The sequence below is a fragment of the Hemibagrus wyckioides genome, linkage group LG08, assembly GCF_019097595.1.
Source record: "Hemibagrus wyckioides isolate EC202008001 linkage group LG08, SWU_Hwy_1.0, whole genome shotgun sequence".
Classification (NCBI taxonomy): Eukaryota; Metazoa; Chordata; class Actinopteri; order Siluriformes; family Bagridae; genus Hemibagrus; species Hemibagrus wyckioides.
The window spans coordinates 13,858,106-14,000,746 of NC_080717.1; the positions used below are offsets into that span (position 1 = coordinate 13,858,106).

A 142,641-nucleotide genomic window follows, 5' to 3' on the forward strand; every position below is an offset into this window, starting at 1 on the left:
TATTTTGTTTTGTGTCATCCATTATCTGACTAGAAGCGATTAGGCAAACATCCAAATACATCCAAATGCTCTTAGTTCCAGCTGCTAAGATAATAATGCATGGCTGCTAGTGGTTTAGTTTCAAGCCTGATAAAATTACAGAAGAGCAGATCCATTTTCTTGCATGCACTCCCGGATGTAACGCTGCAAACAACCAAAAAAATCTTTTCATTTCATTTTCCTCAAGAGTGTCTTGCAAAACAGCCACTTCTCCTTCTGTGGGTTAGTATATCATACTGTAGCAGCTGGCCATGACAAGAATAGTATCAACTCAGTAGCAATTGCTCCACCTCTGATCACACATACTGATATATCTTATCCAAAATAGTTGCTACAGGACAAGCCCTGTTATTGTACAAGGCACCAGCAGTGTGCCAGTGTAAACTCACTTAACCAATTATCCTAATTTATAAAAGTATTTATTTTGAAAACCAACTTTGATTAGTCACACTCTAATGAGTACTCAAAGAACCAGAAAGTATTTCTCACATATACATTACAGTGAAATTCTTTTCTTTGTATTCTCAGCTTGTTAAAAAGTTGGGACAGAGTGCATGGAAAGCCATAAAGTGGTGCCCTTGGAGCTGGCAGTGTAAAGGACCATAGAGTACTACTGAGGCCCTTTGCCAGCCATGCTAACTGTGCAATATAATTTAATAAAACACAGTTTCCCAGCCTTGGTCCTGGAGAACCTCCTGTCCTGTCCTGTCCTGGCTGTTGTCCCTTCTTTAACACACTGAATTCATCACAGTGATTACTTGATTTAGATTTGGTAAAGCAGGGAACATAGCACAGTGGGTACTCTAAAACCAGGCTTTGAAACCTGTGTGGTAGAGTAATGTGTACTCTTATGGACCAAAATCTATTATGGAAAATCAACACTCCCTGAAACAGAGCAATGGCCATTACACCACCACTGGGTGATTGTGTTCAGCAACAAACGAAGACCAAAATCAACAAAAGACACAGAGCTAGAATAATAGACCTCAGGGCAATAGTCTATTAATCACATAAAATACAAATTCTGCAATTCAAGCACCTGATGTTATGTTCTCTAACAGTGCAAATATGTCAGTCATGAATATATTATGTCATACAATCTAATGACACTCATGACATATATTTATATTACTCATATATAATATAAATACATATACACATTCATATATAGACCTACATGGATTGGACTTGTTCTTCCAGCACATACCACAAATGCTTGACTGGATTGAGATCTGGGGAAATTGAGCGCCAATACCTCAAACTCATTGTTGTGCTCATCAAACCATTCCTGGGCCATTTTTGCTTTGTGGCATGGCGTATTATCCTGCTGAAAGAGGCCACAGCCAACAGGGAATACCGTTTCCATGAAAGGGTGTACATAGTCTGCAACAAGGCTTAGGTAGGTGGTACATGTCAAAGTAACATACACATGGATGGCAGGACCCAAGGTTTCCCAGCAGAACATTGTCTAAAGCATGACACTGCCTCTACTTGCCTTCTTCTCATAGTGCATCCTGGTGCCATGTGTTCCAGGTGATGCAAAAGAAAATGTGATTCATCAGACCAGGCCACCTTCTTCCATTGCTCTGTGGTCCAGTTCTGATGCTCACGTGCCCATTCTTGGTGCTTTCAGTGGTGCAAAGGGTCAGCATGACTGATGTGTGGCTATGTAGCCCCATACACAACAAACTGCAATGCACTGTGTATTCTGACACCTTTCTATCAGAACCAGCATTAACTTCTTCAGCAATTTGAGCAACAGTAGATCGTCTGATTCATGATAGACTTTATTGTTTACATCGCTACCAGTCACCAAAAGAGTTGTGAAAATGACAAACAGATTTAACCTGAACAAAATGTTGCACTACGTAATACGTCAATGTGATGACTTCATTCCCAGTGCTTTGGATTTTGCCAGCCGTTTGAGATTCACAATGTGGCTATAGGGCTTAAACCGGCGGACGCAGGGACCCGCAGGAGCGTCAGGCAAAGCAATAGCGGCTGTCAGGAAGCTCATGTTCAGACACACCTGATTGTTCATTTCATAAACAGCAAACTAACAAAATAGGTTTCTGGGAGGTCTGTAGTGGAATGTGTATGTTATGCCGCCATACATTACTTCTGTGCGCGGTTTTATTTGAAATGGCTTAATGGGGACGTCGCGCTCGAACAACGCCGTCAAAGTGCTAAGATCCAGAACGCCTACTGACTGAGGAGACGAGACGCTTTGGCACCGAAGGGAATATTGAGTACGTGTTTTTTTCGATCAACAGTAACTTACATTGAAAAGTTGGTGATGGATTTCTTTGTTCGCATCGGCTAAACAGGATGATGATGCCTGGCAAAATAAAGGCCAGCTCAGTTTTCAGCTGCACTGTATAATAACAAATCGCTGGAATGTGGAGTTACGATCAAAGTCACGTGAACCAAATAAACATATTCGACAACCACTACAATTAGCACTTAGCAACCCTAGAGCGCATTTACATTTAAAAGTAGCAGTGTTGTTTATCAAAATGAAAAGTAACCACGAGGAACACAATCCTGAGCCTGTGAAGTCGTTGGGGTATATAAACAATATGGACGAGACGGTGGAGGATGACATCTCGGAGATTCCACAGCATGCCGTGGTACCAAACGAAAACGGCGTTGTGATGGTGATCAACCACAGCAAAATCCATGCCCCTTTCAGCGTGGTGTGGGCGACTGTCCTCTACTGTGCTGAGTTTGTATGTGCCTCGGTGCTGTCCAGCATGTACCACACAAGCAACGACGTAATATGGATGGGTCTGACAATTACCTTTATACTGGTGCCTTCTGTGCTCACTCAGCTGACCTTAACTTTTGTCCATCGGGATTTGGGGAGAGACCGTCCTCTTGTGCTCTTCATGCACCTGCTCCAGATGGGACCGATCATCAGGTATGTCAGTGTTCAATATCACGTGATCAACTGTTTTTACAATCCAGACGGACTATATTTGCACGCGCCGTCATCGAAAATTTTAAATTCAAATATTTTAGTGAAGAACGAGGCAAATTCGTTCTCTAAAGAATAGTACAAGTGGTATGTCTGTATTTCTATAGAGGGTGGCCAACTAACTGTGTAGATAAGCTTTATCGATATAACGTAAATTTCTCTACCAAAAACTTGTGTAAATGATTCGGACAGTTAGCCTTTAAGGGTTACACGAGCCTATCCTAGGATTTGTTGTATTACTGTATTCAATCATTAACGTCCTTGATATTTCCTTGCAATCTAAGCACACTGTGAACATTCTGATTGTTCACATGATAAATGTACCAGCTGCCGACAAACTCCAAACAGTCATGTGATCATTGCCAGCCTTCGCAACTGGCGCTCACGCCAAGTCTGCAGTCCGTCCGTGCCAGCGGTCTATCAGGTTCCTCCCCGGGCACTGTGCACATCATTGCTTGATGACTGTAGGGTTTCTTCAGACGCGTTTACACATATGGGCTAAAACACACCCTACGCAAAGTAGACGTCACGCATCGTTGCGTTCAGAAATGTGCCAAGTCTAAATTTATAACACAAGCACAAGCTGCAGTGTGAGGTTTGCAGCAAGAGGCGCTAGCTGTCATGACAGACCTGCAGTTTTATGAGTCTCGTTCAGCGCAAGTTAATTTATTTAAACATGTATGTGACGTCATCAGGTCTGCACTCACATGTCAGAAAGTCAAAAATGTCTGACAAGAAATTATGTGTTCTGTTAGTTATGGCAAAAAGAAAAAATCATGGAAACAGCTTTCGGGACAAATTAGTCCGAGCCTTTTTGATTTTTTGGAGTATTTCTGACTCCAACTTGATTCGGTTTTGCTCAAGAAAACGCTTCGGAAGTTCTAGACGCTTTATTGTCCTCTTGAGCACTGGGCTTTTGAACCGCCCCAGTATCTTGCAAACGTTTGAGTTCTTGCTTATTGAGTACAACAAGACGGGCGCGTGAAGTAAATTTTAGACAGGCGTTACTGTTTAATTTTGAGTAGATATCTAGGATATGTTTTGGCCCAAACATTTGCAATAAAAATGTGGTTTAGTGTTGATCTGCTGGAGTTTGCTTTAAATGGATCCCAGTGCTTTGTAATCCACTTTTGGGTAATTTGGCCGTTCGGCTTGATTTCGCGCATGCGCTGTTTCACACTTGGGAGGTCTGTATAATGCAACGAATTTTCGCTGTGTCCACGTTTAGTGGACATATGGTCAGTTAACCAGTCTGTTTTGAAAATTAAAAAGTATATTTTGTATTATATTGTTCCTGTACTTCTGTAGGATGCTAAACTGTTGTTCTTGTTCTTTACAGTAACAGCTTTTATTTTAGTGGAATAGTTTCACTTTATTTACACAGTATATAGGACAATATTATGCACAAAGAACTCAAGTGAAGTTTGGGTTTAGAAATATTACTAGTTTAGTTATTCTTTAACTAAATTCTAAATTCTTTATAATAAGGGCATTGGTGGCTCAGAGGTAGGTTCCTCACATACCATGTGAAAGGCCCGGGTTGCGTCAGTAAGGACATCCGGCGTAAAACCTGTGCTAAGTTGTTGTGTGGACCAGTTGGTCTGCTGTGGTGACCCCTCACACATGTAGGGAGCAGCCGAAAGATCAACAACTATGGAGTCAATTCAATGCCACATGTATTCCCAAAAGAATTTATGTATTGCAAAACAAAATAAAGTTTTGCAAACGAAAAAATGAAATTTGCGAGAAGAAAATGAGTTTTGCAAAAAAAAATTGAGTTGCAAAAAATAAATGACTTAAATTTATTTGCAACGCTGCTTTTATTTTGCGCTTCAGTGAAATGTGAGTTTGTGATACCGTTTTTTCTTTGCACTTCACGTTTCTTTGCATTTGACTTTCTGCCACTCTTTTGATGTGGGGGTGGAGTCAAGGTATTGGGGCGTGGTAAGCAGGCCCGGGCAGGCCTCCTTCAAAGCTACGTCATCAGATGGAGACTCAAATCACAACAGATGAAGAACAGAGGTCTACGTTTGGATTTATCGTTTCCTTTTATATCACTTACGTTAAAATGAGCATTGTTTTGTTAATGTCGATAGATTTTATTGACGATCGCGGTGAAGTTAGTCTGATATTTGTACAATAGACAGACATTTGGAAGCGGTATTTTAGGGACTGTTGACAAATTTCTGTACGTGGTACATGTATGTGGTACTTGTTACTTACCTGGCTACATGCCCCAATTATTTTAACTTCTTGAATATACATATGCCATGCGTCATTGCATGCTGCTTTTGTTAATTTATTAATAATAATTTGTTATAGATGGTATTAACTATGTATCATGTAATTTGTAATTATTTATTTTTTAATAAAAAAATCACTTCTCCTTCAATACCTTCTAGGTCATGTGACCCTGTGACCCCAAACTAATACCAAAAATAATTCAAGTCTTCAATGATTTTTATTTATTTGTTTACTTTCTTCATTTGTTTAATTCCTTTCTTATTTAAATAAACAAGTCATTTTTTCTCACACTTAAACAGTATTTTAGTGTTATTAACCAGTGGTCTTCTTAAACATGCAAGCAGTATTTCCATATTTTTTTTCTGGCTGTTTGAAGCTGGAAAGTGTCCATTCCCACACACTGTGCATGCATCCATCTATCATCTATTTATATTTTGCAACTCTTTATTTTTGTTTTGCAAAACTTATTTTTTTTCTCGCAAATTTTAATTTTTTCGTTTGCAAAACTTTATTTTCTTTTGCAATACATAAATTCTTTTGCGAATATATGTGGCATTGAATTGACTCCAAAAACAACAACTAAAATTCTTTATAATGCTAGACTTATATTTGGGTTAAGTGCATAGCTATGAAATGTAGGTTAACACCACTAACTAGAAAATTGTGAGTAAAAACAGAATCTTACCACAAAAAAATTCCACATATACCTGTGTACCAAAAAAACAGCATGAAATACTGATGTCTGGTCTGTAATACCTGTGTGTGTTGGATGCACCTTCTGTCAGCCATTTTATAGACACTCTACAGGATACATTCTGGGGTGGAGCGCTTAATGAACATGGACGGAAATCCTAATTTTTTTTCAAAATCTTAATCTTACCTAATCCATCCTTGTACAATCTGCAAAAACGTTGTATTTATAAACCTCACTTGCACCTTTTATGAGCGCAGTTAATTTAATAATGTGACATTGGTGTGTAAATCAGTATATTAAATGGATGCACAGCACTCTACATTCATGTTAAACAACCTGTCATGGTAGAAAGCTAATGTAGTGTCAGTGCTTGTGCTCTTCAAGACAAGAGTGTCATTTGCTGATTTTGGAAGAAATGCTGCATGCAAGGCCTGTTTTTGTTTTTTTTCACAGGTCTGAAGTAAGCCTAGGGGGAGGATCAGGGCCATGATCTTTTTTTTTACTACTCACTGGGAAAAAAATCTTGCCAGATTTACTAATCTTGACAAGTCCAGACAGGTTTATTAGGTTTTTAGTACAGACCAGAGTTATTTGTAAAAGTTTTTTTTTCACCTTCTGCATAGTGTAATAAGACATGTAGAGACTAGTTGACTCAAGTAGTTGTAGTTTCTGTTTTGAGCAGACCAAAAAACATTAAAATTGTATATAGAATATGTTCCCTGCAACATTGCTGTAGGTAGCAATAACAATATGTTTCCTAACTCCTATCTAAAAATCTTTCCACAATCGAGACTTAGGAACTGGATACCTTTATTTAACTCACAAACAGAAGACAGTGGATTTGAAAGGGCAGGGTTGATTTGGATTCTGTGATTCTTTGTTTGGAGGGAACGCATAAATCTCACATTGGATCTCGATGAATGAAATATTCAAGTCAAGAAATATTCGAGAAACTCTTTACTTTTATACATTGTGTAATTTGTTGAGAACAAAATGATGTGACCAGTGGTCAAGGGAAACCAAAATCATCAACCTATTGAGGATTACAGGCTGATCCAACTTGCATGAATTTCCTGATGGCAACTCATAATGTAAGTCAGTAATGTGCATCGCCTCCACGTGCACACACACTCCCAAAAACCATTCTCAACTGGATTCAGGTTTGGGAAATGTGAGAGCCAGTCAATAGCTCAGCTGTAATCTGCTCTCATCTCTGAAGCAAACAGGGCACCAAAGCTGGACCGGCGAATTCTGTTGTTCTCAGTCCCACTATAGAGGAGGTTGGGCTCTCATGTCACCCTCATGGAGTCTGTTTCTGACAGTTTCATCAGAAACATACACACCAGTAGCCTGCTGGAGGTCATTTTGTAAGGCTCTGGCAGTGCTCTTCTTGTTCCTCCTCAAACAAAGGAGCAGATACCGGTCCTGCTGCTGGGTTGTTGCCCTTCTATGGCACTGTCCAGCTCTCCTCGTTTAACGGCCCATCTCCCAGTATCTCCTCCTTGCTCTTTAAACTGTGCTGAGTAACACACCAAACATCCTTGCAACAGCATGTATGGATGTGCCATCCTGGAGGAGCTGGACAATTTTTGCAACCTGATTGGGTTGCAGATATTGCCTCATGCTAGTGACATGGACCCTAACAAAACACAAAACTAGAGGCAAATCAGTTAGGAAGGATAAGGAGCGTGCAGTTGTCTGTGACCACCTGCAAAACCATTCCTTTTGAGGGGTTGCGTTTTACTGCCTCTACTGTGCACCTGTTGTCACTTCCATTATGCTTCTGGACAGACTGATATCTCCAAGGTTTAATTGTCTTAATGTTATACTGTGATTCAGTGATTCCTTCATTTTTTGAGCAGTGAATATCTATAAATTTTATATCTAAAACTCAATGTCAGTAGCTAGCAAACAATTTTTAGTTTTTAGGAGTATTTAGTGGTATTTAGTAGTTACCAAGAAGGAAAACGTTACCAGACCTGTTTGGTTCTCCTCTCTCCTCTGCCTCCATCCCTCTCTCTTTACCAACACTAACCTCCTTAAGTGACTCTAAACCAGGGTTCTCCAACACTTTGCTCACTTCTGACTCACTTCTAAGTAGGTCGCCTAAAGTTTCATAGAATATGTACAAAATTGATAAAATCAAATTAATTCAATGGATTTGACAGCGTTACTAATACTATTTATCTTTAATATAATCTTTAATATTTAAAGATAAAAATCTGACAATAATAACGATATATCTAGTCAACAAAATCATTATGTTAAATCAATTTAACTTGACTCAACAGTTAACATGCTGCTTATGTAAATTTATATTGATTTATTGCAAAATATGACTGATATTTTTTAAAAGTTCATACAAAATTATTATTCAGCTGGTTTGGTTTATGGCAATGAGCTAGGTAAATAAATGTTACTAGTAATGTAATATGAGTAGCACTTGGCCACCTTCATTTTGTCAAAGTTTGGAGTTGATCAAAAGTTTGAAGACCACTGCTCTAAACTTTGCTCATATTGTATTAAAGGAGCAATAAAAAAAATCATACAAATTCATCTATTTAGTCGACCTTTATTTGTATTTCTACTTATTACATTAGGTTATTTTAGTCAGGTCATTTTAGGCACACATTGGTGTTAACTGTAAACACTAACAGGAATAACAAAGACATAAAACACGTTTAATTGAGATTTTATTCAGAAACAGGCTGTTTGACGTGCTGTTAGTCCACACCCTGTGCATCTACTTTAATTTCCCTACAATTTCCTGAAATTAGATTATAAATTAAACCTGATGACTATGCTTGTGGATGACTCATCAGGCTGATAATCGCAATGAGTATAAAAATACATTCATCTGTTCGGTGAGAATGTTTCACTAGCTACGTTAGTCATATGTTTACTGTACCAGCACAGTTGGCTACATACAAATAAAACAGTTTCATATTTATATATATTCCTATATTTTTAGGAGTCTTCCTTCATGCTTGCATGAAATGTTGGTGTGTACCCTTGTGAGCAATGACACTTGATCTGATCCAGTATTTACAGAAAAACGAATGCAAAAAAGAGCAATCTCAGCAGCAAAAAAAGGAGAGTTCTGTAAAGGAGAGACCAAGCAAATTTGCACTAAAGCATTGCTGAAGCATGTTCACTTGTCTGTAGACAAGCAGTATAAAGTAGTTCATGTATTGACTATTGGTAATATCTAAAATTAATAGCAATACATTAATAATTGAGTTGCTGGTTTGCCAGATTACATGTTGACTGAGGCCTACAAAACCCTGAGCAACAATAATACTTGCACTTCAGCTGTGGCAATCTCATACTGTAGACCATCATTTAGTTGTATACCATAGGTCTTTTAGACCAGCCGAAACATTCAATTTCCTATCTGTTTAGTCTTGCACAAAATAAAATCACTTCAACTACTAAATGACTAGAAGTCTAAAACAAAATTACATTCTTAATCATAGTACATGTTGTAGAGCTTTATTTCTTTCTTTACCTGTCCTCAAAGAAGTGGGTTATGGGTGAAAAAGCTGCGGCAAATGACCGTTGCGTTTTCCGCAGACGTCTAGTTATTCACTCCTGTCAATAAGTTTAGTGACATCGGGCTTCTCGGGGCTTCTCAGCTACAGTTGCACCTGTTTCAGCTTGTCCTCTCTATTTTGGTTCTACAAGGTTATACAATTTTAGGTCAGGAAGCACATGCGATGGTCAAACAAATGAATACAAATTATGCAAACAGCAACTCCACCATCAAGTGACATTCAAAGCAACCTACATGAAAACCAGTGTCGTACAGACTGCCTGTAGATAAATCCATTACACAGACTCCTTAAAAAAAATTAATTCTTGCAAAATTTTAATTGTGTACACCTACAGGACAATCAAAATGACAGTCAGTCCACATGATACAAGAACTCACTGGCAACCAGCACAACTAGCGAATTAAAATAGGTTATAGGTGCTGCTGCTTTAAAAAACTATCAAGTGCACATTTACATCCATCTGCCCATCTATTGTCTGTACTGATACTTTTACACAGGGTTACAGGGAGCCTGGAGTTTATCCCAGGGATTCAGGGCACAAGACAGGGGTCACCCTGCATGGGGTTCCAGTCCATTGCAGGACAAAATCGCACACACACACTCACTCACCCATTCACGCACTTTGGACATTTTAGAGATGCCAGTCAGCCTACAACAAATGGACTTTGGACTGGGGGAGGAAACCGGAGAACCCAGAGGAAACCCCCGAAGCACAGGAGAACATGCAAATTTCCTGCACAGTGTGCAGAGACAGGAATTGATCCACCCACCCTGGAAGTGCTAGATAAACATGCTCCCTCATTTACATACAAAGTAAATAGCCAAAATATAAGTGTTTGAACCTGCACTATAATTATACCCTGCATCATTATACATGCATTACAATACATGCTTTATAATAACTGCACTATATTTATACCCTGCATTATAATATGTGCTTTATAATACTTGCCCTATAATTATACCCTGCATTAATATACATGCATTATAATACGTGCTTTATTATACCTGCACTACAGTTATACCCTGCATTGTAACAGCTGCACTATATTTACACCCTGCATTATAATTCCTGCATTATAAAACAGCTTAGCCTCCTAGTATCTGCAGTTCTCTGGAACACCTTATCTGCCTTGTTCCATTAGTATTTTAACTCAGCACTATTGAAGTTTTGATTCTGATTACATATTTTCTTTGTTTAAATAACATCAATCATTACTACTACTATTGCTAAATTTATTTAGCATTTATAGAAAGAGTCTGAGGTGTCAGCACTGTGAGTAAAGGTCACAGGAGAGGCTACAGGACAGTATTAACACTCGAAAATTCCTAAGGATGTTGGATTACTTTGGAAACTCACAGCAATACAAATCTGTAGTCTACGGACAGAATTTACCCCAACACATGATGCTTGATAAATTATACTTTTTTTTATTCAGTAGGGATTCAGTATGTTGTGAGAATACTACTGTGGAAAGAAGATGCATTGTACATGAAATTATTTTATTTTTCAGATCATTTTAGGATGGATTTTGAAGATCATTTTGCATAGTTTTCTTTGGATTGTACCATAATTCATTTGTGTCTGCTGTTAAACTCCTAGTAGGACTTCTTTCTGGAATGAACATTCCTCATTCAGTCTCAAGTTCTCAGCCAAAACTCTCACTTGCCATTTATAGCACAACAGAATAGCATTTTTTAAATATTTATGAAGCTCCCGAAACATGCTAATAAATGTTCCAGATCCATGTGGGCTGTGGTATCTATAAATAATTCAAAGCCTGTTTGTGCATTAGCCTTTTTTTCCTTTCTCTCTTTTTTTTGCAATCAAATTCATGGGTCAGTTTGTGAAAACCACTAGTTAATCAAGTCAGGATTTTTGTCATGCATATTTTTAGAAATTGAGGACTTTTGTTTTGTCCGGTACAGAACTTTAAAGATTACACATTACAGCACTGGGGTTGCTGAAAAGACTCTATGCTTTACAGTTTTTACAGATTGATCCGATTAAAAACCTGTCACCTATGAGTGGAAATAATTTTTAAGTCTGTATATGGCCTGGGTTGTTTTTAAGCATCATTGTGGGTGGAATTAGTGTTGGGGCAGATCAAAGTTTAAGTAGTTTTCTGTCTTATTTCATTTTCAAGTGCAATGAAAAGCTAGATATTGCTTGATATAGTGACTAATGGTACATAAAGTGGTGTGATTCAAGCATTAGGCACTGGCTGAATGTCGGTGTGTATGTTGTGCCTCGTGGAGCACAGCTGCACAGTGAAACCAGGGGGAATGTTTTGTTCTTCTGTAGTATGGTGTGTTCATGCTTGACAGTGTTGTGTAAATGAACATTTCGCAGACTGCACTCCTGTTAATAACTGTAACAGAAACAGTGCTGTTAGACTACAGAACTGCTGTTAAGTAAAGTTTAAGTCTTGTGGAGATTCAAAGCACACTGCAATGGTTATCTGTCTGCTCTTGTTCAGTGTCATGAGATGGAAATGGAGAGCTGAAAAAAAAAAAAAGAGAGAAAAGTGTATATCAGTGTAGGGTGTATATTAGGGGAGCGTGTCACTTTGGGGTTGATATTATAGAGACATCTAGTGTTCAAACTAGGAATCGTCTTTTTCTAATTTCTTAGTAGATTATTGTAGTTAATTTTCATTGTATTAAAAAACACTACTAGAATGCTGCATAGAATTCAGTCACCCATCTTCTTGTTCTAAGAAAGAGTAATCTTAACCCATTACCTGCACACTAGTATAACTGGTGATTATTGCACCATCAAACCAAGACTCTTACAATAAATACTTCAAAATGCTATTATTTTGGCTTCTGGAAAAGATGTGAATATCGTATGTAGCTTCTGAAGGGCAGTACTAAATGGAAAAAAAATCAGATCTTTAAACAAATTAATAACAATTTGCACCAATCATCCTGTTCAAAAGTCTACACCCCCTGGCTCTGAATGTATCATGTTACATTACTCAGAGACTTCTTGTCCCCCAGTTGTCATCACTGTGAAAAGATAAACCTAAAAATCATATAGCCACTGTTGGAAATGGGTCAGAAATGCAGACGATGCAGAAAAAGCAATTATTGTACTAAATAAAAAACAAATACCACATTTAACATTTTGCAAATTCTGTGTGAACTATGCAACTTTATGTATTATTATTTTATTTCTTTAGTCAGAAACACATACAGAACCAATGTCTACTCCCTAGGTGATAGTGTTACCAGCAACTAATAGTCTGTGAACTGAAGTTGTACAGATTGCATCTGTTTCCTCCCTACAGGTGTGTAGAAGCTTTGGTAGTTTACTTCAAGGCAGGCAGAAAGGAGGAGCCATACGTTACCATCACGAGGAAGATGAAGCTGAAAAATGGCAGAGCCATTGGCTCCCCCATGGAATGGGAAATTGGACATTCAGAGCGCAAGCTGGCTGTCCACCGTGATGCCTTTAAACGCACAGCTGTCATCCAGGCGTTCCTTGGTTCCACACCTCAGCTCACTCTCCAGCTGTACGCTGCCATTCAAGAGAAGTACATCCTTCCAGCTAGACGTGAGGTTTTTTTTTGTTCTTGTTTTTATTTAAACAATTCAGAGCTAAAAAAAATATTTTTTAAAATAAATCAGTAAATTGTGTGCAGAATGTCTAATGACAATTTGTTGCAAAATTGTTTGAGCTGATATTATTGGTCTTACTAGCCATCATGGCTGATGTTTAGAATTATATTTAAATTAAATTTAATTTAATTATTTTATGGCATGCACCAAGGCATCATTATGAACTAGTGAAATAAATATTTACATTTAGAAATAAGTAAATGTACATTAAAACATCTAAACTCAGTATATATTCCATTTAATTGTATTTAATTGTATTTGTATTGATTTCTATCCATTAAAATAATGATTTCTTGTTTAATTACATTGCTATCAGTTTAAGCTAAATAAATAAACAAAATCCTTAATAAACTGCAAACTAATTAATTTAATGTTTAGAGTAAGAATGAAGTAAGGCTAGAATGTAATTCTGGCAATGCTAATAAATAAAAACTCAAATATGTATTGTATTGTGTTGTGTTGTATTGTATTTTATTGTGCACTAAATTGGTCCTTTTCTTCCAGTTGCTTTGATGATCATTTCCCTGATATCAATCACATATGGGGCGTTGGTGTGCAGCGTGTTGGCAATCCAGATCCGTTATGATGAATACAAAGTGATCATGAAGCTTGGTGCGTATTTGTGCATGGTGCTGTGGCGTGGTTTGGAGATCGCCACTCGTGTCACTTCCTTGGTACTCTTCAGCACAGCCCTAACCTACTGGGTGATTCCGGTGGGTCTGGCCAACCTGCTCATCTTCTTCTTCCAGCCGTGGGTGGAGTTCTGGGCACGGAGAGCCTCACTACCCGAGAATGTAGAGAAGAATCTGAGCAAGCTTGGCACATGTGTGGTGCTATGCTTGGTTACACTGCTCTACGCCTGCATCAACGTCTTCTGCTGGTCAGCTGTGCAGTTGAACCTGGCCGAGCAGGAACTACTAGAGAAGCAGCCTCGCTGGAGCCGCCTGGCCATATACTATACACTGCGCTTTATTGAAAATGTGGCACTCATTGTTGCCTGGTACTTCTTTAAGTCAGATTTCTATGAGTATGTGTGTGCACCGCTGCTTGCTGTGCAACTGATTGTGTGTTATGGCCTTGCTGTGCTCTTTATGCTGCTTTTCTACCAGTTCTGCCACCCAGCACGCAAACTCTTTAAGCATAATGTGGAAGACTGCCTGCGTTGTGTTTGTTGCTGGAGAAAAGAGCACATGCTGGTTCCACAGGTCCCACCAACCCCAGACCTCACAGTTCTGCAGGGGCTGCAAGAAACTGATATCTTAGAGGACATGGAGGCAGCCTGACCTGCCCCTGTAATTCATTTGGTCGGATTTAACCTCCCCCTAAGTTTAGCATATTTGCACGAATCCTTGATCAAGAACATAATGTGAACCTTGATAAGGGCAGTGTGAGCTATAAAGAAACTGCTGTAGTTCATTTTAAGAACAAATCTTGTGTAATTCTACAAGTATCCTGAGCATGACTATTTTGAATTGCCTTGAAATGAACAAAAAAGCCTTACTACTCTAATTTTAGACTTCACTACTTTGGTGTGCATTGGCAGGAAATGAGATTGTAGTGACCTGGGGTTTTTTTTGGCTGCTACATACCAAAGAATGTTGCAAAGAATGAGATGGTTCACAAAGACAGCCTTCACAAAAGGCTGAAATGTCAATACTTAGCCCAGATATGTTGGAAACAGGCCAAGTGTCTGACTCAAGGAAGGAGTTTACGTGATCAGTTGGGGGCATCCCCTGCTTTATGTAAAAACACAAGCCAGCCATTCATTCCCCTTAAGTGCACTTTGAAACTTGCATATCACATAGATTAGCTGGGAGGCGTCCTGTAAAAATCATTTTCCCGTAAGTTGTGGAGGAAGGCAAACACTTTAGGTGTGAGCATTTACCTCAGGTTTAAGTAGCTGTTGATTTCCTGCAGAAGAAAACACAGAAATATGTCTGTTTGGATGAATGACATTTTAAGTGCCGAAAAAATAAGAGTGTCTTAACTTTGTAAAAACATTTTTTTGCTTGTTTTGTGCCTGGTTTATGTGCCTCTGCTGATTGTAACTTGAATATAATATTAATAAAGTATTTTTTGAATGTCAAACTCCAGTGTTTTTCATTTAACAGAATAGTGCTGTTTCTTTGGTTAACTGATAGAAATAGCTGTAAACTGTGTGTTTCTGGTGAAAGTGATTAGGGGGGGTTTCGAGGTTTATACGGGTGGGAGTATGGATCCCTACATTCAATTCAAATCGATTTTACTTGTATAAAATGGACATTGTCTTAAAGTAGTTTTACTGAGGTATAACAATTCAGAATAAAAATGACAAAGTATAAAATTGAAATGTATATTTATCTCAAATGAGTAAGCCAGAGGCAATGATAGTAAAAAAAACAACTCATGACTGACACATATTATTGACAAGAATGGGAAGTAGTTCATAGCATATTGCATGGGATAAAATTGATTATAATATCATATGGTATAATTTCACACTGCTTTACAGAGAAATGTTTTGTTTAATATTGCAAAAATCATTTTCATTCAGCCAAATGTTACAGTCAGTGTAAATGCTGCTGGTGTAGCATGTATCTTTACCAGAAAATAGCATTTTAAATTGTAGTAAGGAAACTAACAAACGTGTGTGTGTGTGTGTGTATGTGTGTGTGTCCTTATAAGCTTCTTTAAGACGAAACTTCATACCAAAACTTGTTTTGTGAACAAGTTTGTAACAAAAACTAAACAGCATGCTTCCTTCACCTTCGTCGTTGCTTGAATGAGAGGTGGTTGTTAAAGGGTTAGGTAAAAGGCAGTGTTTGAACAGTAACAAGCCAATCTTCGCCATTACTGTAATTTTCTGCTTTTATATTTTCGCCCCGGGTTTCCGTGTTGAGCCTGAGGCGGAGTCTGCGCTCAGCGTCGCTTTATAGCACACACACACACACACACACACCTGCCGTGAGTCGAGCTGAAGATACACCTCTGTCTAACCACATCGAGTAAACATGGCTAACTGGGTTGTAAACCATGGACTGGAAAGCTTTATTCTGGTAAGACCTAATGTTTTTTTTTTTTGTTGTTGTTTTTAAAATATCTTACACTAGAAGTCTTTACGCGATTAAAAAGTTTTTAGTTCATCTCAGTGTTAGAGACGCGATGTGAAAGAAGTTATACATCAGAGCATCTGACATCAACTGTGTGTTTAGACAGACTGCTCTGATTTTCCACACAACCCTGCTGAAAACAAACGGCCAAATTGGTAGACAGTCATTTAACATGATATTTTTCTTGAATTGTCATGATAATGAAGGACAGGTTACTTTTAAATCTCATTACAATCCATGTACGCTAGTAGCGGTAATTGAGAATACAGCTATTGGACATGACAAAGACATGTCTACCAGTTTGACCAGCTCAGCATGTGGTTTTGGTCAGAGCAATTTGCAAGAACCTTTAGCAGAATCTTTATTGCAATGTTATTAATCAAAGACCTTGTGATTGTGTTTTTAGGTGGTTTGGATGGGCATCAACATCATTTTGTTTGTTCGATATTACCTGTTCTATGATTTGGGATCTCAGTACTACTACACCCGTGTGCTGATCGGGGTGAGATTTCATCCACACTTCACACTTCCTGTGAACACATCAATACATCAATACTTTACACTTTAAAATCTAAGATATCAAATGCATTTAACATGCAATGTTTTGATACCACATTACTACTCTAATATATGGGTTACACTTTGCACTCCATGTTTAATGGTGATTTTATGTCATGTATGTTTAGTATCCTGTGTTCATCTCACTGCATACTGTAATGTGCTGCTCCATGGTCTTTGAGAAACAACATGTGCATATGTACAAGCTATATAGAGGAATAACCATAAAAAACCACCTGATTAATGATTTCTTACAAGGTTTTTTCGTATCCTTACTCCAAATGACTTGTAGAACAGTAAACGTTTTAAGGTGCACATGTTTAGATGCAAATAAGTAAAACAAAAGTTATGCTTTAGGGAAAAGGCATTTCTTGATTTTGTACATATGTACATATTCACCTCAAACTTGAGAACCTGCTTCAGAACTGCTTTACAACATCACACTATAAAGGTCATCTGGACTGAATCTAAGGGGATCATACTTTGTGTGGCATTTATAAGACAGATTAAATTGTAAGCAGTATGTATGTTGGCTTCCAGTCTGCACTGTCCTGGGCAAGAGCTCCTGCTGCTGTTCTCAACTTTAACTGCATGCTCATCCTCCTGCCTGTGTGTCGCAACCTGCTGTCTCTGATCCGTGGCTCCTTCATGGTGAGTCATAAAGGTTCACCATTAATTACCAATAGTTGCACCATTAATTTTTATCACTGCATTTTATAGCTGTAACCTGGGGCACTCAGACTAAATAATGAGTATTTCACAAAAAGAAATATACCTATGTTTTCAAGATTACGTTGACATAATGCAGTGTCTGGAAAAATTGAAATCGGATCGTTGTTACGATCTTTTGTATATAGTACTTTTTCATATAGTGCTGCTTTTCTTTTCATTGTAGTGCTGTGGACGAACCTTGCGGAAGCAGCTGGACAAAAACCTCACATTCCACAAACTGGTCGCCTACATGATTGCACTGATGACTGGTAAACTCTGTTGTGTCCTAAATAGATAACTAACAGGAAATGTTACTTATTACTCATATTCCTGAAGAGATACATTTACGTGAACAATAATTGTGTAATACAGACATTTCCTTTCAGGATTTTACATCTGATAAGGTTTATACAGCTCAGTTTTCAGGGTACGTGTAAAAGACTATAAAACACAACTACACCTAAGCTGCAATGCGGAAAAGGTATTGCTAAATATTTACCAAGGGTAAATATACTTTGGTATATTTACACAACCAATATTATAGACAGTGAGAGATCACAGATTGTGAACGTTTCTTAGTTAGCAAGATATTAAAAAAAAAAAAAAAAATGTAATGTACACAAACAGGTGTCTGATATTTTTCTGGGTTTTTTTTTGTTTTTTGTTTTTTTGTCGCAGGCTAATACAGTGCACTAATGTTGCAATATAATTCAATCTATACAATGTGTTTTCAAAGAATAATAAAAGACATTGTATAGTCAGTGCAAAATACCTTGCAAAGCACCTGGATTTTTCTTAGCAACTTGGCAAACACACCAATACACTGTGTACTAACAGTTTTAAAAACAGCTTTTTGCATTGATTGTTGCATGGTATTGAAGGCATCTGCATTTGAATTTGGAGTGAATAGAATCATCAATGACGAAATTCTTGTCTTTTTCACTGTCCAGCGGTTCACACCATCGCCCATTTGTTGAATGTTGAATGGTTCATCAGTAGCCGTCGGGGACTTTTTGGGCCCCTTGCCGGTAACCTTTCCATGCTTGAGGATGATAAAGATGATGACACCACTTACCTCAATCCTATCCAGTCAGACTCAATGGTAAATTTGAAATTAAATGTTTTATTTAGTATATTGGCTGTCTTTACATTTATATTTATACATATTTATTTACATATATTCTGCAAGTGCATGCCTTTAACAGCAGTTCTATGTTTATATCCTAGACACCACTCCTATTCGCGTTCACTACCATCGCTGGCCTTACAGGAGTTGTGATCACCCTTGCTCTTATCCTTATGATTACATCATCAATGGAGGTGATACGGCGAAGCTACTTTGAGGTGTTTTGGTACACTCACCACCTCTTCATTATTTTCTTTGCAGGCCTGGTCTTTCACGGGGCAGGGTGAGGCATTCAAGAACTTATGTTATTACTTTAAGGACTTATATTTGCCTACTAGAAAATGAATTGCTAAAGTTGTATTTTGCATGTGATGCAGGCGTATTGTGCGACAGCAGCTATCAGACCCATATCACAACACTACCTTCTGCAAAGATTATCCAGAGAAATGGGGTCTGATTGCTGAATGTCCCATTCCTCAGTTTGCAGGAGGGTTTCCTCAGGTAGGGGAAATTTATTGATTTACAGATATTGTATGTACATGTATGAAATGTACTACTTCCATGTAGAAATATATAATTCCTAGTTTGTAACTTCCATTTCCATTTACTGTCCTTTTCTAGACTTGGATGTGGGTGATTGGTCCTATGATCATTTACTTATGTGAGAGGCTTTTGCGCTTTATCCGCTATATTCAGGCTGTAAATTACAAAAAGGTAAGCTCTCAGTAATGTTGAAACAGCAGAGATAAAAGAGGTTATAAGTCGTTTATAAGAGTGGATCCATCTCATTTGCACTCATAGATTGTGATGCATCCATCCAAAGTCCTGGAGCTGCAGTTAGTGAAGTCTGGATTTAAAATGGATGTTGGACAGTATGTTTTTCTGAACTGTCCAGCCATCTCCCAACTCGAATGGCACCCATTTACAATGACGTCTGCCCCTGAAGAAGACTTCTTCAGCTTACATATCCGCTCAGCCGGGGACTGGACAGAAAAGCTCATTGAGATGGTAGAAAAATTACCAGAGGGGAGTCAAGGACCTAAGTAAGCCAACACACTTTCCTGTTCTGCTGTTGTGTTTTTAAATCACATTTTGACAATCCTCCCATAAGCCAGATTACTGGCTACAGCATAATAGTCAATTGCATATGACAGTCTCTGTAATCCTATAGAGTAGTCCCATAGCTCAGCAAGGCTAACTATCTGGTTTCAGATTAGCTGTGGATGGTCCATTTGGAACAGCCAGTGAAGATGTGTTTGACTACGAGGTCAGCATGCTGGTGGGTGCTGGCATTGGCGTGACTCCTTTTGCTTCCATCTTGAAGTCCATTTGGTATAAATTTAAAGATTCTGACCCCAAGCTACGCACCAGAAAGGTATGAATGTACATTACTTTCTAAAGGCAAAACATACCATCAGCTAGACTTTTTGTAAAGCACCTGAAGGATCACAATCCTACAAATGTTTATGTATAGCTGCATTTTAACACTATAAAATTAGCCCATGATGGCTTTGAGAATTAGCTGATAAGAATTAGCTGATGCAGCCCTCTGGAACTGGAGTCTGCCAATATAACTAAACCATAATTCTTTTATGTCTCATTACATAGCAGAAAAATATTTCACTGCTCAAGGCATACCCAAAGCAAGAGTGCTATCAGCTTGGCATAGCTCTCACTTGTGTTTCTGTGCCCTACAGATTTACTTCTATTGGTTGTGCAGAGAGACACATGCTTTTGAGTGGTTTGCAGATCTGCTTCAGGTGCTTGAGAAGGAGATGGAGGAGAGAGGCATGAATGACTTTCTTACATACAAACTCTACCTCACTGGATGGGACCATACACATGTATGTCTGTTGTATCTGCTGTGATATAAACCATAGAGATACAGTACAGAATGTGAAGGTTGTGATGTTACAGTTGCTACTCATTTTGTAATTCTAGGCAGCCCATGTGATGGTGCATTTTGATAAAGACACTGATGTTATCACTGGTCTGAAGCAGAAGACTCACTATGGAAGACCAAACTGGGATAAGGAATTTGAGCAAGTTCGACAAGAGAACCCCTCGTAAGTCTTAAACCTAAAACATGACCACATTATTTGTGTCTGAAAAAATATCCTTAATCTGTTTCCTTATCTGTGTATACAGGTCAGTGGTCGGTACTTTCCTCTGTGGCCCAGCTGCCTTAGCTAAAGTTTTGGAAAAGAAATGTGTGAAATATTCTGATGTTGATCTGCGCAAGACCAGATTTTACTTTAACAAAGAGAACTTTTGAGTTCTTGTTGCAAGCAACCAGATGAACCAGAAGAACAAGCTATTCAGTGTTCCTTTCCCTTTCCAGCCAGAGCTTATGAAATGCCTCAATGGCTGCCTCCATGTGGAGCCCTGAAATAATTTAGAAACTGCAGAGACAAAATCTCTTCACAGCAAAACCATAGGCTCTGTGGTGCCTGATATAGCTGTAGTAGAGATGACATTAACCTGCTGACCAATATATTGAAGATTTCAGCATCTACATATTTCTAACAATCACATTAAGCCTATGTGTTTATTTTGCATTATCTTTTGACAGACATCTACATGAAGGCATGTAAGCAACTAGAACTCTTTAAAACCATTGATATGGTGTTTTATTTAATTTGGGAGTGGCTTTCTTGCCTAGTTACTGACAAGTCACCTTATTACAGGTATAGGTAAGTATTAGGTATATTACAGTAGTGGTGTTTTGGGCTCAACACAGTAGTTACAAAAATATGGAATTCATTCATTAAATACTCTTTAATTTGCAGTATGTGTGTACCATTGTGTTTTTTTCCATAGACGTTCTTGCCATGACACTTGAGAAAGAAAGTTCCTTAGAATAGAATGTGTCATTTAATTACTACCACATTAGTCACACTGGATTAATTACTTCCTTATTCTTATAGGTTTCACCAAGACTGGCATGAAATGTTGATTGTATTTGCAAAAAATTTTTTATTGAAAGAAAAAAAAAAAAAATGCAGACAGCAAAAGTAGCTTTGGCAATACTGAAATTAACAAATTCCAGCTATGTACTTTTCAGTGTTCCAGTGGGATTCGATTCAGTTTCTCATTCACACTTCAAAAAAACCCTGTACCAGGCAACAGGTAATCACCAAATAACACGTCTTCGTGCTTCAATGACTAACAGAAAAAATAAACATAGGTCTACACACTGTATGCTTATCTCAGTCCTAAAAACAAGAGGAAGAAACTACAAATTCCTAGCAGTGAAAACGATCTTGAGAAAACAAAAACCCACAATGTTAAGGTACAGCTTACAACAAAAAACTGTTAAGTCCCAAGTCATGTTTCATGCCCACAAACAAAAATGAGTCTGTCTTGTCTAGAGAAGAAAGAAAAATTCTGGAATCTTTTCTGGAATTTTCATGGGGCTCCCGCAGTTTTCTGAATCTGCTCTTTCAGGATGAGGATACTCTGCCTCTGCTCAGGGGGAAGCATGGCGATCTGTTCTGGAGTCAGCTGGAGGACCTGCATAATTAGAGCAGCCTGGGGAAGAATATGGAGAGAGTGCCATTAGTTATAATACCAAGGAGAAAAAAAATAAAATAATAATTATTATTAATAGCAGCGGTTGGCTGCCTTGGGGGCTTCTCAACATAAAACAGGTTGGTTAACAAGTCTACATTAAATTTCTAAAGGTGCGTCCCACATCATATAACTATGCAAGTCTCTAAGGCCTTTTGTACATGGTGCACTTATTTAACTGAGAAAATAAGATGTGGAATATTGGACACTATGTACTCAACAGCCACAGCTTTGCTTATGTAGAGGAAAAGGGGAGGGGCTGCCAGGCGTCAACACTAGATGAAAAAAAATGTTCATAATGGACACACCAGCAGACGTGGACATCTAACGAAAGTGTTTTAAAAATCAGCCAAAGATATGGGATTAATTCTTCAACAATTTAAAATTCACTGTATTGTGCTGAAGCTAATGATGTAATGTTACATGTTTATCATTTGCCGTTGACTTGGAAATGGCTTTATATATATGTAGAAAGAAAGAAAGAAAGAAATATATAGACTCAAATGTATCCTTCTAAAATTCATACACTAGACAACAGAGTGCATAGTGCAAGTGTATAGGTCATATTACATCATTTGGTACACAACATAATCTAGTGAAAAAACTTCAGACTATACGAAAGCTTTCGGATACACATAATGCATGACCACACCCATATGTGCCCACTGCAAAACTATGGGTTGACAGTTGTCACTATCAAAAGAGCCTTTACACTTCCAGGAAGACCCGACACTAGATTTTGAAGTGTGACAATGGGGATTTGCTCATTCAGCCACAAGAACATTAGTGAGGTTGGGCACTGATGCTGGGCAAGAGGCCTGGTGTGCAGTCTGCATTGCAGTTTACCTTAAAGGTGCTCAGTGGGGTTTGAGGTCAGGGCTTTGTGCAGGACAGACTAATTCTTCAACTCCAACCTTTGCAAACCATGTCTTTGTGCTTTATGAAACTCACTTGTGCACAGTAGAATTTTGATGCTGGAATAACTTTGGGCCTCTTAGCTCCAGTAAAGGGAGTTCTTAATGCTAAAGCATACAAAGACATTCTACAAAATGGTGTGCTTCCAACTTTGTGGCAACAGATTGGAAAAGACCCACATGTAGATGTGATGGTAAGATATCATATTTTTAGCAATATAATGGATTTTTGTTTATCTTTCTGAAGTGTAAAGCTGCAGGATGTACAACTTTCAACAGTCCAGTGCTATGTGCTGAGCAAATTAATCACAGTTACAAAAGTCAACACATTCAGACAAATCTTCAGAACTACATTCCAAACCAAATAATGTAATTCACCTCAATAGCAAAGGAAATGAAAAGAGTACTGATCAATTTTTTAGTAGGGTATTATGCATGGTATTGGCACAAGTATTCTTGACTGAGGATGTAGTAAATGCTGCTGGTTTCTCAATCCTACAGAAACATTATCAGGATAAATAGCTTGCTGCTGTCTAGCCTTGCATCTACGCACATTGCCAGATCACTCTCTACATCTCTGAAGCTGACAAAGCTAGCCCAATACCTTTAAATAGCTAGAATACAGAACAGAGAACCATCATACTAATTTTTCCCCTCTTTGACTCAAATATGCTTAACACATTAACACACTGTCATACTAGGTAACCAATGGTAATTAATTATAATCTTATACTCAAATATTTGTATAATGAGTATTTTTGTGTGCTACTTACTTTTTCATGATCTTGAGAGGAAACCTCAGATGCAGGACCCTGTTGAAGTGATGACATTGTTATCAACAATTTTTGCAGAATACTTAATCCACCAATAAATAAAGTATGAAATAGGTGTAAGGCATACAGGTCTGGCAGACTGGGGAGCATTTGATGGCATTGCGTGAGAAGGAGCACCCTGCATTCCACCCGCTACAGGAACCCGCTGGCCTGCCACAGGACCCCGTGTTTCCACAGCTCGAGGATCACGACCTGGAGGAATTGTGGCTTTAACAAAAATTACAAATGAAAACATTACAATTATGTACAAAATTACTTGTCTTTGGTCACACAAAGCTTGATAACAAGGTACAATACCCATCATATTATTATGTACCTCTAGAATCCATGGGTGGACCACGCTGATCCATCATTGGGCCTCTGGGCTCTCCCAACATGGGTGCTCCTCTCATGTCATGGGGTCCACGCATGTCTGGAGGGGCCATATGCATGGGTGGGCCCTGGTGCGGTGGAGGGCCTCCCAAATAACCACGACTACACATACACACACAAAATGGTATTATTTATTATTATTTGTTGATAAAAAGCCAGCTGATACAAAGGACACATAAACTTAGTCTAAAAACCAAATAAAAACACTAAATGCTAATACTAAAGATTATGCACAAAATTTGATTAGTATAATGCTCATTTTTTGTTATATATTTGCTTATAATAACTTATAAAAAGTAATGTGTGTGAAAGCAAATCTTTCTTTACTACTGAAGAAGTGCACATTTCATCCTGATTTAATGCTTTTCACTTGTTTTGTAGTTTATAAATAAATCATTTTTCAGGAGTGTGAATCTTGAGAGCTCAGTCATCCGTAGCCCAGAGTCCTAGAAATTACTCTCTCGCCCCTGTCTGAGTAACACTCTCCAATAGTGTGGGTCTGAGAGCTCATGTATGAAGAAGAGGGCTCTTAAACACTTTCATCTAAGTGCTTTCAGCTGACTTGTGATGAAGCATGAGCAGCACTTTGAAAAGGTGCAGTGACTGGCGTTATGTATCTCAAAGAAAAGATGCTAGCCCTTATAATTCTCTATGTGGTACTTCTTGTCTGATAAGAGACAGCAGGTTAGTGGGTGGCAACTGGCAAATGACCAAAGTGGAAGAAATGTAAAAATAAATCAATGTCAGTAAAGTCCCAATCAAGCAAATATTCTGTTGCATTATTAGAGATCTTAGCTTCTGGCAAATCAGCTTTGGCATTAGTGACCATTTTACATCAGATATTAATGATACAGCCCAGGGCTGTGTTCTTAGCCCTGTGACTGGCCACTTCCAGCTCCACCAACATCATTAAGTTTGCGGATGATACTGTGGTGGTGGGCCTGATCAACAACGACAGGACGGCCTACCTAGAGGAGGTTAGAAACCTGGAATTATGGTGCCAGGTCAACAATCTCCTCCTGAATGTCAGCAGGACTAAGGAGCTGATAGTGGACTTCAGCACCAAGCAGGAGAGGAATTACCAGCCCCTGACTATCAATGGGTCCCCAGTGGAGAGAGTGGACAGTTTCCGGTACCTAGGTGTTTACATCACACAGGACCTGACATGGTCCTGTCATGTCAACACCCTGGTGAAGAAGGCCCGGCAGCGTCTTTATCATCTTAGACGCCTGAAGGACTTTAAACTGCCCTCAAAGGTGCTAAAGACATTCTACACCTGCACCACTGAGAGCATCCTGATGTGAAGTATCACAGCCTGGTTTGGAAACAGCACCAAACAGGACAGGCAAGCTCTCCAGAGGGTGGTGCGATCGGCCGAGTGTACCACCCGCACCGAGCTTCCTGACCTGGACACTATATACAGCAAGCGGTGCTGGACCAAGGCCAGGAAGATAATGAAGGACCTCAGCCATCCCAACAATGGACTCTTCTCTCTGTTGCGGTCAGGGAAACATTTCCGTTCCTTGAAGGCAAACACAGAGCAAATGAGGAGGAGCTTCTTCCCACAGGCCATTCAGGCCCTCAACCAGAACACCTAGAACCTGGACTTTCTAGACTTACCCCACACATGAACATTACATTCTACCTCAGCTGATCGTTGCACACACAAATTGCACTAATTGTATACTCTGCACACACAATAACCACTCTCACTGGACATCTTTGTGTGCATACTGCACTGACACTTTACATACCGTATTATTTATTGTCGTTACATTTATAATTGACTTTTTTTTTATCCACATACATGTATATACTATATATTATAGATGTTTATACATATATATTTATATATTTTTTTTATAAATATTTATAAATATTATATCATATTAAATTATAATACTATTATATATAATATATTGTATTATTATTATTAATTATGTTTATTACATACACACACACACACACACATATTTGTATATGTATATCCGATACACAATCAGTTTTACATAACTATTGGAGTTTTTCATAATTTTCATGTTTTTAATTTTAATATGATAGTATACATTTTTACCTTTATCCCTATACTTTTCTTGTCCACAAACTTTACTTTATATTCTCCTTCAAATGTAGGACAGTCATAAAAGCATTTCACTACAAGTCGTACTGTGTATGATTTCGTATGTGACAAATAAAAATTTGAATTTAATGCTTGTAATGATAAATGATAATACTGGTCCCAGTCAGTCATGATTTAAAGATATCATTCTGAGATGCCATGCTTGTGTATCCAACAGCATAGCATCTAATGAAAATTACCTATCTGACAGATTTATGAAGACTTCTGCTTGTGCCATGCAGTCCCCTCCAAAACTATTGGAGAAGCAAAGCGGTAAATATGGGAGGAGTTTAGAATTTCAGCTTTTCTTGGTATCTATAGATGTGTTATAGATTTGTGATGTAAATATGTTAGACATTTTGTATCGGACAATCCAATTTTACGGTGAATAAAAATTGGAACATGTGACTCCCATGTGTTTCCTGTTAGAGTGATTGTACTGCATAGCCAATACAACCATTTATCCTAAAGAAAATCCTACAAAAGAAAAACACCACGAAAACACTGGGGTACTGAGCAACAGACAATGAAGAGGTCAACCTTCAACAGCAGTTGATGTCATACATTGAGAGTGCTATTAGGTATTACAATCCAACAAAGAAAACTTCAAGAGCAGAAATATAGATGCCATAAACCACTCACCAGCATAAAGAATCACAAGACCACATTAGAAGTACATAAATGAGCCTCAAGAGTCCTGGAACCAAGATAACAGAGATGGAGAAAACTCAATCTCCTCTGTGAAACATGGTGGTGGTAGTGTCATGGCTTGGGCTTGCATGACTGCTTTCCGAAACAGACTCACTAATCATTATTAATTTTGTAACTCATGATGGAAGCAGCAGAATGGATTTACAGAAACATTGTCTGCCAAACTACAGAGAATTGCATCAACATTAATTGGGACTAACTTCATCCTTCAGTAAGACAATGACCCAAATCACACTGACAAACACAACAAAGCACTTAAGTTGAGCAGCATTTCACCTCCTGAACAGGAGTCTGAAGGGAGAAACCACCCCAAAACAAACAACTGAAAAAAGCTACAGTACAAGCCTCAAAGATTGGTCATTTCAGTGTGTCTCTGGCTTGATGCAATTATTGCATGCTAGGATTATGCAACCAAATATTAAGTGTCATTCACTTCAAGACTGCTCCTGTACGTTTACTCGCCTAAAAATTGGGTGCTCTGATATAAAAGTCTCTATGTTTCAAATTGTATAAAAGCATCTAGATGTAAATACAAGAAAATAAAAGCTGAAACCCAAAACTCTCATGTCATATTCATCTTTTGATCTCAAACCCAAATGTCTTTGGAGTATAGCATAAAAAAATAAATTAGGCTTGCCGTACCAGAAGTTTTGGAGAGAACAGTCTGTTCACAAAGGTTCTCGGTTATCAGACCAGTCACCTTAATTTCCTATAGCTAAATTAAAAGTGTAACGTCCAGTTGTGTGCATTGATTACTGCAATCCAGAAAAGATGCTATACTCACGGCTCCACTACCTCTCCTCCCACGTTTACTAGTGATCCTCCTCGTGGATCATTAGGACCATCACCCAGCAGGCCTCTTGGTGGAATCCCCTGAGGTCCAGGAGGTGCTCCTCGCATAGGAGCCCGTGGGTCTACCATGGGTACTATGATAAAAAAAAATCCACACCATAGAACATTAGCATTTTAAAAACTGGTGATGCGTGCCATGGTAGCCATGAGAGAGGAGGTATGGATGCATGTTGCATTTTAAGTTTAAAAATGTGAAGAAAAAAAAACCAAAAAACTTTTAATTCTTTAGTGATGGCACTTATTAAACAAAGGTATCAAAACTTTTTATCACTGTAGCTTCTTTAGATCATGAATCATGAATTAATGCTTCATTGAATAACATGAAAAAAGTTGAAATGATGCATGATGCATTAAAGCATTGCATCAAACTAACTCATGAACAGCAAAAAAATTTTTAGAACACAGTTTTTTGGGGTTTTTTCTGCCTGAACAGTTAACAGCTCAATATAAGGGCAAGAAAAGAAACTCAAATTTAAATGGAGAAAAAGGTAATACAATGTAACAGCACTGAAAAATAGACAAAAGTTCTAAAGCCAGTGAACTTGTCACAGTTTATAAATGAGGCTATGAGCAGCATATAACCCAGTTCTCTCATCTCTGAGAACACTGAGGTAAGCTGGTGATACCTTGTGGCCGCTCGATAGAAGCCGGCCCAGATGATCCTACAGGAGAGTCCTGAAGGCTTCCTGGGTCAGCATTAAGTAAAGGAAACAGGAAAGGAAACTGAGAAAGCATACAGCACCCCCTGCAGATCCTACTCAGGAACTATTCTGATACTCATCAGCCATGCTGAACTGATGTTGCTATTATATTACCGCTCTTCAGTGCACAATTATCTGATACTAGGTAAAGACATTTATTGCAGTATAAACTATGAGATTTAAGAGTTAGAACACTAAGGATTGTAAATTGTATTGTTGAATCAAGTGAAGAGTGACAGTTGGATCTAATATACCAAAAACACTTGCAATATCAGAAGCACTGCACAACCAGCTTTGTGAATGAATTTCATTATACAGTGGCAAGAAAAAGTATGTGAACCTTTTGGAATTTCATGGTTTTCTGCATAAATTTGTCATAAAACGTGATCTGATCTTCATTTAAGTCAAGATTATTGAGAAATGTAATGTACCGAAACACAAAAAATTCTGATCTTTCATGTTCTTAGTGAACACACTCCAACATCCAAAATGGTAGTGGAAAAAGTAAGTGAACCCTTACAATTAATAAACCACAGCGGCTTCCTTCATGGTGTCTGTTTTACATACTGTAAAACTCATGAACACAGATGTTTGCCTTTTCCAATGATGCCTTCAGCTCTTTGGCTGTTACTCAGGGTCATTTTGACAGCGTGCCCACTTCTTGGTAGAGTAGCCGCAGTACCAAATTGTCTCCATTTGCAGATTGTTTGCCTGTAGACTGGTGAATTTCTAAAGTCTATGAAATTACTTTGTAACTCTTACCAGCTTTAGATAATTGAACAATTCTTGACCGTAGATCCTCTGAAAGAACTTTTTGGTGAGGCATTGCTCACATAAGTGTATTCTTCTTGTGCAGAGCAAAACTCAAAACTTTTGAGGGGTTTTTATCAAAGTGGCTCTAGTCCATACCTCCTAAATCATTTTCTTAAGATTTCAGCTAATGCTAACACCTGACTTCAATTAGCTTTTTTGAGGTCATTAACTCAAGTGTTCACATACTTTTCCACTAGCACTATGGGGTTTTTATGGTTGTTCTAAATAAAGACATGAATACATATATGAATATTCATGTGTGTGCGTGTATTATTTACCATAATCCATATGAAATTTATCACTATTATTAGCTACCACTCTATTTGAATATAAATGTATCATTTCAATATATTTTATTAATATAATGCAAAGCACAAAAAAGAACACGGTGTTAAAGAATAAAGGAAAACATTTGGCAGGATTACTTAAAAATGTATTGTCATGCTAGCATTCATTGCTAAAAGCTACTTAAATTAGCATTGCAAGAAAAATGTACTCTGAAACACAGTAATAGCACATACCTAATCATAAGCTTGTTAGTGGATAATTTCTTTTAATGTTAAACACATACTCCACATTAAACATTCCATACAGTCCAGCGTTCTGTTAGCTTTGTGTAACTTTAATGTCAGTGTGAAACATTCAAAAAACATTACCCTTTCAAATCATAATAAAACACAATGGTAAATGAGAATTATGCTGGTATGTGTAACTTAATCATAACAATAAATAAATTAAATAGTTTAAGTTCACCAACCTGCACCTCTGTCCATAGGAACAGGGCCTCCTTGCGGCATCCCCATCTGAGGCTGCATTCCACCTACAGTGAAGAGGACAGAAGATGTTTTGACACGTAACATGCACAACTTCCAAACCTGCACATGCATGCATTCACAGCAAAGGGGTGACTATGTTTACCTCCTGGCCCCAAAGGCCCTGGTCCTGGCATAGGTCCTTGTCCTGGCATTGGCCCCTGTCCTGCCATTGGCCCTGGCACTCCACCTCCCATCTGAGAAGGTGGCATCATCTGAGGAGCACCATTCACGTGCATTCCCGGCTGAGACAGAACATTAAAGACATGTTGGTATATAGAGTTCTATAATGTACACCAATCAGGCACAACATTATGAGCAGTGACAGGAAGTGAATAACACTGATTATCTCCTCATGGCATCTGTTAGTGGGTGGGATATATTAGGCAGCAAGTGAACATTTTGTCCTCAAAGTTGATGTATTAGAAGCAGAAATAATGGACAAGCGTAAGGATTTGAGCGAGTTGCACAAGGGCCAAATTGTGATGGCTAGACCACTGGATCAGAGCGTCTCCAAAACTGCAGTTCTTGTGGAGTGTTCCTGGTCTGCAGTGGTCAGTATCTTATCAAAAGTGGTCCAAGGAAGGAACAGTGGTGAACCAGCAACAGGGTCATGGATGTCGGGAGTGGCCCATGTGGTCTGATGAGCTACTGTTGCTGAGACTGCTAAAGAAGTTAATGCTGGTTCTGACAGAAAGGTGTCAGAATGCACAGTGCATGTCGGCTCAGGGCTGTTTTGGCAGCAACACAATATTAGCCAGGTGGTCATAATGTTATGCCTGATCAGTGTATATAGACTATAACATATCATGGGCTACCAAAATATTGTACTGTATAAAATAATATTTTTTCACTATGGACTTCAACAAATATAAAAAATGACAATTTAATTATCTAACCAGAACTTTTAGAAGCTCTTTGAAATGATCGTGATTGTTTCAGGTATAACTGACAGGTTATTGTTAACAAGCGAGAAAGTGAGAAGTATTCACCATGGCCTGGGGCTGAGACACTGGAGCACTGGGCTGAGCATGAGGCTGGTTAGACACTGGCAAAGGCCCTGACTGGCTGTTTGGATTTATGGGCTGCACAGAAGCTTGCCGGTGGAGCATTTTCTAGAAAGAAAGAGAGAGAGAGAAAAAAAAACCCCACAACAACCACCTGTTAGCTTTGACTAATATGGAAATAAAATACACAAATACATTTTCATACCACATAACATGGATCATAATTTTTCCAAAGGTTTACAATCTACTTATTAAATAGTAAATAAAAAATTACAAGTCATTTATTTTATAATAATGCCAGTAACAATCTCTTTACATGTATGAAGAATTCTGTTAGACAAACCAAAAAAAGAACATATTACATAAACCCAGCATATGAGAATGTTTTTTCACCATTGTGTTTTCGTCCATATTTGAAATATGTTTACTAAGGTGTGGCAGAACACATTTATATCTCTAAAAGTCTCACCAAGGCAATCTCAGGGTCTACGATCCTCATAACAACCTGTGCCTGGAGCAGTGCATAGGCTAGCTGTGGATTCTGCAGGAGCATGTTCCTGGCCTCCTGTGGACTGTTCTGAACACACAGCTGTAAAACAAAGAAATAGAGTAACAGTCCTAACAATGTTTCCTACACATAGCTGATGCCAAGGTGGTGCACGCAGGTTTCTTGACTAATGCCCAAGAATGGCATGAACCAACGGGAAGGGGGAAAAAATATCAGCACTTTTTCTCATGCCTAAGAGCCAACATTTCCTGTTGTAATACGCATATCAGTTAGAATTTTATGCTACATCATGTTTGGGAGCTCACGGACAGAGAGAGACGAGCGCACACGGACAGAGATGCACACACCCCAAGACATCTTACAATGCCCAGACTTTTACTGCGGTCACTTGTACTCACTTTCATTTGTTTCATAAGCTCAAACATCTGCTCTGGTGGCAGGCTAGCCACAGCTCTGCTAATGGACTCTGGTGCCTCCTCAGTTGGGCAGCTGTCTCCGTATGGTGACTCAATGATTGGAGCTCCAGTCCCCAAACCTCAGGGAATAAACAGAGACAGAGTTTTATACACATATCAGACCACTGTGGAACACCCAGTATTCCAGTAAGCATACTCACTCTTGAGCTCTTCTTTGTTTTTCTCACTGGCAGCATTGTCCACACGAAGAGCTCGACCACTGAACTCTCGCCCATTGAGGTTGCGCATGGCACTGAGTGCTGTCTCCTGGTCCTGGTACTCACAGAAGCCATAACCTTTCGGTTTTCCTGTTTCTCTGTCGTATACCAACCTACAATGGCAGTCTTATTAGTCCTGTGAATACTTCACATAAGTACATAATCCACGCTGTATCTCGCCTGATGGTCATACCTGAAACTGACGACAAGACCAACTTCTGAGAAGATGTCCTTCAGCTGCTCTTCTGTTGCTTCATAAGGGATATTCCCCACTACGACAAAACCAGGTGGACAATGTTTGTGGTTAAACACATGGCTTTATACAGTTTATTATACGCATATCAGAAGTGACCTGGTGTAAGGTTAGAATCCCTCAACTTCTTCAACAAACGTCTTTTACCTATTTTGGCCAACGGCTAGTTGGGTGTGTGATCGCTAAAGTAAAGCAAATGTTGGTGTTTACAAGGTAAAGAAAGCGAATTGCCAGCTTGCTAAGCTACACAACAACCTGTAACAGCCTCGAAGTACATCAGTATTATAAACCAGTGAGAATCGATTATCTTGTAGCTGCTTGGAAAGAAACATAAATCAGAGAGACGCTGCTGCTTGAAGACAACGTTTAACTAATCAGCTTCCATAATTCTGCTCTGTTAGCTTCGTTAGCTGGCAGTTTCGCATCAACAAAACAAACAGAATACAACCAGCAGTTTAAACTCTTTTTTTTTCCTTTCTTTTTATTACCGAAAACAGATCTTAAGGAGCGATCTACGGCAGGGTCTCTTCCCGCTACTGCGGCCACGGATGCTGCTACGTTCGCCATTATTGCCACTTAAGAGTTTTATTCATTTGAAAACAGCGTGAGTGAAGCACGGGCTAAAACACTGGACAGAATTCAAAATGGCTGGCAAGCTGCTCTTTCCTTCAAATTAAAAGTCTCGGCAAAAAATGTGCACGTGCTTGCCACCTATCGCCTGACAGTGTAATGAGCCACAGAGTCGATTCTGAAATAAATTACCACAATTCCTGTCACCGTGTCATGATTCAGCAATAAGCAACATCTGTACAATACTGCGTTTCCTGTAGTGGACCTTTCAGCTAACAGTACTGCAGTGAGCCTAACAAGCACTTCCCTTTTATTCGGGCTTAGCCAAGTCTGTCTGTCTGTCTGTCTGTCTGTCTGTCTGTCTGTCTCTCTCTCTCTCTCTCTCACACACACACACACACACACACAGAGCTGCAACCTTGTACGATGCTTGTCAGAAGATTTGAAATCTGGATTCACTGTTATGAAATATCTAAAACATTCGTTAACCAAATAGCGAACTTGTTCTTACTCTGTACCTTTTTTAAATTTAAACCACATAAAATGATTTCATTCTGTGTGTCTGTCTGTCTACATGCCAAGCGTCCTTCACTTCTCGATGGAAAGCATCTGATCAATGCAGCAGTCACACAAGCCCAGGACTTCATTATCCTTTGACTTCATAGGAAACGTAAAGAATGTTGTATAATTCATTCTGTGATTTAAAGTTGAGACTTTATGTATGTATCATTTTTTTTCTTAAAACACAGACTGCATTATCATGTTTTATTTAAGAAAACTGTGACACATTATCAAGCAATCCTACCCTTCTAATTTCTCCATGTACATATGCACTTTATGAACTCTTACAATTTGTTCATCTGAAACCATATATACAGGTTTTTATATCTCTTATAGTATAAAAGAAAAAAATATTTTTTTTTAAATGAGCAGCTTCAGAACCCTGGACAGCGCCGATATTAAAAAAAAGTCTGCAAACGATGTAAATCCATTACTGCGATTTTAAACTTGAGCGCATGAAAAACAGACACATCACATTCCTATACAAAAGGGACAAAGAAGACTTCAATATCGGTCAACCAGGCGTTAATAACCCTCATTATTATGATAAATGACTCCTCGCATAACTAGTCTTATTAGGTATGTTTGGATTTGTACATCCTAACGCATGTCAAGTCAGGAAATAACTTTTCAGGAGTACAAGTCACGAGCATAATAGACACAAGCTAAAATATATCCATTAATATATCAGATATTGAAACATCGCTTGCAAGGTCACTGTGAATGAAGATTTATAATGCAATAATGAATCATTTTATCCTGGATCATTGCATTGTATTTAACATTGGCTATAGTTTGCAATTACCTATTAGTATTCTTTAAGCTGTATTTCAGCTGAAATACACAACATTTTAAAACTCTGCAAACGTATTGCATTACTTTCACAGAAAAGGTTACATATGATGCTGCCCTCAACTTTTACTAACTTATGAATACTCATAAAACATCAGTCCTTAAACTGACAACTACGACAACTTTCGCCCCAGGAGCATGCAAAAGCTGAATAAATACAAAAATAGGAATACATACAGACTTGTACAGGACTGTTGTGAGAACAAGTACAAAAACCCATACTGGATTTATCCTTGAAACGTAACTAAACTTAACTAAACACAAATGTGAACAAATTCAGTAAAGTTAAGCTCAGGGCTTTAAATATACTAATATACTCATATTATTCCTAATCAATAAATGTGAATCAACTGAACAATTCGGCAACACCTATCAGTTCTTACAACAGGCTGCATCGTGTGAACGAAAATGGTTCACGCTGAGTGATTATATCAAATGCTCATGTTATTACTCAGACCTGTTCAAGATTGGACACGAAGTGAACAGTAGAGGTCGCTAAGACTTAAGACATAAACGACCTTATTTACACCAGCGATCGAATTCCAGTTAAACGGAAATTTTATGATTACGCGTTCATTGCTCCTTATAGCACATAATACCAAAATCAACTGTTCTGCCCGCTTTATTTATTTTATACACAGGTACATTGTAGGATTAGGCTTAGGACCTTGTGTGTGTGTGTGTGTGCGTGTGTGTGCGTGTGTACGCGCGTGTGTTCGTCCAGTTTTCCGCTGTAAAACGCGGGGGTTGGGGGAGGACCAGCATGCATGGGCCAGAATTAAAGTGTAGGTCTATTTAAAAGGGAGAGTACACAAAATTGGTTTTGTATTACTATCAGATGGTACAAGCTTGGTTGCATAATGCCAATTTTCACCAGTAACACCTAAACTACAGATTCCATATATAGCTGCACGGCGTTGCGATATTTTTGGCCAGAACGTTTCGATGGTCGTTAAGGAAGTGAGGCGTTATTTCAAAGCGCGAATGAATTAGAGAAAACGTCTGGTTCCACTGGGGCTCGAACCCAGGACCTTCTGCGTGTAAAGCAGACGTGATAACCACTACACTATGGAACCGCTTCAAAGGAAGGCTGCCATAGACTCTGACATAATCACCAGTACGGTATGTTTAAAAAGATAATGACAGATGGACATATGGACATTAATGTATTTTAATTTTTATTCGAACATGGTATATTTTCATATACTTCACGGTAACTGTAAATGTGGTCGAAATGGACGCTACATGACATATATGCTTCAATCGAGAGGTCCGGTGCAGTTCCATGTGACTGTAAACTGAAGCAAAAGTTAGTCCTCAGTACATAAGCGCAACGTCAAAGAGCTATATAATTATAAAGAGATCGTAAACTGATATCGATATTGTGAATTTATAACTAATCGCACTTGCAAAAGGACTTTTTGACGTTGTTATCACGATAATATAGGTGTCTCATTGAGGTGTGTTACTACTGAGTATATTTAAGTTCGGTTCCGCTTGTCTCTGTCGTCCACTTTTTTCGCAATCTCTGTTATCTTCACTTGGTAAAATTCTTCACTTGGTTCTTGCAACAAGGTGAGAAACCACTGGAGATTCTAAGAACAAAGGATCAAAACACTGTAAAAGGAATAAGCATTCATCAATAGCATAATGGCCAGTAAGTCTATTTAAAATAACAGGTGGGAATTTGAGGGAAAACATGGAGGAGGTACTTACATTTGTATTACATTTAATATAAAGGGCTCACAGTACAGGACACCAATAAACCCCTTAGTACAGTCATTTTTCATAAACATTATTATATGTGTGCAATAATAATTTGACTACTTGCTGAAGCCACTAATCTTCCTATTCCTGAACTTTTCCACCTCTGGGACACATTAGTTTTAAGGTTGACATGCATGAGTTGTTTTTGAGTTTGACGTTTGGGTTAAATCCATTTTGGTAAGTGAACAGATGAACAGATTTAGATGCACTTGCAGAATTGGATCTGGAATTGGGTCTGATGCATACATCTTCTAAACACTGTTTTTTCCCCAATGTTAACTAATGTTTATTAAATTAACATGTTGTTGATATATTGCAATTAATGATAATTCAATAACATCCAATGCTATTTACTGTTATGAAAAAAATGGTATGGGCACATAAAATGCAGTTTAGTCTATTCAACTATATAATGCATATACCTAAATCAAGTGTTTTAGCTGAATAGAGTACTATATATTCTGTCGTTCTGAGATGTCCATTGTCTTTGACAAGAGCTTACGGTTAAAGTTAGCCTACAGTATGTGTACTAAACGCAGTTCATAGCTGGATCCCACTGATATGAGAAGTAGATTGGCTAGGGTCAATTAACAAGTTTAAAAACAAACTGCGTCTCAGTGAGTTATTGCCGTGACTTCAGCCGAACTCCATGGCCCGATGACTGAAACATTTTAAACACTGAAAATGAATGAACCATTTTATCAACGAGAACAAAATGTAAAGTCTTTGTAACAGGACCCAGTAAATAGAGAGTAAAACTCCTGTAAATAAACGAATCAGGTTTATTCCACGAGCACCGCTCACAGTGAAACGTATACTCACCTGTATAGAATCGTCTGGCTTTAGGACCCAGGAAGCGCGATTTTCTTCTCCAGCTGCTGCGGTCGAGAACTGGCGATGAGGGAAGATCGCGGCGAGAAGCCCAAAATTCACGCTGCCTTTGAATCCTTCGCCAAATCGCTCTGTTAAACCGGGACGAGAGCCACAAGCACGGAGCTGATTTCACGGTCTCTTCGTGAGCACTTCCTGTTAAAAGGCTTATAAAAGGCTTTCGGGCCGTTTAGGTAAGTGAGGTAAGGCAGGCGGCGCAGCACCATGCGATTAACAAAGGCGCTACTGGCGAGCGAGGGGCATTAAAGGGGGCACTACGAAACGCCATGCACGGCTACGGGCAACTCCGGAAACTTTGCAGGCTGCGCAAGTATATGAAAGTCCCGATTTGCTGTAGTACATGGTCTGTTATCTACCAACTGCGACCAGTGCTCTTCTGGCATTGCCTTGCAAAGTAGGATCTACCGTTAGGTTTCAAATTTGCGTGCGGCTAATGATAGCTAATGGTCACTCATCTGCAGCCTTCGGTGGATTGGGACACGCTGTGGCGTGTGTTTTTAGGCCTACAAAAGCGATGAGAGCGACAGCCCGTGGTCAAAGCGGCCAGGGTGTGCTTAATTAAGGCCACTTTATCATGCTTTCGTGAGTATGGGAACGTTTTGCATCATCTCAACCTGTCACCGTAGGAAGAAGGTCTATAATGCTCATAACCCGTCTCAGCCATGCCATACTGTCCCGTATCCCGCGGATCCGCCTTCACCACGACACAATTCTGCGCTCGAGCCTTCTCGTGCCATTAAATCGGCTTGGTGTCTTTACATCACTCTGCAAGTCAGGCAGGCCGGTACCGAGGACTGCCGTTTGTGCCCAACTTTGGACGTGAAGTCGCAGAGAGACACAGATCTGTCGTTCATTTAAAAAAGAAAAACACTTCGGGGACAAAACATCGTACTGCGAGTAATCTCGGTCCCACTACTACTGTAGTGAGGCACAGACTGGTCAAGGCAAACGCTCAGTTCATAAGTGGGAAAGGTCCGAGTCTTAAACGCAGCTCTCAGGTCTGTCGTTTTTAAACCTGTTTGAGCAATACATTTTACTGTCTGTATTATAAAGTGTGCAATGCTGTTTTGCACTGTTATGTCTTAGCTATATGTGTATTATGTATCTGCTATAGTTTCTGTGGAAGTCACTTTTTCGCACTGGGCTAAATTTTATTTGTTTAAACACAAACATGTGAGAGTCGGCTCTCTGTTTTGACTTGTGTGTATTCACATACGGCCTGGTTTTCTTTGGTTGGGTCCACAACATTTAGGTTTGTGAGCTTTAGAAAGATAAATAGCTTATCGTCTGAAAGAGCTTGCATTGTCTGCCATTTGAGCTTGACAGCGTTGCAATGCTTCCCATAATTATGTATTTGTTTACACACATTTGTTGAGACACATATACACCATCACGGGTACAGCAGGTATATGCAGATGTATATGGTATGTGTTTATTAAGTACAGTCTCACAGATCCTAGCATTCATATATTTTGGTGTTCAAGGTGTATCAGTATTGGCTAGTCTGTCCTTGGCACATCAGTCCTCTATTATTGTATGTACATAGATATTTGCTTGTCATCAAGAAAATGTCAGTGCTGAACACAGCCCCTGGAGATTCTGGTCCTAATTACTGACATATGCTGTTGTCTGATATTGTGCATTTTAAAGAATATGTTCTAGAAAAAAAAGTTTAGAAAGTACAAGTAGGGTGGCATGTTGGCACATGCTGCATTTTCACTGCTCCAGGGTCTCTGGACTGACACTGTGCAGTGGTTACTGTCTGTATGGAGTTTTGTATATTCTCTCTGTATTTTTGTGGGCCACCTTTTGGTTCTCTGGGTTACCTCCACCTCTCAAACATGACAGTTGGTGGAATTGCAGTTCCTAACTGCACATAGTTGTTAGTGAGTATGCAAATGTGTGCGTGGCCCTATAATGGACTGACATCCAATCCAGGGCCAGTCTCAGAATTAAATAGTTGCTGACAATACATGAATGAAAACTAATAAATGTTAAAATCCTGTGCAAGAAAACAAGCCTTGTTCTGGTGTCTGGCCTCTAATCGTGCTGCCCACACAAACATAAAAGCTTCATTGAGCAGTGCATTCAGCACACTGTTAAAGTTGTGGTTGTAAAGTCACACTGTGTCTGGCCAAAGACCAAATGATGCGGTCTGTGTGAAGATGAAAGGAAAAAAGGATGCATGACCAGGAAGACTTGGGATATAACTGAGAGGCTGGCTATCTAATAACAGTCTAGTGTCTAGTGTTGAACTATTAACTCTCATCAGTTGTGATTGCTTTCAATAAGGATTATATTTCCAGTGTCATTAGGACAGTCAACATCACTTCAGTAGATAATGTATATTTAAATACTTTAGGAAATCAAATAAAAAATCATTAAAAAAAGTTTTAGTCTATGTGGTATTGTCAGTCACTTCACCTGTTTCTTAAGGTTAAGATTTGAGAATAGTTCACACTTAGAAAATTGGGACAGAGATGGAACCAGATCTTGTATTCCTGGGACCCCCAATTTAGATTATATACGTTTATGCATTTTTAACTTTTTCATTAAAATGACCATTTATGACCAACAATGGGGAAATGATATAAGAATATAGCCTAGACATAATTTAGAGGATGTCTTTTGATATTCTGGGTCACATTTGGTTAAGTCTGTTGAAAGCAGCAGGAAAAAAAAGGAGTCGAAGAGTTGCTAGTGGATTCTGTATGTCTGCATCCTGAGTTGTGGGCTGTAAACTAACATTTACCCTCCAACTAACCATGTATTTCTACACACAACTGACAGTCAACTATGATGAAGGGATAAACATTGTTAGCATTTAGTGTAACTTTTGTATTATTTTTATAGAGTGGACCTCGAATATAGGATAGAGCACAAATAGATTGAGCTTTCCTTCTCTTCTTTAAGGCCTTATATTTGAGTTATTAGAGTAATGTTCACCTTACTCTGAATTATGGACCATTTATGAGATCCTACACTGGATATAGCCAATGAAAAACCCTTTAATTCTAAATAAAAACACCATCAAAATATGGTTCACAATCATTTCAGGTGCATGTAAAGGATATAGAATCTGACATGGAGTGCATTAGAATAACTCTTCTAACATACTCATATATGAGCTTGTGTTCCTTATATAATAATAAACCTCTACCCATGTTCCAGTATATCAATAATTAGATATCTGAACTAGACTTTTATGTAATTAGATTCCACAAGTGCTTTTGAAAAACCTGTTGTAGAATGAGAAGAATCTGGCCATGATGATATAACAGGTAGATGTCAATATGAAAGAGCATTTCTATATTTCAGGATGAAGCTGCTCATAAGAAATTTAAGGACGACGGTTGGTCGTGGTTTTCGTGGGGGAACAAGTGTAGAAAAGTTTTTTTGGGGTTTTTTTTTTTTGTTTTGTTTTTAAAGAGAGATTTGGTCTGTGCCAGTCAATAAAATAATACAGGCAATAACCTGCAAAATTAAATATGTAAATATGTTTATCTCTTCATCGTGGTCGATGGTTTGTCGGTTGTTCGTGAAGAAATCGGTGGCACGGTGAGGTGGAGTGTGTGTTCGTTCACAGCTCGCGACTTCGCGTGCAGTGGTGCACAATCAGCCAGCACCTCAACTCTTTTTTTTCCCGCCCGCTTTCAACAGACTTCACAAAACGTGACCCGTAATTTCGTGAGATATCTTCTAAATAATGTGCTGAGTATATTCTTATATCATCCGCATTGCTTGTGAGAGTGTAGCTTGTTCGCAATTAGGCGGCATATTTCCACTTTGTTACTTGGGTAAGGGTTCTTTTTTTTTTTCAGTTTAGCGCACCGTTGCGATCCCCTTTCCCCTTGAGCGGCTGGACTCGAGCGGTGCATGCCGGTACCTGCAGTCCCTGCTCCTCCCTTCTCGGAGCCGGCAGCGCCAGGGTGTGGGGTTTCGAGTACTACAACTCCCATACTAGCGGTCCTTCCATCTCCCCCTCTCTCCCACCAGACCAGAGCCTGTGAGCTACAACACGGCTTGTCTTGACGAAACCCCCTCCCACCACCACCACCACCACCACGGACTTTCGGAACCATAAATCGTCGAGCTCAGTGAATTGCTACCAACGGGATTAAAATCCTTTCCTCTCGATTCACCCATAGCTCCCTTAATGTGGCTCCAGCGGGTTGGTGTTTGTTTGCACTGTTTGACATCGTTATCTGCCTCGCTAATTTCCTTTGGGAATTATTCAGTGGACAGAGACATCGGGTCTGGGCTGTGTTATGTTCTAACACCGTGGATACCGGATTGGTCCGATATGGGACGAATGAAATATCGTATCGTAGATATTTCCCTGCGATGACACACGGCTTGTCCTTAACATTTGCAAACAGTGTAATACAGATCGGTAGTTGCTTCGAGGAGACTTTGCTGCGCAGGGATCTGAACGTTGCAGCTTCAACGTAGAGCACATTGCTAAGTAAGAATACGGCTCTTTACATCGCCGAACACAAGTAACAGTATCTGTAACTAAAATACGGTACATTTTCAAGCAGCCATTGGAGGGTGAATGTGGAGAGTTAGCCCAAAGTACGATGTTTCCTCATGTGGGTGATTTCAGCCTCACAATGTTGTCTGGCTTTCTCTCTCGATTTATCTCTGCGATGAGGAAGGCGTTGTAGTTGGACTACACACTCGTGGTCACCGAAAGATGCGGTCAGTCTTCTTTAGGGTTCCACATTATTTTGCATTTTAGTTGATTATCGACAGGACTGCTGTCCATCGGAAGGGACGTGTCGTTAGTTTTTGCCTCCGTCGTGGCCACACGAGTGTGCATATCAACAACACTGCTGCTTTTCTACGCGAAGTCTTTTTCCGAGATCCCGTTCAGAAGAACTACATCGCCTTGTGTTTGTGTGCCTCACCCTTTCAGTTGTGTGCGGATCACGAGGAGTTTGTTTAATTTATTGGCCTAATTTTAAACAGAACATTTCCACCTTAGAATCGGCGCCGTCTTTCTGTATTGTGTGATCACCTAATTGTTCATCAGGCTCGGTCCGGCGAGTGTACTATAGACAGAGTTTAAGCAAGAGGGCATTTATTTTTTATCTCGCGGATAATACGTTTTATTCTGTTATTATGGGGGGAAATCGGCGGTCTCCATACGACATTTGGTTTCAATCCCGCATCCTGTATCCTTGTATCGTCTCCTTTGTGTGTGTGAGCTCTGAGCTGCGCTGCCGACACACCGGGAGAGAGTGGGCTCAGGTTGGATTTCTCTGCCCTGCCTTTTACATTTCTGTCCTGCAGACCATATCAGAAAGCGAGAAGAGATTCCCTTCACCCCAGCAGATTGACTAATGTGGTTAGTCTAAAGCTTAATTTAGCAATCTCAAATGAGGTATATCACAGAAGTAACGAGCTTTTTGGTCAGTAGAGCACCGAAACCGGCGGCGATGAGAGCTCGCGTGGGCCGATAAACTTTACTAACAGATCCACTGCTGTCCGTTAGCCAGCCTCGCTTGACCTCGGCGCACCGGACAGACAGAGGGACAGACAGACTTGTGTGTGGGACCAGTTTTTAAACTGAGAGTTCGCGTTTTCCCAGGCATTTTACACATCTCAGTAATTTAGTAAGTCATCTCCCGCTCTTGTTTGCGCAGAGCTGCTTTTGATCAGGTGCACAAGGCATGTTGAAATGTTGTTTTTCCAATTCTTGTATTTCGTGGCTGATATTTTATATTGATTATTTTATTCTGGTCGACATTATCCACTATTAATACCGATACACTGTAAATAGCACCTCAAATGGACCTCCTCCATTCAGCACTCTTACTATTTGTGTGTGTGTGTGTGTGTGTGTCTTTGCATGGAAAAGCTTCATCCGGCATTGTTTACTGGGTGAAGCCAAAGTTTCAGCCTGGTTTCCTCTTTCTCTAATTGTATGGTGGCTTGTTGTAGCAATTTTTGTTCTAGCTTTTTTTGAGGCCATGAGACAAACACTATTACTCTCACATTTATTCCTATCCTTGGCGAGCTCTGCACACAAGTATTATCAAAATAATTCAGGTTTTCTAATACTTATTATGCTTTACAATATGAGTTTGAATCCTGGGAAATACCCTGAGAAGGTATTGTTTTAAACTAGCTAGAATTGGTCTCTCTGGGACATGGGGCATAATAATGCTTGGATGGTACTATACCTGTGACCAATGTTTTGGTCAGTGTTTAACATTCAAATTCTATTTGCCACTATAAAGTTTTATCAGAAATATTTACTCTGGATCAAAACTTTTATGGGATGATTTTTGAGAAAACCTTTTTTTAATTTAGCCACTAGAGCCCAAGGAGATTCTTGACATTATGTCTAAAAAGGGATTTCGAGCATGAATCAATCAAGTAAAATTCATTCATTCACTGCTTGATGTAAACTGCAATATACCAGTAAAATGTTTGCAGTTAGCAGCCCTTTTTGCAAGCCATTTTGTTCGAAGCTTGGATGTCCTGGATCATGTCCTCTCTGAAGGAATACACCACTGTCAGGGGCAAAAATACAGAGAAAGTTGGGCTTAAAAAAGAGCAGCAAAGCAAAAAAAATTACCTGAGTTTTTCTGTCTAGTTTACATATTTCTTTTTTGAACACCTTTTAGCTACTCTATGATTTTGAATATTGTACTCTAACATGGCTCAGATATTGTTTATCAAATTCACTGAGAAAATGGTAGGGTCACCGTTCTCTGTTCATGGTTCACTGTCTCACTGAGCAGTGCATCCACCGAGTAAACACGAGCACATACTTCTCTTTGGGTCTCAAAATCAGGTTGAACAAATGTAGCTCATTTTATCTGTATTCAAGTCTTTAACAGAGCCTCGTCCTCTATATTTAAAAGGTCAGAATTGAGACTTGCAGTTCAAGGTAACCAATCTTGAAACTAATACTTGCTTTCAAGTAATGGACAGACCTCAGTGACAGTAGAGATGTTGATCTGATTATTAAAATACTTGGTTATTATTTTACAAATTGTGTTATTTGGCACCCTTTATGGTAAATATATTTTCCCACCTTAAGTCTCAGTTTAAAGGAAATTGTGACATCTTTTGTAAGGAACCTTTCTAACAGGAAGTTTTCAACTAGCTTCTTCACCCTGATTCTTAACATTACATACTAGCAAGAGCTGATAAAAAAGGTTTATGCAACTCTTGGCTTTAGTACCTTTGCCTACACCGACTACCTTTTGCTATGGTTAAAGTATTCTGCAAAGGGTTCATATATGAATATTGCATGCAATAATGGCTGTTTATGTATTCCTAAATTAAGTATTTATACATTAGAGTTAAATTTGTATTGATAATGACGTAACTGTTTTTTTTTTTGTTATTTGGCCTCTTCTCTGAAATCTTTCAATTTGTCATTTGGCCTATCTTAGTATTTTCTAAATTCTTAAATGACTAATTTCTTCATTAAGAAATATTTATATATATATATAGTTTGGCTTTGCTAATGAAAAGAACACAAAAAGACTCATTCAACTGAAAGAAACATTCCCCGGCCTCCTGAAACAGACAATTTTGGTAAATGTATGAGAATATCTGTTCACAGCATTTAAGACGCAATAGATGTCAGAGATACATTTTTTATGTCATAGTTTTTTAGGTAGCCAAGCTAAATAATTTTTGAATGGCAGCTTGTATGATTTACAATTTTAGATGTTTAGATTATAGACAGATTTTTTTATATTGTGAATTTGGAAGGTTTTAGTTATGCGATGTATGTACCACCTGTCTCTTACAGACATATCATGGTAATTTTTTAGTGCTTTATGGAGTTGTATGAATATTTATCTTACTCTAATAATCATTTGAAGTGGCTATAGAATTTGTCTTTGTCTTACATTTTCCTTGTCTGTTTATCTTTGTGTCCTATATAGAAGAAATTCATGTACATCTTCGACACACTTAAAGGAATGCTGTGTTAAGAAATTAAAAAACGCCTATGCAGGTGATTATCGTATGTGTTATTACAACAGTGTTTATTTAAATTCTTATTTGGTTTTACATAAGATTTTAATTTCACAAATTTATTATTTGCCCAGGTGGATCCCTCACCAATGAATGTAGGGGATGGAGGCACGTTGAGCAAAGAGAGCAGTGCCCTTACACAGCTGTCAGAGAGCATGGTGGGGAATCCACAGCAGACACTGCCTCCTGAACTCAGAGGAGACGTGCCTCACGGTCAGCAGAACAAACTGAGGACATCTACAGACTGCAAAATGCCTGGTGTCTGCTCTGATGCCAGCAAGGCTAGCAAGACCAGCAATTCAAACCATTGTTCTGAAGTCCCTTCTCCCCAGCTTCGCAACAATGCTCCTGTGTTCAGCACTGATTCTTTTAGCACGCCATTACCCGATAGAACAGAAGTTCCTAAAGCCCAGGCTGAAGGTGCTGCTGACTGCCCGACTCAGCACTGGCCTTGTGGTAAAAAGGTTGGCTCAGAAGACTTGAAGAGCTTGGTTCATAATAATGTGACTCAAAATAAAAAAGCTCCTCAGAGCACTGGGCCTTCCCAACCTGTTATCAGCCTTTCCCCAGGATTTCAATGTTCAACCATCTTTAAACCAGGCCAACCTGTTGCTTTCCTTCCATCTGCAAATTTTGCTTCTTCTCTTTGTAAGATCACCTTGCCTCCAGGATTGGGCCAGATTGCCGCTCTAAGAGAAGCCACAGCTAGTCAGTTTCAAAAGGACTGTCCAGTGCCCTGTTCTGGCTCAAGTATGACTCCAAGGCTCAAAACGTACCCTTATCAGTTTTCTGTAGGTCGAGGTGTTGCTGAGAAGAAACCACTGTCATCAGCATCTAAAGGAAGATGTGACCATGGCTCTAATGCAAAGGGCTGCAAAGGTGTAGGAGAGCACAAATCAACAATTTCCTCTGCTGTTAGCCCCACTATTGCTCTCCCAGCGCAACAGGCCACACAAGCCTCAGCCCCACTGACTCATTATACTATCTCTCCCACTGCTGCCATCTGCTGTAGCTCAGCACTGGCCAACATTACCACTCAGAGCAGGCTTCTAAGCCTTGTAGAGAAATGTCCACCATATAGAGGAATCGAAAAGAATTCTGTGGCATATTTAAAGCCAAAGACTGTATCGTCTACTGAGGAACATAATGCTCTGTGTTCTCCAGAAGCCAGAGATGTACCTCTTGACCTATCTTCAAAATCCAAACGCCAGAAAAGCATTAAGGATGCTCAAAACAGCCCGACTGCCACAACTGAGCAATGCTTATTTGAGCCTCATCAAAAGAATTCCCATGCCTCCAAAAGACCTCAGACTTCCTCTTTTGGTTCAGTTTCTAATTATGCTCTTCTACCAGATACCCAACGAAATGGCTCAGCCCAGAGATCCACCTCAAAACTCAGCAATCACAATTTGGAACCCAGTGCATCATGGGACAAAGGCTCATCTCAAGGTTCCTTAAACAACCTCCCAGGAACATATGTAGGAGTAGCAAGCCCTATACTAGCCTCCACCTTGCGAAGCAAGGATGGAAAAAGTGCTGCTTTTGTCGAAGACGTACAGATATTTGCTAAGCAAGAGACTATTTCAATTATTGATCAAGGTGAACAGTTAGCCTCAAGAGGCAAGAAGACACCTTTGACAGTTAAAGGTGATGGGCAAAATAAAGGTGGTAAGAATACTTCTGCTAGTAGTACCACCCCTGCAATGCAGGAGATTTCATCCAAGCCACTATTTACTTCTTCAAACTCGCAATCACCTAGGACTTTGGGTGGAAAAGCAGGGATTCCATTTACACCTCCAGGTAAACCATTGTGGCACCAACCACTTTTTCAGGGGATGTCTTTGCAGAAGCATCCAGCTCAGAGCCAAGCCCCTTCTAAGGTCAAAGGCAGCCCGAGTTGCGATGGCCCCTTGTTTCATAAATGTGAACTAAGCCCCACTAATTTAAAGAAAGAAAAATGGGAGAAAACCCATTCCCCCTTATCCAACTTGGAGTCAATAGTAAAACAGAAAGCTCTTGAGACTACTGCACTGACTGGTGAAACCTACTGCAATATATCATCTGTGGGATCCAGGAAGCCTGAGGTGGCCAACTTGCACAGCAGGTCTCAGAACCCTCCAGTGCAGCAAACTGTGGCCACTGGCTTTACACCCTGTGGAACATCAGAGCTCCAAGACACTAAGGCAGGTAGCAATTCCCCGTTTACAGATGCAACAGTGGACAACAGGCAGGAGGCCACAATTGTGTTTGTGCCCAAAGAGAAGTGCCATGACAAACAAGCAAAGCAAACTGAAAATATTACAAGCCAAAAATCAGAGCTCAGTACTCCTAAGAAAAGATGTGCATCCAGTAATAAAGCTGGCAAGAAGGACAGTATGCTGGCTTCAAATCCTGAGGAGAGAACAAGAGAAGACCCTGTAGTACAAAGAGAACTTGCACCTAATTCAAATCTGGAGAGCATATCCTTTCCTCAGCACCAGAATACAACAGAAGCAGAAGAAGAGAAAAAAATTAATGGTGGTAAAAATGATAGTGTTTTTAAAGGAAAAGTACCTGTCACCAAACAGAAGAAACCAAGGAAGAAAGAGAAGACCTCTCCTGAAACATTAAAAAAGGCTGCAATTCCTAAGAAAAAATCTCGGATGAAGGATAGTTCAACAGTCGTTCCTAACTCTAAAAAAGTGAGATATATGTTTATATGGAACTTATATATAAAACAAATAAATAAATAGTAAGCCTGATGTTGAAGCAAACACATTGAATATGCATATATTGGAATATTTGTGATGTGTTTAGCAATTCTGGTTGATGTTGAACTTTCATTATTCCTGTGAGAAGTTACTGGTTGTCTGTACAGTTATAATGGTGTTTAATAGGGGAAAAAATTCAAGGATCTCAAACTTAAGGAATAATGGTCTGATATTGCTATTAGCTCTGGAAAAAAGAGCAAGACCTTCTTTTCAGGCTTGCCATTTTCCAGTGACATTCAGTGTCATATTAATGAGAAGTAGAAGTAGTGGAGACAGCTAACTCAAAGCTCTTGAATAAAATGCAGCTATATGATGCAGTTGTGTTGAGTTACAGCAGAGACTCAGTTCGGCTAATTAGCTATCTTAGACATGGTAAGCGTGATGGTGTTGACAGCTGCATTAGTGTGAAAGTTGAAGCTTTAGAACCTTATTTGTTTGAGCAGAATGCAGATGAGAAGCTGAGAGAACTGGACAGACTGAATGACTAAAGCACTACTGCAACAGTCTCTTTAGATAGAGTTGTATCAAGGGCAAAATCCCACTGTCACCACTATAAATAAGAAAGCATTAACGAAAGTGGAAATAGACCAACTTGTTGAAAGAATAATTGTGGGTCAAAATTCAGAATTTAATCATAAAATAAATCTGCAAAAAAAAAATCCATTATATGGATCCAAAATATATTATATACTATATATTTATGTAAAAAAGTATTTCAGGGTGGATTTTTCATTTAACTAAATAATATGATATTTAACCAACATTTGTATCAAATGAAAAGTGGTAGCATTTTGACTTTTTTTTTTTTTTTGCGCAACAGAAGAGGGGTGGTACATCTACAGCAGAGGAGAGCTCACTGAAGGAGAGCCCACAGAAGCAGAGCTCACTGAAGGAGAGCCCACAGAAGCAGAGCTCACTGAAGGAGAACCCATGCCCAGTCCCTGAAGTTGGGGCTAAGAATCACAAAGGAAAGTGTACTCCAGTTAAAACATCGCAACCTCCCTGTAGCAAACCTGGTAAAGATTTGTTTGCTGATTCAGTAAAGGGGAAGTAAGTGTACAGACACTTTAGTTTTTGTTATTTAATAAACTGGAAAAAGACTAGTCAAGTTTTTTCTTTCAGCTGTCCAGTTTCAATGATCCTGTGCACATGATAGCCTCAGATTACTGTTCTTGGCTGACAGGAGTGGAACTTCTGCTTTTGTAGCCTCAAGGTTTGATGTTTTCTGCATGCTGAAATGCTTTTTTTGTGGACCACGGTTGTAAAAAGTGATTATATGAGGTACTAAATCCTTCCTGGCAGCCTGAAATGATCTGGCCATTTTACTCAGACCTCTCTTATCAACAAGGTGTTTTCACCCACAGAACTGTCTCTCACTCAGTGTTTGTTTTTTTTGTTTTTGTTTGTTTGTTTCTTAACCATTCTGTGTAAACTTTGGGACAGTTGCATGTGAAACTGATGCTATCCTGGGAATTTCTGAAATACTCAAACCAGCCCATCTGGTACCAACATCCATGCCAGGATCAAGTACAGATATCACACACTGTCTTTGCTCTGATATTTGATATGAGCATTAACTGAAGTACTTGACTGGTATCTGCATGATTTTTTTTTTTGCATTACGCATGCTCATCTGCTGATAATTGGTGCCAGACAAGCTGGTTGTGTATTTCTGTAACTGTGGATCTCTTGGGATTTTCATCCACAACAGTCTCTAGACTTTATTGAAATTAGGGGAATAAAGTAAAACATCCAGGGAGTGGCAGTTATGCAGATGGAAATTGCTTGTTGATAAGAGAGGTCAATAGAGGACGACCAGGCTTGTTCAAGCTGATAGAAAGGTTGCAGTACTTCAGATAACCACTCTGTACAACTGAGGTGAGCAGAAAAGCATCTCAGAATGCACAACATGTCAAACCTTGAAGCAGATGGGTTACAATAGCAGAAGACCACATTACATTCCAATTCTGTCAAGAACAGAAAGCTGTGACTGCAGTGGGCACAGGTTCACCAAAACTAAACAGCTGAAGACTGGAAAAAATGTAGCCTGGCCCGGTGCATCTTGATTTCTGCTGAGGTACTCAGATTTTAGGGTCACAATTTGGTGCCAACAACATGAATCCAAGCAAGTGTTAGTATAGGTTATGATAGATAGATAGACAGACAGACAGACAGACACATACACCCACACACAGCCCACTTGAATATCAGTATTTGATTTGACCTTGACGGGGGTCATATTGTTATGGCTAGACTACTGGGAAATGGCGTATCCAAAACAGCAAGTTTTGAGGGGTGTACCTAAGATTCATTGAAAAGTACTTACCAAAAATGGGTTAAGGAAGGACAACAAGTGAACTGGCTACAGGGTTATGGACGCCCAAGGCTCATTGATGTGTGCTGGCTAGTCCCTCTGATCTGATCCTACAGAAGAGCTGCTGTAGCATAAACACCTAACAAGTTAATGCTAAAACACACAGTGCATTGCAGCTTGCTGAGTATGGGGCTGCATAGCCACAGTCCAGTCAAGTCTAAGGTGTCTGTACTGACCCCTGTCCACTGCTGAAAGCACCTAGAATTTGAAGAAGGTGGCCTGGCCTGATGAAGAATGTTTTCATTTACATCATTTGGACGACTGGGTGTGTTTGTCACTTATCTGTAAAAGAGATGGCACCAGGATACACTACGGGTGGGAAGAAGACAAGCTGGTGGAGGCAGTGTGATGCTTTGGCCAATGTTCTGCCAAGTACCAAGTAAATCCCTTCATGGCAATGGTACTTCATAATGACCCCTTGTGGAGTCCACACCTTGATGTGTTACAGCTGTTTTGGTCATACAAAGGGAACTGACAGGCAGTTAGAATTTTATGGCAGATCGGTGTTAGTGTCTATACAGCTCTGGAAAAAAATGAGACCACTGCAAAATAATCAGTTTCTTGAGATAAGCAGTTTTGTTTGATTTTTTGTGAACTGCTGACAATATTTCTCCTAAATTCAAAATATAACTATTGTTATTTAGAGTGTATATTTAAAGGAAATGACAACACATTTATACCACTCTTTTTGCAAAAAAGCAAACAGCTCAGCTTTGCTTGATGGTTTTTGACCATCCATCTTCCTCTTGATAACATTCCTGGAGATTGGGCAGTGGTCTCTTATTTTTTTTCCAGAGCTATATATATATATATAATGTGTATATATATATATATATATATATATATAATGTGTGTATATATATATATATATATATATATATATATATATATATATATATAATGTGTGTGTATATATATATATATATATATATATATATATATATATATATATATATATATATATATATATATATATGTACATATATATATGTACATATATATATGTACATATATATATGTACATATATACACATGCATACACACACACGTTAACCATTTGACAACATTGCACTGAAATTATATTAAATATCAAAACCTGAAAGTGTCTGAATGCTTAATTTTTCAGTTTACCCTCCTAATCATTGCATCTGAGCTCAATTGTGAATGTCTGTCCTTGGTGCTTTTTCTAGATTTTGAAAACAGTCCTGCGAGAAGTGTGCAGGTGGACCCTGCCTCCCTCACTAAGACTGATCAGCCCTGTAAGGAATCTAACTTGAAGCAAGTGTCCTCTCCAAGGCCGAAACGAGGGCGCCGACGCACTGATGATGCTTTGCTGCGAGATTGGAGCTTTGCTTCTCCACCTACTCCTCCTCCTCCCCCAGAATCCCCTTCTTCCCCGCTTGTGCCAAGTCCTGTTTTCCCACTCAGACGACCTCGGGGCAGGCCTCGTCTTAATCCACTGCCTGAAGGTGGGGACACCGACAACATTAGACCTGCTCAGGTGGCAGAGAGAGGAGACCAGGCCTCTGCAAAAAAGAGAAAGCGATGCAGGAACCGCAAGTACCAGAATGGGGAGTACATTACAGATAAGGAAAAGGAAGCCAACAGGGAGAATGAGAAGTTTATGGATGGAAAAAATGAAGAAACAGGTAAGTACAAATGTTATAGACCTGGGGTCTAGTGTATTTAAACATTGACATTGTACATGCAAAAAGGTTTTCAATACTAGTTTACACACACCCACGCATATACAAACACACACACACACACACAGTATGTGCCTACCAACATAATTCCTTTTTTTTTTTTTCCTCACCTTTTCCACCTGTTGCTACATTTTTTTAAAAAGTCTTTTTATTTAAATGCAAATGGAGTCTAGGTCTACTCAAAACCCTCCATTATTCATAGTTTTAATTTTGAGAACTGTAGATTAGAAGCTATATTGGCAAAGAAGTCCAACAAAAATTTATATTCAGCTTTTAGAGAGAACTAGTGTTTGAAGTTCAGGCGTGAGACACCATTTAAAATTTGTCTAGCTGGAATTGAGCACATCAGGGTTTCAAGTGCAAATAAGACATATAGTCTGTTGTTTCTCATTTTTAATATAAATTCTAATAATAAATTCTGATAAATATCAGTAATATTGTATTGCATTTTGTGATTTTTTTTTTTTAAAGCTAAGCCCAGTTAAGAGTTCTGTAAGAATCCTTATTGTAAACAAACAAACAAATAAACATTATTACTATTTAATATCCAGCTAATTGATTGATCTGAAAAATAATTGATGGATTAAATGCTAGTTGCAGCCCTAATCTTAAGTGATTTTTGTAATATATGCAGTTTGCTTTACTTCTGCATCAAAAGTATAGTAATATCAGCTACCAAAATTTATCTGTTAGTTTGACCACTGTTCCAACAGATCTTAATGAAGTACGTCATTGCTTAGTGTCAGAGTCTCCCCATTTAAAATGTAAATAGCATAAAACACCCCTTTATCTCCAGTATAAGAAGCGAGTGCAGGCAGGTTGGAATAGGTGGAGAAAGGTGTCAGGAGTTCTGTGTGATAGAAAAATATCAGCGAGAATCAAGGGGAAGGTGTACAAGACGGTGAGACCGACCATGCTGTATGGTTTAGAGAAAGTGTCACTGAGGACGAGACAGGAGTCGGAGCTGGAGGTAGCAGAGCTGAAGATGTTGAGGTTCTCTTTGAGAGTGATAAGGTTGGACAGGATTAGGAACGAGTACATCAGAGGGACAGCTCATGTTGGACGTTTGGGGGACAAAGTTAGGGAGGCCAGATTAAGATGGTTTGGACATGTTCAGAGGAGGTACATTGGTAGGAGAATGTTGGACATGGAGCTGCCAGGCAGGAGGCAATAAGGAAGGCCAAAGAGGAGGTATATGGATGTAATAAATGAGGATATGAAGCTAGTGGGTGCAACTGTTGAGGATGCAGAAGATAGGGATAGGTGGAGAGAGATTCGCTGTGGCCACCCCGAAGGGAAAAGCCGGAAGAAGAAGAAGAAGAAGATACTGAAAAAAAGGTTGTAGCTCAGAAGCTAAGTTCATACGTGCATAAGAATAACATGCATGAAATTTCATCACAGCACTGAGACAGTGCACTGAGACTTAGTTGGTTAAAGTAGTAAATGGCCTGCTACCTGCCTCTGAACTGTATTGTTGCTTGATTGCTTTTAATACCATAAATCAGAATATTCTTCCAAATAATATCTGACCATCTTATTTGAGTGACCTTTGTCGGTTTGTAAACGTCTTGTGCTGAAGTAAAAGTTTGTTTTTTACAAGGCTGTAAAGCTATTGCAATTTACCTATATAAGTTTGTATAATACTCCTCCTGTCCACACCTGTACAGCTGCTCGTTTATGCAGTTGTATAGTCAGCCAAACATGTTATAGCAACACAATGCATAAAACATGCAGATACATGTGTAGAGCTTCTGTTAATGTTTACATCAAACATCCAAAATGGGGAGAAATTGTGATCTCTCTGACTTCAATCATGGCATTGTAGTTGGTACTAGCTGGGTTCATTTGAGTATTTAAGAAACTGCTTGTCACCTGGGATTTTTACACAATACTCTCTAGAGTTGGATTGATTTGAAAGAAAGTTTGTAGTAACTCAAATAGACACACTTTACTAACATTGTGAGCAAAAAACATCTCAGAACACACAAATCTTGAGGTGGATGGGCTATAACAGAGGATATAACCCATCCACCTACCATATATAATTGTACCTTTTACCGTTATGCTGATAACACATCAGTGTGTGCGCTTTAGCAAAGTATGAATGAAGACCACCAGCAGGAATATGTAAAGGGCATTAGACACTGAATGCCGAGCAACTTAGCCATATTCTGAGCCATAAATGTACTTCTTGGGCCACAGGGAGCTACTGTACTGTGTAAATGCTGTGGCATGGAAGAAGTATTTGACCCCTTCTTGATCTGTTTTGCACATGTCACACTTAAAACAGATCTTCAAACAGGTACTCAATTTGGTTAATTGGTTGATTGATTAACATTTAAGTTAATAATTAGGTTCAAGTAGACTTGTCAAACCCATAATATTTCCTGCAATGCATAACCACAAGGGAACAAACCACAGTGACAGCTGGTTTCTCCTCATAGAAGCCTGGAACAGTGGTGAATCTTCCCAAAAGTGGCTGGCCCACCAAACACCTCTAAAAGCACACTGACTACTCATAATGGAACTGCGTGCCTTGTTTGCTTAGAGAAAGTCTGCATTTATGTATCCAGTGTTAGAAAAAGAAATTCTATTGGAGATTGAACCACTAGCTAAATGGAGGATGCATTTTCATGTTTATGTTTTAAAGCTACTAGCCACTTAGAAGGAGTTGACTGCAAAAGAAAAAGTGTAATACCCCACTATTTCTAATGCTAGTTTAACCATTTTCAGTGAAACTGCTATAAAGGTATTTTATATCAATTTCACTGAATATTAAACTGTAGGTTGTGAGTTAAATGATTTAAATAACAAATTTACCCCTGATGATTACTCAGGTAGAGTTGTGCACTTTATGTGATAGGTTGCCTTAATGTCTGTTACTTTCTGGCTTTCTCTTTTAATGACTTTGACATAACCAGTCTAGAGTCCCCTTTTGGATTCTGATCACAATGTATATGTTGTTTTGGTTTTTTTTTTTTTAAAAAAAACAAAAAAACCTCAATAGAATAAGTGCACACCTAATAATCTGTGTCGAGCTGTACAAGCACACCTCTCTTCTGATGCCATATCATGGCACACATCTTCTGTTGTGGCTTCTCTTGTCTAATTTATCCTGATGCTCTACTTCTGCTTGGAGTTACTGCACTTGTGACTCACTTTCTGCTGCTATGGTTGATCCCACGTAGATTCTAAAGATTTGTACTCTCCAAAAAACAGTTTATGCCCAAGGCACATTCTTACTTTAGTGGATAATCCTGCTTGTATACTGTAGACTTGTGCTAATAAATATAAATTCTATGGCAGGACTGGACTTTCCAGTGATGTGAGTGTAAGTGTGTGAGGGAGAGAGAGGGAGAGACCCTGACAATGCACCACCACATCAAAGAAAACTCAACATATAGCACTGCTACATGCAAAGCTTGCAACACTCTCACAAGTTATCACTTACATTATAACAGCTATAAACTGTTGTTGCTTTACTTTGAGCATGGCTGATAGGGGTGAATGCTGGTAAATTTGGCTTCCAAATCTCTTTAGCTCTGTGTCCGAGTACAGCTTCTAGCTACCTTTGAACACCTTGTATGGATATTTTTAAGTGAAAGCTTTTTTTCCCCCTTAATTCCACTTGAAAACTGATGTTTTGTTGTTTACTTGCTAGGTTATCCTTAGGAGTCCAAAATAGGGATGTCATGGATCTTGTTGGAACAGTGTTACAACACAACGTCATACTTTCTTTTTGGTCTATACATTTTAGAAACACCCACCCTGACTGTTGACCTATAACCTATTGACTCCCCTGTCCAGATTAACTATGTATGATCCTGCAGACAGTCTCAAATTTTGCTCTGCTCAATGTTCACACTTTCAGTGACAAGGCTCCACTGGTTCATAAACTCTATGAAGACCTAAAGATTGATGTTTTTTGTCAGACCGAGGCCTGGCAACAGCCCAGTGACTTTGCTCGACTAAATCAATCCGTTTTACCCGCCATATTCCCACATACACAGAGTCACATTCCTACATACACACAAATTAAATGGCCTTGCCCTACTCTTATTGTCACTGTTTACAGACCACTTAAATTATCTATTTTCTCACAGTGCTTTTTTAAATGATAGATTTCAACATCCATAAACCTTTAACTCCACTCTTAACTGTCTCAGCAAGTTTCCCAAGTCACAACAAAGGCAATATTCTGGATCTTATCTGTGGCGTTGAGATCATACCACAAAATCTCACTGCAATTTTCTTCTGAGTTTCCCATCTTTGACCATAAAATTCTGCTTTTTGATGCTTCTGTTGCCCTGGAACAAGATATCAAACACATGAACCAAGGTGACTTTACCAGGTTGAGTGAACTCCTTCCACAGTCCTGTCTGCCATGCCCCTCCTGCTGACCTGGTTGATCATTACAATGACTCCCTTTCTGCTGTACTTAACACTCTAGCACCCTGAAATCCCAGTCTCCTGCATTCACTCAGCATCATGGTATTGAGCTTCATCAGTTGAAAGCCTCAGACTGTCATCTTCAGCTACACTCTCCTAAGATTGGTGTGGTTGTTACCATCTGGTTGTTCATTTAGAACTTCCTTGCTACTGCCCCTACTATGTATTGACTGACATTTATCAAAAAGGCAACATGAGAAAACTTCCCTACAGTCAATAACTTATTCAATTATCTACTGAACAATATTTAGCTTTCTCAAAATTTTTAAATTCTCAAACCATCTTTCAGCCAGTTTCCTCATCTGCATGAGTTGCTGGAGAAATAACCTAGCTGGACACTCCATGTTTGCCACCTATTACCTCATTCTCTCTCTCCAAACCTATAACCTTGGTTCTCAGCTAATTCAGAAATCTAAATCGTCTACCTGTCAGCTTGATCCATTTCCCACAAGTATACTCAAAACCTGTCTGCCCCCCTGATTTCTGCAATAATTAACTCTTCCTTTACCTGTGATACCCTCATTAAAAACTGCAGCACTTACATCTATTCTCAAGAAACCTGTTTCTGTCCCAAGTAACTTTAATATTAACAGGACCAATCTGCAATTCACACAGCACTGAAACTGCTCCAGTGAAAATCACTAATGACATCCTTGTGCTGCTGACTCAGGCCTACTGTCTATCCTCATCCCCCTTGACCTCAACGCTGCATTCAATACTGTCACTCGCCCAATACTTTTGGGAATGCCTGGCTGGCATTTCAAGTTACTGGCATTGCTCACTTGTGGTTTACCTCCTGCCTCACCAACAGGCAGCAGATTGTGCAGTTTAAAATGTCCAGATCTGAGTTTTCTGCAGTTACACAGGGTGTACCCCAAGGGTTAGTTGTGGATCCAATGTTATTTTTTAATTTGTCTGGGCATCATCCTCAATCACACAGACAAACTGAGCTCTTTGAGTCCACATAACTTCCCTCTTACCAGCTAGCTTCAAAACATCACATCCTGGATGACCAACACGTAATTAATTTCCACAGACTCCCCATCCAATACCAGTTACCTTGCCCCCTCTTACCTGTCTGACTTCCTCCAGGTTTACAAAGCTTTTTGCACCCTGCAATCTACCTCTGCCGGCCTACTGACTGTTCCACCTTGGTGTCTCTGTACCATAGGTGCTAGGGCTTCAGTGCTGCATTGCTCTTAGACTCCCATTACAAATCTGTAAACTGGACTGTTATTTAAATCCCATCTAAAAACTTTTTTCCTTGCTATACTCTGACATAAGCATTAGGAATCTAAATATACATCTGAAATTCTGTAAACTGCTTTGACACAATGTTTGCTGTTAAAAGCGCTATACAAAGAAACCTGAATGGAATGTATATTGTTCATGTTGAGTATTTTTTTTTTATTTACAATGGCATCTATCAGAATGTTATCACTGTTTGTTCACTGTGAAAATCAATTTTGAGCAGTTTTCAAAGCCATCAGCTCTTATTCAAGTAAAACTGCCTCAAACGTTTTCACCTCAGTAATGAGTAAATAATATCAGTGAGGTGCAGAGATTAATTATGTGACAAGAAGTCCTGGGTCAATTCATTCTGGAAAAAAAACTGTTGGGAACAGACAGGAGTGTTATGGCTGGTTTGAATAAATAAATTAACAATATTTTACAACCCTGCATATGCAGCCTCATTTTAGTTAAAATTTTCTGTCTACATTACAAACTCTTTAGATTAAAAATTAATAGCCAGTGACTATATATAACATGAAGTCAAATCCCAAATACCTTGCATTCAGGCAAAATACAAGAAATTAGGGCTTCTCCATTAATCGCAATTTGCTTTTCAAATATATATTTTTTTTTAATCTCTGCTTTAACAATGTACGACTTTGTTTTACTTTGTGTTTTTGAAAATATGAAAAATATACTCACTGAGCATTTTTTTAGGAACACTTGTTCATCTCCTTGTTCATGCAATTATCTCATCAGCCCGCCAATAGTATGTATTGAAATGTGATTTCTGACTTTAACAAAGGCCTGGTTTGATCTTTGAGAATGTTCAGACTGGCTCGAACTGTCACAAGTGCTAGCGTAACTCGGATAACCACTCTACAATTGTGGTGAGCAGATAAGCATCCCAGAATGTACACCTACTCAATCCTTCAGGTATATCAGCTACAACAGCAGAAGACCATGTCAGATTCCACTCCTGTCATGCAAGAGAAGAAATCTGTAGCTGCAGTCTTACCAAAACATAGCTTGGTCTGATGAATCTCATTTTCTTTAGAGGTACACGGATATAGATTCAGAATTTGGTGCCAGCAACATGAATCAGTTGACCCATCCTGCTTTGTGTCAATTGACTGACTGGTGGAGGTGGTGTGATAGTGTGGGGAATGTTTTCTTGGCACAATTTGGCATTAATCATCATTTGAATGCCACAGCATATGAGTATTGTTGCTGGCCATGTATATCTCTTAATGGCCACAATTTACTCACCTTTTAATGGCTTCTTCAAGCAGGATAATGCACCATGTCACAAAGCAAAAGTCATCTTAAATTGGTTTCATGCACATGATAGAGAGTTCAGTGTCCTTCAGTGGCCTTCCTATTCATTGGATCTGAATATCTCCCGATAGAACCGGCGACTTGGGTAGGAAAGTGCACTTGAAAAATCTATAGGATTTGCATGATGCAATCATGTCAGCTTCGACCAGAATCTCAAAGTAATGTTTCTAACATCTTGTGGCATTCATGATACAAAGATTTGAGAGCAAAGTAAAGCTCTACTTGGCATTGCTGAAGTGTTCCGAATGAAGTGCTCTCTAAGTATATATGAGCACATATTTCTTTATATCCAAAATGTATTTGCAGTAACTGTATTTAGGAATAAATATTCTCATTTGCCACAGAAGCACCTTCCTTGTAGTTACAATCAGTGGCTATATTATCAGGTAACTAAAATATATTGTTTACTTTCTAAGTGAGCAATTACTGATTGCAGCAGGTTATGCACAATTTGTCTGCCACACTAACCTTTACTTTGTAGGTACCAATTACTTTCAGGTAGCAAGTATATGAATAACATAGTATAGTATACATATACAGCTGTATGGCATCCTGTCACCCATATCCTATCCGTATATGATATGGTGGAACTTCTCTTGCAGGATGACAGTGCCACATCCACATACACAAAGTTATACTGAATGGTTTGATGAGAAGTAAAATGATATAAATTGTGTTCACTGCCTTTCTTAGTCACCAAATCTCAACCCAAATTAAGACTCAATGGAGATTTTGAACCAGTGTGTTAGATAGCTCTCCAACACCATCATCAAAACACCAGTTGGAGTATTTGGAAGACTGGTATTCATCTCTCCACTACAGTTCCACAGATTTGTAGAATCTATGCCAAAGTGCAGTGAGTCTCAACACCTTAATTACCCATTGGGACTGGTATTCCAATGGAAATGTACTGGGCACTGGGCTGTGTTTTCAGTAAAGACTATATATATATATATATATATATATATATATATATATATATATATATATATATATATATATGTATGTATGTATATGTATATATATGTGTGTATATATATATATGTGTATATATATATATATATATGTGTATATATATATATATATAGAGGATACCCTATGCACTAATAGCTAGTGTTTCCCCCAATGAGACATTTCTTGTAGCCATCTACCAGTTTCTGACATTGACTGGAAGAAAGTTCCCCCCCCCTCCTCAATGCAGAAATCTTTCAGCTGTGTGATGTTTGGGGGAGTTTCTTGCATGCACAGTCCATTTCAAATCACCCCACAGTATCTCAATAGGATTTAGATCTTGGCTTTGACTTGGCCATTCCAGAATTCTCAGTTTTTTACTTTTCAGCCAGTCCTTGGTGGATTTACTGGTATGTTTTAGGTCATTGTCATGTTGCAAGGTTCAGTTCCGCTTTAGCTTAAATCTTTTGACGGATGGTCTTACATGTTCCTCAAGCACCTTCTGATACAATGTAGAATTCATAATGGATTCTATGATGGAGACTTGGCCATAACCATAACCAAACCCTTCCACCTCCATGTTTCACAGTTGGTATGAGGTTAATTTGCTGAAATGCTGTATTTGGTTTACACCAAACATGCCCTGTCATGGTCTCCAAATAATTCAACTTTAGACATTATTCCAGATGTCTTGGCATTTGTCTCTGTGTTCTTTGGGGAACTTCAGTCTTGCCGTCATGTTTTTTAGACAGCAAAGGTTTCCTTCTTGCATACCTCGCATAATAATTAAAGTTGTCTAGTCTCTTTCTGATTGTGGATTCATGCACTTTGGCATAAACTGTAGCAAAAGCTTGCTGTAGGTCCTGTGATGGTATTTTAGGGTTTTTGGAGACGTCTTTAAGCATCTTGCAGTCTGCTCTTGGGGTGAATTTGCTTGGACGATCTGACCTGGTCATGTTTGCGGTTGTTTTAAATGTTCTCTACTTGTAAATTATTTTCTAGACAATGGAATGGCTGATCACAAATTCTTTTCAAATCTTCTTATATCCCTTATCAGACTTATGGTGATACTTCTCTTTTCAACAATTAATAGCAAACCAAGCTAAATATCTGAGGTTTAAATAAGGCAAGCCTCCTTCAAAATGCTCTGTAACAATGTTCTAAAAAAATTTGCAGCTGATGTGATACACCTGTATCAAATTTTATCCATTTTAAGTACAAATAAATCGGGGGGTGTCCTTACTTTTACCTCACAAGAATTTGGATTTTTTTAAATTACATTTTACAGATCATTTAAAAAAAGACTTTGCTATATTACTTCAATCTTTAAATGTTTTTAAAATGAAGATCAAATGCACATATGTTTAGTTATGTTAAAAAAAAAATTCATATATAAAACATATACTATGTCTAAGCTCTGTGTACATGTAAATCCATAAAAACATACATCCAATGTTTTATTAAAGAGACTCCCATTAAAATGTCAGAATTTGCTGCATGGCTTGTTAACATTGTCAGGTGGTTTACTCGTGTGATTTTTGGAGATGAAATTTAAAATTTGTGGTTTGTTTCACATAATTGCTAAAGACAACCAGATATACAGTCATTAAGCACATCCTTTAATAAAAATGAATAAGAAAGCTAACTCATCCTTGTTTTTACAGATGCGGACCCTCCTCTTACTCCTCTTACTGCCACTTTGCCATGTGATGATCCCAATCCTGACCACAACCCCAAGAAGTCCCTGAACACCCGCTCAGGGACCATGCGTCTTCAGGAGAGTCCATCCACCCCTGAATTTATTGACAAACCTCCAGGAAAGAGAAAGTTTAAAAGCAAGCACTTGTGTGATGCTGAAGAACAGAAAAAGGTGGGCTAAATGTCTTCTCTTGATAAATAACATCTGTTTATAACAGCTAATTTCTTTTGATAAGTCTATAAAGGGAAAGGTGCTTATTTGTTACTTGGTCTTTCAGTGCCCTCTGCTGACATAGGAAATTCCTACAAAAGTGAACATTTGCTCTTTCTCAGTAGCTGGACTTCTGCCATTCTTTTGATATTATGTCCTTCTTTCTCCTTAACTGATAATTTCCCTTCAGCTTAAGATCAAACGAGGCCTTGCAGGGAAGCGCTCCACATGCATCTCCACAGATGAGGACAGTCCTGTGGCCAAAAAACCTTCCACTCCTTTCTCTGCCCCAAAGGAATCGTCATCTCCTTTTCCTAAGAAGAAAGGTCCTGGAAAGGGCGGGATTCCAGAATCCACACCAAGCCGTCCTGTACCTCCAGAGGTTCGCCGATTGATTGTGAACAAAAATGCAGGGGAGACTCTTTTACAAAGAGCTGCTAGGCTGGGATACCAGGTATTATTATTTTTTCATATATGTTATATGAAAGTTATCTATTATATCAGTTACCTTTATCTTTTAGTGGTGTTTCACAGGACTTGTGTAGTTCTACCAGGCGGGGCATATGGTAGCAAATTGGTGATCCCAAATTTTGGCATTAGCTATACTTAATTGCTATACCTTATCTTTTATATGCCGAATTTATTAAGCATGTCTGAACAGGGACGTATGGAATGTTCATGAAGTGAAATAAAAATAGTTGAGAACATTGTTTGGCCTACTAAAATCACCAGAGAATGGTCCAAATTTTATACTACTATAACAGATGGTATGTCAAAATGTAAACTTTTGTAAAAGTTTGGGAAAGTATGTGAAATGCAAATAAAAACAGAAAGTAATGGTATATGTGCTGTTTTTTTTTTTGTTTGTTTTTTTAGATTTAAAAATAGCACAAAGCAACTTCACTGTTTTTGTAAGAATATGCTAACAAGTTGTGATGTGGACAATTTAAGGGGAAAAAAACATTTTAGGGTATCTCACCCTCTGGTGTGCATAATATCAGACTCTTGACCACCAAACCCCAAACTGTTTCTGCAGGCAAGTACACAGTAGAAAGTACACAGTTGTCTAGAATTAGAACTAAACAGCCTAGATGAACAGCAAAGATGTTCCAGCATGACAGTGCCCCTGTGCACAAAACAAGTTCCATGACATGGTTTAGCAAGTTGGTGTGGAAGAACTCAATTGGCCTGCCCAGAGCCCTGACCTTGACCCTATTGTACAACTTGAAGATGAATTGGAATGTCAACTGTGCATCAGGCCTTCTCACCCAGACAGCAGTGTCCAACCTTTTGATTAAATAGGCACAAATTCCAACAGCCACTTGACTGGAGGTTGCAGCCTACAGCCAAAAAGGTGGACTCCATATTAAATGTCTAAAGCTTTGGAACAGGTTTGGTGCACTTAAAAGTGTGATATATATATACACAGCTTTGGAAAGAAAATAAGAGACCACTGCAAAATAATTAGTTTCTTATGTTTTTTTCTTACAGGTGCATGTATTGGTGAGATGAACAGTTTTTGTTTCATTTTTTGTGAACTTCATTGTTTCATTTCCCCTAAATTCAAAATATAATTATTGTTATTTAGAGTGTATATTTAAAGGAAATGACAACACATCAAAATAAGCCAAGATCATGCAGTATTTGCAGAGCTTTAATAACTCAAATAAAACAAAATGCAGATAATTTGTAAACAAATTGTGTTAATGCTTTGGCTAAATAACATTAAGAAATCAGTATTTAGTGGAATAACCACGATTTGCATGCATTTTGGCTCCATGCTCTCCCAGTTTTTCACATTGCTGTTGGGTAACTTTATACCACTCTTTTTGCAAAAAAGCAAACCACTCAGCTTTGCTTTATGGTTTATGACCATCCATCTTCCTCTTGATGACATTCCAGAGATTGGAATCCGGAGATTGGGCAGTGGTCTCTTATTTTTTTCCAGGGCTGTATGTATGTGTGTATATATATATATATATATATATATATATATATATATATATATATATATATATATATACATATATACATATATACATACATACATACATACATACATACATACATACATACATATATACATACATACATACATACATACATACATACATACATACATATAATATGTAGTGTATATATATACACTACCGGATCACTTGCATATTTCAGCTACGGAGGAATAGGGTTAGATGTTATGTCAGGATGATATCATTAATTTGTTAAAGACTTAAATCTTCAGATTATTTAGGGAAATAATATTTTATGTTCTCCTGGAAAAGGGCCACCCAGATTGTAACCAGCATAAAGTTCAAACATCAGGGTCTGTCATGGTATTAGGCATTTTAGTGCCATGGCATTGGTATTTTCTGTGTCGCATCTATGAAGGCACTGTTAATGCTGAAAGATAACATATATGTCCAAAAGTATACTATACTATACTATACTATATATATATATATATATATATATATATATATATATATATATATATATATATATAATGTAGTATGGTAGTATGTAGTGTGTATATATACACTATCTCAAAAGTTTGGGATCACTTGCATATTTCAGCTTGATTTCAGCTACGGAGGAAGACTCCATCAGCCAATCCATCTTGTGGGAGATGCTCCAGGAAGCATGGGGTGAAATCTCATCAGATTATCTTGAAAAATTGACAGCTAGAATGCCCAGGCTATTTTTTATTTTTTTTTATGAAGGCAAACTTTGAAGAAAACATTCATCATTTCCATCAAAATCATTATTTCTAACATGTCAGCATGTCCTGTTCTTTTGCTACGGAAATATCCACGGAATATATATATATGCCATGTCCACATACTTGTTCGCATGTGCATATTTACCAAAGAAAAAAACAATAAGGTTCATTTGTTTTGACTATTTTCAGTAGCATTTTCGATAGCTGTTTCTCAGCTGTTTTTTTTTTTTGTAATTGAGGTCATCATAATCCACAGTAGTAGTATTCGATAGCAAATGTTTTACTCTTTAGAATAATATGAATTGTTCAATCAGTTGTAGTGTCTGATAAAATTCATATAGGCCTATAATTGGCATCTCTGTGTATTCACACTGCATGTCTCATGTAAAACCCAATGCTAAATAAGAAAGTAAATTACACATTTAGGTGTTTCCTTTATGGGTTCCTTTTACATTCAAGTATTGTTAAGATGGATGGCTGACATGTACTTAATAATAGAAATACTGCTGGATTCAGTTAGACAACTACACCATGTGCAGTGCGATAGATAAGTTATAATGTCTGATAACTGAATGCAACATGCTTCAAGGTTTTTTGCTTGTTATGTGTTTTCCCCTTTTTTGCATGAAGGAAGTGGTGCTATATTGCCTGGAGAAGGATGTGAGAGAGGTGAACCGCCGGGACAATGCTGGCTACACAGCACTGCACGAGGCATGTGCTCGTGGTTGGACGCACATCGTGCAGGTGCTGCTGAAACATGGCGCTGATGTCAACTGTAGCGCACAAGATGGGACACGGTAAGCAGAAGGACACACAATACCAGCAGTGGACTAGTCTAATGCATTTTGAATTTTATAGGCCTTCTTCAGCTGTACTTTACAGGTCTATTTCTGATGATTACTAAAGGTCCATTCACACTGGGTGTGTAGCATCGTTTGATGTCATGTCAGGATGATATCATTAATTTTTTAAAGACTTAAATCTTCAGATTATTTAGGGAAATAATATTTTATGTTCTCTTGGAAAAGGGCCATCCAGCATGTAACCAGCATAAAGTTCAAACATCAGGGTCTGTCATGATATTAGGCATATTAGTACCATGGCATTGGTATTTTCTGTGTCACATCTATGAAGGCACTGTTAATGCTGAAAGATACCATATATGTCCAAAAGTATACTTACTGCTGAAAGATCAGCACCAACTTTTATACAGTAATGTGCAGATTTCCTCATGGTGAATTGTGATGGTGTATATTTTATTATAGTTCTGTTACAGCTGTAGAAAGGACATTATTTATAATCTTACTCTCCCGTGTCACCCAGATGAGGATGCGATCCCTTTTGGGACCTGGTTCCTCTCAAGGTTTCTTCCCAATGTCATCTTTTTACTTGCCACCTTTGCCTCTGGCTTGTTCATTAGGGATAAACATAAATTTGTATTTTAAACTTTATTTTTATTTTGAATTTTTATGTTCCTGTAAAGCTGCTTTGTGACATTGCCCATTGTTAAAAGCACTATACAAATAAAATTGAACTAATTTGAATTATTATATAAGCCTGTAAAACAGTGTTTGTTACAACATGAAATGTCTTTTAAAGGCCACTAGTGTTGTAGTGAGCAACAGGTGAGTGCAATTAATTAGTCAACAGGAGAGTTTGGGCTGTGTGGCCAATATGGGGCAAGATTCAATGTGGGTTTCCAGTAGCTCACAAAATTGACTTGTTCTTCTCTGTTCTATTTAGTTATTAAATGTTAAACAGTTAATGTGGCTGTCAGACTTTTCAGACTGGTAATCAAATGATGGAGTTGTCTGAGATTACAATTAAAGTGCCTTGTTGTGCTTTCTGCTGTCAGAAACTCACAGAATCTCTGCTGAAACATTTCCAGTGTGAATAGACATGAGAATAGTCACAATGCTTATGTTATGCATCCAGTGTGAATCCAGAAAAAGTGGTCTGGATTTAATGTATTTAGTGTAAACAAAAACAATATTAACTCAGTGATTTTGTTAATCCTTGCAGCCCCATTCATGATGCGGTTGCAGCTGATAGCCTGCCAGCAGTGTGGATGCTGTTAAACCACGGTGCAGATCCAACTCTGGCCACCTACTCTGGCCAAACAGCTGTTAAACTGGCCCAAAGTCCCAGCATGAAAACCTTCCTCAAAGGTAACATTTATTCACAGGTTTAATCACAGTTTATTTCTGTACCCAGAATATATCACACTGAAATGAATATTTTGGACTGTACATAGACACAAATAAAAATATTGAATGTGACATACTATTAATGAATTAATTCATAAATAGTATGGTCATTTTAGGTCCAAGAACTCTTAATTAAGGCATTGTTTTGTATTTTGGTTGTTTTTTAAAGATGACAAAATGAGTTAAATGTGGTGGATTTAATGCTCATGTTTTCTCTACAGGAATGTACATTTTTTTTTTTTTTTTACAATTTTCCTACTTGACAACTGAAAAAAAACAATTTAATAGTGTGATTAAAGTAGCCTTCATCTCACTCACACCTTACAATTTCATGGCCTCAGTTTAGTAACTTTGTCTCCACTCTTTGTGCACAATATAAAAAATAAGTAGATGCCAATATTGTTGAATTAAACCAACTAGGACTATTTGTGCAGCAATATTTTTCTAATTGATTCCTATTCTTTTAAGATTCCTATATAGATATATATGCTATCCTTATATTTATATATCATCTTTTTTTTTTTAATTTTCATTTCCTGCTTTTATATTACATAGTATTACATTAGGGTAAAAACAGCATTTCTTTCTATAATCTGCATTTTTCAATCTCTGATTTTATTTTTTCCCCAACACTAGTGCTTGTGTTTAAAAGTGGTGGTCTAGACACTATTGAAAACCTTAATTTCAGACATTTCTACTCCAAGGAAAATCTTGCGACTTTGGAGGTGTGAACTATGTGTATGTAATTTGCATCATATTTTAATTGGACGCCTAAACATGTACTTAAACAGATGCTTAAGCGGTCTTTGTATACATGTAACTATTCCAGTGTAAATATTGATGTGACTTTTGGACCTCCAGTGCTCATCAGCTGGAAACAGTCAGACTTGAATTAAATGTTTTTTTGGTGTGGATTTGGTACAGAAATGGGTATTTAGACCCAAGGTGCATCTACAGACTTGGGCACTATACAGAGGCTTTTCTTGCACATTATTAGCATAAGTATAGTATTAGTATATAGTTAGTATTATATAGTATGAGTATAAAGTAAAGTAATCACATTGTCATATTTTAGGCTGTAAATGCACTCAAAAGGCTATGGAATGGCATGTGAGGCTGATATTTAAAACAATTGCTCCTTTAAAGTCACAATGACATTATCAGGAGGAAGAATTTTTATAGATAAAATCATCAAATAACCTAAACATTAAGTAAACATAGCAGATGAATGCTTATCCTTCAGCGCATCTTCATTGACTGGTTTGAGCTGAAAGGATGGCTACAGCAAGTTAAATAACCACTTTTTAAAACCATAATACGCAGAAAAGCATCTCAGAAAGCATGTTGAGCTTATAGTAGTTGGGTTAGAACTGCAGAAGGCCACCTTCTACTGCTGTTAGCCTTGAACAGAAATCTGAGGCTACTGTACAAGCTCACAGATATTTTTCCAGTGCTCACCCGTCATGCAGTTTTGCAGGAGAAAATCACAGGAAATTTGGAAAATCACTTGGAAAATAAAATGACTTATGTTGCCAAATCTTAACATGACCCTGTGTTAATAGCATATGCAATCACGTTGGGAACATTTTTGCATAGCTTAACAAGCAATTTACTTATCAGGCTTTTGGAAATAATACAAAATTAAGTCTTCCTATGTTTTCTTTAATGGGCTGAACAATCAAAATAGAGTTTTATCTTTATCCTGTTCACTGTATCTTTTCTCTCTCAGAGTACTTCACTGACCTAGAAGGACGCCCTGATCAGGACCCAAGTCTACAGTGGGATTTTTACAGCAGCTCAGTGTTTGGTAGGAAACTTCATAAATGTGTAATTCAGAATTTAGTTAATAATTTGAGCTTCCACCAAATGAACGTAGTCTCGTTTCTCTGGTCATCTGGTCAAGTCAGGACTCAGGAATGAATTTATCTGTGTCTGGAACAATTTTTACTGAATTGGATGTCCAATAGGGGGAGCATTAGCACATTCTACTCACAGGGATATGTTGTCTTGTCATTCTGTTTATATCTGTGAATACTTTTTAGAGAAGGATCAGGAGGCCTGTTGGGACTTCCTGCTGTCTCAGCCTGAAGAGGAAGACAAGGAAGAATGGAGAGATCAGGGAAAGGAAAAGGACATTGATTGCCTTTTATTCGAGTTCTCCTCTGAACCCCTATTACCCTGCTACCATGTTCAAGTATCACTAACACAGGGGTGAGTGACCAAAGCACCTGATTTTAACACTGTTATGCATGCATAAGCCCATTTATATTAAGCCTATGTCTCTGCATTTACAGTTTTTGCAATTGGTTTCTGCTGATGGATGTGTTGAAGCGCCTGAAGGTCTCAGCTCGCATCTTTCGGGCAAGGTATCCTCAGTTTGAGGTGGTGAGCCTCACAAGGGCCGAACTTTGGAGGCAGGTGAGCGTTAGTCAGACGTGCATTGCCCCAGATGATCTGCGACCCGTTGATGAGGAGGAGGAAGAAGAGACAGTCGAGCTGGTGCGATGCATACCAGAGTTACAGGGACTGCTAGGCTCATCCATCCAGCTGCTACAAGAAGACGACAATGATGATGAGAGGTCAGAGGTCAGAGATAGCCTCTGCAACCGATAGCGACGTCCTGAGATGAGTGAGTAGCTGTTCACAGGCACTTGCGCCTCTTTATTTACTGGTAGATGCACTGCTACTAAAACCAGCACTTTGTATGTACACAAAATGGCTCATCAAAAACAGATGAGATCCTTGCAGAACACACCCTTCGTGCAGAATACCTTCCTTTTCCAGCAGCAGAAGGTGTCAATTTAGACTGACTTGCCTTGAAATCACTCATCGGAGAAGGGAGGACTCTAGCAGTGTGGACAAATTAAATTTCTGTTCCCAACCTGTAGGTATTTTTCACTGTTGATTAACTTCTCTCAAATCTTTTTATATGTATAAAGCTATAAGTATATGTAAATATGTATGTATATATTGACATCAGGGTGAGCCCAGTTTTGTTGTAATTTATCATTGATATGTTTTAATGTTTGTTTATTCCTGAGGTTATGTGAATAGTTATGACAGGGTGCCTAAGGCATTATTCTTTTTGTTTTATTTTGGTGAAATAAGAGGTTTATGGCCAGCTCATTGTGGCAGGAAGGACTCTGGGACAGATGGTTCCTCTGTAAACCTGTGAGAGTCTCTCTCTCTCCCTGTTTCACACTCTCTCTGTGAGGACCCCTAACCCAGAACATATGTCGATCGGCCTTGCCCTCCTTTACCTCACTGTACCTCGGCTCACATTGCCACCACAGTTCTGCTTCCAAACACCTTCACTGGTTGCATTAATCTTGGTTGGGTTCTTTGCAGTGTAGCAGGCAAAGGATTGTTCTTACATATTTATAAAATCCAATTAATTCTGATTTCTGAAGGTATCGAGTTATACATGAATGAGTTGACATGAGTTTCATTTTATGTTTACAAAACCTAAAGAGATTGTTAGATATCAAGGTATGAAGGCCCTTGTGCAAGCAAGAAGAAAAAGCAAACCTGTGGAATTTTTTTTTTTTTTTTTTTTTGGAAGATTTTGCTAGGGACTTTGTTCTGGACGATTGCCCAGCACCTTGTTCAGTTTAAGGTCATGAGAGGAGACCTCTCTTGCGTCCCTTGTTTTCCCCAGTGTACCCGGTTCCAGTGAGCATTGTGGTGCATGGTGTGTTTTATTTACATGGTTTGACTGTTTGTGTTTAATTTAATAGTCATTAATATATTTGACTTTTTGTGTATCAGACAAATGATATATGAAAGCTACTTTGTATGGTTGGTGCTTTATTTGAAATGTACAATTAATGATCCCATTACCCTACAGATGTTGTGTTCTCCTTCACTCCAAACAGTGTTTTAACAAGCAAAAGTACAGTTTTATTGTACTGGTGCTAAGATAGATTTTGTGTTGACAATCATTGACCTTTTTTTGAACTGAAACCAATAAATACTATTTAACTGAAGAGTGATAAATGTAAAAAGAGAGTTTAGTTTCATTACCAGTGGAAATCCACCAAGCCTTGATTCTGAAGGTTTACTGTCTGTGTGATGCGCAGAGGGGATGTGTTTATCCGATTCCTTTTAAAAAGAAATCAACCAGAATAAAGCATGATTGTCAAGTTTTACTTGTAATATTCAGTGCAATGTACAAGTATTGCTCAATTCTGAGCTTTTGCGGTTGTAGAAAAAAGCCTTTCTCAGTGAGCTAAGCCTGTAATTCATACCCTGGCCATGGTTCACACATTGCTTAATGAAAGTTTAGAATGATTGCAAGGTTTTTGGACACAAACATTTGGGAAAAACATTTGTCCAACAGAACATATAACCACCTATTTCTCTGGACATGCATCATTACATTCCAATATGAACAAAAACATATGCCTGAAAAAAATCGTTTGAGAAGGATTCTCTCAGTATTAGTTTTCGTCCACAGGACAGCAATTGTGTCTCACAATTATATATTCTTTCCCTCTAATTGTTATATAAAAATAGCAGAAAGTATGCAGTTGATCAAGGCAGACAGTAAAGGGGCATAAGTTAAGTCTATAGGTTGAGTCTCAAATATCTGCCTGTTAGAGCAAACAGTGGGTCCAAAATCCATTGTTTAAATCCTGATATAGTTCAACTGTAGTACAAGGAGCTGCTTGTGATTTAGCCATGGACTCGGTTGTTGAGAAACTATCACTGTGTCTCCACACTCTAGGAGCAAAGAGACAGGGCAAAGTTACAAAAGTGGAGATGTAAGTACAGTCTGAGGACAGAGGTTATTAGGCTGTTCATTAATCTGTTCAGGGGGATGAGAGTTCATGGCATGACTCGTCTGCAGTGTTCTCCAAAATTATGGGCACCTTTCATAAAAACTAAATGAATTTTTAAAAATCCCACATTAAATAACATTTTCTTCACAAAAATACATGCACCAAAATGATGGACACTCCTAAAATATTTTCCACAGGTCATTTGTCCTGAGTATCCAAGAATTCTGTTGTTGCCTTTAACCATGTTTCCCTGTGGTATATATTTGAAGTTGCTCATGTAAAATCCATCCATTATCCATTACCATGTCACAGAAGAGACAAAGTGTTTGATGACCTACACAAATAATGTAATAGACATAGATTTAATAATAAAAAAAAAAATATATATATATATATATATATATATATATATATATATATATATATATATATATAGGGCTATAACAAAAATAGTTGGAAGTTTGCATGAATTGGACACATGAGCATTCAGTTTCCTCACACAGTGAGGATGATGTTGAAAGAGGTAAAAAGAGAATATTTAGAAATACACAGTTTTATGCTTGTCAAGTTTCAAAATCAACTGTTAAACACTTCTTTCAAAATAACAGATTTTTGGAAAAACATTGTTCCATCTTAAAAGAAGTCATGAGCACCATGAGAAATCCAACATGTACTATGGACAGATGAGACCAAAATCAAACCTTTCGATCGTGTGAATGTTCATCAGCCAAAGAGAACTGCATGAAAGCATAGGTGCCCAATACCCACTGTAATATATGGATCCGGATCATTAATGCTTGGTGGCTGTTTTTTTTGTTCCATGGCTGTTGTGAAGATGACACCCAAGAATTCTTCCAGTTGTCAGGATACTTCAGACCAAAGCCTGGCTGCCTTTGCCAGGAGATTCAGACTTGTCCATAGCTAAAGTTTTCAACAAGTTGAAATGAGCAAAACTAACTTGCAAATAAACACAGAAATGGTAAAAACACACTCACACACACTGGCTAGAGTTAAACCTTACTGCAAGCTTGCTGTCTGAATTGAAGTCCTCATGAACAAGCCAACAAATTTAAAGGTGCTTAGAAAGTCCTACAGGAACCAACTGGAGCAAGATCCCTCTACTAATGCTATTACCTTGTAAGGGACTCTTGTCACAAAACAATAACAATAGTGGAATATATATATATTCCCCCATGATGCTGAGACTTTATTACATATCATTCTTTACGTATACACTGATCAGCTATAGCATTAACACCACTGATCGCTGAAATGAGCAGCTTTGATTATCTGATTCAGTGGCACCAGTCAAGGTGAGGTATATTATGCAGGAAGTGAACAATTAGCTCTTGAATTTGATGATTTGGAAACAGGAAAATTGGGTTAGAGTAAGGATCTGAGCAACTTTGATAATGGCAGAATTGTATTGTGTCAGAGAATATCCAAAATGCCAGGTCTTGTGGGGTATTCCCAGTATACAGTAGTTAGTACATAACAAATGTCTATGATGCCCAGGAATGTCTAAATGTGGAATTCAAAAGCTGTAATGGTCCATGGTTCAGTATTGACTAATTACTTAACTTGTATTTTGAGTAGTGCTGAGTCATTTGATGGTGCTAAAAGCCCCTCAGCATGCAGAAGGAATGTACTCAGTGGTATGAAGAGCTGAGTTCAACACAGTGGTGAGAGTTGAGTTAAAGGTTAATTGAAGGTGCAATAGCCTATTTAAAAAGTTCTTATTATTTCAAATAATCTTAAAATGTTGTACAATATGATAAAAAATAAGAAATAAGCCATGACCTCAGCATAAGTATATTATGTGGCTGAGAGAATCTTACTGTGGCCCATGACGGACTGCTTGTCTGTGTGCAGACGTGCCTTCGATCAATCTTTTTATAGACACTCTCCAACACCCCTTTATTTCTCACTCCATTTCAGTCAGTTTGGAAAGAAAGAATATAGTAGAAAACTTTAAACCTAGCCAGATATTTTATTTTAGATATACCCAAATCACCACATGCTTTCAAAAAAAGCACTTTTTGACAAGAAACATGCAAAAACTGCAATATATTTTGGGTGTCAATACAGCAAATTGTCTGTAATGTCAGGGTTGTAGGGATAGTATACTCTCTTCCCTGTCATTAAGAGTTTCAGGAAAGTGTTCAAGGAAAGAATTATTAGGAATTGGCGAGACAAAAATTATGGGCCACAGTGTCACGTCATGATCGTTTTTGGTAACGCTCATGCACTCAACAGTACCTTCACCTACTTAGCTGAATGCATTGTGAATATGATTGGTGTGGTCATCTTTCAAATTATAAAACCAACAGTCTGGCACAATGCACAGAGCTATTTAGACATTTTATCGCACACCCTGAAGTGGAAGGTGTGGAACTGGCTGTGTGTCTTTCTGACATTATGCATGTGAAACTATTTTATTTTACTAAAAAAATTGTTTTGCTTTTATACGTACAGAAAGGCCTGGTGCTGTCTCAAGCTTTTTTTCTCAGTATGGGTGCGAAGTCTGTGTTTGCTGGCACATCATATTGTCAAATCCATTTAAAATCTGAAACAGTATGGATTTAGGATGTTATACTGAGCTGAAGGAAGAACTGATTACAAGAACTGATTGTCAAACTAATTACAGCCACAGCTTCAGGTTTCACTTATACCTGCTCAACCCCAAATTACTACATTTTAGACTTATTAGTGCACTAAGTAGGGTGCAGAGGCAGCTATTTCATAGCCCAGATAATGCAATTGTATAAGGAGTACAGAGAGATTTGAGATATATGAGGAACTTCTCCAAACCTCTGAGATCTTGCTATTGGCTAGTTGATGCTCAGCTCAGCTCTCAGATTGGTCTAAAATTGGGGGCAAATCTCAAAGAGCAGGAATCTACCACATTTCTGTTGAAGTGTAATTACGAACTACAAAGACAGATTTAGTGTACTTAATATAATAAAGCAATCATAGTACAAAAAGCCCTATTTACTATATTTTTATTAGGATAATACATTAATTATAGGCCTATATGGGAAACAACTTCAGAATGAAGAAAACCAAAACTCCCTGACTTCCTCTTTCAAAGAAAGTAATAGGCGAACAGAATCCTGGGAGTGCTACACTACACTCCTCAACTGGGTGTAACCACACAAGACTCCGGATCCACCACAGCCCTGACCAGGATAAAGTGCTTACTGAAGATGCATGATAGAAGGAATGAACACTGCAATACAATAATATTGATGACACATCAACATGAAGAACTGCCTCCAACAGCTCTAAATTTGTCATCAATTGTGTCACACCTGAAAACTGCAAAGCCCCAGATACAATTGGTCTTCATTTATTCTTGAAGCTCTGTCTGCTTTTACAAAGTTCAGGGAGTTCAACCCCGTACCCAAACTCACACTGCCCAAGCCACCCCCACACGCTTTTTCCCCCCTTTTGAAGTGAAGTGCTGGGAGCTCAGGGAAAGCTTAGAGGCTTCCTTTCCTGCTCTTTCACATTTTAATACTTCACTTCTAAAGATGGGGTAAGTTTCTCACCACTTAAAGGGAACAGGAAACACTGCTTACACGTTAAATAATGCGCGCCTGGATAAATAATGCCAGTCAAAATCACTTGGGTTTCTTATACACACACACACACACACATACACATATACATATATATTATGTCCTATTTAGGCGTTTAGTAGTATCCATTATTGAGCACATGCTAGGTCAAATATATATATATATATATATATATATATATATATATATATATATATATATATATATATATATATATATATAATTTGACCTAGCATGTGCTCAATAATGGATATAACTACACGCCTAAATAGGACATAATCTGTAACTATATACTAAATATCTATAACTGTATACTTTTGCCAGGGAAAATATTCTTATGCGCTATATATAGGTGTAACTAAAATAACTGTGAAGTACCCAGTGCCATTTATTGTTCTTGTCAAGCCTTATTCATAGCTGACACAAGCCCCAAATCCAGTGCAGCATTTTGTGCTGAATCACAAGTTGACCAAGATAGTTTATTGTATGGATCATGATATGAAATATAACTGATACACTACATGGAACTTACTACTACATGCATACTATGACCCTTCACATATACTTTCTAAGGATTCTTCTACACATTACCTTCTAAAGAGGGATTTCAACTCAGTAACTTTCAGTAAAATGGACCGCCTCCAACTGCAGGCCTCTGATTGTCTGCTGCAGCAGTGTAGAAGTGCTGAGTGACCGGTGCGTGCTGTGCATCACAAATCTTCCACCCTTGTCTAGCCTTGATTACTCACACACAGATCTGAGATTTTTTTTTTCAGTGTTACATGGAAGAGACCCAGTCCATGAATCATTACTCGCCCATAATAAATAGCACATCAATACATTATTTCAGTTTAGTCAATATTCTGGTGTGAATTCTTTACACATGATTGCATGTATGGCTTCATAAATGTTTAAGGTATAATTTATAAATACTTTATATGAATTTATTTTTTGAATAAAGACAGACTCAGAATTTCAAACTATTAACATCTGGTGTTTGTTTTGTAACTAGACATAAGTATAATGTACATGCATAAAAAAACAATCATGTAAGTTGTTCATATTGTGTCTAGAATTGAATATTAGTTTGTAAAAATCTAAAAAAAAAATAAATAACATTCCATTCAAATCATATTGCTTTATAATATTGCTATATAATGACTCTAGTTTCGCCATTTATTTTAAAGTAAACTTTGAAGTGTATTTTTTATAACAAATAAGTTTACATCAGCGCTATTCTTAGTGATGATCATTTTATGATCTTGAGCAATCATCATAATTATATTATCATCACTAAAATATACTTGATATTTACACAAATCTTTATTTATAAGTAGAAATCAAATGTAAACTAAATAAAAAAGAGGCTACTCAGGGAAATTCACTTTAAAATATGATTAAATGTAAATTATTTGTGAGGGTAACTTGAAAAGCATGTTGTTTACTGATTAAGATAGAACGAACTAGATGTGACTAGTTCAGAGCTAAAGAGATGTGCGCTGCTATGTTTAATGGCTTTTTGCTGAGGACACACAAACCCTGAGTGTAGGAAACCCAGGCCCTAAACATCTCTGAGCTCTACACCCACTTTGTGTAACCAATGCACTTTCTCCAGCAACATGGTGCACCAATCAGATTCTTTGCTCTGATCAGGTACAGAGAGCATGATCGTGTTGTAGCAGGAGCATGCCTAGACATTTTGGCTCGACGTCAGATAAGGTAACCTGAGCAGGGATTCTCAAAATAGATGGGAACATCTAAGAAATCTGCTTTGGATTTATTGTTTTTGTCAATAAATATGTCAATTATTTCTAATATAGCACCACTCTAATCACAAATAACTTTTGATTGTGTTCAGAAATTTGTGTTGTGTGTACCTCTATTTGAGGCTGATACAAGAAGTGTCAGTATCAAGGTTTGTTCTATGTTGAATGAAGCTAAGGACTGACTCAGGAGCTAAGCCAGTACGTGTCAAATGACAAATCGCAGAAGGGCAGTATGAGCTCAGTGGGAAGGACATCAGAAAAATGGGGAACACCATGTCTGAAAGCAGATGACTGAGCACAGGGCACAATGAATGCATTACTGTATTTTCTCAAATCTTTAACTGTATCCAGCTGTCTTCCATAAATCTCAGCCGCATGAAATCATTTTGAAGTGCAGTGAATAGCAACATATTATTTATAACCATATCAGTCCATTCATGGCACTTTGGTACATGCCTGGACCAGAACACTGAATACTGTACTTGTATGTGTACTGATAGTCATCATAAAAATACAGAGTGTGCAATAAAAGTAAACACACCTTTATTACTCTGAAGAGTTAAATTTTTTTAAGTCATGGCTGACATCCCATGTATTAAACTTTATTGCAATTCACATTAGAATTAAAACTAAAATTCAGCCCACCCTGCAGTCATCAAAAAGCACTGTGCTGGCTACTGAAAGTGTAGCTTATTGCATTATTGTGTAGGATTACTGTGAGACAGAGTCACTGTGCTGTATTTCACTCATTACAGCTCTCCTTCTATACACAAGGCTAAGTATTGTTAAGGCCAGTGGGGTGAGCATGGCCTAATACCAGCTGATCTTGTGAGCTGCCACTTGCCCTAGAGGCAAAATAAAAAATAAAAACCCAGGCACTTCAGCAACTGGCTCACTACTGTTGTACATTAAAACGGTCATTTGCATATTTCCAAGATTTATTGTATCACTAATACTTTTTAGTATTCATGTGCTTGGGTAGTTTGACACAGACAGCATGGACACATCTTGCATAACTAGGTCATTTAGTTTATAGCTGTTGAGAAAGTGACTTTGATGAGTGTCAGAGAACATAAATACAGCCCAGAGAGCTGCCTGGCAAACACTGTGCCAAGTCTTGCCTGCTTGATCATGCAGTCTTGTTGTGATCAGTAGCATGGAGCTATGATGAGCCACTCAGATGTTGGCACACTTTTTAACAGCTTTCAGTGTTTGCCTTATAAGTGCTAACATCATCATGTAAATCAGGATCAGTTACTGACTGAGAATCAAGCTTATGTTGCGTTGACCTTTTCATATGCTGTTGACACAAGCAAAAAAATCAGAGGGGTGTTTATATGGAGAGATGTTTTTGTGGGTATCAGTGTCATTGTCTCATCAATACAAAACCAAAAACAAATTGAAAAAAAAACAAAACATCTTTTAAAATATTCTTTTTGTTTAGGTGCTGATTTAGCATACTTTTTCAACTTCTTGTTGTGATGCTTGCATCAAACCAGACAGTGAAACGTCAGATCTGTGTATCTGTACACGTGAACTTTGCAATACTGCAACAGCTCAAAACCACTGTGTTGCAATTAATATCGTCAGTACTAATGGAGCAATGTGGTGGGGTTTCGAAAACAGTTTCTCCAGGAACTAATGAGCACAGGCAACTTTGTGAAGAGACTGTGTTATCTAGTCTCATACAAATCATCGGGGGAAAAGTGGAACATTTTAGACTGGCCAAGTCAATCACCAGACCTTAACCCTGTTGAGCCACATTTTACCTTGTGAAAAGACTGAAAGGAGGAAACCCCCAAAACAAACAATAAATGAAAGCTGTGGTGCCAGCCTGGAAAAGCTTCACAAAAGAAATCAACAGTTTGGTGATATCAGTGAGTCACAGGCTTAATGCAGTTATTGCAAGCAAAGCAATACACAAACAAATATTAAGTGTTATTTACTCCAAGACTCTGTTCATATACTTTTGCTTAATGAAGAATTGTGTGGTCTGATACAAAAGGTTTTATGTTGTTTAACACCTCTAGATGTAGAAAATAAAAGCTGAAATCTGAAACACTAATCTCATATCCATCTTTTGATACTTATGTGTATAACACAGATGAACTGGCCTTGCTGTTATATATACACACACACACCCCACCACATTTATTTTTTCCTTTTGTTGGTCAGATGTGTGCACTTATATTCTTTATGAAAAGATACACTAGAGACCAAGTCACTATTAATTTCCAGTCTTTAACACTTGCATTGAAGTCATGATTTTCTTGCTGTTTGTTTCAACACCCCCCGTTTAATCACCATTGTACCTTGAAAGCATTGTTATCGGAACAGCCACAGTTGAGTGAACTGTTACTATGGGAAAGTGCCAGGAGAAAGAAAGACTCAGGTGTGTCAGGGAAGACAAGGACAATAGTGTTTATGAAGACATTATAATGGTTGCTATATGCCCAAAGCTAAGGCATGGGAAACTACTAGAAGCAAATCCAGGTTTAGGCATTTGCACATTAGCAAGTGAGGCAGCTTTCAGGTTCAAACATGCCAGCAAAAGGGCACATTCCTTTCAAAGCCTATTAGGTTAACCACAGACAGGAGCAACATTTAAGATAAGATTGCTTCAAGTGAAGATGAAACATGAAAACACTAAAAAGTCTGCTTTATTTATTATACTCATTATGTTACATTTTATACATATAAAAAGTAAACATTTAGGGCAAAACAAAAACCAATAAACTAAAATGTGGCAACAGTAGTACTCAGACAGGACAAACTGATCAAGAGAGACAACATTTATCTTTTCCATGGAGAACACAACCCAAGGGGCACCTTCTCTGGTTGGAGTGCAGAAGAGCAAGCCTTGTTAAAACTTAGCCTGGGGATATTACAGGACCACATTCTACAGAATTTAATCTAATGTGAAGAAAAACAGAATAACCAGCATTCAGTGTTTCTCCAACACAACCCAAAATGTGAGCAACATCAACCAAAGACAGACATTTAAAGCCACATGGTAAAGGGTCGGTCATTCACTTAGTGAAGTGAAGACACCTAATGGGGTCACAGCAATATGAGCCTTTAATTTAAACGCTTCTGAAATCACACAGCTTTTCTGTTCATCCCCCATAAAAGCAGTAACTACTTATGATTAATTGTGCACCTGGAAATTGGTTTAGTTCTTGCTTAAAAGCAAAAAGGTTAAGCAAGAGTCCATAGGCAAGCCTAGATGTGAGGGTCCAACTGCTCGAGCATCATCCCTCAGCAAAGTGTAAGTTGCAGTCCAGTGTTAAGCTTTATAGGTCTTATCGTAACAGACTCCCACCACCGATTTCCCTCTTGTAGCGGTTTGTGAGGTTATCTGCTTGGTCTGTGAGCTTGGACAAGACCCCGAAGAGTCCACGGAGGTGGAAGTGGAACTGGCTTTCTAAGTCGGCGTCATCTTCTGCTGGTCCGTCTGGCACCTGCTGTTCCTCCTGCTTCACCGCCATTTCCAGGAAGCTGGCGCCGCCACCCAGGTCACGTTTCAGCAAACCCCACTCCATCTCATTCTTAATGGACTTCAGCAACAGGTAATGCTCGTACATGTCCCTTTGCTTGCTCGGGAAGGGCAGCTCGTTGTTGCTGTGCATCGACGTATCCCCTTCTTGCTCATCCAGTGGTACGTCCCGCAGTAAACTAGGCACCATGATGGTCTCGTCCATGTTGTTGGCCGCAGCGAGGAAGCGGTTCATCACGTTTAGCAGCGAGTGCTTATGAAAGCTGGCGTCCGAGTTTATTTGCATCATGGTGTTGGAGTTTGAACCACTGACGGAGTGCGAGTTTAGTTCTGCAGATGCCGGTTAAAACCTGGGGTGGAAAAAATACATAAAAAAACTTTGTTACTGTAATCAGGAAAAAGATGCACGATGAAGAAACCGCGATCACTGATTTCATTAGCATGCATAAACTAGCTTAACATGGCCAGATAAGCTAATAAGATTAAAGCGTTTAAATTCGTTGATGATAATAGATAACTTTTCTCGTCGTTTTAATTTATGAAGCATCTCGAGTGAGCAGTGAAGCATTTTAAGATGATCAAGCAAAGTCGCCCACAATTAACGTTAATATTTAGACAAGCCGGGTGACCAAGCCCTTCAATACGCTGCTCCTAACACGAAGATGCCAGCACATGGCTAAACACGGACTTAACATCAAATCGTATAAACACTACGAACACTAACCTGGATGAAACTAACACCTGGAGCACAAATTTCCTCGAAGCTTTGTTTGGATCTGCTGTTTCTTGGGTTCTCTACTCCACACTCCGGAGAAGAATGACTCTTCTGTCAGTAACTGCAGTAGGAGGTTTTTATAGCTCTGACTTGTCGCGAGTTGAACGATTCATCCAATGGTGTAGCGTTCACAGCATGATTGGCATTCTCAGTAGCCAATCCAGCGTCAGGATTTCATTCTAGAATACGCCCTTAAATTGAGTCGCTATTTTTCCGACCAATCATCATCTTTAGTCAGAGCTAAACCGTGAACCCGAGTGCTTTGGTCAGTATGAAGGGAGATGTGGTTTGTCATTGTAGTTACTCAGATTATTTGGTTTAGCTGACCATGACGAGTGATTATTCTTCTTTACCTAACTGTGACATATTTCATGACATCTTACACCACCTTCTATCTAACATAGTGAAATTATTTTGAAATACGTTTAATAAAATATATTGAAATAGTCAGAATGAGAAACACACTACTGATCCTTGCAGTAATATAATTGAGCCTGCTTTCCCTTAATCCTGTTAACCGATCAGCTCTTGAACCAGCAGAAACAGATCCTGTCTGTCTCATAGCCTAGCATTAAATTAGACTGCAAAAGGGGAGAGAGAGAGACAGACTGAGACTTAAAAATGACTACCATCAGTAGTCTGAAGAATTTGTATGCGAATTGTAAAGCCTGGGTCAGTGCTGCCACCTTGTGGACTTGTGGCCAGAGCTTCTTTGAAAAGAATCCTCCTTTCGGATATTTTCAATAACTGACTTCACAAAGACAAATTAACTTACGCTTGTTTATTCATTTTGATGTATAATACATGCTGTTCACAAAACTCAAAGCAAGCTATTAACACTGAATTATCATGTCAGAGAACAATACAGATACTACAACGCTTTAAAATGTTAACTTAGACATACAAGATATCGGGTACATGTCACTCCAGCGGACTTGGAAATGCCAGTGTTTCACAAAAAGGAAAAAATGGGAGTTACTTTCGGTAAGCACTCTATCAGGGCAAATGAGCCCTCAGTTGGTGTGTTGCAGGGAATGTGCATTAAATGAACACATTATTATAATTAAGCCACTCAATCAACAAAAGCAATACATATATTTATAATACACTGACTCAGTAAGATACATCAGTGTTAATGTCAGTAAACCTCAAATTCATTATTTAATGTTGATCCATAAAGAAGGGTCTGAAGTTCAACATTTGTTAGGTAAGGCAATATTACATGAAACAAGGATCGAATATACAATGTGACATCAAATCATCATAACCCCAGTTTGTTTCCACTCAAAATAAATGTGACCTACTGTTAGTAATTTACTAACCTGGAAAAAATTATCCTATTAAGACCAACTATCAAAGGCAAGTCAGTCAATGTATATGCCATCAATTTAACAAGTTTAACACTGGCTAAAAAACCTGCACAAGCTTCACTTCTTTGTAAATCCTATATAATTTTCATTTACAAACTACAAAAGGCACATAATTGCATCAAGATGAATAACTGAAAAGACATGATCCCCTATATAGCAAATTAAATCCTTTCCCTTCGTTCTAGTTGCCATGGACTAAAACTTAAAAAATGGTAGCTGGATGATTTTCTAAAATGAAAGAAATCTAAAACTACATGGCTTCCCTTTGTGTCGTATATTACAGGTGATGTCATGTTTCCTCCCTACAAGAGACAAGAATGACAAAGTCAGATCTAATTACCAACATTCATAAGGAAATATTTTATAAACAAATCAGTTGTGGACAAAATCTTTTTTTTTTTTTGTAAATTATCAGTCAAAACATGTTGCAAAAAATTTTGGAAAAACAATTAATGCTTTACCTGAAATGCCTAAACCATTTCATACTGGTTGTTGGTGATGTAGCGTGACAAGCAACAGGCCAGGAATACACCAATAAGCTGTGATGGAAGTTAAAATAGATTTGAAGGCACATCTAGTTTCACCACATCTTAAAGAACAATTTGACCAAATTAACTGCTATGACAGAAAGAAAAACATATCTATTAATGCTCTGGTCATTGTGATCAGCAACTAAACGTTTTTAAAACAGTCTTCCTGTCATAATAGGATACAGTCAGTGGTTTTGTTTCCTGCCTGTCAATTATTTTGTATATGAATGGTATACTATTAAATGAACAGAAAACCAAACATTAATGCAGCATGAACCTGAGGGTGTCCTTTTTTTGAAACATGAAGCTGAGGTTGCTTTGCTGTTTGAGGGGTCATTATTTTATTTTGATGGTTCTAGTGTAAATCACCCTTCCAATCTGTGACCTTCTCAAATGCCATGTAACATACTTGATAGCTAGGTAACTAGTAACATCAGCTGTGATATGCTCTAGCTAGGCCTGCTCATTACGAGCCAGTGTTACATGAATGGCAAGTAAAAAGCTGAAACTGGAGTTTGCTTGGGATACAGTTTATGAAAGTGCTGCTGTGACTACAAACTTTACATCGAAACAAGCAGGTGCACACCAAGCTGGTTCCACAAGTTAAATTAGTGTCAACATTATTACGCTTCTTAGGAGCCTGGAAGGAACCAGCTTGTGCAAATGTTGCTCTTGTTTTCTGTCGTTCATTATCAAGGCATTGTGCATGTGCACAAGTCTCAGGAGGCAGATTTGGATGAAGGGTGTGGTATTGTATGAGGGATAGGCTTATAACATCATCTACCACAGATTCCAACAGTCACATAAGTTTAAAAAAATGCTATTGCTTAAGAATTGAACATTGTAAAAAATAAACTTGATTTTACCTGGAAAAATGCTATTCCAAAAGATATCCCAGCAATGATCCCCAGATTAGACTCCATTGCAGTAGTCACCAGTGAGAAGCAGCCCTGCAACAGTAATTAAACACAACAAACAATTTTTCTATTCCATTCAATTACCAATCTATTTTCTAATTTCATGGCTTAGGTATAACACATTACAGTTTTATTTAGTCTGTGTTCACAGACAGGAGGCTGCAATCTCACCTGTTTGTATACCACTGTTCGAGCCAGGTTGAGATCTTTGAGATTTTCAGCGGTACAATTAGCCAAAGGCATACAGCAGCTTGTCGGTATGCCATGCTGCTTGAAGTACTCTGTCTGTTCCCAGCTGGTGTAGTTGTACACGCCACAACACTTCAGCTAAATATCACAGTACAACAACATTATTAGAATGATTACAGATTTCAATAAGAAATAAATAAATGAGATATTGCAAATGATATGGAATGCATACTGAAGCACAGCACAAGCATCTGCTGCACAACACGTTCCCAGTAATAAATACATATTCATTAAAAAGCCACAAACGTAAAAAGAGAGGTACACCGATCAGGCATAACATTATGAGCAGTGAGAGGTGAAGTGAATAACACTGATTATCTCCTCATCATGGCACCTGTTATTGGGTGGGATATATTAGGCAGCAAGTGAACATTTTGTCCTCAAAGTTGATGTGTTAGAAGCAGGAAAAATGGGCAAGCATAAGGATTTGAGCGAGTTTAACAAGGGCCAAATTGTGATGGTTAGACAACTGGATCAGAGCATCTCCAAAACTGCAGCACTTGTGAGGTGTTCCCGGTCTGCAGTGATCAGTGTCTATCAAAATTGGTCCAAGGAAGGAGCAGTGGTGAACAAGCAACAGGGTCACAGGTGGCCAAGGCTCACTGATGCACGTGGGAAGCGAAGGCTGGCCTGTGCGGTCCAATTAAACAGACAGGCCACTGTTGCTCAAATTGCTGAAGAAGTTAATGCTGGTTCTAATAGAAAGGTGTCAGAATACACAGTGCATCACAGTTTGTTGTGTATGGGGCTGCATAGCCACAGACCAGTCAGGGTGCTCATGTTTACCTCTGTGCACCAGCGAAAACAGCAACAATGGGCATGCTGGCATCAGAACTGGACCATGGAGCAATGGAAGAAGGTGGCCTGGTCTGACGAATCACATTTAAAAAAAAAAAAAAAAATGTTTTTAACCTTACATCACATGGACGGCCGGGTGCATGTGCATCATTTACCTGGGAAACACATGGCACCAGGATGCACTATGGGAAGAAGGCAAGCCAGCAGAGGCAGTGTCATCCCAATCCTTGGGTTCTTGGGTCCTCTTTCAGCAGGATAATGTGCCGTGCCACAAAGCAAAAATGGTTTAGGAATGGTTTGATGAGCACAACAATGAGTTTGAAGAGTTGACTTGGCCTCCATATTCCCCAGATCTCAATCTAATCAGACATCTGTGGGATATGCTCAACAAACAAGTCTGATCCATGGAGGGCCCACCTCGCAACTTACAGGACTTAAAGGATCTGCTACTAACATCTTATTGCCAGATACCACAGCACAACTTCAGGAATCTAGTAGAGCCCATGCCTTAACAGGTCAGGGCTGTTTTGGCAGCAAAAGGGGGACCAACACATTATTAGGCATAATGTTATGCTTGATCGATGTATATCACACAAATTAAAAGCTTAAAAGTAATTATTGTAAGCAATGATTCAAGCATTTTTAGCAAATATCGCCTTCAGTTACACAGACCAACAGAGAGACTATGCTTTTCTTGCTGATAGTTCAGTGCTACTCATGTGAAATGCCTGCTGAAAGCCTGATTGACCAATGCTTACAGATTAATACAAAGATGCGGTATAGCAAAATTCAGCTTCACTGAACTTATGGTTCCTATGAAATAGTTATTAGCTTAGCTATGATGTGCTACAGCACCACCATTAGGTCAACTGAGCCCATCTCAACTCAGTGGCAGTAGGAAGTATGACCTACTGACCAAATATCGTGTCTCTTCCTTTTTAGCTTCAAAATATAAACTGTATACACAGTGAGTTATTGGAGTTCTACTGCTTTTCAGTTGACAAATTTACACAAAAACTCTTACAGATCCCTGCATGGAATCCACTGCTTGGTTTCTGCCATCTGTAGTGTCGTAATTCTTTTCAGCATTCCAGTATACGTCTTTAAGGACTGCTTTGATCTATAGGGGAAAATGCTGTTAATACTGGATCAATTTTACATCAGAGTTCAGTAGATCTTCATAAACAAAGAAAAAAAAAAAAATCACCTCATGTCTGAAAACAAAGCCAGAAATGCCTGCCACAAGTTCGGCCAAAAACACCAGAGTCAGGAACATAGCATACTGCAAAACACAAGTACACAAGAAACATATGGACAAAATGCATCAGAAATAATCATTCTATCCTCTAAGAGTGAATCAGACTAAAAGTTACACTGTCAATCTATTATCTGATTTATGGTGCAATAATAAGAAGCTAATTTTACTTTGCCTTTAATGGAAGTTTTATTATTATAACAACAACGTTTGCTTGTTCATATTCATATATTTCTGTCGACTTCTATTGAATTTTGGAACTGACCAGTTTCAGCATCCATGGACTACCACGGCAGGTGGCGAAACACCCGAACAGGCCAAAGATGACGATGACTGCACCGGTGCCAATAAGGACATATGGTGCATTGGTGCTCATGTCTGAGGCTAGCAGGAGATAGGACTCCAGACTAACCTTTCCCCAGACCCCCACTGCTAACAGGATCACCCCTGTGAACTGGGGACAGAGACAAAAACAGGATGAACTGGGGACAGAGACAAAAACAGGATGAACTGGGGACAGAGACAAAAACAGGATGAACTGGGGACAGACAAAAACAGTATGAGCTTGGGACAAAGACATTGTGAAACATTGTAAATGATACCTTTTTCCCCTGATATTTCAGTATGTTATTATGTATAGTAAGTGATTTAGTTCTGTCTTTTTAATGACACACTTGCGTACCTTGTGATTAAAGCACTGATGCAAAGTACTAGTTACTGGGAGTGTTTTACTTATATATATATATATATATATATATATATATATATATATATATATATATATATATATAATTACTTTGTGATGTTTTGTTATCTAACAAAGCCAGCATCTCATCTCCGTGCATGTTTCCGCACATTACTCTCCCCCGTCTCCAGGCCATCTGGCAAGGTAGATTAGTAAAAGTAATAAAAAGTTCGCGGACTCTGAACTCATTAAGGCCACGTTTGATGACAATAAATCATTTTCAACTGATTTCCATATGCTGGAGTTGCTTTGTTAGTATTCATTCAACTGTACTATACAAACAAATCTGAAATAAGTACGGATTCGTTCGGACACAAGTTTAAAACAAACAAAAGGACTCGTGTTTACTCATTTGTTTCATTTCAGCATCTCCATTTTGTTTTTGTTTTCTAGATCTAATCATTAATCTCACACGAATAAACAATGCCTGTTGTTTACTTCGCTAGTAAAACTAGTCACATAAAACAGGCTGCAGTTAGCTAGCCATTTATTTGAAAGCGACCATTTAAGAGCAAGCTTTCTGTCAAGTCTTGACCTTCTTTTTCGTAAGTCGAAAGAAAACAAAGAAACTGCAAAGTTGTATATTTTGGCTTTTTGACTCGAATTAAAATAAGTTTAAAAAAAACAACTGGTCAAACAGTTGTTCTACGTGTATCCATCGCATTGCGCGTGCAGACTCATTGTGTGCTACACATCGGGGCTAAGCTAAACAGGCTAGCTAAATGTCTAATTCAGCGAAGTTGCGCACTATACGAGAAACAACAACAACTTACCCAGAATATAAGGCTGTAAGAAATCAGAAAGGTCTTCAGACATGTTATCACAGGTTTGGTCTGCAATCTTCTAGACGGAGGAGACATTTCGGGTTTTAAGTCTGGTCGTGTTGCCGATTTTGCTTGTTTGATGTTAGGAGGGGGAGGAAAACTGGGATTGTTGGAAAAGTTCTTTTTTGTCGAGGCGAGTGGGAAGGAAATGTCGTAGGAGCAACTGAGGCTGTACCTCCGGGGTGAAGAGAGTGTAGACGTCTCAGGAGGATCACATGAAATGATGAAGGGAAGAACTTTTACCTCAGAGCTTGAACTTTGTAGCGTTATGTTTTGAGAGACTATGAAGTCATCGGATAAGACACCTCAGACAACATTTTGAAAACACTCATATCTTTATAAACAGCTGTATGTCGAGAAGAAAGCGCTTTGATTCTTTCCTAACGCTGTGTGTGGCATTTCTAAACAGAAATGATGCACTATAACTTAAATACATTAATGATGTTGTGAACAAAAGTTCACCATATGGTACAATATTTGTGAGTGTGTTAACTTTCTTCGTAGCAAAAGTAAAATTATTGACTTTTTTTTGTTCACCACCAACTAATTTAAGATATACCCTGCAAATGTGTACCATTATATTCATTTATATTCCAAATACTTTAGTATTTGGAATGGGAATGAAATAAGTTTTAACTTAAGTTGGCCTATAGCCAAGAAAATAGGAGACAGTAATAAAACTAATGCAGACAATACAAGCTCAGGATGTGTGCCATTAACCGAAGCCTTGTGCTAAACAATGTGCTAAACTCAAACAAACAACAAAATATAAGGTCCCCAAAAAGTGGTTTAATGGATCAACTTGCCATATAAAAGTTGAGTCATCTAAGGTGATCCAAATCTAAATATACTTTTTAATAGTTAAGCCCCCATTATGCTGATATTATTGGTGTTACTCAAATAAATATTAATTTCTATAATAAGATCTGAAACCTGAAGATGGTTTGCCAAGTCTCTAGGATTAAGAAACAGAGATGGATGTCTTCAGATGAATGAACCTCTAGGATTTGCACTCTCCTCAGAGCTGCTGTAAACAATGACCATACTTTTCGTTGGCTTAAACTTTTTTATTCTTGGTACTTTTGTTTTTGCTCTTTTATTTCTTTTCTTTTCTTTACTTTTTCAAGCTTCTTCAATGGCTTGTTTTTCAGGCCCTTCCGTTTGTTTTTTAATTCAATTCAGTTCAATTCCATTATATTTTTTTTCATATATTTATTTTTCTTTTTTTGTCTTGTGTAATGGGTATGCTGAGTTTCTGAGCCCTTTCCTAAACTTCTTCTTACTGGCCAGTTTCACTCTCCAGAATAATGCAGAGGCCTACCCAGAGATGTTCGAGGGTATTGCCTCAACATATGGATGCTCAAGGGGAGCTCTGCATTCAGGTGCAAGAACATTGTCTCAAAGCAGTTTTTTTTTGTACAGTTTTCTATTTTTTATATTTATTCTGTTTTTTACACACTTGTGTTTCTTTTGCACTCTGGGTTGTTGACTTGTAGACAGTAGAATGATGTCAGCAGGTGATGTGTCACTGCAGCTGGGATGCTCATTTGCATCCTTGGGTGAAACACAGGCAAAGTTTGAGGTGCATAAATATAGCAGCATAGCAGGAGCTGGGGATGCGCTTCACAGCAGCCAATGCTCTGGGTTTGGCCTGCCAGACGTCATAAATAGAGAAAATATCTCTATTGTAAGGAAAAATCCCTGTGGGCCTGTGTTCAGAAATGATATTTTGAGGTTTTATGGCTGATTGGAATGTCTCATTTACACATCCCGGGACCGGTTATATGTTGATAGTTTATGGAATTTAGTTGTAGTAAGTTTGTTGTAGTAAGTCTTGAATGGCCTAAATACAGTTTTTTTTTATGGTTGAAACTGATGTAATGTGTGAGGTGGGATATTTTGCATGACAATACCATTGCTCCTTGCTTTTTCCAATGCCCTTAAAGAAAGGTGAGCTATGTGTTTCTCAAGGATGAGCAGCATGTTAGCTATTAATTGTTAGGATTCAAAATGAAACATTAAGTTTATTATTTTTAATGTAATATTTACAATCAATGCTAGTGCAGTGTGTGTGCGATTTGGGTGATATCGTCATATCCTCTGGTTTTAGTAAGGACACTAGCTGCTGCTTTCTGGACTAAACAGAGCTTGTCTATGCACTGACTGGGACATCAACTCAGCAAGAAATTACAATAATTCAACCTAACGTACCAAGAGCATGCATTGTGTAGCACATTATATATCTCTTAGCAATATTTTTGAGATGGAAGAAGAAGTCTATCCTAGTAATGACATCTACATGAACTTCAAATGAAACACTGGTGTCAGTAATCACACCAAGCTGCACATGATGTAACTGAGGGACCATCCAGAGTTTTCGTGTAACCAGAAAGATTTTTTCTAGCTGTGTGTTGTCCTACAAGCACTGCTGTCTTATAAGAATATGTATAAGGAAGGTAATAAGCATCCAGTGTCTAATGACCTTTATATATTCATCAGCTTTATTAAACTGCAAGGCCAAATTATTATTATTTCTTTTGCTGTAACCTGAAGTCATGTGGGTTTGCGATCAAAAGAAGCATATGAGAGAGGGTTTAGAATTTCATCTTTGATTCCCTGATATTTATATGTATATCTGTGAAACAACATATAACACATTCTGTACAGACAACCCAAGTTTTTAGGCGAGCAAAATATTCAAACATGTGACTGACAGGTGTTTTTGTTACCCAGGTGTGTCCTATGAGATTGATTATTAAATAATCTAAACATCTGCTCCCGGTTTTAGCTTTCAGTTTCACCTGTTAAGACTGCATTTTTTGCCAGCATGAAGATCAGAGAGCTGCATATGGGGAAAAATGCAAGCCATTTTGAAGATGATAAAAGAAGGACAATCAATCAGAGGTTTTGCACAAACACTGCACATAGCCAAAAAAAACAATTTAGAATGTCCTGAAAAGAAAAAAAACCACTGGTGTACTGGGCAACAGACACCGAACAGGTTGGCCAAGGAAAACAACAACAGCTGAAGACAGAATGACCAAAGTGTGGAGAAAGGAAATATAAAAGCTCATTGGTGAAGCATGGTGGAGGTAATGTCATAGCTTGGGCTTGCATGGCTACTTCTTGATCAGACTCACTAACATTCTGTCTTCCATTTTACAGAGAATTGTGTCTAGTTTAATTTATCTTAACTTTATCTTTATCATGCAGCAAAACAATGACCCAAAACACACTGCCAACAAAAAAGGACCGTAGTGCATAGCATGGACAACCTCCACACCTGATATAGACTGTACCATGGTTTGACTGAAGCAAAGCCAGACCACTGTTTCTTTTACAGAGGACCAGAGACTGCCCTTGGGAAGTTTGTTTCAAACAACAATAACCTCCACATATTACCAATGTCACTCAAATGACTACAAATGCAGGAAAAAAACGTGTGAAAATGACCTAAAAGTAGCAATGTTTAAATGGCCAGTAGGATTATTGTGTATTTCACTATGCTCTGTGTGCTACCATGAAACAAAGATGAACTAATTATAATGCTCCAGTCATATGTAAGTCTGGTTTTATATCTTCTTAAGGTATTACATCTCCTTCACTCATCACAGCATCAGATTTCTTTGACAAGAGAGGGTGTCATTTATTGGGAGTCTACAAAAGGTGTATGGGGGACTGGGTAATTAACAATGTGCAGTTGCTTATTTATACAATATATTTATTTTTCTTTTTTTGTCTTGTGTAATGGGTATGCTGAGTTCCTGAGCCTTTTCCTAAACTTCCTCTCACTGGCCAGTTTCACTCTCCAGGATAATGCAGAGGCATACCCAGAGATTTTTGAGGGTATTACCTCAGCATATGGATGCTCAAGGGGAGCTCTGCATTTAGGTGCAAGCCATCTGGCAGCCTGCAGTCTGCTACCCAAGAACCAGTTGGATTACGGGGTCATGCTGAAAGCCCAGGAATATCACCATGCCTTTGGAGATAAGGAGATTGGCTATTCACATATGCCCAATAACTCCTTGACCCCTGCGAGCACTGGCTGAGATTGGACCCTGAACATCCAGAAGTAGTCATCGAAAGGGTGGCACAGGAACAATTCATAACCCAACTGCCTGCAGGAATTTTAATATGGGTCCAGACCAAAACCAGACTAACTGTCCAACTAGTGAAGGATTATATATCAGTGTGATCTGACTTAGGACCATGGCATGTCATCCTGGTTAATACTTCAAGTGTTATTGGCCAGGCATTCTCAGTGATGTACAGAGGTGTTGTGTACTGTGTCATGAATGTCAACTGGTAAACTCACTGGTCATCTCTTATGCTCCATTGTGCCCTCTTCCTCTCTATAAAATGCACCTTCACATAAATCTTGTCAGGTCATTAGAGCAGTCAGCATGTCTACTGCTGTGCATATATTATGCTTGAGTATGCAACAACATATCCCAAAGCATTATTCCTGAGAACAATCTATGTGAATCGCATGGTGGAGACTCTGTTATAAATAATTTCCTAGGCTGGGATCCCGAAAGAGATCCTTGCTAATCAGGAAAAATAATTTATGTAACCTACACAATGTAAGCTGTATAAATGAATGAAAATAATTAGCACCAGTGTTTATCATCTGTAAACAGATGGAAGATATAGATTGCATATGGATACATATGCCACTGCATATTTGGATTACACAATAAGCTATAGTAAAAATGGTGGCATGTGCAGCATGTGACAGCAGCCTATGAGACAGTCTAGCCTCATGGAGAACCCAGATATGTGTGCGATGGGATGGGATCGGATCTGGGCTTCCATATGGGTCATGGGCAGGTGCATTCTCAAATTAATAAAAGTGCAGCCAAAAACTGCAGCCAAGACTAAAAAGAATGGCAGACAGTTCCAAAGGTTTGCTAATTATTCTCTAAAAAGGCCAGCAAGCCTTTGTGGGGGCCCTCTGCTTCATTCCCCTGACTTTTCTTTCCTATGTGCAGTTCTCCCAACCTGAGGTGGTTGCAGTATTCAGTTTTAAAAACCCCTGACTGATCTCCATATAGTTATACATTGAGGCACAAATAGTTTCACTACAGTTTCATTTCCAGAAGAATTATAGTTTTTGGTTCACATTCAGCTGCCAATGCAGCTACAAACATAGCATTCATTGAGAGAAGCAGTACTCTGTATTAAATCTAATTCTCATGCTCATGTCAGTTTTAGGCATTGCTGAGTAATTAGCATAAGGAATGTCTAAACAGAATATTGTGTCTCCATTACAGTCAATGCTGAGACAGTTGACACATTGCCACCAATCATTGGCCTCAGCATGGCATAATTACTCAGAGCCAGAGATGAGTATATAGTGGAAAACACCTTTCTTCACCTTAAGCCATTGGAGGATCACCTGGCGATGATTGCTGCAACAGCTGGCTAACCATTCTTTCAATCCTTTTCTCCACTTCACTCTCTCTCCTCCCCAGTGTAATACCCAACGTTGGCCGAAAAGGAAGCCAGGCATTTCAAGGACCTGCGTTCCCTGATGAACACTGATGAAGATCCAGTGAGTATACAAGGGTACACATCAACAACAAGCCTTGGTAAACTTGGTAGATGTCACCAGCCCATTGTCCATCAAAGCTGTTGTCCATCAATGTTTGTTGAAGGTGAGGTGTATGACCTGGGATGTTTACAAGTGTCCACTAGTGCCAGACATCATTAAATTTCAGGTTGGTTGCAGGCTGGACTGCTCCCCAACATGAGTTATACAGTGGAGATATTTGTGGTTATATTTGTGGAGATTTGTGTTATCAGTGGGGCCATGGTCAAGCATCAGCTATGGACAGAGAGGAGTTGGGTTAAACTGAAAATAAAAGAAGCACATTTTTAAAAAGTTGCCTGTCTCTGGAGTACCCCTTCCCACCCAACTCACACATGTCAGGTTTCTACATATACAAAATGATATTTATATATATAATCAGTTAATACTTGGGCAATATGGAGTAGTAACTTGACACTGAAAAAGCATATAAAATTTACCCCTAAAACATAAAGGCAGATAATATGTGGCCAGTGTTTTGGGGGTAACTATTACCACATGTTGTTGAATTATTTAGCTTCTTTCTTTTCTTAAAATGGAAAAAAAAAAAGTTTAATATTTTAACTTGCAAAAAAGCTTTTTTTTTTTTTTTTTTTTTTGCAGTTTTTGGGCTGTAGTTGAGTTGTAGCTTAAGTTTAGTTTGAAGCTTAGTTTTGATCCCAGTGCTTAATCTGATCAATTCAGATCTATTAAAACTGTTTTGCAGCTAAAGGTGGTTCTACCAAGTACTAGTTTGAAGGGGTATTTACAATTGCTGACAAATAATGAAATAATAATGAATTACTTTAAACGCTTGATTGGAACATTAGTGCCATTTGTAATCCAGAAAAAAACATGATGATATTTAATGGGGGGGGGATTTTGGAAGGTACTGTAAGCGTGCCATGGCTTGCTTAGTGCTGGAAATAATGACAACATGGTGGATTATGGGAGATTTCCCTAGCTGGTCTTGCTCCACTGTCTGGTGGAAAAGTGCTGTAGGAGGAGTGTAACCATGCCCACGGTGTAAAAGAGACACTGGTTTAAAATGCCAGCATCCAGTTATTTGAAGAATCAGCAATCATACCTCAGTCATGACCATGTCCAAGTTGTAGATGACCACTCCTGACCCTACCTCAGTAAAATGTTTCAGTATGCTGGAGTAAGCAAAAACTCGTACTGTATGAACATTTCAATAAGCCTGTTTTCTTTGACCATGCCAGGTTAGATAAGCATGGACATCAGTAGCTAACCTAACTGGTGAGGCAGCAAGAAAAACTCAGTGTAATGGTAAATACCGCAGACTTACAGAAGGCACAGCTATGTAGTTGCTCAAGACCTTCCAACAAAAATCTTCCAACAGTAAAAAAAAAAGGTAAAAACGCACAAAAACAAGCTACTACACCTTTTCAACCTCGTTTGTGCTGCTTCTTCAGTTTGAGTCATTAATGTTATTCGACATAATTTTACTGTTAAAACCTATTACTTCGCGCAAATGCGTAATCTTCTGGACCCCGGTCGGCTCAGTGAATCAACTGAATCAAACTCGCTTTGTTTGCTGATTCGATTCTTCCAAACAAACCCGTGGTGGTGAAACAGATTTAATGCCCATCACTGTCATCCCGCATTGCCATTCTTTTCAAGCAAGGGTCTCCACTTCATCCCGAGAACCTTTCAGCCTTTTTTTCCGGGAGTGGTAAGTTTCCTTCTCACTGATTACCACCAACGAGAGGATATGAAGAATTTCCTCGCTTTTCTGCTTTTGGAATTGTTTACGGTTTATCATGCTCTGGGACTCAGCCATGAAGGTAAGTTACAGAGCGAATGTTTCACCGACTGTACAAATACAGTAAAAATGTGAAATCTGCTAATATTTATATATAATTGTATCTAATAATAATAAAACTATATAGAACTAAAGCGGGCAAAACGGTGATCACGTTGCAGTATGCCTGCTCATTACTTTCTCATCATGCCTTCCCTAAAGGGAAATAGTTTTACAGTCTTAATGCGATATGAAAAACAGCTGCTCTTTTTACATCTGCTGATTTGGGCCGAAAATGAGAATTGAACTGTTTTCACATAAGTCATAAGCGTCATTTATTCTCCATAACTGTTGAAAGTAAGAAGACACGAAAGTACTGAAAAATCTCCCAGTGTAAATGTGATTGTCTCACTTCATTGCTTCTTTGTAGAAACAACTGAATACTACTTATATAACTCTGTGAAATTTTCATGTGGAGGGCTTCAGGAAATGCCTCTGGAAATGCTGACTCTGCATCTTAGTGCATACAATACCAAGTGAATAAAAAGACAATCCAGGATTTGGATCTATATCATTCTCAAAGATGCCGTTTTTGAATTGCCTCAAAACAATACAATTCAATGTGTCCCTGTGTTTCAGAAGAAATCTATTAACAAAACGTCCTCTCATGTTTATGGTCAGACCTCTTGAATTGTGACAGTATGATGTTGATAGAAGCGACTGCGCAATATCATTGGTCCTTTTGTGATCTTTGTAACATTACCTCCCATATTATTTAAAGCTCAACCCCTTGTAATTAGTGCCTCCTATCTGGCTGAACTGCTGAGTGTGGACATGCACACCAGATGTGACCAATCCCTGTTAACCCTTCAGAATAGGTTTAATCTGGCAGATAATTTTAAAACAATACAGCAAAGACCACAAGAATGAAAGTGAAGAATGTAATTATATATATATATATATATATATATATATATATAAGAGTGTAATAAATACTGTAATAATTGATATCACTATAATTACAAATGAAGTTGGTCTAAGGTTTTTGGTTAAGGTAGACCACTGCATGGACTGAGTCGCAATGATGCAGACTGTGTCAGAGTCTTGGTATGTTAGAAGCTCTCAGTCATCAGACCACTGTATGTTTCCAGTCCCTTTTGAGAACATGGAAAACTGGCATATAGTCCTCATGCTGAGACCACTGAAAAAGTGTTTGTCCAACCTCCAGCTTTCTGTGTCTGTTTAGAAGAGACAACATCTGTAACCTATCCACAACATTCAGTCTTGAACAAAATCCCCAGTCATTCAGTGATTTGGTAATGGACTTTGGCATAAGTTAACTGGTTTTGAAACTCAAAATAAATCCCCTCACTGGTGCCTCCAAAGCCACATTCTCAAAACACATTTACATCCACCACATAGGTGAATGCAAGTGCAAGGTCAGGAGCTTTTTGAGGTAACAGGCTAGATTTTTTGACAGACAGTTCTGTAAAATCTGTTGTTTTTTTGTAAAAATCTGTTCAAAATGGGTTCTGGCTAAAATAAATTGTTTTCATTTTTATGTTATTAGTCATAATATTCACATGAGATATGCATATGGCAGGCTGAGAAGGGTAGAATAATAAGGTTAGAAAAATTGCCAGCTGTCCTGTACCGACTTAAAGGAAATAACTTTTGGAATAATTATGTTTATGCCTCAAGTACAGTTCCTGAAGCTTGTAGATTTTATACAGAATTACATAAATTGTTTGAGTAGCTTGTGGAGGCCTACCATCTGACTAGGACAATTTATGTTGTTTTCCCCTTTACTTTGCAACCAGTCTATGCAATACATAGAAAATAGTTTGTGTCTTTAAGATGAGGCAAGTAAAATCCAGATCTCTCTTTTTTTGTTAAACGCTGCTAAAGAAAAACAGTATACCTTTGGGATTATTACCCACAAACACACTGTTGGAAACCTTAACCCTTTAGCTGTATTAAAATTCTCAGTGAAGGATATTACTGTGTTTGAATTTGATTTGTTTGTTTGATTAACAGTGTTAGGAGTGATATTCATTTTTTTTGCCTTAATAGGCTATTTACAGAAGATAATATACTACTCAGAATAGTGAATTTTGGTAGAGTTGTTAGAGTTAAATTTTTACATGTCCAAAGTGAGCCCACTCTCTAGGCAAGCTTCCAAATTTCCCCTCGACACCAAAGCAAGATGCCAAAACCATACTTCCTGTAGTGACACGTAATGAGTCAGCAGTGTTTTCACTAAAAGGATTTTTCAAACTTTTAAGTATAGCTTTCTCGTATGGAATACAAAATTCTAGCCCTGGTCTTGAAAGTGGAAAAAATAGTTACAAATGAAATATGTTCATCTGTAAGAAAATCTAAGGTAAAAGTATAAAAATGTATGTCACTTCGGACATTTGTATTTTTCACTATTAAACCAGATATTTGTATAAATGAAAAATCTTTTGGCTGCTGTGTTTTGATTTAAGGGTATGCACTGTTATCTTCTTAACACAGGTCCTAGATTTTCACAACTCATTGAAATTTTCTGCCACAGTCACTGTTTTCACTGTTACCCTTAGCTAACAAATCTCCCAATAAATATTATTTACTCACAGGCTCAGGGGCCATTTATCCCAACAGCAACAATGAGGTGGTGCATGAGGAAACATATTACACTCCAGAGGTGGACTATACGTGTAAGTAACCAATAGAAAATTAGCTGTAAAAATTTGTTTAAATAATAATTATAATAATAAAACATTACATTGGTTGGGTATTACATTGGTTATTTTCACATAATATCTAAAATGAACTAAACTAGTTAAATTAAATAAAACTACAAACAAATGAGTGACTTTTGTGAATTTAAAGGTGATTTATTCTCACCCATGCCTTCACCTGCACATCTGCCATCAGTAGTGGCTCAAGAGCAAAGAATTTGTTGGGGCAGGATGACAATAACAAAATAGCCTTAAAAAAAATTCGAAAGCCGAGAGTCTATCATACTTAATTGGTGCAATAAGTTGTAGATGTACCTTTGTTCAGCTGTGTAACATACAGCAAGTGTGCTTCCCAAAGTGATTAACCAAGTTTGTCAGGTTTCAGGAAAATTTCCAGCCCAGCTACATCTTAAAAACTACACAAAAGACCTGAAACTAGCCCAATAATTCAGACACTGGAAAAGGGAGGCTTGCTTTTCTTAATTCTTCTCAGAATTTGTGAGGGAAACAAAGCCTCTGATGTACAGAAATGATCCACTCCATAATCTCCATTTCCCCTTTCCCAATCTGCAGTATATCTTACAGCAGAAAGGGTTCTTTTCATCATAGACACACTGTCTGAACTTACCCTTTGTTTTTACAGATAATGATTAGATTTCATTCAAAATATTTGCTAAAACAAAATCTTGCTAGCTGCTGGATATTTTTAAACTAGCTTAGTTTGGCATAAACACAGTGAACCCTAGCATCTTTTTCAATTACTGTCTGATCTCCAGATCATTTTGCAGCTGTACAAATACATATACTCTACAAATAAAGGTCAGGGTCAAAAGGAAGAAAAAAGAACATTAGGATAAACAACAGTGATCTGATTGAATCCATAACTGAACATTCACTTGTATTTGCTCATTTTCTGCAGATCCTCAGTGGTGTCAAACATTTAAATTACACAATGGGCACATCAAATGTTCCTCCCCACGAGGTGGGAACCATCGGAACACATTAGGCACACGGTGTTCAGTGTCCTGTGAACGGGGATACAAACTTTTGGGGCAATCGTCTGTACACTGCATGGGCAGCCGCCGCTGGTCAGGAACTGCTTTCTGCAGGAGTAAGTGAAACACAAGCTGGCTTTAATGTTTTTCTTCTTCCTGTCAGAAATAATGCCAATAATGTCAGTTTCCAGGTAGACATAAGATAAGCTGCACAATCATTAGCCCTTTAGAGCTATAGTGCTCTAATGTCTCTTACTCAAATTTGATTAGCTGGTCCCTTTAAAGACTTGTTCATTCAAAGGGCACCTCTCCACAGTGATGCTTCTGATCACCATGGTCATATTTCATCTGTAATCAATATAACAGATTTCAAACCCCAAACTCTCTTTACTTTTATTCATTCCTTCAATGCCCTCAAGCGCAGTATCTCAATCAGTTGAACCCTGTGTTGCTTTTCTCAGTCTCCCCTTTACACATAAAAAGTGATATGCTTCTTAAAACACCAGAGGAACAGTGCCAAACCATATTTCTGGACTTATCTCAAAATCTAATGCATCTTCCTGCTTGCTTAATCTTGCCCACATTCCTCTCCTAAAGAATTCTCTCTTTTTTTTAATTCAGCTCCTAGCTTTCATTTATTAACACATCACAGGATTCAGGTTATGTCCCTTTTGCTCTTTAAAATACATGCATTGCCCAGATTTCCTAAGAAACATGCCTTACTTAAAACTATTGACCCATCAATCTCAATGCCACCTTCTATGCAGTAGATCAGGACACAATAATCTCTCAGCTGCTGTGGTTAGAGTTATATAGTCCCCGCTGGCATCAGTATCTGGCTCTCTTTATGTATCTGTGTTTATGTATCATCTCTGGGTAAACATGCTCTTATATGCTCTTTCAATCCACTGTTGATATCCAGATTTGGGAATCCATCACATCCATATCACCACCTGCTCTTAAATTCAAGATATAAACATTTGAGATATATAAAATTATGAATGAAGTTTTAATTATTAGCCTTAAATATAGTCATTGGACCCTAGTGTCCAAATGTATAGTCCTTACTATTAACAGTGATAGCGTTGTTATTAGTAAACCCACCTGTGTAGTGTGAAATCTGGGCATTACCTTAGATATACTAAAAATGTTTTTTTCTTCTCTTGCCTTTATAATATTGCCTGCCTTTGCTGCTTTCTGTAAACAAGATATGTATAAAACTTTGGTTTAACTTTAATCATCACTTATCTTGCTTACTGCTCATCTTGTTTAGTGTATTTTTTGAAGCAAAAAAACTGTTGGCTAAGTTGACATATTTTATTAGATTCTCTTGAGTTTTTTAAGTTTGTTACACTCCAGAAAGTCTGGCACATGATCCGAATCTAATATAAAACTGCTGCAGTCAAAATAGGATACAGCATTTCATTATAATGCCTGTACAATTTCATGAGAACATTTTTTTAGAAGAATGATCGTTTAAGAACGAAAATCACATACAATGAGTGCACAGTATTTCCTAAAATTTTAAATTATTATTAAAATATTACTAATATTTGTGCATAGCATGTGTGAGTTACAGTCAGGGCCATAAATACATTCAACATCCACTTTATTAGGAACACCTACACCAGCTTATTTATGCGGTTATCCAATCCAATCCTGTGACAACAGAGCAATCCATACAATCATGTAGATACAAGTGAATCGCTCCAGTTAATGTGCACATCAACCATCAGAATGGGGGAAAAGGATGTTGGTGCCAGATGGTTGGTTCGAGTATTTCAGAAACTGTTAGACTCCTGGGATTTTCACACACGACAGTCTCTAGAGTTTAAGCAGAGACTTAGCTTACATTGAATGAGTGACAATTCTGTGGGTAGAAATGACTTTTTGATAAAAGGTCAAAGTGGTTCAAACTGATATAGTGTACAGTAACTCAAATAATCATGCTTTACACGTGTTGACCAGTAAAGCATCTATGCACAGACAAAATCTTGAATCTTGATGGGCTACAACATCAAGATAAACTTCTGCCAGTTAAGAACCAGTATAAAACTGGTCTATTCATGAAAAAATCCAGTCTTTCTGGGTGGGTCTGTGACAGGCCCATGACAGTCTCAGATTCTTGTTCTTGGCTGGCAGACATGGATCCTGATGTGGTCTGATGCTGTTGTAGCTCATCCACCTCACGGTTTGATGTGTTGTGCTTTCTGTTCTTTTTCTACACCATTCTGTGTAAATTATACAGACTGTTGTGTGTGAAGGTCTCAGGAGATCAGCTGTTTCTGAAATACTCAAATCAGCCCATCTGGTTCCAAGAATCATGCCCCTGTTAAAGTCACAGATAATGCACATTTTCCCCATTCTGATGGTTGATGTGAACATTAACTGAAGCTCTTGATCTGTATCTGCATGATTTTATACATTGTGCTGCTGTCACATGATTGAATAACTAGATAACTGCATAAATATACAAGTGTACATCTATTCCTATTAAAGTGGATGGTGAGTGTATTTGGACTTTGACAAAGTTTCAGCATCTACCTCAGTATATTGGAGTTGCAATTAAATAATGATTAAGACCTTTACTGGGGTGGAAATGTTCCTGGAAATCCCCCACAAAAGCTACCACAGACTGTTATTTCAAGCTAAACAAGTAAAAACTTGACTGTTTTGTGTGTTTTGTCCATCTGCCATGTTTTCCTTCTTTCTATTTAAAAAAAGAATACTCAGCCTATGGTTTGTATCTGTTTTTGAATTCATTAGTTATCCCAATGTTTACAGTATCCAGTTGGAGACAGGTCTTTTTGTCTTTGCACATTCATTTGTGAACATCAGCTTACTGCTTTAATCTCTCCAGTGCTACTCTTCTATCTCTGCTTTTCAATACTGAACTGAAATCTGTTCTCGATATTCCCCCTTCTATAGCTCCATATTTCACTGAATGCAGAGCTAAACAATGACAATTAAATTTTTCTCCCATGTAAATCCTATGTTCTGTTAGCTTTTTTTGTTGTAAATAAGTTTTTTTTCTGGTCTGTGTTGTAAAGCTGTCTGCTACCTCTGTAACATGGCCTTGGGCTTGAGTAAGCAAGCAATATAGAACCTATCTATAAAAATAATAATAATACTTTTAATCACAAAAATCGAATGTTTTACTTGTTTTATCTGATTCTCTTAGTTGTGCGTTGCCATGTGCTTCCTTACATCCAGCATGGTACATACAGCTGCAGCAGGGGCTTTTTGGTTCACTCCAGGTGTGACTACTCCTGCGTTCAAGGCTACCAGATTGAAGGGGATCGTTATCGTGTGTGCCAGGAAGGCAGAAGCTGGAGCGGTGCAGAGCCCACATGTGCAGGTATATATGAACTAGTTTGATAGTTTTACATTTACAAGATATTCATATATATAAATATACCCAGCTAATAAGATAATATTCATGCTGTTAACTGAGCTGATTTGACTTACTTGCGATGAATTATGTATGAACAACTAATACTTCTAATAATAGATACTAGATAATAATTAAGATATTTGGAGTATTTTAAAATAAATGGATCGATTGTGACATCATTGATGGAATTTAAAGCTTTAATTGGACCTCATCCTTTGCAGAATGGAGTACGGTATGGCTTATGGATATAAATGACTTGGTTAAGCAGTCAGTGTTACACATGGAACTGTCATATTTTACTAATTCACAGAATCAACTAAGGCATTCCTCTAACCTGTATGGGAATTACTGGGCGGATTTGTACATTAGATACAAAGTTCTTCATATTTCTAATGTGAAAAAACCGAGAACTCTTTTGTTAATGTTGCAACAAACTTCAATTATTTCAGATCATGACCCCCCCAAACTGAAATGTCCTTTATCCAGAGTGAAGGTAGCAGAACCAGGAAAACTGACTGCCACAGTGTCCTGGGAGCGTCCCACTGCGACTGATACGGCTGACACATCACTGCAGTATGTATGCCATATTTATTTCCCCAAAATAAAAACTGGGGAGCGATAAACTAAAGATGTTCATTCTTTCGCAGGATTTTAAGAAATGGACCAGAATCTGGTTCAGAATTTAGTGAGGGGCAGTATGTAATTCGCTACAAAGTCTATGACCAGGCCCGGAACATGGCCACCTGCAAGTTTACAGTGCATGTTGAAGGTATAATTGAAGAATTGACAACCAAACACACTTGAAAAAGCCCTGTGCTTTATAATCTTTATGTAACATATTAGTGTTCTGCTCTTTTTTTTCCCTGATCCACAGTCAAGAGATGTCCTGTGCTAAAGCCCCCATTGCATGGATTCCTGAGCTGCTCATCTGACAACAATAATTATGGAGCTGTGTGCGAGTATCACTGTGATCCTGGTTATGAGAGGAGTGGCATCACCACCCGTGTCTGCCTGTTGAACCGCAGCTGGTCGGATCAAGCTGCAGAGTGCACAAGTGAGTGATGAAGAAGTGATTGATTTTCAGGGAAAACAGCAAGAGCCTCTATTTTTGATATATGTATTTGCATGATTTATTTGATATGCATAATATGATTTTGTAATTTGTATTCTATGATCATAGAAAAATAAAACTGCATATTTTCATAATGCATAAAATATTTTACACAGTGAAATAATGATAACTTGCAGGTAATAATGGTGGATTGTATAGGAGACATCTGGTGTACAGCTAGAAATACTCTAGTTATACAGTAGGCATTTCTATTTTCAAAAAATACTGTAATTTATGTAAATACAGTTTTCAATTGCAATATGTAAAAAAAAATGCCACTTATACAATAACCTTCAACAACAGGATATATTCCTTGAGATTTTGTTTTTCCCCCACCAAAAAACAAGCTTCCTTGTTTGATTAATTTTGTATAAGAGCAAATGACCTATGGGTCACTCACTGAAAATGGTGCCTTTGTTAGTGATGGAGATTAAAACTGATGTGAGGTCTGCTGGTGCATTACTCGACCAGTTCTATGAGAAGAGAAGACTCCTCATTGTATCCACTCCAAGTCCAAGTGATCAGTACTTCAAGCTTCAGAACATCATGCTGCAGGTCTGCTACATTTAAGGCTCCAATAAACTTATTTGACATATATTAAACATATTTTCACATATATTAAATACAAATACATTGCAACCACGTCAATGTTTAATTTCTTAGAGAGCTGCATGTGGCCTGGATCTTCGACATGTGACGGTGATTGAATTGATAGGAATTCCACCTCAAGAAGTGGGCCGAATTAAAGAACAACAACTAGAGCCAGAGGTCATTGAGGGTCTCAGGTTAGATGCATAACATACACAATATCCCTTGCTATCATCTTAAAACATTCTATTAGGTTGATTATTAATGATAATCAATAGCATTAAAATGAAGCTCTATTCTGTTTGTGTGTGGGTTGATTACAGACAGGCTCTACAAATCACTAGCTCCTACTTCAACATGGTGCTGCTCGATGAACTTGGCGTGGACCGAGAACGTTTCATTAACCCCACCACATCAGATGAACTCTACACTTACATTGAGGAGTATCTTCTCACGGAGGAGGAGCGAGAGAGGCTGCAGCTAAACAGAGACCTTTGTGACTGAGCCAGAAACGATCAACACTTCTGGGGGTCAAGAACAGCAAAGCTGTGCTTTGTGAGGATTCTACAATCTAAATTTAGATGGTTTTGCTGTCACAACCATTACAGATGTCTATATTGTTCTGTGTATTAAAATACCAGCCTTCAGGTCCTTTTTATGTGTTGTGCTTTTAGGCATAAATCTATTTCATAATCTCCAGTATTTTGTACATATCACAGCTAACAGGAAGAGTGCAAAATATTATATAATATTTATTAAGAGAATTGTATATGACTTTTAAAAGCTGTGCACCGTTGGACCTACAGTAACTGAGCTTAAATAATTCCAGCTTTGTGTACACATTTTTAGAATTATGCAGCTGTACTCATGTCAGCAAAGATTAAGATTTGTGCATCATTTTTGCTCCAGCATTTTTAAAAACATTTAACAATATTAAAATGTTTAAACAAAAAAAAAAAGAAATAAATGCACTGAATTGCACCTGTAGGCTCAAAATCCATTTCATAGCTCTGGTTAACTGGCCTGTATTGAAGAGAAAAAAAAATAGGTGGTCGTCTGTTTTGCGGTGTTTATAATATTGAAAACTGGAGTGTAGGATTTGTGATACCAAACCAGGTGCTCTGTACTAGTCTTGGCACATTGGCAGCATTTTTACTTTCGCTTGCCCATAGAGGACCGCAGGGAGAGACTGCCCTCTGCCCATGAATCTGGGAACTGCATCATCTTCTGCCACAAAGATACTTCCTCTCCTGTTGAGTCAGCCACCCACTCCTGCTTCCCTTCCTTCAGTCGCACTGCAGACACACACCAACATGATATTCTCTACAAGGCAGCCAGTGGAAAATACAATCGAGCACACAGTAACTCCACAGTATGCGGTTGTAGCAATTACTAATCTAATCAGTATAGAAGTCTCTATGATGCTCCAGTCTAAAGTAATATCTTTAATGCATGTGTACAAAAATCATTCTATGAAGATCTTTTGGCCTTTCTTAAAGATAATGTAGCAATAATGTGGAAAATGTTTCATTTGAATGATTAAAGGAAGCATAGCTAGACACACACCTGCCCCTGAGCTCAAACGCACTCCTCCCAGAAAATCGTTGCTGGACATGGCCTCTCTGTCCCAGACTGTCAGCTCCAGACACATGCCCTTTAACTGCTCCAGGCACACATCTTTGTATACAAATGTGTGGTCGTAGTGTGGGTTCACCGTCTTCTTCACCACCTGTGTCTTTTTCTTGGTTGACTTGCCTGTAGACGGCAGCAGGTATCTGCACAGTATCATTGTGGAGCAGGAAAGTGGAAAAAACAATTACAGGCCATTTTAAAAATGCAGCTTAATAAATAGATAATGAAATGTTTATTAGGATGAATTTGATCAGACAACCCTTTCACGAAGGAATCGGAAGTGTCGCCTGCTTTCACTGCACAAAGATTCTTAGCTTCCTTTATTAACACATGCAGCTCCCCACCATCCTCTACTTTGGCTTTTTTGCCTGGGGACAAAGAATAAACTAACAGTAATATAGTTCAGTTCTCTTCTGTCTGTACTGCAGCTGTGGTGTGAAGTTACAATAAAATTTTTTAAATACATTCCCTAATTATCTGTACTTAAGAGTTGATTAAGCAGCTCTACATTTCTTGTTCTGTGTGCTGTACATGAAAATACCAAAAACAACTGAAAATACACAAAATACACAAGCTTCTCACATTATCCCTAATATATATACACACTATATTGCCAAAAGTATTCGCTCACCTGCCTTGACTCACATATGAACTTAAGTGACATCCCATTCCTAATCCATAGGGTTCAATATGACATCAGTCCACCCTTTGCAGCTATAACAGCTTCAACTCTTCTGGGAAGGCTGTCCACAAGGTTTAGGAGTGTGTTTATGGGAATTTTTGACCATTCTTCCAGAAGCACATTTGTGAGGTCACACACTGATGTTGGACGAGAAGGTCTGGCTCTCAGTCTCCGCTCTAATTCATCCCAAAGGTGTTCTATCGGGTTGAGGTCAGGACTCTGTGCAGGCCAGTCAAGTTCATCCACACCAGACTCTGTCATCCATGTCTTTATGGACCTTGCTTTATGCACTGGTGCACAGTCATGTAGGAAGAGGAAGGGGCCAGCTCCAAACTGTTCCCACAAAGTTGGGAGCATGGAATTGTCCAAAATGTCTTGGTATGCTGAAGCATTCAGAGTTCCTTTCACTGGAACTAAGGGGCCAAGCCCAGCTCCTGGAAAACAACCCCACACCATAATCCCCCCCTCCACCAAACTTTACACTTGGCACAATGCAGTCAGACAAGTACCGTTCTCCTGGCAACCGCCAAACCCAGACTCGTCCATCAGATTGCCAGATGGAGAAGCGCGATTCGTCACTCCAGAGAACGCGTCTCCACTGCTCTAGAGTCCAGTGGCGGCGTGCTTTACACCAGTGCATCCGACGCTTTGCATTGCACTTGGTGATGTATGGCTTGGATGCAGCTGCTCAGCCATGGAAACCCATTCCATGAAGCTCTCTGCGCACTGGTCTTGAGCTAATCTGAAGGCCACATGAAGTTTGGAGGTCTGTAGCGATTGACTCTGCAGAAAGTTGGCGATCTCTTCGCACTATGCACCTCAGCATCCGCTGAACCCGCTCCGTCAGTTTACGTGGCCTACCACTTCGTGGCTGAGTTGCTGTCGTTCCCAAACAATTCCATGTTCTTATAATACAGCTGACAGTTGACTGTGGAATATTTAGGAGCGAGGAAATTTCACGACTGGATTTGTTGCACAGGTGGCATCCTATCACAGTTCCACGCTGGAATTCACTGAGCTCCTGAGAGCGACCCATTCTTTCACAAATGTTTGTAAAAACAGTCTGCATGCCTAGGTGCTTGATTTTATACACCTGTGGCCATGGAAGTGATTGGAACACCTGATTCTGATTATTTGGATGGGTGAGCGAATACTTTTGGCAATATAGTGTATGTATATGTATATATATATATAATGTATATGTATATATATACACTATATTGCCAAAAGTATTCGCTCACCCATCCAAATAATCACAATCAGGTATTCCAATCACTTCCATGGCCACAGGTGTATAAAATCAAGCACCTATGCATGCAGACTGTTTTTACAAACATTTGTGAAAGAATGGGTCGCTCTCAGGAGCTCAGTGAATTCCAGCGTGGAACTGTGATAGGATGCCACCTGTGCAACAAATCCAGTCGTGAAATTTCCTCACTCCTAAATATTCCACAGTCAACTGTCAGCTGTATTATAAGAACGTGGAAGTGTTTGGGAACGACAGCAACTCAGCCACGAAGTGGTAGGCCACGTAAACTGACGGAGCGGGGTCAGCGGATGCTGAGGCGCATAGTGCGAAGAGGTCACCAACTTTCTGCAGAGTCAATCGCTACAGACCTCCAAACTTCATGTGGCCTTCAGATTAGCTCAAGAACAGTGCGCAGAGAGCTTCATGGAATGGGTTTCCATGGCCGAGCAGCTGCATCCAAGCCATACATCACCAAGTGCAATGCAAAGCGTCAGATGCAGTGGTGTAAAGCACGCCGCCACTGGACTCTAGAGCAGTGGAGACACGTTCTCTGGAGTGACGAATCACGCTTCTCCATCTGGCAATCTGATGGACGAGTCTGGGTTTGGCGGTTGCCAGGAGAACGGTACTTGTCTGACTGCATTGTGCCAAGTGTAAAGTTTGGTGGAGGGGGGATTATGGTGTGGGGTTGTTTTTCAGGAGCTGGGCTTGGCCCCTTAGTTCCAGTGAAAGGAACTCTGAATGCTTCAGCATACCAAGACATTTTGGACAATTCCATGCTCCCAACTTTGTGGGAACAGTTTGGAGCTGGCCCCTTCCTCTTCCAACATGACTGTGCACCAGTGCACAAAGCAAGGTCCATAAAGACATGGATGACAGAGTCTGGTGTGGATGAACTTGACTGGCCTGCACAGAGTCCTGACCTCAACCCCATAGAACACCTTTGGGATGAATTAGAGCGGAGACTGAGAGCCAGGCCTTCTCGTCCAACATCAGTGTGTGACCTCACAAATGTGCTTCTGGAAGAATGGTCAAAAATTCCCATAAACACACTCCTAAACCTTGTGGACAGCCTTCCCAGAAGAGTTGAAGCTGTTATAGCTGCAAAGGGTGGACCGACGTCATATTGAACCCTATGGATTAGGAATGGGATGTCACTTAAGTTCATATGCGAGTCAAGGCAGGTGAGCGAATACTTTTGGCAATATAGTGTATATATATATATATATATATATATATATATATATATATATATATATATGTATATATATATATATATATATATATATAAAAATATAAAAGTGTCCTTATAAACATTATACCACTACAAATATTGATCTGTTGTTAGCTACATTACACATTTTTAGGCAGTTTGTATTGGGAGAGATAAAGCTATTTTTTATTAATTATCATCATGGAAATCCTGAGAGGTTTGCTGTGGATGGTCACACAATACCCAGTACCTTAACCATTTCACAGATATTGCAGACTTCTGCAGGAATCATACAGACCCTCCTCATACCGAACATCCTTTTAAGACACTCAGTATTTTTTGACTTTACAGTATACAACTGTAAGAATAATGACTTACAATCTCACTAGCCAGTTACACTCAGAGTGTTTCCTGAGAATCTGGTTTCTTTCAAGGATTTTGTTTAAAACATTTTTGCCAGAATTTTTGCCAGCAGTGCACTTTCGCTTGAGTGCAGAACTTGTGTACCATTGCCACCTCTGACTAAAGGAACTGGGGAACAGTTTTCTCACCTCTGGGCTTTTCTCCAGCTGCCTTTGCCTCTGTGACATACTTCAGAGAAATCACCAGTTCTCCTTTGTACTGGGAAAATGGTGACAGTGTCAAAGAACTGCCCGTCTGTGCACAGAAAAAAACCCACCATTTATAACGGCACAGTTTAATTAGAACCAAAATGAATAAAATACTTTATATATTTTACTTTATAACACAACAAGAGTGAATTACACTGGATTAGATCATTGCACATCTGTTACACTACCTTTCCTCTGAGTGTCACACACTCCTCTTGGCCAGAATCAATGTCATGGCAGTCCATTGGTATCTCCACCTCACCTAGAAAAGCATTGCGCCCAAAGCGGTCATAATGCCAAACTGAGAGCTGGAGAGAACGAGACATCAGCTGGGAGCGAGTGATGGAGTACTAGAAGGAAAATGGACAAGAAAGAGAAGTAAATAAACTACATCATATTAATATGATAAAGCAGTTACAGAAGATGAATAAATAGTTGAATGAATGGTGAGGCTTTGCTTTTGAAACAGCTGCTTTACACTGTGTAGCCTCAGGAAAATTCAGCATAAATGATGTATTCAAGTAGATTAAAAAGAAGGCAATGATAATCAGAATTTTTGTTTGAGAATGCATGCGTTAACAGGTAGTCAGTCAATGGACAAACAATACAGTAATTACTGCTAAGACGTTTTAAGAAGAATACAAAGAAAGTCATGGAATGTGTTTTCTTAAAAAAGTACTGCAACATGTGAATAAACTTACCTTTAATGTCTCATTGTAGCCAGGGTTGGTTGTATTACGTTTGATAGTCGTTTTCTTCTTGCTCTGACGAGATTTGTCTGGTAGGAGGTAACATTTGACATACCTACAGTTTGGGACAAAACAAAACAGCTGGAAAGATGACTGTGGTTTATGGCACAGAATTATAATAGAAGCACAATTGTTATTTTCCTCACAATCTGCACAGTGGTTCACATTTACATTATTGAGATTGTTATAAAAGTTTGTTAATGTATAAAGCTAAAATGGAAAAAACAGGTTACAGCTTTTGTAAAATTCTGAAGAATTCTAAAGTTGGCTTAAATAGTGACCCATGCTCTTATATACATCTCAGAATGCACATCAATGGATCAGTGGATGAGCTACAACAGCAGAAGACCACATCAGGTTCCCCTCCCATCAGCCAAGAAAAAGAAGGCACACAGAAACTTGGCAGTTGAAGATTAATGGGGAAAAAAAAAAAAAAATAAATCACATGGTCTTTTCCAGCCTTCAACTGTCCCGTTCTGGCGAGTCTGTGCCCATGACAAGCCTTAGATTCTTGTTCTTGGCTGTTCTTGAGTGGAACCTGATGTGGTCTGCTGTGGTCTCATCCACCACAAGGTTTGAGGTGTTTCACATTCCGAGATGCTCTTCTGATCAGCACAGTTGCAACAAGTGACTTATTTATTTATACTTGTTACTACAGACTTTCTGTCAACTCAGACCAGTCTGGAATGAGTTGTGACCAGAAGATCTGCAGGCTGAAATAGCTTGTTCCTGGGATCAGAGCTTCTCCTCTGATCTGGTCCCAGGAACAAGCTATTTCAGCCTGCAGATCCTCTGGTCACAACTCATTCCATGGTCACGGACATCACAGTTTCCTCATTCTGATGGTTGATGTCAAACACTACCTGAAGCTGCTGACTCATATCTGCATGACTGTATGCTATTTACTGCTGCCACACAACTGGCTAATTAAATAATTGCACGAATGAGTAGATTTACAGGTGTTCCTAATAAAATGCTGGTTGCACCAAAATACCAAACCTTTAGTATTGGGTTCTAAGAATCAAAGTTTTAAAATCCATTATAATTCATTATCTCATCCAATTCTAAGTCTGTATTTGAGTCCAAGTCATTTGGAAAAGCTGTCCTACCTGGCAACAGTCAGCAACAATGCCACACCCCATTCCCCACTCTGCCCGCTTTAGCCCCGCCTCCAATTTCTCCCTTTCCCAAATATAACTGCCTTGTAATGTTTTTAACTCATCTGAACTTCCACTGTAACAATTTTCTAAACCATGGAAAATGTTACTTTATAAAACGATAAGCCAAAACATTATGAGCACTGACAAGTGAAGTGAATAACACTGATTATCTCCTCATCATGACACCTGTTAGTGGGTAGAATATATTAGGCAGCAAGTGAACATTTTGTCTTCAAAGTTGATGTGTTAGAAGCAGGAAAAATGGACAAGCGTAAGTATTTGAGCGAGTTTCACAAGGGCTAGATGGCTAGACCACTGGATCAGGGCATCTCCAAAACTGCAGCTCTTGTGGGGTGTTCCCGGTCTGCAGTGGTCAGTATCTATCAAAAGTATCCTTTAAATCTTGTAAGCATGCTTTAAGTCCTGTAAGTTGCAAGGTCGGGCCCAAGTTACAGGACTTAAAGGATCTGCTGCTAACATCTTGGTGCCGGATACCACAGCACACCTTCAGGGATCTATTGGAGTCCATGCCTCGATGGGTCAGAGCTGTTTTGGTGCCGAAAGGGGGACCAACACAATATTAGGTAGGTGGTCATAATGTTATGTCTTATCGGTGTATATTTTTGACTAACAGTGTAAAATGTATATGAATTTGTTACAAAGAATCTTCTATTAAAATCAGAGCCATCATTGTTGGTGTACACTTACGGGTTGCACTTCTTTTTGGCAGTGTCAGTGTAAGCCAGCCCTCTGCATTCTTTGACCAGAACAGAGAGACTCTGCATGCTCTCATCATAGCGGAGAGAGAAGACAATGTCCCCACTGACATCCACAATGTCGTAATCCCCTGCCTCACTGTACACACTCATCATGCTGCCCAGAGTGCTCTGCAAAAATGCAAACACATTCTTGCAGAAGCTGAAGTTTATAAAAAAGCTGAAGTTTAAATATAAAAGGACTTGTTTTATTAACAAGTAACATGGTATTTTACACTGGAGGCACGCAGATTGGTGGTGCCTTCACCCACAGTCCTCCTGTGAATGCTGACCAAGTTATCAATATCCTCTTCCTCCTCCTCTTCATCCTGCAGGAATATGCCATCTGAAATACTGCATGTATGCCAAGCCAATATTGTTCAGACATCCCATGAGACAGACTGCTATGTAGGTCAGTCAGAAAAGAAAACTCACCATGTTTAGACCTGGAACTGACTTACTTCTGTCTCCCATGGAAGATGTGCTGTTCTCAGTCCCATCATAGCGTACGTCCATTACAGAGACTGGCTTAAAATCTAAACAAACAAAGCAGTATTTCTTGAAAATTTCCAGCCCTTTACTTCACAGCAATAAGCTGGATGGATCCAATTGTGAACCTTTTGAACAAAACCAGAGTTTATAATCACAGGTTTCATGAAGAAGTGGATCATTTATCCAAGGCAAGTTGTTTAGGATTTGAGTCCTAATTTATATATTTGTGTCTAATTATGTCATTAGTGCATCAGAGTGATTTATGTTTGTGATTAATACAGACTATTTTTACAGAAATCTCATTTTCGCATATTTTATCAGGAGCATGTCCATTACCAGAGACACACATATTCTCAGCTTTACCAAGGGCTGGGTTATTCTGCCAGAAACAAATATGTTCAAACATGAACTAGCTGAGTCCACAGTCTATCATAATATTTGTTTGGGTTTATTTCTAAAATCTCATTTGAGCTAAAGGGAGAGATGAAGAAGGGGGCAACATTGTGGTGCATCCTTAAGCTGACAAAGGCAACGAGAGTGGAAAAAGAGGCGTGAAAGTAATACCCTCCTCAAACAGAGTGAAGCCTTCTTTTTAAATTAAGTTCTTTTATTTAAACCTCCCCTTTTTTCTACCATGGATCATAAAGCAGTTTGTCTGGGAAGTCTTCTGAATAAATTGGATAGAGGAATTTATATTTATTATATATGCATTTATATTTAATAATGCAACAATATTAAAAATCACCAGTGCTGCCAGCAAAACCAAACAACTCAACATCCAGTAATGCAAACAATCAGTTAAAATAAGTAAATTCTGTTAAGTTCAAGAAAAGTTAAAGTAATGGAAAAGATTTGTTTTTAAAAAATGTGTCTTTAATGTGGGAGAAATTGAAAATATTACCTGATATTTTGTGTACTCTTCTTACACTCTTTTTGAAAAGGCCGTCAACGTCATTCAAGGACTCCGGGCAAATGTTAATTTGATGAACTAAAGATGACTTTAAGAAATAAAAAGTAACAAAGGTAAGATGGAAACAAATGCAGTGCCATTATAATCAGACTCCAGAAGATCATGGTAATGTTTCAGTGTTTATCTGTTTCACACCACTTCACTACACTTTGCAATAAGCTGAGACATAGAGACCACTAAAACCAAGTGCCATGCTGTGTCCATCTATCAGTACTAATATGAATGGCTGGAAAGAGTCAGGCATGTTTGTACACTCACAGTCTCTGTGTCTACTGAGGATCCAGAAGGACTGTGGGGTTTAGTGGAAGGGGACACACTTGATGAATTGGAAACTGAATCACTCGATCTGTTCACCACCTCGTTCCTAAATTCAAAAATGTTTCTGTTTAATGTGCTCAGAAATAAATACATAAGATATTCTTGTCCAGTGGTTAAGTAAACCTGCACTGCTGCGCCAATGGAGTACTGGAGACAGAGTCAGTGTCGGCACGACTACTGCTGAGGCTGGCAGTCTCGGCCATGTCTGTTTCACTCTGCTGCAGACGTTCACTGGTCGGGCTGTGGGCAGATTGCAAGCGATGAAAAGATCAGAATTTCAGCTTTCAGTTCCTGATATTCACATGGCACAGATAAATAAAACTAGGGTAAAAAACAAACAAAAAAGAAATCCAATTATTTTGTATGAGTCTGTCTGTCTGTTCCAGTACAAAGTCCATAAAGACACAGTTTTTCTAAGTTGGCATATGGACTCTGGAATATAATTGTCCAGGGACAAAATCATGAACACTGCCAAACACCAGACTGAAAGTAACAAGATAATGACTTCAGATATACATTCAAGTCAGCACAGAAATCATTGAAGGACCTAAAATCAGTGCTTTACAAAGGCCATTTTAAGGTTTGGAATGGAGAACACTTGAATCTACATTGAAAAGGACAGTCTACATGCACCAAACTATACAGGAACTTGGAACATTTTGCATGGAGATGTGCTCCAAGTCTTTCTCTCCCTCTTTTAGCAGGGTCATTATTCTCTTAATGAGGTGCAATTTTAAAAACCAAATGTTTTTCAGGAGAAATACAATAAATAACATGTGATATAATACAAAAATTATATATAATGCTGCTGCTGTTTTCACCTGGTGGACTTACCTTTTATTTCCCAGAGCAATATCCTTCAGTCTGGGCTTTGGAACTGGTAATGTCTGGTTAGAGTTCAACTCTGGACTGTTCAGCAGCACTTCCCCTGTAGTTTCACGCTTCTTGGCTGGGATGGCAAAGGAACTTATTAACCTTCTGTTTCTTTTTTTTAATTAATGTATTGTGTCTATAGTTTCCCAGTAACCACGGAACAGCTTTTGTCAAGATTAAACAGTACAGTTCAACTGTTATTTCTCTTTTTCATGCGCTGTCTCTAGAACAGTGAAAGCACACTTGATTGTCTGGTATCTGTTTCCTGCACTTACTTGGAGGCCGTTTCCTGAGTGAGGCTCGCACTATGTCATGTCCAGGAGCTGTGGAAAAACGGTTAACCCTCTGATCATAGAACCAGTCGCCTGTACACTTCTTTAGGTCCCTGGGAAGGAACACCAAAAAAGTACTTCTATTAACCATTAACCTGTTCCATTAAAACCAAGGGACTAATATTCCAGTCCACCATGTCCCTGAGCTCAGAGAGATGCATTATATGTTTGTACTCACGTCTCTTTGGCACACACACTGCACAGCCAGAACTCTTTGGCTTGGACAATGCGACAGTTTCGGCACACTTGGTGTTTACACACTGGGCACTGGTTGGAGTTGGCAGCTAGACGACCCAGGGGCTCCTGACATCGTCCACAGCTGTGCTCACTGTAGCTGCCACTGCTGCGCTTTGCTCCCTTCCTCCTGATATCCAACAACTCTGCTTTCAGTCTCCTATAGAACAAAAGTTTTTTTTATTTTTTATTTTGGAGCTATGTCTATAACAATACAGTGTCCTTTCTAAAACTTATATTTGTCTGTCCTGGACTGGAATGGATTGTGTTTTGCCTAACTGTACCAAAATATAACTTAAAATACATGGAAATCACAGAAACAATGTGAAACCAACATAATTAATTAAATGATATTTAGCAAAAGTAAATGGCGGCAAAAGTAAGTGATGAAAAATACCTGAGTAAAATGATATTCACACACAAATTGATGCACAATGTGCAAAATGAACAGGAAGGTGCAACTAGCATCTCTCTCTCTCTTTACAGTTATCTTGTAACTGTATATTTCTTCACATTTTATTTATACACACTTATCACTATTATAAATTTCAGTATACAGTAATTGAAAAATCAATCATATAATAATTGTCAAAATCAACAACAATTAATTATAAACACTTGACTTTTTCTGAAATATTGTTAATCTTCATCGCTCAGAATTTGAAGTAATATTAGTTATGGGCATACCACAGTTCCACTAACATGTTTTTGTGAAATAACCAAGGCACTTCAACAAAAACCTTTATTTTGTGGAACAAAAATGAGATGAAAATGAAATCAAAATAAGTGTGGAGCAAGATCACACCACAGCAGTGTGAGAAATTAGTTCAGAATACAGTTTGATAATTTCAAACATGCTGTTGTGATCTTGCTCCACACTTATTCCAGTCTCAGGTAACTGTAGTGGATGTCAAAGTAAGAACCCACTAGAACTGTCGAACTGTGGAAGCAGCAGTGTGAGAAACCAGTTGCAGATGTGCTGAAGTCATTCAAAGCAATGTCCTTTATGCTTCCTAGTCATTTTTGATAGCTGTAACCCTTAAAATTTTTAATTGTAATCTTCATTCATGCTACAATGGTTACTGATCCTTAATTTCAATCATTGTTTTCCACAAAATAAAAATAAAAGTGCCTTGGTTATTTTGTAAAACATGCTAGTCGAACAGTAGTATATATACACAGCAAAAATTTCTTTCAAATTTTGAGCGATTAAAGATCAACTAAATTTCAGAAAAAATCAAGTGTTCAAACTTTCCTCTAATTCAAGAATAATTTTTTTATCTCTAATTTTGATCTCCATTGTATATATTTCACAGTTATGTATTAGAATAAGGAGTATAAGGAGTATTAGGAGAAGTATTAGTATAAGGAGAATTAATTCGAAGGTACCAGCACTTACTTTACTCGCTGTTCCTCTGTCCGTCTCAGCTCTTCATCCCGATGCAGCACCTTTAAGATCAGCTCCCTCTCTGAGTCAGTCAAGAAGGACATGTTGATGGTCTCCATGGCTTGCACCATCTCAGCATTTGAACTGAAAGAAAACCCAAAATCTACTAGGCCTGTATGGCTGTGGCAGCAAAAGAAGAGTCACTGTTTAAGGATATGATATTTATACTGCATTCAATATTTAAACAAAAATAGCATGGGATATTTTTTCTGCTTGTTAAATACTGTTATAATCATAGGAATATGCAAATAATTAGGATTGAAGATAAAAACAGACTAGCTTTGTGTAATGATCTGTGTTTTCAGAGCTGTAACAAAGCTTTGTCTTTATATAACTGAATACTTCAAATTTCATTTCATTTGTAGTGAAATGGCCTCGAGGAGGAAGGCAGTAGTGGTCTCTTACCGCCATCTTTCGTCTCACACAGGCAGAGTAAAGAGGCAGTGTGTGGAAAGCACTGCAGGAGGCATCAGCATACCAATTGCAAAAGAAAATAAGGTTTAAAAATATCTGAAAGCCTCCAAGGCCAACAGTTTTCAATTTTATCAGTGACTCTGCACCAACTCTAGGCATATGTATTAAACTTTAGCCAATTTCAACTGCTTATAACCAGGTATGGATTAAGAAATAAAACCTGAGAAATTATATTACATTTACAGCAACGTGACATATCTAAGGCTAAGACTAAATGCACCTGTTAGTACAATGTATGTTCACATGTGAGGTTTTCTAGGTTTTCTGTTTTTAATTTCCTGGCACCGAAACTCCTGATTTTGATCTCGTTTCACGTTTTGAGGAAAGTCACAGGTACTAATGCCTAAAGTCAACAAAATATCGCTAATGTCAACAGAAGTGACACTTTGTACTAGCAGTGTGACCGAGTGCGCATGTGCAGCTCTGTCATTACACAAATAGTAGCGGCCCATGGTGTTTATAAAAAGGGCAGATACTTGGGCACAGTGCAAAACTAACAAGAAAAGCATTTCACTGCCTCTTTAAAAAGTGGGTATTTACACTTCAGAAACTAGTATTTTATCCATTTATGCATTGGCGGCAAACTTACAATTATTTGGCAGACTCATGATACATACATATTTTGGTTATACATGTCAAATGGGTGAAAAGTCACCAAGTTCTCATGGGCAGCACGAGCCCGGGACGCAGTCAGGGCTAGGAGCACGAGGATGGACTCAAACATCCACTGCTTCTGAGAAACTCTCTTGAGAAACACTTTTAAATGTTAAGATACTAAGCAGCACAGATCTGTAGCAGAGAAACTGTACCAGGCAGTGCAGTGAGAAAAAGGAAAAGCAAACATCCTAGCGTTCCCACCCTGTAAAGACACAACTTCGGGTGGAGTCCTTTGGTTAACATTTATTTAATTATGTCGCTTTGGGTGGTTAATAATCAGTGGCGCCATTCAACCGTACACTCTGCTGTGGGCTTCAATTAGCAAAGTGTGAGGAAACGACAAAAAAATAAGCCGTTAGCCATTACAAGAATGAATAGAAACTGGTTTGGGGCACATATCCTATAACATGATTAATGCCAAGGTTTTCCTCATTGTTTAAACACTTGTGGAAAGGTGAGAAAGGCTGAGAAGTAAACAATACACCAGAAAGCCTCGACATAGTGATGAAGCTTGAAGTATTTGGGGTTGAATAAGCAGCTGATTTAAAGGTGATCTCATTTGATTAGTCTTCAACACACATCACAAAAATACACTGGAAGAAAGAACAAAGATATGTGGCATTTAAACACTGGAAGTCCAAATCATACAATTATATAAAAATCATATTATACATCAGTTTATTCATATATTGGTGTTTGTATTTGTATTCATGTCTCTCATGAATACTGCTGGCAACTTATTGAGAAGTCAGAGGAAAAGCGCAACACACACACACACACACACACACTACAGTTCACACTGGTCAGCGGTGACCACGACGTTTAAATTAAAACCATTAAAGCAACAAATGTGTGATGCTACGAATATTTCATAAACCGCTACGTCCCAATTCGCCTATTATCTTAAATGGTAAAATGGTAACAGTAGTTAACTTACCCACGTTTGCTGAGGTTTTAATGTACTGCTGCTTCCTTACGAACTGGTTCAGAAAAAAAAAACTCTGTACAATGCCGGAAGATGGGAAAACTCCCCCTCCTCTTCTCTCTCTCTCTCTCTCTCTCTCGCACACGCGCGCGCACGCGCACAATTAGCAGGTGCAGGTCAGCTGAGCGTGTGCGCCACATCCATTCTTATGGATGGTCAGGAGAACTCTCGTCCTTTTATCTGATTAAGTGATTCAGGAGTCTACCCCAGACAAATGTAAATATAAACACACACTTCACACTGTTTCTTAGTTGCTTATTATCCCTACACAGCTTTCACAAACGAATTAAAAGGCTGATTATACCAATTTTATACCATTATTTAGTCTGTTTAAACCAATTTTATACCATAAAAATGACTCCAGTATGAGAAGGTTTGATGCAGGAATGCTGAAAACACTGTTTTGCGCGCGCGCACACACACACACAATAGCTTGTTTCACTGCTCATGGGAATATTCAAATGAATGCTAAAGGGAAGACAGCCACTGTAATCATTTGTTTACTGTTACTGGTGACAAGCTTGCACATGGCTCCAAGCAAAGTCTGATTTTTTTAAAATTCTGTTAAAAAAAAATTACAAAAAGTTTTGCATACAAAAAGAAGACAATCAATTTATTTGACTGGTCTACACTTCAGATCCAATACTATGTGATTTATGTGCGGTGCATAAGATTTCACATGCTCTATATGCTTAATGCTGGTTCTCCACTCAGCTTGGGTGATGTCTCTCAGAAGTTGGGTAATGTGGCTCGCAGTGTTTTTGGCCCATTTGTTCCAGGCTTCTCTGTCTCTAGAAATGTTTAGAGTTCCATTTTTATATCCTTCTCCCTCATTCAGTGAATTGGAAGAGGGCTGAAGATTCTGATACTGGATCGGTGTGGTCACATTGTTGTGGATGTGCAACATTCCACCAGTGTCCCTCCGCAGGAGGCGGCATGCCACCGGCCAGCCCTCTTCAGAGCTTGGTATCAGTCCTAGATTCACCCGGTCGGCTAGGTCACTCAGGGACAGCTAGGGAGAGTGTGCAGAAAGCATTTAATTCAGAGCATATGTCAATGTTGAATAATGCATTTATTATAAAAACTGAACATAATGTAGTTCTACACTCTCTGGTGTTGACCTCATGTGCCTAAGGACATACTGCATTATTCTTTACATATAAATTGTATATATAAATTATCCTAACTTCATTTACTTTAGCTCAATATGATTAAATAGTTAAATGGTATGCTTTATTTAGAATTATTCAGTACAATTTAATTTAGTAACCTGCTATTTATTTTTGCAGAAATGCTGACAGACACTATCCTGCTTATTGGCTGGTTTATGTAAATGGAAAGCAGCAGAACTATGCATAATGATGATGATAATAATTTTATGTAAAAATCCACTTCAGTTAAGGACTCTCAAGGATTCATGAAGGGTTTTGCATGCTTAGTGGTTTCAAGCTCTTTGGAAATGACACCTTTTTACTGTTAACTGGGCTGAGTCTGTAGACATGAATAAATATCATTCTCCAAATTCATCGGCAGGTGTAGTCAGAGGAACTAAAGGCTCTTGCATTTTAGTTAAATGTTAACTAACACAGCTAACTAATACAGTCTCCTGCCACTGTCAGGTGAAAGGATGCTGGCTGGCTGCTAATAGAGAAGCCACATCCTAGTTAATATCCGTCCACAATGGCCGCATCTGTAACTGGGGCCAGACTTAGGACACCAGTGCATTAATGCATGATATCATCTTTGGCAGAAAAAATCTATTTTGATATCACTTTAAGGTTAATGCTGACTAACAGATCTGGACAACCAATAATTAGTAAAATTTGAAAACCACTTATAATTATTACAGAAATTTATCATTTTCTGTGTGGCTTGGTGGTGCAGCAGGATCCCTGGTTGCTGTCTGTGTGAAGTTTCAGTGTGTTCTTCCCGTTTCTGCTAGGTTTCCTCAATATTCTCCGGTTTCTTTCCCTCTCTGCTGGTAGATGGAGTAGCCATTTCCTGTAGGAATGTGTGAATGTGTTTGCATGTCCAGTCTATGGTATATTTCTGTTTCTTGACTATGAATCCCAGGATAGATTCACAACCTGCAGTGATTCACACCAGGAAAAGCACTTACTGTAAAACAAATAGTAAATGTACTGTTCCCATTTGAGCGAGTAAGGAATAAAATATTTTTATAGGAAATAATCAACCATGAGGTGATGTGATGCAGCCTAATACAGTGGAGAAAAGTCTTTTATTTCTTCTATAACACAGTATCTGGGTTTTTTAGTATTTTTGTTATATTCCTATTTTATCTATTAGCTGTGTTTGTGGATACTGCTGGAAACTGTGAATTTCCCTTTGGGATGAATAAAGAATGTATGTATTTAAATTGTTTATGTTTATGTCATATGTTTACATACACCAGGCAGACTCTGTTGTTGCCTCTTTTTTCTCTCTCTTGAAGTTAATAAAACAGGAAAAATGTCATGTATCAGTGAAACTGGAAATACAAAAGTACTCTACTCTGAAGCCTTTCCTGGAAACCCTGACTGCTACAAAGCAGTGACACTTGAAAAATAAACTTCTCCTAACATCTAATTTAGCATATTAAAGATTTGTTGTATTTCTTTGTTAAATGACAGCATGTTTAAATCCCTATTATTAGATTATGTGAAGTGCTAGCCAAACAAATCCCTGGAAAGTACACAGATTAAATTGGTTTGTATTAAAATTAGTACATTAATGTGAATGCGTGATATTCTCCTTGCAGCTGACACTACTGTTAAAACTGTCAAACTTTATCAACACTTTCTGACCAATCACAATTGAGAATTCAACAGTATAATGGTATAAAAAAAATCTCTGGACAGGAAATGACATTTTTGTCATCATCTTCTGATATTACAAAATGACACAAATGAAATAAAAGTACATTTCAGATTCTGTCTGTGAAGTTAAACACCCAACCCACATACCAGATATAAAATGATAGTTGTAAGCAAATTTGGAAAAATGAAATCTCACTTGTTTGTTGTCTCCTTGATGCACAGTGCAGCGGTGAGCTACTTTATTAATGTGCAGGTTTCTTCGCAGTGCTGAAACTGCGTGTGGATTCCATTCGCATGCGTGCACATGGGCAGCACCGGCGTGTACCAGATATGGCACGGTGAAGTAGCCAATTCCTGACAGAGAAGAAAAATCTCACAGTGGACGTGTGGCTTTGATTGAAGGCCAGAGCTAAATAAGCGTGTAGTGCATACCTGCATACAGGTCAACCACTGTCTCCCCGCTGCAGTCAAAGGACGAGATTCGCAGTTTCTCTGTGATGTTTCCGAAGGAGAACATGCACTTGGTGACATCAAATTCATACCTGGGAAGTGCAAGTGCTTGAAAATACACCTTCATTCATTTGATTCGATATTATTCATTATTCACACTTTAAACAGGACTTCTGTAAGCAAGGTTTTACCTGATGTGATTATCAACATGAGTTACGTAGCTGTCGTCTCCTAAGAGCATTGTTACCACTGGAGTGCGCCACCCATCCTGAGAAATGTGTTTTATTCGCGCTAGGCGCTTCACTCCCAGTGCCTGGGCTACAGCTAACCACAACTCAGAGCCTGGGGGAAAGAACAAAAAGAAAATCAGTCCATAAACAATTCTTTAACAACACCGTGTCAGTTGCCTTTCAGTCAAAAGCACCAACTTAATGAGTCACGTCAGTCTAATGTTGCTGCAAATACAGCATTTACTCATAAGAGGTTTCTACAAAAACAAGACATTTTCTTCATAACACATGGCTATATTAACATATCCAACATAGCAGCAACATTCAATTGTTTTTAATATAACAGCAACCTAAACTTTTTGGAGGCGTATTTTTTCCTTTTCAAGACATTTACAGACGTCCTTAACTAGAATGACCTGCGTCTTTATACAGCTGAGCAGTTGAGGGTTACAGGTGTTACTTAAGCGCCTAGCAGTGGCAGCTTGGAGGTCCTGGAACTGAAGTCAAAACCATCCAATTTGTACCCTACACCATAACCACTTAGCTACCACTTCCCTTTGACGTAATAACACATGATGTCATCAAGTTTGGGCCTTATACACTACTCACAAAAAGTTAAGGATATTTGGCTTTTGGGTGAAATTGTTCACGCTACAGTGATATTATATCATGAAAGTAGGGCATTTAAGTAGAAGCATGCAATGGTGAATTCCTCATCTCAAACAATTTATTGAAACAAAAGCCAACAACAGTGGTGGGTATACCACAACAAAAAATGTCAATGTCTCAATAATTTGTCATGTGCCCTTGACCATCAATTACAGCTTGACAACGACGTCTCATGTTGTTCACGAGTCGACTTATTGTCTGCTGAGGCATGGCATTCCACTCTTCTTGAAGGGCAGCCCTCAGGTCATTGAGGTTCTGGGGTGCAGGGTTACGAGCCTCTACACGGCAACTCAGCTGATCCCATAGGTTTTCTATGGGATTCAGGTCTGGAGAAAGTGCAGGCCACTCCATTTGAGGTACCCCAGCCTCCAGCAGCCATTCCCTAATGATGCGACCTCGATGAGCTGGAGCATTGTTGTCCATGAAGATGAAATTAGGCCTGTGTTGTTCATGCAGGGGCACAATGACTGGATTAATGATGTTATTCAGGTAGTATTGGCTTGTCACTGTACCATTCACAAGATGTAGGGCAGTTCTGTATTGAGTAGACACACCTGCCCAGACTGTAACACCACCACAACAGTGGCTGATGCATAGCACTCTCCTTGATGTCTCCAACATCGTTGGTGGCCAACGTGAATCGACTTTCATAAGAGAACTGCACTGAGGGCCACTGGTCTCTCGTCCAGCGTAAATGGATGCCTGTGCCTGGTGGTGTGGTCAGGTACCCTTGCAGGTCGTCTAGCATGCAGACCACGCTGATGTAAATGGTTTCGAATGGTCTGACGTGATACCTTGGTTCCTCTCACCTCCCTTAAATGTGCCTGGAGTTGAGTGGCATTCATCATCCGGTTCCGCACGGCCCTGTTCACAATGATGCGGTCATCAACGTGGGATGTGGCCAAAGGACGTCCACTTCTATGCCTTTCTGTGACTCTTCCAGTCTCTCTGTGTCTCTGTCGCAACCTATTGATGACCCTCTGTGACACTCTAAGCTCAGTAGCCACTTCCCTCTGAGAACATCCTGTTTGAAGCCTCACAATGGCGAGGTACCGTTGATCAATTGTTAGGTGTGGTCTTGGTCTCATGATGTGAACAGCATGATGAAGAGGACTGTTTAAATACCAATTCTAATTGAACCAGAAAATTTATTGGTCGATTCATGGATCAAACACCAGCTGTGAATTTTGCCGTTAAGCACCTTGTTAGAGAACAGCAAGTTATGCAAAAAGTACTGAAACCCTGAACATGTGCATTCAAAAGTATAGAGAAGGTCAAATTAAGTTCACCTGTAAAGGTTATAGTGCATTTTAGGTGCATCCTGAAATTTCACCTGAAACCCAAATATCCTTAACTTTTTGTGAGTAGTGTATTAGGTAAAATCCATGCAACTTTATACAATGAATGGTCATGAAGTGTTAAATCTATAATGAACTCAGTAATTATGCTGTTTTCTAAGTTGCTCAAAAGCTCTTGGAGACACAACTCCACTTGACTATATACAGCTGCAGAGAGGACATTATTTATAATCTCACTCTCCGGTGCCACCCAGATAAGGATGGGCTCCTTTTGAGTCTGGTTCATCTTAAGGTTTCTTCCTCATATCATTTCAGGGAGTTTTTTCTTGCCACTATTGCCTCTGGCTTGCTCATTAGGGATAAATATAAATTTTATTTTAAACTTAATTTTTATTCAAAAATTAAAAATTTCTGTAAATCTGCTTTGAGAATGTCCATTGTTAAAAGCGTTATACAAATAAAATTGAATTAAATAAAAGCGAAATGCTTTTAAAAAGTACCTCCATGGGTGGACTACTAGACATTTTTCTATCATCTAGCAGGTGTCTATCTGAATAAGCATAAGCTGGGGTACTGAGTAAACTGCCTATGTTACCATTTCTGGAAGCATTTTACTGTAGCAGTTATGGCCTGCTGTTGACGAAGAATAATGATCTCGCTTGCAAATGCAGTGAACACAGAAAGCAGAAGTTACAAACCTGCAGCCTAACCAAATGGACATTCTCAGATCTGTGAAAGAACAGCTGAAGAGATAAGCTAACTGGTATGCAAATGTGCAATATGAGTGATAACCTAATACTGTGGAAATCTTTACTTTTCTGCAAGTCACTGCAAACTAAAACAAATGATTTAACATAAGTATCCATCAAAAACCCTTGGGGTATTTGACAATACAAGTAGCTCACAAATGTTTCTGCCACAGGCAGCTGGATTCTGGATTTTCTGACATTTTAAATATTAGGTTCCTGAATCCAGAAATCCATTATAATCTTAGATTAATAACAAACATCACTGAAATTCACAGCAGTGAATCTATTGCACTCACTAACTTCTACTGTGTGACCACTGAGCACAAACAGCTGCTTCACAGAGCAGAGCTTTCTACTGAGTAACTGCACATGTGGTGCTACATAAAAAGGCTGTGCTGTCTTCAGTAACCCTTGGTGATGTGATTTGATTTTAGTGTACATGGGCTTTGGCGCAGTAGGAGAAACCACTGCTGTTCACTGTGATCACTGGTGTCACATCTCTATCAGCTCCACAGGTGGGGAATCAGTAAATCATGTACACGAGTTCTGGCACTGGTAAGGAGTCTGGCTCTCTACAAACCTGTTAAGTTTTATATCTCTTAATAACATGCATTTCTGTCATGTTACACAACCTTTTCCAACTCCTCCAGTCTGACAGGCACTACAGAACATTGTACACCAAAATTGACAGGTGTAGGAACAGTTTCTTTCCACAGCCAATCAATCAACCCTCATAAACCGCTGACCTTCATTTAAAAAACCATTATTTTATGTCTGTACTTTTGAGGGTCACCAACAGCCGGTACCATATTCCTTGTGTGTGGAAAGACGTACTTGGCCAATAAACCTGACTCTGATACTTCAAGCAGGGCTGTAGGCTAAGTAGTGGATTTTTAAAATCATTAAACTCATTAGGATGTATATACAGCTCTGGAAAAAAATAAGAGACCACTGCCCAATCTCCAGATCTGAACCCTATTGAAAACCTCTGCAATGTCATCAAGAGGAAGATGGATGGTCACAAACCATCAAGCAAAGCTGGGCTGTTTGCGTTTTTGGAAAAAGAGTGGTATAAAGTTCCCCAACAGCAATGTGAAAAACTGGTGGAGAGCATGCAAAAACACATGCATTTGTTTACAAATTATCTGCATTTTGTTTTAGAGGAGATATTAAAGCTCTGCAAATACTGCATGATCTTGTGTTTTTTTTGATGTTTTGTCATTTCCTTTAAATATACACTCTAAATAACAATAGTTATATTTTGAATTTAGGGGAAATATTGTCAGCAGTTCACAAAAAATAACAAACAAAACTGTTCATCTCACCAATACATGCACCTGTAAGAAAAAAAACATAAGAAACTGATTATTTTGCAGTGGTCTCTTATTTTGTTCCAGAGCTATAGAATGTCAAAAAAGTGAACTAACTAACTAACATAAGTAATCATTTGAGAGCTACAGTACAATGACTTACATTTGTTGACTGAAAATTTGTCTGCATTTCTTGAGCTGAGAGACTTGTGAAAATATGATGTAATTTGCAGTAAACGAATGTAGTGTGCATCGATGCTCCCTGGTTGTAATGTGCACTGTTGGATTTTTTTTTAGGGAACAAAATTCAACGCATGCCCCAGTGCAACCGAGACAGCCCTTAAAATGACTCTCTGATCAGTGCCCTGACTACTGAACTAGAGAACCAATAGAGACAATCCCACAGACCCAAGCGCATCATGACCTGAAAAAAGCCCCACACGCTTACTTTTAAAATATTTATATCTCTTTCTAGACAAACTGCAATATTTAATTCATTTAATATCACTGTGCTATGTGCAATGATTCAATTGGCAACACTTTCCTTTCGCAATAGTGACTGGGTTTGTACTTTTTGCTATGTGTAATACACCTGTGTTGGAAATCTTGAAGATAAAAAAAATGTAGAGTTCATGTTCTCCCCATGCCTCATGCAGGCTAATGTGCATCAATAAATTGATGTCCTAATAATGCAGCAGAAATAGAGTGTACAATAAAAATGGATGATATCTACAAGCAACAAATAACAATAGTATGAACTTCATCAATCTCAGGATGGTGCACCTGCTGAATCATGACTTGTATCGTGACTTTGTAGTGAAGAAATACAGCAAAATACACAGACCGAGGTCGTGTCTAAACAAAATGCCCAAGACAAAACAGTTTCTGAAGATGGCTGGAGCTGGACACTGCTGAGCACAAGAAGAAATGTCTACCTGTTGCACATATTAGACATGGGATGATAATGTATGATTACACACTTAATACTGTGGTTTCTGCACACATTATACTTAACTCTGAATGATCAGGACAGATCATGCCAAATCACAAACAATACAATGGATATCAAGTCTACACAACACTATAAAAACTGCAGGTTGTAATGTTTAGTATACTTTAGCAACCAAGAACATTCAAGCAAAAAATTTTTTAGGAAAAACAAACACTTTAGGGAAAAAAGGCAAAGAAAAGTACAATAACCTGGTTGAATAAGTGTGTACACTCTTTTATAATGAGACATGTGACTGTGCTCACATTCAATCTCATGGTCAGGACTATTTATCATACAGCTACAATCCATGAAATTATTCTGATTAATCTCAAATCCCAAATAAAGATAAGCTGTTTCTGTAGGATTTGCCTCACATCATCTCAGTTTCATCTGGCTGCTGTAGCCATGGTTGGCAAAGAGCTTACAAACATGTTTCTGCAGGTATCCATCAGGAGAGGGGTATAAAAGAATTTCCAAAACATCAGATGACCCAGAAAAGGCCACAATCAATAAATGGAGGAAAATAATTCAGCATAATTATATTACCAAGAATGGGACATCCTCCAAAAATGACACAAGGACAAGAAGAAAAGTTATTAGGGAGACTGCCAAAAGAAAGAGATGCAGTACTGGTCACACCCTGTGTCTGATTACTACCTTTCATATTAGTCACATGTCTGGGCTATGATGCAGGGTGGAAGGCATTTCTTACAAAAATAAATATATTGATCAAAATTTTGCTAAAACCTGCACCCACTGAAAACTTGTGGCAAAATGTGTTACAGTCTGATGAGACGCAAGTAGAGCTCTTTGGCCATAATGCTAAAAGATATGAATGAGCACCATTCCCATTCCCATGGTAAAGCATGGTAGCTCTTCTCTGTGCATGTGACAAATAAACATCTTGAAAATTTTTTTGAATCTCTTCAGCTGGGACTGCGGCTCTAATGAAGACAGAGGGACTCAAACATCTGCAAAGACAGTTTCAGCACAAAACCTGCAAGTTTCTCTTACAACTGTAGATGAAAAATGTTCCAGCACAATAACGATCCAAAGCAAAAATCCAAGTAAACAGAGGAACAGCAGCAGAAAATGATCAACATTACAGAATGGCCCAGTCAGAGCCCAAGTCTAAATCCTATCAAAACTTGTAGAATGGGGGTGAAGAGAATGCATTGCAATTTAATAAATCTGGAGCATTTGTGCAAGGATGAGTGGAGTATAACTGCCAAATCAAGATGTGCTTGGTTGGTAGAGTCTTACCCAAAAAATGTATTACAAGCAAAATGTGTTTCAATAAAGTATTAGACACACTTACAGAACCACGTTATTGCACACATCTTCACTAATATACATACATACATATACATATATATATACATATATACATATACATATACATATATATATATATATATATATATATACACACACACACACACACACACACAAACACAAACACTTGACTTTTGTCAAAATGACTGCAACATTACAATTAGAAAACGATCTGATATGATCTTGGTTTCATTTTTTAAACATAAAATCCTGCAAATTGTACAGGGAGATGCTGTTTTTTCCATGATGAACAATAAACATAGTTATGAACAGACATAAAACTATAATTGTAACAGTTACTGATTATGAGCCATTGAAAATAGGGTCATCATTGAAACAACCACAACAACCATCAGCAACAAAAACATCAACAATAACAATTCAATAGTTAAAGGAACTAGACCTTAGAAGTAGAAGTTGTCTTACCAAAATTTTGCCAGACTGCTTGTGAAAAGCATCCATCACCAAACAAAAGCAGATCTCCATGACGCTGCCATCCACTAGGCAGGTCATCTTCAAGATCTCTACTCCACTGCAGTCCTTTAGTCACCACCAGCTCCTGCACAACCTCAATCATTCTGTCTCTATGAGGCTTCGCTTTGCTTTTCCTCGACAGCTGAGTTTAAACATGAACAACAAACACCAAGAAGGCAAATGGGTTCATGGCTTACAATGGCAAGGCATTGACAAACTTCAAATCATTTATGTGACTATGCGATATGACAACCTGTATTTGAACTATTTCACAGGAGCTGTCCTGAGCCACAGAGTTGTGCAGTGTGAGAAGATCCAGGTGAGACAGAGCAGAAGGGAAGACTGGGAGAGTCACTGTTCCATCCGAGTGTTTTTGTACACAATACTGCGGGTCTAAAGCGCCCTTCTCTAGCAGATGTTTTCTATAATAAAAAATAAACAGGAAGGTATTGCTATATACAGTGCTGTGAAAAAGTATTTGCCACTTCCTTTTTTTGCATATTTATCACAGTTAAATGATTGAGATCGTCAAACAAATTTTAATATTCCACAAAAATAACCTGAGTAAATACAAAATGCAGTTTTTAAATGATGATTTCATTTATAAAAGAATAAAAGCTGTCCAAACCAACCTGGCCCTATGTGAAAAAAAGTATTAGGTTTACAGTGTAATTACTTTTTTATATAGGGCCAGGCAGGTTTGGATGGCTTTTTTCCCTTAAGACATAATTTAAAAACTGCATTTTGTATTTACTCTGGTTATTTTTGTGCAATTTTAAAATGTGTTTGATGATCGGAATCATTTAAGTGTGACAAATATGCAACAAAAAAAAAAATCAAATACGTTTTCACAGCATTGTAGTTTACACCGATCAGGCATATGATTATGACCACTAACAGGTGAAGTGAATAACACAGATTATCTCCTCATCATGGCACTTGTTAGTGGGTGGGATATATTAGGCAGCAAGTGAACATTTTGTAAGGATTTGAGCGAGTTTGACAAGGGCAAAATTGTGATCAGAGCATCTCTAAGGCTGCAGCTCTTGTGAGGTGTTCCTGGACTGCAGTGGTCAGTATCTAAAAGTGGTCCAAGGAAGGAACAGTGGTGAACTGGTGACAGGGTCGTGGGCGACCAAGGGAGTGAAGGCTGGCCCATGTGATCAGATCCAACAGACAAACTACTGTTGCACAAATTGCTGAAGAAGTTAATGCTGGTTCTTATAGAAAGGTGTCAGAATACACAGTGCCCCTGGTCAGGGCTGTTTTGGCAGCAAAAGGGGAACCAACACAATATTAGGCAGGCGGTCATAATGTTATGCCTGGTCGGTGTGTTATGTGGATACAGCATTAGTGACTATGTTAAACGGGTAGTACATGACGTCACTTACCTGTAAAGCTGTGCATAACGCTGTGGCACTTTCAGGGCAGTGATGTAATCCATTTGTGAGCGGGTTCTGTGGAAACAAAATCAAAGAGCAGAAGTGAAAGGCTGATACATACGAATCTTACTAAATTCCTAAAAGAAAACTAATGGCAACAACCTAATCCCATATGTATCTGTTATTCTGCCCTGGTAGTGGAGAGCTACTTTGTTCACCATGCGAACAGATTATAGCGGGTTTACTGGATTACTGAACACAAGTGTGGATCCGGATCTTTTGCACTAACCTGTCCTATCATGCACCACGTAATTGTAACAAATAATGAACAGTACCACATCTGGCACCGCTGTATACATTAAAGAGCTTTAATATTAAAGTGAAACTTACACACTAACTAACATCTAACTAACTAATTAACTAAGTAGCAGCATTTAACTCACTCCGGCACGTACACATAAACAACATAGTGTGCGTTTGGATTTAACAACCCGCTAATATATGAACTTACATAAAGTGTGTTCTAAATTGTTATATAGCACATATTTTTAATGTACTAACTCAACACAGCTCAGTATCTTGTCTGAGCCACAACTCCTAGCCGGAAATATTATGCGTTACACGTCACCGCGTCACTTCCGGCTTTCGATATAAAAGAAGCTGTTGTATATACTTTATATATTATACATTTCCATAACTGTAGCCAACAGTGGGCAATATTTAAATGCGAATTTTGGTGCTATTTTAATGACCAGCGCAACAAAAGGTCCAACATTTTAAACCCAGAGCGCTAGAGGGCAGTGTTTATTGTAACACCCGCCAAAAACCTCCCTCCTTCCACAACATGCAGCATGTAAACTGAGCGCCTTTTCACCCCAACAGAAGAGTTTGTTTTGAGGGTAAGATTAACTGTACAAAATTAGCTGGAATAATCAGTCAGACTTTCAGTCAATAAAATTAACTAACCAGTGAAACTGGAATTTGCTGGTTTAGTTGTGGGTATTTTGCTCATTCATTAGCATCAAATTGCATAAATGAACTCTTTAATGGCTGCCTTCTGTACTTATGCTTATTATACACACGATATAAATCGTGTAGGTTGTAGACATTGTTTCACAATTTATCCTTAGTGTGCTAATCTATAGGTGTTGACTGAGCCTTGTGTAATAGCGGCTGTGTTCTCAGATGGCAGTAAACAGCTCTGTGACTGTGGTGCAGCTCGGCTCTGTGAATCAGGAGCATCAGGCTGCCATTCATCTGTTACCCTGCGACATCGAGCACGACGGAGCTGCACAAGTGGCCGAGTTTTTCACGCCGACAGTGAAGGACAGAAAGCACGGTTTGTCCTCCATGCGAGTTTTAGTTCATGTTTTAAATTGCAGTACATTTCAGATAAGGGTCACGTGTTTATGTTCTGGGGCAGTGGTGGTTCAAGTGGTTAAGACTCGGATGTTTTTGATCGGCGGATCGGAGTTCAAGCCCCAGCACCACCAAGCTCCACTGCTGGGCAATTGTGCAAGGCCCTTTAACCATCTCCTGCTCCAGGGGTACTGTATCATAGCTGCCCTTGTGCTCAGACCCCAACTTCCTCGGCTGGGATATGCGAAGGATAGAATTCCACTGTGCTGTAATGTATCTATGGTGACAGTAAAGGCTTCTTGCCCTCAGTTCTTTCTTTTCTGTGTGTTTCATTGTAGAAAAGACAGTGTCGTTTAGGGGACGGGGTCTGAAAGGTCAGGAAGTGACGCACCCCCAAGATTACACAGGACTGGTGCTGAAGGAGGTACAGAAACCCTCATCTGATCAAGAAGTAAGTATACAGACCTCTCTGTAGTAGTAGAAATAGTAGTCACCTAAGGACGTGTTGCAGCCTGAGCTGTCTTTATACACAAGTGCAACTTTAACCTCTTTATTTATTTGAGACATGTGTTAAGATTTGCACAGATGTGCACAGACAGTAGTTCAGTCATTGCCCAGAATTAAAAATAAATTCAGTCAAAGCAAAATGACTAAGAAATGTAAAAGTGCCACTAACTGTTTTCTTTTAAGAGCATAGCTAAGATCTGATGACTAGATACACAAACTGTCCACACATGTACACCTGCTCATTTCAGTTAATCAAATATCAGAATGGGGAAAAAGATTTGATTTGTCACTTTAATCATGTCATGACTGTTTGTGCCAGATGGACTGATTTGAGTATTTCAGAAACTGCTGATCTTCAAAGAATCTCACACACAACTGTCTTCAGTTTATGCAGTAAGGCTGGATATAGCAACTTATCAGCACTCTAAACAACTGTGGTGATGCATCAAACCTTAAGGTGGATGAGCTCCAGCAGCAAAAGACCACTTTTGATCTTTTTCCTGTCTTCGGCTGTTCAGTTTTGGGGAGTCTGTGCTTGTCTGCAAACTGCGGTGGTAAACAGTGCTTGTTTGAGCTACTATAGACATGCTGTCAGCTCAGACCAGTATGGTCAATTTTCCTCTGATTTTTCTTATCAACACAGTGTTACAGACTCCAGACTCTCTGCACACAGGATGCACAGTTCTGTGCAGAATTTGTGTGTGAGAAAATCCCACAAGATCAACAGTTACTAAAAAATACATCAACCAGCACTATTGTTGGTGCCACTGTTGTTGTCACTTGCCACAAGTCAGAGAGATCACTTTTTCCCCATTCTGATGTAAACATTTAAGAAGCTCTGAATCTATATCTGCATGATTTTATGCATTGTGCTGCTGCCACATGATTGGCTGATTGCCACACATTACATTACAGCACAGTGAAATAAATTTCTTCACATATCCCAGCTTGTGGGATAGGATGTGTCTATCAGTGGCATAGGCTGCTGTGAATGAGCAGGTGTAGAGTTGTACTAATAAAGTGACCAGTTAGTGTATGTTTTAGTTAACAGAGGATTGAATACCTCATCAATTACACTGAATTGCACATTATTGCAGTTTAACCTATTAAATTAGATGACCAGCAGAAGTCCCGCAGTCAGTTATATAAAAAGTTATACCATTGAATAATGCACACTGTTGTAGAAATACTTTTCCTCTCATTTAATGAACTACACACTGAATCTCACTGTAAGACTACACTGGCAGTTAAGACATGTTTGTATAGCTGACAGTCAACTCTTGTGGAACTGGCTGAGAAATTGCCTTGTCAGCATGACACACAGGCACAGAGAAGTGAGAAATCTGTCTTGTTTACATGTGACTCAAGCCTGACTAACACAGATTTACACTGCATTTAATTATTTCTTAAACCTTATTACAGAGCTAGACAATGTCTTCAAGCCATGTATGTGTGAAAAAACTCCACCAAAAAAAAATCTCTAAATTCTGTAGAGGTGTAATGTTTAGATCAGCATTGGTTTCTCAAAAATCCCCACAGTAAGATGGTTTTTATAAACGAATAAAAATTAATTAAAGAGGAGAGTGCTCATTTTAATTGGCAAATTCCTAAACCCATAATTTATGAAAAACAGTTTCCTTCCTTCCCTTCTTTGCATTTCTATTACTTGTTCCTAAAGATGTAAAGAAAGGCTGTGACGAAATGAAATCTGGACAAGAGAAACTCAGGAGCAAAATTCTTTACCAACCGAGACGTCTGAAGCTAAAACCTGACTTACTGAGTACAACAATTCTTCATATACACCATGGAGATCTATTTTATACACAAATCAAAACTTACTGCTCATAAACATCACACACTTATGCTGAGGTTTTAGTCTCAACAGTCCGGCACATTTTAATAGACTTTTATCCAAAGTTTTTCTGATTAACTGTTTGTAAATTTGTATCACATTCCTTATTGGCATTTTTGTAAAGGTGGAGAATCTCATGTGCTTGTTTCTTGATTCCTCCAAGTGCATTTAAAATAACTGCTGTGTCATATTAAGTACAAGGTTTTAGGTTCAGAAGCATGCAACCGGTTCCAGTACTGAGGTGTGCTTAAGAGAATCTGAACAAATTTACACAAGTGTATATGAAGTCAAATCCAGATACAGTGTTATAAGACAACATAGCATTTATGTCTGTACTCAGTAACTAACAGTAGAGGAACTGTGGTGAAAATGTATTTTTAAAAATATTTTATTTTAAATAATTTTTTTTTTTCTTCTAATCTTTACCATTTTAATTCTCCACTAAAAACTTTCCAGGACCGAGTCGTTAAGGTTTCTTCGGTTTTTCATAATTTCACCTATTGGAATTTGGAGACTCCTCCCACATCAGATGATCGAGTCGTGATGGCAATGGCATGGCCAAAATTAGCAGAGATGGTGAGTTTACTTTTCACAGATTAGACAAAAACTGGCTTCTGACTAAAGACAAATCCTGTTTGTTCTTTTGTTTCCTCAGATACATGCACCAGTTGAAGACTGAGCTTTATCAGGACACATTTCCTACCCAGTGTACTGTACTGTACATTTTCACGTGTATGTGTTAGCTAAACACCCACACAATGATTTATCTTTTTTATGCTTAAGCAGTCTGTATTGTTACACTTTACACACAATTGTGTATAAATAAATATACACAGTAGTCTGAGTTGTACAGAAATAAATAGTAGATGAGTCAAGCAGCAATTATTAAAAGGTTTATTCACAATATTGAGCTGTTTTACATACTGAGATCAAACAACTTTTACATCATGGAGTAGATTAATTCATTTTTGTGTGAATGTAGTGAATTCGACAAAATTTAAAATGAGGACCCGGTTTTGGACCGGAATAACTACAAAACTACACCACATTTCAGAATAGACTACTGCATGAAACATTAAACATTATTAATTTGATCAAAAGAGGTAAATGTGAGACATGCTGTTGGTGGTTTTTTTTTTTTTAATACACTGAATGTGAATGATTAACATGGAGAGAACCTGAAACCGTTTAGAATCAGATGGTTCGAGTGCAGTTATGGAGCAGTGTCTGCACAACGCCGGAAACAAAATATTGGGGGCTGAGATACTTTGCTGATGTATTATTTCACATGAATGATTCTGAAAAAAATGAAGGTAAGATTTAAGATCAAATGTATGACTGTGAACATATAATAGCAAATGGAAATATAATGAATGCGGTATGAATTTCACTGTTACTGGGTGGTGGAGGTGGTGAAGTATGTATCAGATTTAGAGTCAAACCATCTTTTTGCATTTTGAAATAAATACATGACCTGTTTTCACACTGATTAATAACGTTTATCAAATATCTATACATTTCAGGTACTATTTGTTAGATGAAATGTGTACACTATGAGCTTGCGTGTAGCTTCTTAAGAGCCCTGCAACTTTGTTTATAAGTCATTATTCATTCAAATGTTTGACCGTGCTTTCATAATAAAGATAAGGAAACCTAGAAGGTAAATGTAAGAATTTCAGTGCACTACTGTACCTTTTAGCATTAATGGCTCATTTGTTATACACATACACAAAGCATTGAGGGGGTGGATGAGACGCTTTTCATCAGACAGGCCTAATTACATGCAGACCTGGCACAAGCCCACTACTGATTTGATAAACGATCAGCTCACTGAAGGCCTGGTGTCCTATCCAGGGTATGTTCCCACGTCTTTTCCACCATTCCCAAGATAGGCTCCGGATCTACCGCTACACTTAGCATGAGGAAGTCATTGTTTAAAATGACAAAATGAATAATGAATGATGTACAGTGATATTCAACAAGTATAGTATTAACAGAAGATATTTTAAACAGGTATATCTACTCCGGTGTGAGAGCAGGCTGTCTGGGTAGATGGATTTGGTGCCTAATTTAAAAAAAAAAAAAAAAAGCCAAGATAAAAGCTTTATCCAATTCACATAAAAGACTGAGGTATGCTGCTCACCCCAAATAGTGTTTTCAGTGAAGGGAATTTGGTTTTAAATATAAAGGAAAGAACAATACATTACTGCAATACAGGGAAGATGCTAGCCAAATTAGTTATCACGTTCCTCAGTGTAAGTCTTAACCTCACAACCCCTTCCAAAAATATTGGACCAGCAACAGTGAAGACATTTGGGTTTAAAATGATAAGGTATCTGTGTTTACACACATTAGAATTTCATCTTTCATTTCCTGTGTTAAACAACTTAGAACAAGGCACCTTTAGCAGCAGACCATCCAGTTTAAAATACATGGCACTTAATATCTGACTAGGGCAGTCTAAAACCTTTGACTTTCCCCCTTATGAAATACTTTGTTGTGTTGTCAGTGTGTTTTGGGTCATTCTCCTGCTGCATGATAAAATTCCTCTCAATATATTTTGATGCAGCACTTTTCTATAAACTTCTAAATTCATTCTGCTGCTTCCATCATGAGTTACATCATCATAAAGATTAGTGAGTCTGTTCCAAAAGCAGTCATGCAAGCCCAAGCCATGCCACTACCACCACCATGTTACACAGAGGAGCTTGTTTATTCTGGATCATGAGCAGATCCTTTCTTTCTCCATCACTTTGGCCTTTCTGTCACTTTGGTAGAAATGGATCTTAGTTCCAGACCTTTTCTTGGCTCATCTCTGTATTTTTTTTTTTTGCATGCATTTTTTTCCATGAGGATCTGGTTTGGTCCTTTAGAGTGAAATGATTATGTTGCAGCAGCACATAATGGAACTTTCTGGAACATTAAAAATGTAACTGCCAATAAATAACGATAACCTTAAGATTCCTTAAGTGGAACCATACCCATATTTCACTAAGAGTATCCATTGTTACAACCTGCTGATGACTGGTTTGCATGTGATGTGGCCTCTTTATTTCTGCTCTCAAAGTCTACTTTGAATGGTGGCTTGTTGGTTGTCACTGACTGCTGTTTGGGGTTTTTCTTTACAGCTCTTACAATGTTTCTGTCATCAGCTGCTGCTGTTTTCCTTGGCTGTCCTGTTCAGTGTCTGGTTAGTTATACCAGTGGTTTCTTTCTTCTTCAGGATGCTGTATTTTCCTTCTTCTCTCAGCTTCAAAATGAAGTGATTTTCTTTCCCTAACCCTTTAGTCTTCATGATGGTTTATTGTTTTTAACAACAAATGCAGTCATTCTAGGGGAAAAACCCAGGACTCAAACCAAGACTAAACATTCAGAAGTGTTTTTTAAAAAAAAAAATTAAATGAAATAAACTAATCAATCTAATAAGTCACAAGTGGGCAACAGTCACATTATTCCATTATTCTTGCTCACGTGAAAAACTTGGCTAGGGTTCCAGTAAAAGGTGCCATGTTCTCAGTTAACACATGATCATGTAATTATCAGGAAATTAAATCTGTTCTATCATCTCATTCATACCCAAATGTCTCCAGCGTATAACAAAAAAATTAAAATTGAACTTGTTGGTCCAATACTTTCTGATAAGATTATTTAAAAAAAGCCTTTTTTGTTTGTATCTACACTGAGCAGCTAAACAGTGATTGGGATTATGATCTAGAATGAGGGATGTCCTGAATGGGACGTTTCGTTTTTGGACACAATGTTATCCAGTGGCAGGTTAAATTCAGTGTTGAATGCTCACTTTGACACAAAGCTAACTATAACAGTCCTTTGCAAACTTGGTCCACACAACCTGTAAAAACAGATAAAAAAACAAAACAAAACAGGTGTATGATTTTTAGCCATTAGCAATAGTTTAAATACTCTGTGCAGTATGGCTGAGCATGTGTCTTGTTATGTTTGAGGTGGATGAGGAAGAGGTGGCGATGGAGGAGGTTCAGATTCTGTTCTGCTGCGCTTCATTGGCAAATCTTGATCATGTGCCTTTCTTATGTGCCTGTACAAGTCCCCAGACTGTGTGTAACTCCGGTAGCAGTAACGGCATTCATATGGACGCTCACGTGTATGCACTATGGCGTGCCTTCTCAGTGTATAAGCACAAGAAAATGTCTTCCCACAAGTGGCACATGTAGGCACATCCTCTACATAATTCCCAAGAGAATCATGATAGTCCTCAAAGTAGATAGTCTGCTGCTCTGGGTGCTGGGAGGCTGCTGTGAAAAGTGTAGATTGGAAGCTGGGCGTGTCAGAAGAGGAAGCACTAGGACCCTGTGGTGAAAAAGGGAAGGAGAGAGGCTCTTGGTGGTTATGTGGGACATGCATTAATGAGTGGCTAGGTATGAAGTGAGTATTGGTGATCTCGATGTCATTAGTGCTCTCGTAATTCTCCTTCTCTTCTAAATCACTCTCTCTCCTTCGCTCTCTGAGCCGAACTGGCATCTCTTCGATGTCTTCTAGCTCTTCATCTGAGATAACAATGGCCTCCACCTTCACTTTTGCTGTCTCTTCACTACCATCTTCTCTACTTGCTGAAGACAAGGCTGTGGGAGAGCAGGAGCGTGAACGTAGCTGTGGCTGGTCATTTAAAACTCTGGTGGTGTGTCTTATGTCATCAGTTCCACTCTGTCCATTACGTTGAAATGACATGGGTTTTTTGCTTTGACCAGGATGACTAGTGGCAACCGTAAACACATTGCTTATTTCTGGACTATAGTCTCTATTTCGTCTGTGCTCCACAGGAACCAGAACCATAACAGTGGATGCACTGGGCAAAGTTTCTGTTCCCGTATGAACTGGTTCTGTGCTGCTGCAAGGACTTGAAAGTGTAGACTCCATATTAGCAGCTGCTGACATGCCAGCCCTAGCAGGTCCAGGAGAGGAACTGTATAAGCCTGGACCTGAGTCATTTACTGCTGGAAGAGAGTCCATGCCTGGTTGAGTAGTGTCTGCCATGTCAGGACTTCCCAGATTGATGCTATGCGTGATACAGTTAGGTACTCCTGCATTTGTCTCTGCTTTAGCGTCAGTGTGAGATGCTGAATGCTGGCTTGACTGGGGACACTGTGCTATTGAGGGAGACAAGGCTGGATTTGATGCTGAAACCCTGATGGTTCCTTGTCCGCCTTCCATCATTTCCTTTTGGCTATTTGACTTTCCTTCACTAGACGATCCACTAAACATTGTTCCATCTGCCCCGGTTTCACTCGCTCCCTCTTCTGCTCTGGTGCTGTCAGCCTCAGCCAGTCCGCGACCCTGCAGTCTTTTCTTACAGACTCGGACCACGTCGTTCATGTGCAAGAAACTGGCCGCAGCGAGAACGTCTTCCGGAGGTGGGTGGGCTGCCAACTGTAGCACCCCCTCATACATGAAATCCAGGAGTAATCCGAATGCCGGAGGGGTCACTATATCTCCATTAATGGTGACACTGTCCGTCTCTGGACCTCCATTTACTGTAGATGTGCTTCCTACTGGGTGTTCAGAGTAGAACATGTGGAAGAAAGGTGAGCAGGAGGCCAGTACTGCACGGTGAGCCAGAAAACGAGTGGAACCAACTCTGACTGTGCAGTCACACAGGAATCCCTGTAGACGCTGAGAGCGCAGACTGGCTAAGAGCTGCTGACTGTGACCTGGAAACTCCATGGCAAGCTGCAACAAGTGGGGTAGATATAACACAGGAGGATAAAATACACTTTAACCATATAACCATACAGTGAGATATTGAATACTGTACCTCAGATGAATAACCGAGTGTAAATGAAGTTACAGCAATGTTTCGGGTCCTTCACTCCCTTTGTTGGCCCTCAGACTTCAAACATCATCAGAATGTATGACCTGAACCTCTACTCAAGCCATTTTTAGGAATATCTTCAAAGGAACGGAAACAATTCACTTCATCACCATGTCTGAAAAAAGAAGTACAAAAACATTAGGAAACCTCCAACAGGTCGGTTAATTAATGCATGTATTACAGTTAGAACTTACCGAACAGAATACATCAAAAATCAAGGTAAAGCGCGAATGCTTAGCTAGTTATGTTATTACAACAAAACAATTACTAGTACTAGCTAGCTAAGCTTAGCTAACATCACGGCAAGAAAACTCATTTTAGCTAGCTAAATAAACAATAGCATATCCCCAGTACATGTATACAATAAAAGAATACTTCCAACATACTTTCATAGTATTTCTTTTAAACTGCATAAATACTAATAAATTTGTTGCCCGAATGAAATTACAACAATTACGAGATCAGAGCGAGGTTTTCTATGAAGATCCGAAAGGTAGCAACAACCATTCTGCTAACGTAGCTGTTATTCATCGGCTGAATCCCTAATAGCCATAAAGTCCCTACATGGGTGCACTAAGAAGGGCACAAAATAACGGTGTTTACACTACACGTAGTGCACTGCATTCTTAAAAGAGCGTTTTTTAGGTTGGACCTTGCTCAGGTCTGCCACCTATTGGTTGGTGATGAAACCAGTCCGACGTTGTTAAAGCTCCGGGTAACACAAAGAAAATAATAATTTCCGATATAACAAAATCGACCACACATTTAACACTATAATTATTTAAATGGAGCAAACCACAATAAATATTAAATTGTGTAAATATAAAACGTTCTGGTGTTTTATTAGTCACTAACGCTGGTACAGAGCGTACCTGCTTTTAAGTTGAAGCATGTAACGCGTTAGTTTGTCTGCGAGCTTCACGCTAATAAACTTCCCCACTGTCCCGGAGACTGCGCCTAGTTCAAAAACATGGAGGAAAGTGAGAGAGAAGTAAGAGGTGAAATCAGCTCGGTTTGTTGTAATCAAACGTTAAATTTAACCTCATGTACGCAGCAAAACACAGGCGGAAAGGATGATAGTGATACTGACAAGAAGCTGGACATTAGTTCAGATCAATTTGATCCTCTACTTGCCTTGTATTCTTCAGAAGTTCCTCTGCCTTATCCTAACGTCAAGTGCTTCAACAACCTCGCGGAATATGAGAGCTTTATGAAAGGCGGCCGCGGAAGAGCGAAACCTGAAAATGTGGCGAAAAAGATCCGAAAAGCGAAAAGAGGAGTAACAGATCCGGAGAGAATAGAGAGGCTGAAACAGCTCATGGTGAAAAAAAATCCATCTGAAGAAGGAGAGGAGAGCGGAGTGAAGAGACCTGCAAAACACAGAGCTCCAAAAAACGTGCTGACGAGGATGCCATGTATGTGTTTCATTTAAAGTGTTCACATTTTAGCATCTTAACGAGTCACAAGAAACTGTTATTTACTCTGTCTGTCTGTCTGTCTCTCTCTCTCTCACACACACACACACTGCACTCTGTCTCTCTCTCTCTCTCTCTCTCACACACACACTGCACTCTGTCTCTCTCTCTCTCTCTCTCTCTCTCACACACACACTGCACTCTGTCTCTCTCTCTCTCTCACACACACACACTGCACTGTCTCTCTCTCTCTCTCTCACACACACACACACACACTGCACTGTCTCTCTCTCTCTCTCTCTCTCTCTCTCTCTCTCACACACTCACACACACTGCACTCTGTCTCTCTCTCTCTCTCTCTCTCTCTCTCTCTCACACTCACACACATACTGCACTGTCTCTCTCTCTCTCTCTCACACACACACACACACACACACACACACACTGCACTGTCTGTCTCTCTCTCTCTCTCACACACACACACACACTGCACTCTGTCTCTCTCTCTCTCACACACACACACACACTGCACTGTCTGTCTCTCTCTCTCTCACACACACACACACACACACTGCACTCTGTCTCTCTCTCTCTCTCTCTCTCTCTCTCTCTCTCTCACACACACACACACTGCACTCTGTCTCTCTCTCTCTCACACACACACACACACTGCACTGTCTGTCTCTCTCTCTCTCACACACACACACACACACACACACACTGCACTCTGTCTCTCTCTCTCTCTCTCTCTCTCTCTCTCTCTCACACACACACACACACACACTGCACTGTCTGTCTCTCTCTCACTCACTCACACACACACACACACACTGCACTGTCTGTCTGTCTGTCTGTCTCT

At 38.7% G+C, this 142,641-nt stretch overlaps 12 protein-coding genes and 1 non-coding gene across 27 annotated transcripts in view; 6 read left to right on the forward strand and 7 right to left on the reverse strand.

The window, feature by feature from the left end:
- The first annotated feature begins 1,988 nt into the window (after positions 1-1,988).
- Positions 1,989-15,202, forward strand: xkrx (XK related X-linked). Its single transcript, XM_058396570.1, has 3 exons — positions 1,989-2,959; positions 12,802-13,067; positions 13,637-15,202. Exons 1-3 carry the CDS (start codon positions 2,556-2,558, stop codon positions 14,413-14,415), a joined length of 1,449 nt encoding a protein of 482 aa, XP_058252553.1. The 5' UTR covers positions 1,989-2,555; the 3' UTR covers positions 14,416-15,202.
- Positions 15,203-16,018: 816 nt separating this feature from the next.
- On the forward strand, positions 16,019-21,404 carry nox1 (NADPH oxidase 1). The gene is made up of 13 exons (XM_058396565.1): positions 16,019-16,167; positions 16,628-16,723; positions 17,320-17,430; positions 17,675-17,759; positions 18,441-18,592; positions 18,718-18,899; positions 18,994-19,117; positions 19,238-19,330; positions 19,418-19,659; positions 19,829-19,991; positions 20,314-20,460; positions 20,558-20,682; positions 20,765-21,404. The coding sequence occupies exons 1-13, from the start codon at positions 16,123-16,125 to the stop codon at positions 20,889-20,891; spliced, it is 1,692 nt and encodes a 563-aa protein (XP_058252548.1). The 5' UTR covers positions 16,019-16,122; the 3' UTR covers positions 20,892-21,404.
- Positions 21,405-21,572: 168 nt separating this feature from the next.
- cstf2 (cleavage stimulation factor, 3' pre-RNA, subunit 2) lies at positions 21,573-33,401 on the reverse strand. 4 transcript variants are annotated; one of them, XM_058396567.1, is made up of 14 exons: positions 33,243-33,401; positions 32,695-32,773; positions 32,445-32,614; positions 32,227-32,363; positions 31,790-31,909; positions 31,306-31,428; positions 30,420-30,558; positions 30,259-30,321; positions 28,614-28,673; positions 27,920-28,061; positions 24,250-24,407; positions 24,001-24,125; positions 23,874-23,912; positions 21,573-22,147 (listed from the first exon to the last, which is right to left on the reverse strand). In XM_058396567.1, exons 1-14 carry the CDS (start codon positions 33,319-33,321, stop codon positions 22,025-22,027), a joined length of 1,557 nt encoding a protein of 518 aa, XP_058252550.1. In that variant the 5' UTR covers positions 33,322-33,401; the 3' UTR covers positions 21,573-22,024. The 4 variants fall into 4 exon arrangements, with proteins under 4 accessions (XP_058252550.1, XP_058252549.1, XP_058252552.1 ...); XM_058396566.1 differs by having other exon boundaries at positions 24,001-24,140; XM_058396569.1 differs by lacking the exon at positions 28,614-28,673.
- A 2,339-nt stretch (positions 33,402-35,740) lies between these two features.
- trnav-uac (transfer RNA valine (anticodon UAC)) lies at positions 35,741-35,813 on the reverse strand. Its single transcript has one exon. It is a non-coding gene; the product is annotated as a tRNA-Val (tRNA).
- Positions 35,814-37,375: 1,562 nt separating this feature from the next.
- Positions 37,376-69,758, forward strand: bcorl1 (BCL6 corepressor-like 1). 7 transcript variants are annotated; one of them, XM_058397587.1, is made up of 12 exons: positions 37,376-38,393; positions 45,309-45,379; positions 45,474-48,080; positions 48,970-49,165; positions 51,714-52,172; positions 61,865-62,070; positions 62,300-62,563; positions 65,459-65,625; positions 66,851-66,996; positions 68,765-68,842; positions 69,078-69,246; positions 69,330-69,758. In XM_058397587.1, the coding sequence occupies exons 2-12, from the start codon at positions 45,374-45,376 to the stop codon at positions 69,646-69,648; spliced, it is 4,617 nt and encodes a 1,538-aa protein (XP_058253570.1). In that variant the 5' UTR covers positions 37,376-38,393; positions 45,309-45,373; the 3' UTR covers positions 69,649-69,758. The 7 variants fall into 7 exon arrangements, with proteins under 7 accessions (XP_058253570.1, XP_058253574.1, XP_058253568.1 ...); XM_058397591.1 differs by having other exon boundaries at positions 37,376-37,577; XM_058397585.1 differs by having other exon boundaries at positions 37,376-37,568.
- A 10,047-nt stretch (positions 69,759-79,805) lies between these two features.
- On the reverse strand, positions 79,806-81,534 carry mid1ip1l (MID1 interacting protein 1, like). Its single transcript, XM_058397286.1, has 2 exons — positions 81,384-81,534; positions 79,806-81,009 (listed from the first exon to the last, which is right to left on the reverse strand). Exon 2 carries the CDS (start codon positions 80,946-80,948, stop codon positions 80,466-80,468), a length of 483 nt encoding a protein of 160 aa, XP_058253269.1. The 5' UTR covers positions 80,949-81,009; positions 81,384-81,534; the 3' UTR covers positions 79,806-80,465.
- A 666-nt stretch (positions 81,535-82,200) lies between these two features.
- Positions 82,201-88,287, reverse strand: tspan7 (tetraspanin 7). Its single transcript, XM_058397284.1, has 8 exons — positions 88,072-88,287; positions 86,819-87,007; positions 86,506-86,580; positions 86,323-86,418; positions 84,423-84,578; positions 84,201-84,284; positions 83,266-83,343; positions 82,201-83,106 (listed from the first exon to the last, which is right to left on the reverse strand). Exons 1-7 carry the CDS (start codon positions 88,156-88,158, stop codon positions 83,275-83,277), a joined length of 756 nt encoding a protein of 251 aa, XP_058253267.1. The 5' UTR covers positions 88,159-88,287; the 3' UTR covers positions 82,201-83,106; positions 83,266-83,274.
- A 6,951-nt stretch (positions 88,288-95,238) lies between these two features.
- On the forward strand, positions 95,239-105,248 carry srpx2 (sushi-repeat containing protein X-linked 2). The gene is made up of 10 exons (XM_058397638.1): positions 95,239-95,499; positions 98,075-98,155; positions 99,099-99,290; positions 102,356-102,532; positions 103,018-103,141; positions 103,216-103,337; positions 103,443-103,622; positions 104,101-104,234; positions 104,343-104,464; positions 104,591-105,248. The coding sequence occupies exons 1-10, from the start codon at positions 95,427-95,429 to the stop codon at positions 104,769-104,771; spliced, it is 1,386 nt and encodes a 461-aa protein (XP_058253621.1). The 5' UTR covers positions 95,239-95,426; the 3' UTR covers positions 104,772-105,248.
- sytl4 (synaptotagmin-like 4) lies at positions 105,000-119,202 on the reverse strand. 2 transcript variants are annotated; one of them, XM_058397633.1, is made up of 17 exons: positions 119,053-119,202; positions 116,937-117,068; positions 115,482-115,697; positions 115,247-115,356; positions 114,933-115,047; positions 114,222-114,338; positions 114,039-114,144; positions 113,712-113,808; positions 112,754-112,854; positions 112,555-112,647; positions 112,272-112,450; positions 110,356-110,458; positions 109,843-110,004; positions 109,595-109,700; positions 106,159-106,267; positions 105,834-106,042; positions 105,000-105,562 (listed from the first exon to the last, which is right to left on the reverse strand). In XM_058397633.1, exons 2-17 carry the CDS (start codon positions 117,053-117,055, stop codon positions 105,420-105,422), a joined length of 2,085 nt encoding a protein of 694 aa, XP_058253616.1. In that variant the 5' UTR covers positions 117,056-117,068; positions 119,053-119,202; the 3' UTR covers positions 105,000-105,419. The 2 variants fall into 2 exon arrangements, with proteins under 2 accessions (XP_058253616.1, XP_058253617.1); XM_058397634.1 differs by having other exon boundaries at positions 119,057-119,106.
- Positions 119,203-119,584: 382 nt separating this feature from the next.
- Positions 119,585-131,457, reverse strand: trmt12 (tRNA methyltransferase 12 homolog). Of its 2 annotated transcripts, none has more exons than XM_058397640.1 (8): positions 131,316-131,457; positions 130,814-130,879; positions 129,676-129,844; positions 129,375-129,564; positions 122,558-122,708; positions 122,349-122,458; positions 122,113-122,270; positions 119,585-120,112 (listed from the first exon to the last, which is right to left on the reverse strand). In XM_058397640.1, the coding sequence occupies exons 2-8, from the start codon at positions 130,864-130,866 to the stop codon at positions 119,714-119,716; spliced, it is 1,230 nt and encodes a 409-aa protein (XP_058253623.1). In that variant the 5' UTR covers positions 130,867-130,879; positions 131,316-131,457; the 3' UTR covers positions 119,585-119,713. The 2 variants fall into 2 exon arrangements, with proteins under 2 accessions (XP_058253623.1, XP_058253622.1); XM_058397639.1 differs by lacking the exon at positions 131,316-131,457 and adding an exon at positions 130,967-131,212.
- Positions 131,458-131,557: 100 nt separating this feature from the next.
- rnaseh2c (ribonuclease H2, subunit C) lies at positions 131,558-135,664 on the forward strand. Of its 2 annotated transcripts, none has more exons than XM_058397641.1 (5): positions 131,558-131,703; positions 131,990-132,143; positions 132,502-132,614; positions 134,979-135,098; positions 135,178-135,664. In XM_058397641.1, the coding sequence occupies exons 2-5, from the start codon at positions 131,990-131,992 to the stop codon at positions 135,199-135,201; spliced, it is 411 nt and encodes a 136-aa protein (XP_058253624.1). In that variant the 5' UTR covers positions 131,558-131,703; the 3' UTR covers positions 135,202-135,664. The 2 variants fall into 2 exon arrangements, with proteins under 2 accessions (XP_058253624.1, XP_058253626.1); XM_058397643.1 differs by having other exon boundaries at positions 131,619-131,703; positions 131,975-132,143.
- Positions 135,403-140,907, reverse strand: zbtb3 (zinc finger and BTB domain containing 3). 3 transcript variants are annotated; one of them, XM_058397636.1, is made up of 3 exons: positions 140,754-140,907; positions 140,311-140,482; positions 135,403-140,225 (listed from the first exon to the last, which is right to left on the reverse strand). In XM_058397636.1, exon 3 carries the CDS (start codon positions 140,217-140,219, stop codon positions 138,474-138,476), a length of 1,746 nt encoding a protein of 581 aa, XP_058253619.1. In that variant the 5' UTR covers positions 140,220-140,225; positions 140,311-140,482; positions 140,754-140,907; the 3' UTR covers positions 135,403-138,473. The 3 variants fall into 3 exon arrangements, with proteins under 3 accessions (XP_058253619.1, XP_058253618.1, XP_058253620.1); XM_058397635.1 differs by having other exon boundaries at positions 140,562-140,897; XM_058397637.1 differs by having other exon boundaries at positions 140,825-140,876.
- Positions 140,908-141,197: 290 nt separating this feature from the next.
- Positions 141,198-142,641, forward strand: part of lsm11 (LSM11, U7 small nuclear RNA associated) — a 3,628-nt gene continuing 2,184 nt past the window's right edge. Inside the window, exon 1 of the mRNA XM_058396920.1 lies at positions 141,198-141,782. Within this exon, the coding sequence (XP_058252903.1) occupies positions 141,338-141,782 (445 nt within the window). The 5' untranslated portion in view covers positions 141,198-141,337. The remainder of the gene's footprint in view (positions 141,783-142,641) is intronic.

Bases quoted from the DNA above. Each gene is read 5' to 3' on its own strand.
- xkrx (XM_058396570.1), top strand. From the start codon at position 2,556: ATGAAAAGTAACCACGAGGAACACAATCCTGAGCCTGTGAAGTCGTTG. The intron at 2,960-12,801 runs GTATGTCAGTGT...TCCTCCCTACAG, and splicing joins CAGATGGGACCGATCATCAG to GTGTGTAGAAGCTTTGGTAG. The intron at 13,068-13,636 runs GTGAGGTTTTTT...CTTTTCTTCCAG, and splicing joins GTACATCCTTCCAGCTAGAC to TTGCTTTGATGATCATTTCC.
- mid1ip1l (XM_058397286.1), bottom strand. From the start codon at position 80,948: ATGATGCAAATAAACTCGGACGCCAGCTTTCATAAGCACTCGCTGCTA.
- zbtb3 (XM_058397636.1), bottom strand. From the start codon at position 140,219: ATGGAGTTTCCAGGTCACAGTCAGCAGCTCTTAGCCAGTCTGCGCTCT.
- nox1 (XM_058396565.1), top strand. From the start codon at position 16,123: ATGGCTAACTGGGTTGTAAACCATGGACTGGAAAGCTTTATTCTG. The intron at 18,593-18,717 runs GTAAATTTGAAA...TTTATATCCTAG, and splicing joins CTATCCAGTCAGACTCAATG to ACACCACTCCTATTCGCGTT. The intron at 20,461-20,557 runs GTATGTCTGTTG...TTGTAATTCTAG, and splicing joins CTGGATGGGACCATACACAT to GCAGCCCATGTGATGGTGCA.
- bcorl1 (XM_058397587.1), top strand. The intron at 52,173-61,864 runs GTAAGTACAAAT...TTGTTTTTACAG, and splicing joins TGGAAAAAATGAAGAAACAG to ATGCGGACCCTCCTCTTACT. The intron at 69,247-69,329 runs GTGAGTGACCAA...CTGCATTTACAG, and splicing joins CAAGTATCACTAACACAGGG to TTTTTGCAATTGGTTTCTGC.
- trmt12 (XM_058397639.1), bottom strand. From the start codon at position 131,025: ATGGTGAACAAAGTAGCTCTCCACTACCAGGGCAGAATAACAGATACA. The intron at 122,709-129,374 runs GTAAGACAACTT...TCTTTCCCCCAG, and splicing joins AGCAGTCTGGCAAAATTTTG to GCTCTGAGTTGTGGTTAGCT. The intron at 122,459-122,557 runs GTAAAACCTTGC...TGCACTTCCCAG, and splicing joins CATGTTGATAATCACATCAG to GTATGAATTTGATGTCACCA.
- sytl4 (XM_058397633.1), bottom strand. From the start codon at position 117,055: ATGGTGCAAGCCATGGAGACCATCAACATGTCCTTCTTGACTGACTCA. The intron at 114,339-114,932 runs GTAAGTCCACCA...ATCTGCCCACAG, and splicing joins ATTGCTCTGGGAAATAAAAG to CCCGACCAGTGAACGTCTGC. The intron at 112,648-112,753 runs GTGAGTTTTCTT...ATATTCCTGCAG, and splicing joins CAGTTCCAGGTCTAAACATG to GATGAAGAGGAGGAGGAAGA.
- tspan7 (XM_058397284.1), bottom strand. From the start codon at position 88,158: ATGTCTCCTCCGTCTAGAAGATTGCAGACCAAACCTGTGATAACATGT. The intron at 86,581-86,818 runs GTCAGTTCCAAA...TGTGTTTTGCAG, and splicing joins GTCCATGGATGCTGAAACTG to TATGCTATGTTCCTGACTCT. The intron at 86,419-86,505 runs GTGATTTTTTTT...TTTCCCCTATAG, and splicing joins GCTTTGTTTTCAGACATGAG to ATCAAAGCAGTCCTTAAAGA.
- rnaseh2c (XM_058397641.1), top strand. From the start codon at position 131,990: ATGGCAGTAAACAGCTCTGTGACTGTGGTGCAGCTCGGCTCTGTGAAT. The intron at 132,144-132,501 runs GTTTGTCCTCCA...GTTTCATTGTAG, and splicing joins AGTGAAGGACAGAAAGCACG to AAAAGACAGTGTCGTTTAGG. The intron at 135,099-135,177 runs GTGAGTTTACTT...TTGTTTCCTCAG, and splicing joins GGCCAAAATTAGCAGAGATG to ATACATGCACCAGTTGAAGA.
- cstf2 (XM_058396566.1), bottom strand. From the start codon at position 33,321: ATGGCGAACGTAGCAGCATCCGTGGCCGCAGTAGCGGGAAGAGACCCT. The intron at 31,429-31,789 runs GTGAGACTTTTA...CTTTCTTTCTAG, and splicing joins TAGACCCTGAGATTGCCTTG to AAAATGCTCCACCGGCAAGC. The intron at 22,148-23,873 runs GTAAGTAGCACA...ATTCTTCCCCAG, and splicing joins CCTCTCAAGATCATGAAAAA to GCTGCTCTAATTATGCAGGT.
- srpx2 (XM_058397638.1), top strand. From the start codon at position 95,427: ATGAAGAATTTCCTCGCTTTTCTGCTTTTGGAATTGTTTACGGTTTAT. The intron at 103,623-104,100 runs GTGAGTGATGAA...TGCCTTTGTTAG, and splicing joins TCAAGCTGCAGAGTGCACAA to TGATGGAGATTAAAACTGAT. The intron at 104,235-104,342 runs GTCTGCTACATT...TTAATTTCTTAG, and splicing joins TTCAGAACATCATGCTGCAG to AGAGCTGCATGTGGCCTGGA.